The sequence below is a fragment of the Podarcis vaucheri genome, assembly GCF_965113315.1.
Source record: "Podarcis vaucheri genome assembly, chromosome: 15".
NCBI classification, from domain to species: domain Eukaryota; kingdom Metazoa; phylum Chordata; class Lepidosauria; order Squamata; family Lacertidae; genus Podarcis; species Podarcis vaucheri.
The window spans coordinates 25,601,153-25,730,132 of record NC_138753.1 but is presented as its reverse complement, the minus strand read 5'-3'; the positions used below and the strand labels follow the sequence as shown (position 1 = coordinate 25,730,132).

Below are 128,980 nucleotides of genomic sequence, written 5' to 3'. Positions count from 1 at the left end.
ATCATATAAGTATATGACATGGTGGGGTTAGGGGTGGTGGATGGTGATGGGAAAAGGAATTATCTGTGGGACTGAATGTAGGTATGTTTGAATATATTTAAGGATTGTATGAAATGTATGTTTGTATGCTTGTATATTCGCAATATGTGTGTATTAATGCTGAATTATTTTAACAATAAAAACTTTTCAAAAAAAAAAAGAAAGTATATGACATTTGACATGAGTGAGAATCCTGGACCCAGGAACAAAGAATTATGAAGCGTTAAAATCGAGATGTGGGAAATATGGAAACAACAGGACAAGCAGGACTAAGATGTGGAGATCCAGACTGTGGGGAGCCCTAAGAAATTAATAAATATAATTTGGACTATAATTTGATCTTTTTTATTTTAGTTTTTTTATTTTAATTGAAGTATTATGATTGGATATTTAATTGGATGTTTTTTATTGGAAAATCAATAAAAACGATTTTTTTTAAAAAGTGCTGAAATGGGGTGCAAAGCCCATCTGTTCCACCAAGCAGGTGGCTCTGGTGAGCTCCCAGGCAGGGCATGAATGCAATAGCCCTCCTTTACTGTTACTCATAAGAGCACAAGGAGAAGCCTTCTGGTGGCCCATCGATTCCCGTGTCCTGCTCTCAGACCCTCCAAGTATCCCTATTTTCCAGGGACAGCCCTGGATTTACAGAAGCCGTCCTGGTTTCTCATTCGATCCCAGAATGTCCTGCTTTTCCTTAGGACGTCTCTTTTTTTCATCGGAGAAATGTTGGAGAGTATGGAGTTATGTGACCCCCCGAGCTAAGGAGATAAGTAACTATACAACCTTTAGAAGACCATATGAAGGTAGCCCTGTATAGGTACTTTTAAATGTTTAATGTTTTATATACGTTGGAAGCTGCCCAGAGTGGCTGGAGTAACTCAGTCAGATGGGTAGGAGGAGAAGAAGAAGAAGAAGAAGAAGAAGAAGAAGAAGAAGAAGGAAGAAGACATCCCTATTTTCATTGGAGGGCATGTGTTCTCGTCATGGCTGACCAGATGCCTGTGGCAAGCCAGTAAGCTGGACCTGAGGGCAACACCTGCAATTTCCAGCAACTTGTGTTCAGAGGCTTCCTGCCAGCTTCAGTTGGCAGGGGACATGTTTTTCTCCCTCAAGTGGAGTTAATTCCGAGACTTGAATATATGGCAGCAGAAACAGGATTTAGGAGCCAAGGAATCTCTAGAACAAGTTGGAGCAAAATGCGCTCTGTCCATGTTTAGCAAAGCCCTTTAAAAAGGCCGGGCAAACCCGCTGAGCTTCTAACGGCATCTCTCATGCCTTTACAATTTGGCACAGAAATTATTGACCAGTTGTGTCAAACCAAGCATGAATGCTAGGATCTAAAACCAAGCAGGAAATATCTTTTAAATTTATTTCAACGGAAAGGAAAGCAGATTATTGCAACGTCTGTACAGCTTAGAGATGCAGTTGTTATGAAGCTGAGGAGTAATGATGGACACCAACTTGGATGGCTATAAAAATGGGTTGGACAACATGGAGAATAAAGCTACCAGTCAGAATGGACTATGCTTTACTTCCACTGTAGATTGAAAGAAGATTCCACCTAAACATTAGGAAGAACTTCCTGACAGTAAGAGCTGTTCGACAGTGGAATTTGCTGCCAAGGAGTGTGGTGGAGTCTCCTTCTTTGGAGGTCTTTAAGCAGAGGCTTGACAATCATATGTCAGGAGTGCTCTGATGGTGTTTCCTGCTTGGCAGGGGGTTGGACTCGATGGCCCTTGTGGTCTCTTCCAACTCTATGATTCTGTGATTCTATGATTCTATGATCATGTCTCTGAATACTGGTTGCTGGAAGTGGCAGGTGATGTAAGCGCTGTTTCACTCAGTTTCTGCTTGTTGACTTCCCAGATGAGGCATCTGACTGGCCATTGTAAGAAAAGGATGCTGAACCAGATAAGTCTTTGGACTGATCCAGCAACCTATCATTCAGCATGACATGCAAGCTAGCAATGTGCCGTTTGCTAGTGTTGCTCCATCCTTGGAGGCCACTTTTGGGGGTGGCAGCTGGTGATTCCCATGGAGGCAGGAAGATAATCACACAAAACATGGCTGGCTTGGATGTCTGGAGCACAAATCATGCTTGGCAGTGGTGGCTGGTACCCCATAGAGATTGGTGGGGAGGAATTCAGGTAACTGAAACAAGAGGTGAACAGTCCAGGCCAATGGCAGGTAGAGTGAAAGATTTCTGGTCTTGCCCCCTCGCCATCCTCCCTACTGAGTTCTACAAGGGTCAAGACTAAGGAAGGTGAAGGTGAAAACTAGTACTTTCTGCTGTGGGTTAAACCACAGAGCCTAGGACTTGCCGATCAGAAGGTCGGTGGTTCAAAACCCCGCGATGGGGTGAGCTCCCATTGTTCGGTCCCAGCTCCTGCCAACCTAGCAGTTCGAAAGCGTGTCAAAGTGCAAGTAGATAAATAGGTACCGGTCTGGCGGGAAGGTAAACGACGTTTCCGTGCGCTGCTCTGGTTCACCAGAAGCGGCTTAGTCATGCTGGCCACATGACCCGGAAGCTATACGCAGGCTCCCTTGGCCAATAAAGCGAGATGATCGCCGCAACCCCAGAGTCGGCCACGACTGGACCTAATGGTCAGGGGTTCCTTTACCTTTACCCACCCCACCCTGGACTGGTTGTACATAAGAAGGAAGAGAGTTGGATCAGGGCAAGTGGAGGTTGGTGGGGCAGTGCCCCACTTGTCCAAATAATGGACCAGCCCCCACTCGTGCTTGGTAATCTAAACTACATCTAATGTATCTGCACCAACCTTGTGTGTGTTGCTTTCGGTGGAACAATGCTGGCCCACCCCGCAACCAGGAATAGTTAATCCCCTTTATTTCCTTACCACTTTATCTTTGCTGCAAAGAACTACAAAAAGCATTCCAACAAATGCAACAAAACAATTAAAATGAGCTTCTAGGGTGTGTGTGTGTGTGTCTTTGGATGGTGTGTGCTCTTAAATTAGCCGGTGCCTATTTGAGAATAATCAGGAAAGAAATCCATCCATAATGTTAGCGACAACAAGCCCATCAACAATGCATGTGTTAAAGGCTGTGCAGGAAATACTGAGAGCCATGGGGCTGAGAGACAATGGCTCATAATCCAGGGTTCGATTTCACAGCTTGGTTCCCACCAGTGGAGATTACCATTTTATTCTCAAAATGGGCAGCGATTCTTGCTTTGGGTATCCTAGCTAGATAATTAGGTTTAAAAGGCAAGTCACGCACCCCTCACCTGTTTTGAAACTAGATTGTGCTCCCCGCCCCCACAGGAGAAAACTGAGGTAGGTATCTGGGACAGGAGAAAGTGTGTTTGCTAATCATTTCCCTCATGTCTTGCAGATCTAAAAGGTAAAGGTAAAGGTACCCCTGCCCGATCGGGCCAGTCTTGACAGACTCTGGGGTTTGTGCGCCCATCTCACATCTATTGGCCGGGGGCCAGCGCTGTCCGCAGACACTTCCGGGTCACGTGGCCAGCGTGACAACGCTGCTCTGGCGAGCCAGAGCCGCACACGGAACGCCGTTTACCTTCCCGCTGGTAAGCGGTACCTATTTATCTACTTGCCCCCGGGGGTGCTTTCGAACTGCTAGGTTGGCAGGCGCTGGGACCGAGCAGCGGGAGCGCACCCCGCCGCGGGGATTCGAACCGCCGACCTTTCGATCATAGAATCATAGAATCATAGAATCATAGAGTTGGAAGAGACCACAAGGGCCATCGAGTCCAACCCCCTGCCAAGCAGGAAACACCATCAGAGCACTCCTGACATATGGTTGTCAAGCCTCTGCTTAAAGACCTCTAAAGTAGGAGACTCCACCACACTCCTTGGCAGCAAATTCCACTGTCGAACAGCTCTTACTGTCAGGAAGTTCTTCCTAATGTTTAGGTGGAATCTTCTTTCTTGTAGTTTGGATCCATTGCTCCGTGTCCGCTTCTCTGGAGCAGCAGAAAACAACCTTTCTCCCTCCTCTATGTGACATCCTTTTATATATTTGAACATGGCTATCATATCACCCCTTAACCTCCTCTTCTGCAGGCTAAACATGCCCAGCTCCCTTAGCCGTTCCTCATAAGGCATCGTTTCCAGGCCTTTGACCATTTTGGTTGCCCTCCTCTGGACACGTTCCAGTTTGTCAGTGTCCCTCTTGAATTGTGGTGCCCAGAACTGGACACAGTACTCCAGGTGTGGTCTGACCGGCAAGCCCTTGCAGATCTAGCTGTTGCTAAAAGCTGGGGTTCAGGGACTGCTTTAAAAGCTGGCAGCAGTTTAAAATTTAAGTTTAAAAGTTTAAAATTCATTAGGTGAAACTTTTTCCATTGCTGCATTGCTGTGCTGTGCGCTCTCTCTCTCTCTCTCTCTCTGTGTGTGTGTGTGTTACCTGCTAACACCAACTAAAAAAAGCAGAGGTCAATGAGCTGGCAATCTTAGCCTGCAGAATAATGTTTCCCCAAGATTCAAAAGCAGAAGCTGCAAGCGAAACGCAGTCATTATGAGCAAAGTTAGTTCCCAGAGGTACTGCAGAGGGGAGTGAGGGGTTGAGAGACTCCTTGCCCATTTAGCTTGAGACTGAGTCATGAGCACATGACAAATTGCCAACATTTCCTTTGTCTTCTAATAGAGAAAGGCTACCAGCCCCGCCCTGAAAAGCCATCTGCATAAGATTTCGTGGAGGGATGCCAAATTCTTTCTTTACTTAAGGCTGTGGTACAGTCCCAAATAATTGTGACATCTGCTATTTATCTAAAAAAAGGGGGGAGTATTGTTAAAGCCTAATTAATTGGCAAGGTTGAGAAATGTGTCCAGCTGCCTTTCGTTCTTTTTACAGCCGATTAAACCCATTCCCAAGCGCACCAAGTATGCAAAGCTTGGCTGAGACGCCGCGTATTTCACGCTCGCTTCTGCTACATCGTTGAAGCATCTTCTTGATTTATTTTGAGTATCTTTAGCCCACCCTTTCGTTGCAAGGGATACCCGCGTGGCGTACAGCAACTCAGCTTCAGAGCAATGCCCACCAGCACTATAATACAAAAAATGAAAGCAAATAAACACATAAGTAAGACAACCTGTTTGAAGGGACACGGGTGGTGCTGTGTGTTAAACCATAGAGCCTAAGACTTGCCAATCAGAAGGTCGGTGGTTCAAATCCCCACGACGGGGTGAGCTCCCGTTGCTCGGTCCCTGCTCCTGCCCACTTAGCAGTTTGAAAGCACATCAAAGTGCAAGTACCTTCCGGCGGGAAGGTAAATGGCGTTTCCGTGCGCTGCTCTGGTTCACCAGAAGCAGCTTAGTCATGCTGGCCACATGACCTGGAAGCTGTACGCCGGCTCCCTCAGCCAATAAAGCAAGATGAGCGCCGCAACCCCAGAGTCGTCCGCAACTGGACCTAACAGTCAGGGGTCCCTTTACCTTGACTTTAAGACAACCTGTTTAAGCTGCAGAAACAGAAATGGCTTCCCGCTATCTAGTGCTAGCAGCAGTCACAAACATATCAGAGCAAAGGTGGGGAGCTCAGGCCCAGGGGCCAAATCTAGCTTGCTGAACTTCTCTGTCTGAAACTTACCCCTTCCTTCACAGCCTCCTCAAATAATGGCTGGAATGTGTCCTCAAACACTGAGAATGCATATCTGCCGAGCACCCCGTTTTCAGTAGGATGGCACCACTTTCTCTGAGAATGTTCCAGGCTCTGCCTTTGTCCCGGGTTTCATGCATGATGGGCGACAGTGAGGGGAGGGCATGCAGCGGTGTGCCAGAGTGTGGGACTGAAAGAAGCTCGGGTTTTTCCCCAGTCTGTGAATCAGCAGAGCTGCGCCAGAGCATCAGACTGAGAAGGGAGCATCTTGCGGCTCAACAATCTGGTGTGACCCTCCTGATTTGCACCAGAGTGCAAGATTAATAATAATAATAATTTATTTGTACCCCAGACACTCTGGGTGGCTTCCAACATATACAAATGGTTTCGCAAAACCAAAGAACGAGCATTTTTTGGTCTCATGCTCTTGCGCATGTGTGGAAGCTTGGGACCAAAAATGGAGCATGGGAAAAATTTTGGACAGCCTGAGAATGGGGGAGGAGGAAGGGATGTGTGAGAGTGTATGTAGAAACTAGCCCACTGCACAAAGGTAAAATTTACATTTGTTGCTCCACCCATTTTTGTCTCTGGCCCTGCCCACCAACAGCATGTGGCCCCTGGAAGATTGTGCAGAACAGACGGTGGCCCTCATCTTGTGCTAGAGGCATGCGATTCCTTTCTCTGGTGAAAACACCTTTACAAAAGAACACACAGAAGCTGGCTGATTCCACTGTAGATTTCCCTAAGGAGGTGGTTGGTTGATAGGGGGAGGTGGAATCAGAGAAGGAGGATTGGGTAAGAAAATTCCAAAACGTGAAACTGCAGCAAGATGGAAAAGTAATACCCACTCCTTTTGTAGGGCTGGGAGCTCCTGTGCCTTTAGCAGCTACAAGTTAGGCAGAAGTTCCACAAGTGGTATGACTTCCTCCAGTGAGAAAAGTTGCTGTGCATATTTCCTATCTGTCATGCCAGCTGCCAAAAGGCACAAGAGCTGTTCCAGGCAAAGAAGATGGCAATTGCGAGGGTAAATCACAGGCCTTGGTTTCTTCAGCATCCCAAAGGAGACTTGCCTGAAATGGGTTTTTTTTTAGGATAGACTGTACTGGAAAAGGGCTGTTTCTGTTCATATATAAATTTGCTTCCTTTGATTTTTCACAATGACTTAAAGACTAATAGCCGACTGTGTGAAAAACCACATTGGGTGGATGGGTGAGACGGCGATGGTCAGATCTGTCACTTTCGGTTTAAGCAACCTGAATGCAAGTACTTTGATTCCCTGGGTCGAATCTGAACATTGTTCCTCTTCTTCTTGCACTGTGTACTGATTCATTGCTTGTCAACACTTGCAGACTTGCCGTTTCACCTAGATCTTTCATTCTCTCTCTCTCTTTCTCTCTGTAGTCATACCATTGGCTAGATGCATTGATAAGAAGCTGATCTATGACTTCAGGAGAGCAGATTCCAAGTTGGAACCAGTTTCTCCTGGTAACTTCTGGAACTGGCTTCTTGCCACCTTGCTTTGTCTTAAACTATGAGTTCACACGAGAAAATCCCACCTCAGCTGCGATAAATGGGAAACTTCATTATCCTAAATGATTCAGAGCACCTGCTGAAGTCTTCGCTCTGATATCAAGGTGGGGTTTTATTTGTTACTTATGGCAGAGCATTTTGCACTCCCCAATTTCATTAGAAATCCTGCTCTTAATTTTTTATAATCCTTTAGCATTCACAGCATCTCTGTCTCCTCCACTGTCAAACGTGTCAATCCTCCATGTAGCTCACGGAGCTGGGGTGGTGGAGGGGGTGGGATAAAGAAACTGACCAAATTTAAAAGATGCAAAGCCCAAAGTTGTGGATCACCCTCAAATTGCATTAATAATAATAATAATAATAATAATAATAATAATAATAATAATAATGTACTATTTATACCCCACCCATCTGGCTGGGTTTCCCCAGCCATTCTGGGCGGCTCCCAATAGAATATTAAAAATTGAATAAAACATCAAACATTAAAAACTTCCCTAAACAGGGCTGCTTTCAGATGTCTTCTAAAAGTCAGACAGTTGTTTATTTCCTTGACAGCTGATGGGAGGGCATTCCACAGGGCAGGCGCCACCACCCAGAAGGCCCTCTGCCTGGATGTTCTCTCTTACTTACAAATAAAGAAGAACAGTTCACATGTTGCAACTGTAAAACACACATTTTATTTCATGCGTTTTATCTGAGCTGAGCCGACACTGTGACAGAAACCAGAGCACACAGAAATGCCTTTACCTTCCCACCGCAGCAGTACCTATTTATCTACTTGCACTGGTGTGCTTTTGAACTGCTAGGTTGGCAGGAGCTGGGACAGAGCAATGGAGCTCACCCCGTTACAGGGATTCAAACCGCCGACCTTCTGATCGGCAAACCCAAGAGGCTCAGTGGTTTAGACCACAGCGCCACCCACGTCCCTATTTTTCTCCCATAGCCTAAATTCACACCCAAACCTTCCCCATCATAGTCTGGGTTTTCTTTTATCTGTATTCCCCACAGTTGCCCCTGGAGAATTTTGGATGCTCTGCCTTTTTCACAAGGATGCTGCTGCTGCCACCACCAACGCTAGACTATTTAACTTTACCAGAGCGGAGTTTGCATAGGGAAATGAGAGCCGGTGGCATGCACAGGTGTTCCTTGGAGTCTGCTCCTTTTTTACCCAGGCCTAAGTGGCTCATTGCAGCTCAGCTCAAAGCAAAAAGTTGGCAGTGTAGGGGGGAGGTACCCCTCCCGACCGCTGTACCATCAAATATTTACTCAGCCAAAGAAATGCAGGACTACAGAGTCAACATACCATTTGTCCTTCCTTATCGCCCCAGCCAGAAGGGGCACTCAAAATCTGGTTGCAGCTCCACACCTGTGCAAAGTGGGCATAGGAACCATAACACACACACACACACAGAGAGAGAGAGAGAGAGAGAGAGAGAGAGAGAGAGAAGGTTGTGGGTTTCTCTGTGCATTTATTTATAAACTCATATCTATAGTGCCTTTCACCAAAGCGGTTTACAATTCAATAAACAACAATGATATGATAACTCAGGAAACGCATCAATAATATATATATGGGTTGGAAGCAAGCAAGCTATTTCTCAATCCCACTAAATCATACAGGGGTCCAAGACATATGAAGTACTAGCCCAGGGCAGATGTTCATACACAGCCACTCTTTTGCAGACATCTGCACTTATCATGGGGACGTGGGTGGCGCTGTGGGTTAAACCACAGAGCCTAGAATTTGCCAATCAGAAGGTTGGCAGTTTGAATCCCCAAGACGGGGTGAGCTCCCGTTGCTCGGTCCCTGCTCCTGCCAACCTAGCAGTTCGAAAGCACGTCAAAGTGCAAGTAGATAAATAGGTACTGCTCTGGCGGGAAGGTAAACGGCGTTTCCGTGCACTGCTCTGGTTTGCCAGAAGTGGCTTAGTCATGCTGGCCACATGACCCGGAAGCTGTACGCTGGCTCCCTCGGCCAATAAAGTGAGATGAGCACCACAACCCCAGAGTCGTCTTCGACTGGACCTAATGGTCAGGGGTCCCTTTACCTTACACTCAACATGTGGATATTGGAAGAATAAAGCTGGTCTGACCTACAACAAGCCATTGTCCACATGTTTGCCAATGCACGGAGGACTTTTTTTTTAAGAGAGCTGAAGGGATTTTCATAACCCAGGGATGGCTCCTTGCCATCTGAGTAGGGGGAAAACCAGGAATGGAGCAAGAAAGGGCAACTGTATGGAAATGGGGTTGCCAACTAACCAGGAGAAAAAACACACCTGTGTTCTGTGCCTACTGTAGCAGACTGGGATGCAGGAATCAGCTCTGTGCGACATTCAGTGAAAGCACAATAATGCTACTGTCTGCACACCAAGCATGTGCTAAAAGCACACCTGCAACATGTACTCTCTGGGAGGGAACTTTGTGATCAGAGAAAGCTAAAATTTTGTAGTTAGAAATTGAACAAGAAGAGGAAAGATCAGCTTAGCCACAGATAGGGAGGGGGGGGAATATGATTCAATTCACTTTTAAAGGTCTCCAAATTTTGCAGTGCAGTTCTTCACTTGCAGAAGCCTAAAAAGGCACAAGCACTTTGGAGAGGTAAGCACACACTAAAATGCCCATGGCAATTTCTAAAGGAAGTGGCTGCATTGCACTGACATCTGAGAAAGAAAGAAAGAAAGAAAGAAAGAAAGAAAGAAAGAGTGTGTGTTTGTGTGTTGATTGGAACGATGCCTCTGATCGCATTGCATGTGGCTTTTGTTTTTATTTGTAAACTGAGAACGAGCGAGAGCCTCTTATTAAGCTGCACAATTGCGGCCCACTTCTGTCCCCGTGAAATGAGCCGTTCCCTCCATGGGAAGAACAAACAAGGCAGCCGCCGGAGGCTGTGTGGAGTTATCGCACCCAGCCTGGGGCGATTGTATCAGCTGCCTGGAACAAAAGGCATTTTATCCCCGGGGGGGAAAGAGTCCATCTTGGCAGGCATGCCACACGCGTGAACCGTCTGGCGCACCGATCCTTTACAGGAAGATGGAATGCTGGCTGAATCGTTTCCTTGACTGTTCTTTATTTATCGTTCATGTGGTTCATCATCGCTGAGCCCAGGCATTAAGAGCGGGTGCCAGGGGTTCCTGAACTGGGTTCCAGTGAAGCCCTGGCTGACCACTTGCAAATGGGGTTCCTCAACCCCATTGCTCTGTTTCCAAAACACAAGGTGGCACGCAGGGTACAGATTTGCCTGGCCAGACAGAATGCTGCAGGTGAAATCTCCCACTAGAACATAAACAAGAGCCCTGCAGGATCAGACCAAAGGTCTCTCTCTTCTAAGGTTGCCAGACCACCAGGGCTGACTTGAAGTCTCCAGGTTTGCCTGCTGCCCCCCAGATGGCAGAGAAAGGTCTTGACTCTCCAGGTGGTTGAAAGTGCCTTCCCTACCCAGGCTCCCTAAGCAGGTGAGAAGGAACCAGCTGGACCTGGGAACATCCATTTAGCTTAAGGTGTCTGTCTTGATTTCCAACCAGTAACACATTTGCTCATTTGTTAGTCTTCCTGTTATGTATTTGAACGACATGCTCTCAGTGACTGTTGTTAATGTGCGATGTGTCATGCGTAATAACATTATTGTGGCCCGCCCCCTGTGACATCACTCAGGCCCGCCCCTGTGACATCACCAGGAGCTGCCACTAGGTCTCAGGTCTGGGTCCTGCAATCTCAGGGTGTGGGAGGCTTCTCTGACCTGGCAAGCCTCTTCAAGAATCCCACTTTATACAGTGACTAGCTAGATAATGGTACCTCGGGTTAAGAAGTTAATTTGTTCTGGAGGTCCGTTCTTAACCTGAAACTGTTCTTAACCTGAGGTACCACTTTAGCTAATGGGGCCTCCTGCTGTCACCGCACGATTTCTGTTCTCATCCTGAAGCAAAGTTCTTAACCCAAGGTACTATTCCTGAGTTAGCGGAATCTGTAACCTGAAGCGTCTGTAACCTGAAGTACCACTGTACCTTGGAGAATCTGAAAAGCAGAGAAGGAAAGCAACAGCCCTCCCTTACTGGTTTGTCCTCCTGAGAAACTGATGCTCAGAGATTTGGGAGGGTTTCATTGAGCTATCATTATTAACAGCACCTATTAGCCTCGGCCAGTATGGTCAGTGGTTTGGAAAGATGGGTGTTGCAGTCCACCAACATCTGGAAGGCCACAAGTTCCCCACCCCCTACACTAGAGTCTTGGTAACTGAGGCAAGGTCTACACTCTACAGAATGGGTCAACAGTTGACATATCATCTTATGCTGTTAAAAAACACCACCACAGCCACCTGAGTTTCCCCACGCAGCGCAGAGTCCAGAAGAACTCTCAGTGCCCTTTATCCTGAATGGTTTCAAAACTTCAGTCTACATTCACAAAACAGTGCCCTAAAATACATACCTGGACTTGTTTCTATTAATGTCTGCAGGAGAATTTGTGGATATTTAAGTTATAATTAGAAAAATCTTAATAATTATTCATAAAGGAAACAGTTTATAAGAAGTAAATAAGGAGGCCAGATACAGGATAAAGGAAGTCTTTTATTTGGTTTTTTGTATGGTTGTATGTTATGCTCAGTGTATGTTATGTTCACGTTTAATGAGGGTGGATTTGTGTATTGGGGGTGGGGGTTTATGTTATGATGTAAATAAAATTCCAATAAAAATTAAATAATAATAAAAAAACTTCAGTCTACAGTGGTTGGTAAGGCCACATCTCAGTGGTTCAGCATCTGCTTTCTCTTGAGAAGATCACAGGTTCATTCCCCAATGGCACTGGCAGGGCAGGGAGAGGTCTCTGCCTGAAATCTGGGAGAGCCACTGTCCATCACAGTAGACAATACTAAGTGAGACGGACCAATGGTCTGACAGCTTCCCTATGTTCCTGTGCCTTGAGAGAAGCAGTCTAGTTCAGTGGAGATCATCTGCTTTAGATCCCAGCTCCAATCCTTGGCATCTCCCAAGTAAAGCTGGGGGTGTACCTTTCCTGAAAGCCTGGACAGCCACTGCTGGTTAGTGTAGATGATGCTGACCTGGATGGACCAATGGTCCAATCCTGGATCTTAAGGGCTGTAGCTCAGTGGTACAGCATCTGCTTTGGATGCAGATGGTCCCAGGTTCAGTCCCTGGTGTCTCCCAGTTAGAGCTGAGAGTGACCTTTGCCTGAAACCTTGAAGAACTGCTGCCAGTTAAGTGTAAACAACACTGACCTGGATGGACCGAAGGCAGCTTCCTATGTTTTCCACACGCAGTATCTCCATCTTGTTCTGCATCGTGCTTTACTTTGCTCAGTTTCACCCACCTCCATACCACCAGCTGGCTCCAGTTCAAGAGCCCCCAGCAGCAGCCCCCCTCCCCTTGTCATTTCAGCATGGAGGGTATGATTTGCATGTGAGTCCACCCAATTCTAAAGAAAAATGAAGGCGCATTGAATTCAGGGAGATTCTGCGGTCAAGTTTGAAGTTCAGTCTTCCCTCCATCAAAGTTGTCTCTTGCATTTGATCAATAAGCTGCCCCAACTATCAACACTGGGTGAATAATTGCCCTTTTAATCATGGGCTTAAAAAACACAACAGGGTCACCCAGTGTCTGCAATGAAGGTCTTTTGTATCCAGGGCAGGACTCTGGCTCTTGCGGTTTACAGGGAGATGCACAGCACCTGCAGTTTGTTTGTACTGCTATAAAAGAAAAGGAAGAAAGTGCAAACCACGGGACAGGAGAGCCTTTTTTGGGTGGGGTGGCAAGGCACCATCCCTAAACACAACCTAGAGAGGAGCAGGAAATGGGCGTCCGAGAGATACTAGATCACAGCTATGAAAACACTCTCAATTAAGGCCTCTTTTCCTCACATCTACCATATTTTCAATGCAGTAGATGGAAAGGCAGGTATCAGAGGCTTGCTAGGGGCAGCTGGCTGGGCAGGGGAGCATGGGGGCAGGTTCCTTTTTGCCCTGTGTCTGCAGCCTAACACAGCCAACTGCGTTTGGCCATGAAATATATGATGGAGGGGGAAGAATGCAGCCAAAGGCATGATTTGTGATTAGATAGAAATTGTATATCTGATTTTTCACACAATAGCTTCAAGCAGGAATTGCAGAATCATAGAACTGTAGAGCTGAAAGGGACCCCAAGGGTCATCCAAACCAACCCCCTGCAATGCAGGAATCACAGCTAGATGATACATGGCAAACGCCCATCCAACCTCAGCTTAAAAACCTCCAAGGAAGGAGAGTCCACCAGCTCCCAAGGGAGAAAGTTCCACTGTCAAACAGCTCTTACAATCAGAAAGTTCCTCCTCCTGTTTAGTTGGGATCTCCTTTCTTGCAACTTGGATCCATTGGTTTGGGTCCTAGTTTCCACAGCAGGAGAAAACAAGCTTGCTGCACCCTCCATAGGGACAGCCCTTTAGATATTTGAAGATGGCTGTCATATCTCCTCTCAGTCTCTTCTTTGCCAGCTATGGAGCTGAGCAGGGAGGACTCAGGGTTTTTGCAAAACCACGCTTAAACGTTTTCATCCATTCTTGAAACAGCTGGTGCTGACTCCCCCCAGGTGTGTGCATGCAGGGTAGGTGTGAATTTAAGAACATAAACACACACACACAGTGAGAGTTACTAGATCACTCCAATAGTCCGCCCAGTCCAGTATCCTGTTCTCACAGTGGTCAGCCAAATGGAATGTGAGCCTCTACTAGGGATGGAGAGAAATTCAATTCAGTTTCCATTTAAGGGTGCACCTATCCAATTTTCACTTTCTAAAACAATACATGAATGGAAACACAGCTACCCTTAGGAATTCGCATGTATCTGAATTTTGCAATGCGATTCCCCACCCAAGCAAACTGTACAATAATGCACACACTTGGGTAAAATGAACATAAAAATGCATGCACTAGTGAAAATAACTATTGATTATTTAAGTTATCCTTGTATTTTACAACGGGGGGTGGGGGTGGGGAGAGGAGCTTGTGAGATATTCTGGTTCACAGCTACAAAACGAAAATTTACCACCCTTGGGTGCTATGCTACGCCCTTCGGTGCTTTAGAGGACGGGGCGCCGTTTGCTGCCTAGCCTCACGCAGGCCCAGCAAGCTGTCTTGAACTGGCCCCAGTCAAAGCGGTGTTTTGGAACTCAAATATTTAACTGGTTGTGTTTTAAATGAGACACAAAAAGTTTTTTACAGTGCAGGAGGGAGGTTGGAATTTGCAAATGGAGTTATGAACCCACAGCCGCCTTTTGAGGGCTTGGAGAATCACATTCCAATCATAAGTCAACAGAGAGCTATGGCGAGGAGCACTCATTGCTGGGCGCCTTTCATGCCTTGGGAGCAGCTGGCAGATAAAGCAACCGGGACACAGTACCTTTGGTGCCCCCATAAAACATGTCCCATCCTGTCTAGGAGCTAGCAAAATGTTCGGCTTGCTTAATGCAGCCCTTAGCTGAATATGAGGCGGCAGCAAAGGGCTCCATACCCTTGGAAGGGATCCTGTCTCAGTACAGTGGTACCTCAGGTTACATATGCTTCAGGTTACATATGCTTCAGGTTACAGACTCCACTAACCCAGAAATAGTGCTTCAGGTTAAGAACTTTGCTTCAGGATGAGAACAGAAATTGTGCTCCGGCGGCGCGGCGGCAGCAGGAGACCCCATTAGCTAAAGCGGTGCTTCAGGTTAAGAACAGTTTCAGGTTAAGAACGGACCTCCGGAATGAATTAAGTACTTAACCCGAGGTACCACTGTACTTTTTTTTTTATTACAACAAAAATATTGTTGCTATTGTTACTGATATTATCATACTTTTCCTCCAAAGAGCTTGATGGTTCGCCTTCCCCATTTCCGGTCACATCCACCACAACCCACACACTCAATAGTCATGGCATCCCTGCCTGCAAGAATTCTGGGAACTGTAGCTAGTTAAGAGAGCTGACCCCACAGAGGCACAGTTCCCAGCACTCTTAACAAACTACAGTTCCCAGGATTCTCCGTGGCTCTTAAAGGTAAAGGGACCCCTGACCATTAGGTCCAGTCGTGGCCGACTCTGGGGTTGCAGTGCTCATCTCACTTTATTGGCCGAGGGAGCCGGTGTACAGCTTCCAGGTCATGTGGCCAGCAAGACTAAGCCGCTTCTGGCAAACCAGAGCAACGCACGGAAAAAACGTTTACCTTCCCGCTGGAGTGGTACCTATTTATCTACTTGCACTTTGACATGCTTTCGAACTGCTAGGTTGGCAGGAGCAGGGACCGAGCAACGGGAGCTCACCCCGTCGCAGGGATTTGAACCGCCAGCCTTCTGATCCTAGGCAAGTCCTAGGCTCTGTGGTTTAACCCACAGCGCCACCCGCGGCATAAAAATGCTTTAAATATACATGTGGATGTGGCAATCACAAGAACACTGTGAGGTGGAGATGGATGACCAGATGTGCCAACTTCAGTTTCTCTCACTTTCTCATATTTTACCAGTGCTAAGTTTAGTTTGTTCTATTTCTGTGTAAAATTGACAAACAAACAAACAAGTTTTAAGTCCACGTGAACATTCGTAATATGAGCGTATCAAACAATTTTGTTGAGTGCGTGTCCATTTTTCAAGCAATTTCCTCCTAATAGAATGCATTTTGGGGTGCTGTTTTCATGAATATATATGTTTTTGCATGCTTACTTTTCAATAATGTGTGCATTTATTATATTTTTTCTACACATTCCTTGGCTGAACAGCTGCATTCCAAAATTAGCATTTCAAAGGAGACGAGCCGTGTGCCTCAATGAGCACTGGTTCAGAAAGTGTGGATTTGGTAGGCTGGTCGTAAAAGGCACGCCAAATACATCATCTTTCCACCCCATCACCAGAGGTAGGTTAGGCTGAGAACTGGCAGAAAGCTGCCCCCTGAGCTTCAAGACTGCATGGGAATTTAAACCTGGCTCTACCTCACAGTCTGCCACTATTTTCTAGCTCCTGAGATGGCCCTGGGCAGAGCCCCATGCACTGCCAAACTCCAAAGCCTTAATCACTGGCTCTTTAAGAAAATTGAAGGCAGCCATTCACAGGACACCAACTCCTTTTTGTTGTTGCTTAGTCGTTTAGCTGGCCAAAGTATTGGAGCCTCAGCTTCAGGATCTGTCCTTCCAGTGAGCACTCAGGGCTGATTTCCTTCAGAATGGAGAGGTTTGATCTTCTTGCAGTCCATGGGACTCTCAAGAGTCTCCTCCAGCACCAGAATTCAAAAGCATCAATTCTTTGGCACCCCTGAATTGCGCCCCTGAATTCTGCACATGTGCAGAAACCCAAATTACTCACAGCCGTGGTTAGAAATGATGCTACTTCACCAGCTCTCTACTCGATTGGCTAAGAGCAGTGCTCAGGAGAAGGAAATCTTGCATCTTTTCCCCCACAGCCTGCATGAGTTTTCCTCCACTTGCTAATTTCACATTTCTGAACAGGCATATCTGACCTTCCTGGGAACCCGGGTGCGGCGAAAACCTCCACACTTTGGATTGTGGAGCATGAATTATTGTGACACTGTTTAACGTGTAATCCAAACCGTGCTGGGCAGTGCCCAGTATGGAAATCCTGCCTTTGGGTAAACATCAGAGCTGCTTAAAAAACGTTCTTCCTTTGAAAATCACCTGGTCTGCCCTAATGCTGGGGAAGAAACACGCACACCTCATAGGAACATAGGAAGCTGCCTGACACTGAGCCAGACCAATGGTCCATCTGGTGCAGTAATGTCTACTCTGACTGGCAGCAGCTGTCCAAGCTTTCAGGCAGGGTTTCCTCCCAGCCCTACCTGGAGATGTCATGAATTGAAGCTGGGACCTTGTGCCTGCAAAGCAGATGGTCCTTCTCCTAAATGTAAAGTAAGATGCTAGTCCTCATGACCCCGAATAAAGAACCGGTTTAAATAGAGGAAGCTGCATTATACTGCATCAGATCAATGGTCCATCTAGTACTGTCTGCACTGACTGGCAGTAGCTCTCCAGGGTTTCAGGCTGGGGTCTACCTGAAGATACCAGGGACTGAACCTGCACAAAAAGAAAATGCTCTATCCTTTTGCTACGTCCCTTCCTATACTTCCTCATGCAATGTGGGCATGGTGGCACTTCTGAGGCAAACAGGCTATTTGCCGATCTTGGGGGAACTGCTGCCCTCTGGGGAAAGGAACAGCCACGGCCACCTCATCTTCTGCTTGGTAGGTGTGTCAACAGGTTGTTCTGTGGGTTGTTGGAAGCTGGCCACTCTGCTCACAGCCATGTTCACATCCCTTTTGGTAGGACCCTGAGTTCATAGCGTGGGTTGCCAGAGCCCGGGACAAGCAAGTTGCCAATGCCACCAGAGTTCTCCCTCCACTGGAGCCGAGCAAGTCCACACTGCACCATCTGCCCACCCTCACGGGGGGAGCTCAGCCGCCTGATGAGGCCCTTAATGGGCGAATCCTCCTGATGCCTGCAGAGAGGAGCACTGGGCTGGGTTGCACTGGGGTCACCCCTTGACCACCTCCCTCCATCTGTGCCTGTTCGCCATGGGCCTGGGCTGTTTTGCCACCTTCACTGGAGTGGGGATCCCTGCAGAAGCCAGCACCTGTGGTTGCACCCCCTCAGAATTTTGCCCCTGCGGCCACGGGCCCCCCTTACCATGCTACGCCACTGCCTGAATTGCCAACATTCAAATCTGGAGAAAGTTTAAGGCAAATGTTGCCAAACTGGTGCCCTCCAAGGGGTGTGGGCTACACACAGCTATGCCGAACGGGACATCCAGTCAGCGAAGGTTTCTCCGAGGGCTCAGGTTCTACAAAACATTCAATGACAGCCTTTGTTGCAAATCTTCCTCCTAAACAGGCAGGGCAGCTCTAAATCTTTAACGGGCACAGCACTCTGTCCCTGGGATAGCACCTTTTCTTTTTTTAAAAGTTTACCCTCAACAGATTCATACTTTGGGGTCATTCCAAGACTTTGGGTATTTCAGAGAGGGCATGAAGAATCACTGTTTCCCCTGAAGGTTTTTTGGCAGACACGGTACCAAGACTTAATGAAAAGCACTTTAGTGCCTTGGAGGGGCGGGGTGAGTTGGAAGAGTTGTGGTCTGAGGTCTTCCACAAGAGAGGGCTGGATGCTTTTGTGAATTCTCTGTCCGCGCCGTTACCAGCATGTGTACCCACATCAAACTATAATATGTAAAAAAAGAAGAAGAAGCTTTCTCACAGGTTTCCTGCGAGGCTGAGAAGGCTGGCAAATTCATTTTACAAGGTTGTTTCAGGTTTTTTTTAATGGACAGAATCCTAATGAATGCAACATCATCGTTCCCACGCACATCCAATTTCACCCATATCATTCAAAATTCCGTGGGGTGATTTCTTGTTCTGCACTCAGCCAGGTGAATTCTATAACGGATGCATCATATAAATTGCATTTGATTCATTGATAAATAGATTGATTAACCCTGCATCAATTTACATGTCCATGAAAACAATAGACTATTTGTTTTTAGATACGTTCCCATGTCATAGCAGAGGCATTTCCTCCTCTGTATGAAAGAAAAGAGGTGTGTTTCTTCTGTGGTAGTATCATAAGCAAACACCCCAATATTTAGGAGATTCTTAGGAAACAGACTTACTCTGAGTCAAAGCACTGATCTATCTAGCTCTGAATCATCTAAACTGACCGGCAGAGGTTTTCTAGGGTTTCAGAAAAGGCTCTCTACCAGCCATGCCTGGAGAAAAAAGGAATGAATCTGACCATCTGCTTGCATGGCTTGTCCTCTGCTGTTAGGCCATTGTCCTGCATCTAAAAATAAAGAACTCCAATCTTCATGGTTCTGAATGAAAGGCTGAGTTATTCAGGTATAAACAAAACCAAACCCTGCCTTATATTGAGTCTTCTTAAAAAATGCACTCCTTTTTTTGTTGTTGCTCTTTTTTGTTCATTTGCAATTTAACCTTGAATGATTCCAGAGGTCTTTTGGGTCGTACTGAAAGATGTACCCTTTCTACTAAAATATCTTTCTCTCTTCCCCCACAGCCCCTGCCCCCAAGTTTTCACTACTGAAATCAGAACTTGCGCTCCACATTGCCAGTAAAGACAGAGATAGAAACAGCAGCAGCAGCAGCAGCAGCAACAGCAGCAGCAGCAGCAACAACAACAACAACAACAACAACAACAAAATCAGACAGAAAGAAACCGGAAAGAACGACCTGGAAGCAATATATAAGGCAGCCGGCTTAACGGGGGGGGGGGGGAGGGGGAGAGACTGGCCTGGACACGGCTGCTGTGACTTCTTAAACATGACAACTTGATCTGCAGAAATCTTTTGAACATCGCCACCCGCTAAAGTCTGCATAACAGGCTAGAAGAGGAGCTGTATCTGAAGCTGGCAACTACAGATGGTGTCTGAGTAACCCAAAAGTCTTGGGTTTGGTATTAATCCTGGGAGGCAATGTTGCAGGATCGGCTCAGTCACATATTGACCCTAGAAGGCATGGTCAAGATTTCTCAATGGCGCCCTGCAGGGGAACAGCAACTTCATGAAGGGAGTTGGGTCAGCTCATCCATGAGGCAGGGTGAAATAGCCACCTTGGACAGAGGAAGACCCCAAGGTGGTTCCCCCCCCCCGGGTGCCCCACCACCTCTTCCGCTAGCCAAAAGGCACTGGGATCCGCTGATGGATCAGGCCAATGGACCATCTAGCCAACCAGATGGTCAGTCAAAATCAGTCATCAGCTACTAGCCACAATGGCTATCTTTCTCAATGGCTTCTGAATACCAGAAACGAAGAATTGCAAGCAAAGAGATGGTTATCGTGCTCAGGAATCCTGCTGCCAGACTTCCCTGAGGCATCTGGTTGGCTACTGTGAAAACAGGATGCTGGAGTAGTTGGACCTTGGGCCTGATCCAGAGGCCAGGGGTTTCTTGAGTTCGGTGCCACCAAGAGCAACACCCTGTGCAGTTGGGCCAGCCAGCCAGCCTCACATTCCTGACTGTGAATTCAAGGGAAGAGATGGCCAGCAGGTGGCAGATTCATCCCAAGAAACAGTGCAGCCTTTGTTTTTTTTGCCAAATAATTTAGCATTTAAATTATTTATTTATTATGTTTCTATACTGCCCCTCACCTGAGGATCGCAGGGGGATTTACAATATAAAAAACACAAAAATGCGTAGCATGGTAACAAACGAAAATGATATCCCTTCGCCCCGCCCCAAACAGTTTAAAAGTCCATAGGTTGTTTATTAGCCCAAGGCTAATAAGAAGAGGGACGTTTTCCCCTGGAACCTAAAGATATGTTACAAAGGTGCCAGGTCCCTGGGGAGATCAGTCCACAATTGGGGAGCCACCACAAAAAGGCCTGTTCTCGTGTTGCCACTCTCGTGTTGCCACCCTCCAAGCCTCTCGCAGAGGGGCCACAGGAAGAAGGGTCTCAGATGATGGTTGCAGAATCTGGGTTGGTTCATATAGGGAGAGGCGGTCCTTGAGTTCTTGCAGTCCTGAGCTCTCTTGGGGTAGAAGGCAAAAGCTAAGAAGAGAGGTTCAGTGTGATCTTGAGGCCACTGGAATCCTGCTACCAGAAGGATTCTGGCCCTCAGCACTGCATGGATACGTTTGTAAATCAAGAAAAATACCAAAGAAATAGAAACAAAGATGGCAAAAATCTTCCCCACCCCCCAAAAAACCAAAGCAGCTTAGGCGAGGCCAGGATGCTCAGAACCCAGACAATTCATTCTGTGTGTGCCCAAGCAGAGGAGGACTTTTCTTTCTTTAACAGCTCCTTCTCGATGCTGCATGAAACGCCACTTCTGAAACTGCCGAAGGCTTTATGAACCTTGTCTTATTATGGTATGCAGATCTGCTGCAATTCAAAGAGCAAATAATTGCAATCTCTACTAGGTATTTATTTGCCCTGTGGGAACACCTTGGCGTTCTGACCCTCACAATGGGTTTGCTCCTTTTTTCTTAAAAAAAGCATGATTATTACTGCTGACGAATTGGTGTGAGCCCTGGATGCTGCTTCCTCTTGCCAAAGATGCCAGAGCATTATGCAAAGTTTCTCACGCAATGCATTCTTCCGCACTCCCTCCATTTGAAGAGGTGAATCATCCATCACTTTCTGGGGAGAGGACAGGAGGAAGTTTGCATGGAAACCAGGTAAGTAGGCCGGATGAAGGAAAGCAGCTTGCTAGACATATAGGGCCCCTCTAGCCTGGTGTTTTCTCACAGGCAGATTCTGCAACATGCTCTTAACAACAGTAAGAGTGCATTAGTGATGGATTTCATAGAATCATAGAATCATAGAGTTGGAAGAGACCACAAGGGCCATCGAGTCCAACCCCCTGCCAAGCAGGAAACACCATCAGAGCACTCCTGACATATGGTTGTCAAGCCTCTGCTTAAAGACCTCCAAAGTAGGAGACTCCACCACACTCCTTGGCAGCAAATTCCACTGTCGAACAGCTCTTACCGTCAGGAACTTCTTCCTAATGTTTAGAAGAAGAAGAAGAAGAAGAGTTTGGATTTGATATCCCGCCTTTCACTCCCCTTCAGGAGTCTCAAAGCGGCTAACATTCTCCTTTCCCTTCCTCCCCCACAACAAACACTCTGTGAGGTGAGTGGGGCTGAGAGACTTCACAGAAGTGTGACTGGCCCAAGGTCACCCAGCAGCTGCATGTGGAGGAGCGGAGACGCGAACCCGGTTACCCAGATTACGTGACTACCGCTCTTAACCACTACACCACACTGGCTCTTCTCTTAGGTGGAATCTTCTTTCTTGTAGTTTGGATCCATTGCTCCCTGTCCGCCTCTCTGGAGCAGCAGAAAACAACCTTTCTCCCTCCTCTATGTGACATCCTTTTATATATTTGATTTATTCTGCTTCAGGTTGTTTTGATTCCCTGACGTTACTGCTTTATTGCTGTCCAGAGAGGTTATGGCACAAATGAAAAGCAGGACAAAAAAAACCAAAACCCAGAAGAGTTGCGGTATAAAAAATTATGGGATTTCAACGGGTTACAGGATATGCACTTATTGGAACTGAACAACACCCAAACTTTCACAAGCACAATCAGGTGCTAATGCTCCGATAGTATCACAAGCACAAATGACCATGAATGTGCAATTTAGAAGGATGTGTGGGAAAGTCTCATGCACACACTAGGAAGACTACTCAGAAATTTCAGGTGGTACAAAATCAGCAGTGGGGTCGACCCTACCATTAGGCAGAGTGAGGTAGCAGATGCTGGAGTGATGGCAAGGTGCTGGAGGTCAGAGCTGTATATGCCATAGAGCCTATCCTGAATTTCCTTAGCTAGCCTAATACCATCAGGGGCAATGGAGGACAGTGTCCAATTGCCAATATTAACATCAGACTCAACTTCCAGTCTCATCCGTGGAATGGAGCTTCCATGTTTTATTTTGCTGCAAACAGCAAATGTCTTAGGTTGGCCATGTGCAGCAGCTAAATTTATTATTGATTGATTGAATGATTGATTGATTGATTGATTGCCTTAGCCACCCTGGGCAGCTTCCAACAAATATAAAAGCATAATAAAACATCAGACATTAAAAACTTCCCTACACGGCCTTCAGTAATGCGTCTTGCTTCTGTATATTCGCCTCTGTGCATTTAAAGACTATCTATTTCCAGAAAGGAGATGTATATAACTTTCTTTCTTTCTTTCTTTCTTTCTTTCTTTCTTTCTTTCTTTCTTTCTTTCTTTCTTTCTTTCTAAAAATAAAAATTGTTCCCTGCCATGGAAACAAAGTAAATGCCTTGCTCCTGTAGAAACATGTGGGGGGAAAGGATGTGTTTTGAAACAAACTGAGATACGTTGACGTAAAATTCTTGACTTTCCTCGCTCTGCTAACAGACAGTCATTGAATGGTTAAGGTGGCAAATCCCTAATGTGCCATAGCATTAACCATGATTGGGGGCGGGGGGGGGAGCATATTACTCTAGAAAACTAAAAGAAAGAAAGGAAGAACAGCTTTTTCTCTCCCCTACATAAACCTGGAGATGGTGTGAGAAAATGGTAGTTTCAAAGCAACATAAGGAACAAGATTTCTTAAGACTTGTAAAGACTTTGGGCGGTAAAAATGATTACTCATTTGTTGCTGTTGTTATAAAGGGGTACCAGTCATCCAGTTAAAGAAATCTTCTTTGATTGATCATATGTGTTGGTTGTTAGAGGAGCTGGACATGGAGAGAGGGGTTAATTTCTTTCATGGGCACAAATCACCCCATGTATGAGACAAGTCAACAGGTATAAGGTCAGCCAAGCAAGTTGCTATGGCAACGGCCTATATAAATGATTAAGGCATGTCGGCTTATTAGTCAGTCCGTGAGTCTGTCTGTGAGTCGGAGTCTGTGTTATGTCTTGAATTGCTAGAAGCAACAGATATACTTTCTGCTTGCATATATCCGTATCTGTATCTGCAAAGCCTACAAGCTGTATGTGTATATCAACATCTGGAATGGTATTAGTGAAGCCTGATCTTCTGCAGCAGTAAACTTTTTTGGACCTTATTTTGGTGCCTCTGTGTGGTGACTGGAACTTCCACTTACATGGGTATCACACTTCAGGTTCCCAACATCGAGATGATTAAGGGGCCAGTTAATTGCATCTGCATAAATTTGGTTATAGAGACAGAATAAGAGCATAGGAAACTGCCTTGCACCAAATCAGATCAGTGGTCCATCAAGCTCATAGACTGGAGCTTTGACACAGTCCACATCTACTCATAAGTAAGCCAGACGTAGTTTGAAGGGACTTGCTCCCAGGTAGGGGACTATGGGATTACAGCCTTAATTAACTAAGCACTACAGTATTCCTCCTCCTCCTCCTCTTCCTAAGGCACCATTGCTGTACAAAGAGTAACATCATGAAAAAAACGAGAGTAATGTTTTTCCATATTTGGACATGTGCTTCTTGTAGAAATAGACACCTGTCCACAGCATTGCTCCTTTTTAAAGAAAGACATTGCTTATTATCTCAGCTCTTAACCGACGTCTTTGCTAACTTGTAATAAGAATACAATCAACCTCCAAAGGTGTTACAATGAACGGTAAATGACAGCTGGGATGTTTGAATACTGTATCTGACTTTTTCCACATGCAATGAAGCGCTGGAGGCTGCTGTCGAAAGCACACACTTACCGGGACTGTAAGCACCATCGAAAGCAGGGAGACTTGCATTGGATTGTGCAGCTTTTAATTTTTCATTTTCAGCTTTTCCATCTATCCTGATGAAGAGTTCTGTGTAACACAGAGGTTTGCATATTATTTTTTAAACAAGCTGGCCCGATAAGTGGCTTCCTTTTCATGAGGGAGAGAAATCCCATTCCAACAGGAGACATTAATTCTCAGCTGTCTGCACCTCTCCTTCCACTGAGGGAGTGGCCAGAAATTGAATTTTCACCAAAGCTACAAATTGACTTTGGCTGTTTCATTCCTAAGTCAGAGGGAGGGAAGATTCCAAAATTTAGTGCTGGTGTGGAAATAAAACAGAAGTCTTCTTCTCTCCCCCCCCAAAAAAAAACACATTCTGTGCGCCTCACACAAAGACTTTCTCTTACGCAGACACATCTCAGAGCGTTACCAGTTTTAAGTTCAACATAATGTTTTCAACCCTCCGCAGAGTAAAGGGAATATTTAACTGATAAACAGCATATATTGAGCAGAAGGGATGAGGGGCACCTGATGAGGTGGGACAACGTTGCAGAGCCACCCTAGGGAGGGGGCAACCAAAGTCAGGGCCCTGTAAGGACTCTGATGGAGCCAATCTCGATCTTCTGTGGAGCCTGTTTCCCCATCCCTCCGAAAACAACATAGAAGTGATCACTTCCCTTTCTGAGGGCGAAAGAGAAGTCAAGCTGGAAAACTATGAAAGGTCCTCCAGCCTGGGAGTGAAGAAGCCCCTTCCCAAAGGGAGGTTGTCACCTGATGCAGAGGGCTGCTGCTCAGCAGCCATTTCTGATACAGTGGTACCTCGGGTTACAAACTTAATTTGTTCTGGAGGTCCGTTCTTAACCCCAAACTGTTCTTAACCTGAGGCGCGCTTTTGCTAATTGGGCCTCCTGCTGCCGCCACCGCCGGGGAATTTCCGTTCTCATCCTGGGGCAAAGTTCGTAACCCGAGGTACTACTTCCGGGTTAGCGGAGTTTGTAACCTGAGGTGTTTGTAACCCGAGGTACCACCATATTTCGAATCACTATGCATTTGCAATGAATTACATGAATCGTCTGCTGAATTTGTGGGTTGTTTTTTGTTTGTTTTTTTTTGTTTGCCTTATACAGGTCGCTGTAACTCTCTGACAGTTTGACTTAACCCCTAAAGGTGTACTTTTCCAGTGCCTCCCGAGACAGACGGATGTTTTCGATATGATGATAGTGAATGCTATGTTTGCTAATTCTTGATGCTGCTTTGAGCTCAACATTGTTGTTGGAAAGGTGGGTTACAATGGTCGAAATCAAATTAAAACAAATCAAAATGTGGTACCTGCGCAGCCCTGACCTTGTTGCTGCTTTATGTCAACACCACATTATCCAAATACGTGGCAGCAATGATAGTGTCAGGAGAGTGGTTTTGTGGCACTATTTCACCACATTGTCTGCACCTGGATGAGACCACAACTCAACGGCAAGGCACAAGGGGGGGGGGTCTCAGGCTCAAATTCTAGCATCAGCACTAAATGAACCAGGCAGCAAGTGATGGGAAAGATCCTGAGAAGACTGTTGTCATTCAGAGTCAACAGTACTAGGTTCGAAGGACAAATAGGCTGGCCTTGTATGAAGGATGAATTAATATTTCTGGCCTGGACAATGTTTGTTTTTAATCCATACAGTGGTACCTCGCAAGACGAATGCCTCGCAAGGCGAAAAATGCGCAAGACGAAAGAGTTTTCCGTTTTTTGAGTCGTTCCGCAAGACAAATTTCCCTATGGGCTTGCTTCACAAGACGAAATGTCTTGGGAGTTCTTGCGAGTTTGTTTCCTTTTTCTTAAAGCCGCTAAGCCGCTAAGCCGTTAATAGCCGCTAAGCCGCTAAGCCGCTAATAGCCGTGCTTCGCAAGACGAAAAAACCGCAAGACGAAGAGACTCGCGGAATGGATTAATTTCATCTTGCGAGGCACCAGTGTAATTCTGTTTCATTTCCACATTTATTTCACATTTTAAAATTCTTCTAATAAGAGAATATCAGTGTGCAGGTAAGTGCACATTTTCTCTCTAAATATGTATCTGGAGGTGTGTTTTCTCTCTGCACACAAAACTGGGAAGTAAAAATCCAGAAAAGTTTGAAGGCAGAGTAGCAGATCATCATCATCATCATCTTGCAGTCGCCAAAGGGGATGCCTGAAAAGCTAATGGGTGGGGTTAGACTTGCTCTGCCCCCCTGTAAATGGAGCACCAGGGGACAGCTTGCTCTAGGCCTGCTACAGAGCCCTGCCTGGGAGCGGTATAAAGCCCCATTCAATGTTGTGTGTGCTCCCAGCACCTGTGTGAAACATGAAACAGTATTTGAGGTTCAGGAGACGACACAGTGTGCTGCACACAAACGCCTTACCAGCATGAGTAAGCCAGGGCACGTTGCCATTTCAAGCTGCTTCCGGCCAGCGGCTGTTTTGTGTGATGTCAAGTGGACAACGAACCATTGGCTCTGAACGCACAATGTGAGCAGCAGCCTAGCCAATTCCAAAGTGTACCAGCCTGTCTCATCTCTCGCACCATATTCTCTGCCAAACATCGGATAAACCCCTGATGCATTTGAGGGGAGCCAGTGTTCCTTTCAAGGGAGGGAAGAGCAAATTTTTAGTTCCTGTTCCATCAAACATTTTTCCCCTTTTCTTTTTTAAATGAGCGTTGCAGAGAGGTTACAGGCCTGTGTTTGTGAGGTGGGGAGACGTTCTGTTTAGCATTCTACCTCAGGGCTTATCTTATCGCTGCGTTTACAGCATAGAAATGGATGACTGACCATCAGCTGCCAGAAAAGAAGAAGCATGGATTGCTTTGTGCTGCTGCAGATAACATGCCCTTTGCAAACTTCCTCCTTTCCAAAGTGCACTAGAAGAGTCCAAACAGCCATCATTTCAACACTATTGATGATATATACAGTATCTCATCCAGGATTCAAAGGCCTTCCTAAAGCAGGAATGGGGGGAAAATTGTCCATTTGGCATTTTAATACAAACCTAACCAGCAGTTTAATTCCAGAACCAAAATGGAGCTATTGGCCAGGGGTGCCAACTTGAATAAAATATTGTGCATATGATTTGGTGCATGATATTATTTGTCTCGAGTCTTCTTTTTGGCCTGATGGGAATTCACCCTTCTTGGGGTGTGGGGTTGTGGTGCCAGTTCTCCAAGGCATATATAATCTATTTTCATTCCACTTGAAATCATTTCCTATAAAATATACTGATGTTATTAAAAGCTGCTATGACAATTCCATATATAAATTCCATATATACTAAAGCAATTTCATATTTTAACAAAAGATTTCAAATCCAATAAAGATGCAGACAGGGAATAAAGGTGGTACACAAACAGGTGTGTATTTCTGAAAATAATGTACAGATTCTATATGGGAATTTAGCTTGTGAAAATGCACATATTCAGGGGGGAAGTATGTCAAAGTGCACGTGAATTTTAATGTGCAAGAGAAGAAAGTTGGCAAATTGGGGCAAACTGAGTTTAAGATTGGCAAAGGAGAAATGGAAGCAGACAAATTTATCCACCCCAAACCCTAAAGGGTGCCTGGGATGAGCTTTTGAGTTTTCTCTTTGAACAGGACCTCCCACGCACCATAACACACAGAGATTTTGCATTTCCTCTGACTTTCTAAAGTGGCTTTTTGTGGGGGCACAAAGGAAAAAACCCATACACCATCTCTAAGAAAATGTCCCAGTTTGGGAGAGTAGCCTCACATGCACAAAAATTCCTTTTCATCCATTTCTGATCTGTTTGGGATATGAAATTTGGTGCTTGGTATTAGATAGATATTTTGAATTCTGGTAGCCCAGGGTGAGAACTTCAGTACATAACACAGAGGGACACTGGCTTTGAACCTGGGGTTCTATTTTGTGTCCTTTGATAGGACTCCATGAATTTGTTTAATGCTTTTTAAAATCTCCCTAAGCCAGTGGCCATCTTGTGGCAGCAGATTCCATAAATTAACTGTTGGTGGTCCGTTGGGCATTTCCACAAATGCCCAAAATAAGAAAGCAATTCCAAGTGTGTGTTGGTTCACAGCCAGAATGTGGCTGGTTAAAAGTTCGTTTTTTTAAAAAAAGCATTCGCAGTAATGGCAAACCAAATGGAGTAGCAGCCTCCAGTTCCAGTTGGGATGGAGGAGAAATTCAGATAGCCTAATTCATACTTTTCAAAACAACACATGGACCAAAACACCACTATCCTTTGAAATTCACACTTCTCCGAATTTTGCAGTGAAGTTCTCCAGCTAAACAAGGCATATAGAAATACATGTATTTGTATAAGATAGGGTTGCCATACATCTGGAATTTCCAGGACATAGCCAGGATTCAGTCGTTGGAAACGGTGTCCAGGCAGAAATCTCTGAAATGTCTGGGGAAATTCAGACGAATGGCAACCCATGTCAGAAGTGTAGATTTTGGCGAATTTCCTTAAAAATAGCTCACAAGCTTCATATATATATATATATATATATATATATATATATATAAGATTTTTCCATAAAAAGCTAAACAACTTTTGTGTCTGGATTTTCACTTTTAGAAATATGGCATCCCTAATATAAAACGTGCCTATAAAGGCTTATATTAGTGAAAAATAACAAAAGTACAGTAACATTTATTAAAGGAGAATTGCATAGAAACATGAGGCAAAATTTAAGTACGCTTAAATGGCACTTAAAGTTCATGAGAACTTTAAAAATAAATAAACATAATAAATGAACAGAAATGAGGAGAACTGTGCTTAAGATTTGGGAAAGTAAGAAACAGAGAGAACCAAAGCTGAAAGCTTCATCTGTCCCTGTTGATGGATGTACATACTGTACTTTTACCTGCTTTTTCTGATTTGTCAGCCACTTTGAATTTATGCTATATAGAAAAGAAGGTGTGAAAGAAATAAAGGTGGTTGGGTACCCTGTAGTTACTCTGTGTTAACAGGCATTCTGCACATGCTCAAATGCAATAGCCCAACGGCAGCTGCCAGTGGCCTGATCGATGCCATTCCCCTTAACTCTTTGCTGATTATTTGACATTTTTTGAAGGCAGATGCAAAAGATAAGATTCACTTTCTAAAATGGAAATTGTTTGGTTGGCAACCACCGTTGTCATTAAAAAAAAAAAAAGCATTGCTGCAATTGTGAATCATTCAGTGACATTTGATTCATGGTGACTAATCTGACAAAAGCATTGGAAATATTCTCTCTGCATTATACATGCTGGAAATTTGCTTGCTCCACAGAAAGTAAATCGACTCGCCAAAAAAGGTGAGTAAAAAAGGGACGTGACAGAGGTAATTGATATTATGCATTGTCTAGAGAAAGCGGACAGTCTTTATCCCTCTCTCAAAGAAGCTGAATATTGGAAGAAGGTTCAAGACAGACCAAAGCAGGTGTTATCTCACATAGTGCATAGTTAACCCATGACATTTGCTCCCACTGCCTGCAGTTATAGCCACCAACTTGGATGGCTTTAAAAGAAGGTTGCATAAACTCCTGGTGAAGAAGGCTACTCCTGGCTACTAGCCTGCTGTCTATACTCTACTTCCTCTGTCAGAGGCAACATGTCTCTGAATAGAATTTGGTGGGATTCACAGTTGGGGAGTGTTGCTGTTGAACTCAGGTCTTGCTTTTGTTGTTATTGTTTACATTGAAGAAAATTAGGGTGCACATTAGATTCGATGGCACGTTAGATTTGCATAAATACGGCAGGTCTTGCAAGCCTGAAGCCTGTCAACCCCTGCAGTAAAGGACGGCCCTGTTATTCTCTAAAAACCAAGGTATGTGGAATCCCAGGAAATGTCATAACATCGTGTTATCTGCCTGCAGCCGAGCAAGCTTTCCATTAGGAGCATACAGAGGGTTCCCATTTCTCATATGAGGAACTGAGGCTAAGAATAAATACAGTGGTACCTTGGGTTAAGTACTTAATTCGTTCCAGAGGTCCGTTCTTAACCTGAAACTGTTCTTAACCTGAAGCACCACTTTAGCTAATGGGGCCTCCCACTGCTGCTGCCGCGCCGCCGGAGCTCAATTTCTGTTCTCATCCTGAAGCAAAGTTCTTAACCCAAGGAACTATTTCTGGGTTAGTGGAGTCTGTAACCTGAAGCGTCTGTAACCTGAGGTACCACGGTAACTTACCTAAGGCTTCCAAGGATAGTGGTGAAGTTAAAGCACCGTTTTACAGAGATGGAGGATGAAAGAATGTTATGAACGCAATGATCTAAGAAGAGCCCTGTTGGATCAGACCAAAGTCCCCTCTAGTTCAGCATGTTGTTCTCAGAGTAGTCAATTATGAAGCCCTAATGGTGCTGGAGGAGACTGTTGAGAGTACCATGGACTGCAAGAAGATCAAACCTATCCATTCTTAAGGAAATCAACCCTGAGTGCTCACTGGAAGGACAGATCCTGAAGCTGAGACTCCAATACTTTGGCCACCTCATGAGAAGACTCCCTGGAAAAGACCCTGATGTTGGGAAAGATGGAGGGCACAAGGAGAAGGGGACAACAGAGGACGAGATGGTTGGATAGTGTTCTTGAAGCTACCAGCATAAGTTTGACCAAACTGTGGGAGGCAGTGGAAGACAGGAGTGCCTGGCGTGCTCTGGTCCATGGGGTCATGAAGAGTCGGACACGACTAAACGACTAAACAACAACAACATTAGGCAGATAGATAGACAGACAGATAGATGATAGATAGATAGATGATAGATAGATAGATTTTATCTTTATTTTTGGTCTTTTATTATTGTTTTATCTCTGATTTTTATCCCAATTTATGTAATTGTTTATTTTATGTAAACTTCATTTTTTTTTAACTAAGCAGTATACAAATCTTAATAAATTTAAATCATCAATGGACACACAAGAGTTAAAAGCACACATAGTGTAGGGTCAGTGTGTTAGTGTAGCAGATACAGTGTCTGAAAAGGACCTGAGAGTCCAGGATTCAAATTCCTACTCGGCCATGAAGCTTGTTGGGTGACCTTGAGCCAGTCACTGTCCTCTCAGGCTAACTTACCTCACAGGGTTGTGAGAAAAAGCTCCTTGGAGAAAAGGGTATTATTAAATAAAGGCACGTTTCTGCATACATGTGCAGAAGCCGGAATATTAGCCTCTATATGAAATTTAACATTCAAATTGGTCCTAACCCGGTAACGAAGCGATCTTTATAAAAACAATACTATTTTGTTAGTCTTCCCATTCATCTTCAAATGCACTCAGACTTGTTAATGAAATACCACGAGGAGTTTGGCATTATTTACATTTGTCAGTTGTAAGACTCTCTCGAGCTGTGGTGAAAGCCATCACTACAGTCAAGGGCACCAATGAACGGACCAAGACTGCAATCCCTATGCACACTTTCCTGCGAGTAACACCCACCGAACATGGGGGGGGGGCTGGTTTCTAAGGAAGCAGGCGTAGGTTTGTGCTGCATGACTAGTCATTTATTTCATTACATTTGCATATCCTCTCTTGTATGGAACTCAGGGCCGGTTGCCCACCAATATCCCATCTAGGGACTGACCAGTTAAAAATTTGCTTCACTACAGAAAATGGTGCCGGTGCCAGACCTGAGTCGGGGGGGGGGGAGGGACTTTGATAATATGGCACCTTGAGTGAGGACAAAATTGGGGGGGCCCTCCAATATTTCTTATTTTTACAGTAATTCATTTTTGTACAGTTGCTTTTTTATGAATCTTCTCAATAAGTACTGTATAAATATAGATATTATTGTTATTGTTGTTGTTGTTGCTGTTGTTATTTTGTGCCCTCTCGGATTGGTGCCCTGTGTGGAGGAACCGCCTCCTCCACCCTAAATCCAGTGTTTAATAATAATAATAATAATTAATAATTAACATTATTATTAATAAGAATAATAAATAATTTTATACAGCCACTCTGGGCAGCTCCCAATCAAATATTAAAAATACAATACAGAATTAAACATAAAAAACTTCCCTAAACAGGGCTGTCTTCAGATGTCTTCTAAAAGTAGGATAGTTGCTTATTTCCTTGACATCTGATGGGAGGGCATTCCACAGGGCAGATGCCACCACCGAGAAGGCCCTCTGCCTGGTTCCCTGTAACCTCACTTCTCACAGTGAGGGAACCGCCAGAAGGCCCTTGGAGCTGGACCTCAGTGTTCGGGCTGAACGATGGGGGTGGAGACGCTCCTTCAGGTATACAGGACCGAGGCCGTTTAGGGCTTTCAAGGTCAGCACCAACACTTTGAATTGTTCCCTGAGTGGACTCACAGCTTGGAGCTGCAACAACCTGAACCATTGCTTGGCATTGCTTCACCCCCTTGTGTTGCATCTACTGAAGAATGTTTCTACTGCCGCCAGTCACCCACCTCCCCTCCCTGGGCATGTCTTCTCACTGGTGGCACTTTGGAATGGACCACATCAATGGCTGTCAATCACCATTTTGCAACAACAAACATGGAATGCCTAGTGTCAACACTCCCAGGGCCTCTTTCAAATGCTGCTCCTACTCTAAGGAGACTCATAGTCATTCTTGGTCATGACTAATTTAAGCTCATTAATTTAGGTGGCAGTTACAGATAGGTAGCCGTGTTGGTCTGCCATAGTCAAAATAAAAAAATTCCTTCCAGTAGCACCTTAAAGACCAACTAAGTTAGTTCTTGGTATGAGCTTTCGTGTGCATGCACACTTATGAAAATAAATAGTCAAAATAAAAAAATTCCTTCCAGTAGCACCTTAAAGACCAACTAAGTTAGTTCTTAGTATGAGCTTTCGTGTGCATGCACAGGTATCTGAAGAAGTGTGCATGCACACGAAAGCTCATACCAAGAACTAACTTAGTTGGTCTTTAAGGAGCTACTGGAAGGAATTTTTTTATTTTAATTTAGGTGGGTTTACTCTGAGCAGTACTTACAACCCCAAGGCTTATATTTCACTAATATGCACATTTTATGCACTCTTTTTACCCCTATATATTAATTTCTGTACACATTATGTAGCTGGAGAACTGCGCTGCAGAATTCAGAGAAGCACAGATTTTGAAAGACGGCTGTGTTTTGGTTCGGAAAGCGAGAATTTGGCAGGTTCACTTTTAAATGCGAACTGAATTGAATTTCTCCTCTAGACCACCTCCAGAAAGAAGGGGCTCTTAGGCTCATCTCCTGCCCATGGGCTTTGCATTTCGGGCATCTGGTCAGCCACTGTCAAAAACAGGCTGCTGGTCTAGATAGGCCTTTGGTCTGCTCCAGCAGCCAGGCTGCCCTGATGTTCTAAAAACAAGACTTCACTGAAACGGCTGGGGCTGTTTCATCTGTCAGTCTTTATCCACTTTAAAGTGGCATTTTTGATTTTAAAATGACTAACCGTGCTCTGACCCTTATAGGAAATGTTATATTTTCACATGCATGAACCCGAAAGGAATCGGTCGTCTTTGTCCGATGAGGCATGACATTCTTACAGGTGTTTCCTCCCAATTTCTGACATAGGGACCCCAGGGACTTCAGATTCTTGTAAAGAAACTGGAGGGGGGGTGCACACATGAGACCAGCCACCTTTCTTTTTACATTATTGAGAATTGTTACTGAGACAAGTCCTTCATTTGGTGTAAATAAATGAGGAGAACCGCCAACTGGTTTTAGCAGAGAATTTAAAGTATCCTGGAAGCTACCTTAAAACAGACCCAGTCTCCAGCATCAGATTTTGTCCACTGCCTGGCAGGGTCTCAGGCAAGGTCCTGTCGCCTGGTCCTTTTTGACTGGAATCACCAAGGACTGAACCCAGGAGCTGATGCACTCAAAGGAGCAGCCACTTCTGAGCTGCAGTTCTTCACCCAAATCCCCTAGCTCACATCAGAATATGAGCGGACGGGCTCCTCATGACTCACCCGGCTAATTTCCACTTTGTGAACAGGCACTCACAAGGTTATCTAAGTGATGGGTTCAGTCCTAGGGCCACATTCCCTTCTGGGCAAGCTTCCAAGGGCCACATCTGACTGGTGGGTGGAGCCAGAGGCAAAAGTGGGTGGAGCGACCTATGTAAATTTTAGTCTTGAACTACAGACTAGTTTCGACACTATCCTCCATTCAGACAAGCAAAATGCTTTACCAGAGTTCAAGGATACTTTCCAGTCAGGCAAAAAGCACTCAGACCACACAGCAGGGCCTGTGGGATATGTTGCCTAGGGAAAGTGGGTGTGGCCAGGGGAGCATTCTGAGGGCCAGGCAGAGAGGTCCAGAGGGCCACATTTAGTTCCTGGGTCTGAAGTTCCCCTAATAAAAGGGTCGACTGGCCTTAAGAATCCTACAACAGTGCCTTCCTCCCATAAATAACAGCTCACTTTATTAGGCTTAAAATATGCGATGTTCTTTGTGTGGGGTGATTGTTGTTTTTAACGCTCAGATAAGAAATTTGTGCCGTTTGTGCCCAACATCTTTCACATTACAGTAACTTTGGAGGAACTGTATGTTGTGGTGAAGAACAGCACTGTGCAAAAGGGAGGGAATTTTTTTTTTAAGTGCTTGTGGTTAGAGGATGTGACATCGTCACGCCGTTCAGCGGGAACCTGGTATTTAAAAAAAAAGCTGAAAGGAACATCTTGACGGCCTGTTATCACATCAAGGTGCAAAGAGCAGCTAATAAGCCCAAGAGGGGTGGAAAGGACCCCCTCCTGCCCCAGAATATGCACTGGCAAAAATGTGAGTTCTGGACTCTTCTTTTTTTTAAATAATAATAATAACTAGAATGCAAAGATAGGCTCTGGGAGTAAGCCCTACTGAATTCAATAGGACGCATTGCTGAGTAGACATTGTTAGGATTGCACTGTTGAACAGTACTGTAGGAAACCTATAGAGGAAGAACTGCTAATTTTAATTATCCTTTTGGATTTTCCAAAGTGCTTCTCAGTTTTTATTGTATTGGAACTGCTCTGAGGTAGGTCTTTATTCTTATTCACATTTTGCAGCTGGGGGGGGGGGCGACTGAAGCTGAGAGTTTGTGACTTAAGCAGAGATGGCCCTGGAGCTCTTCCAGATTAAATCATTCACAGCATAAAAAGAAGAAGGTGTCAGGCTGAAGTCTTTTCCTCTTGCCCTCTGGCATATTTGAAACAAGCAGTGCTTACTGGGTGATAAATGGTGAGCACTTTGCATATGCTCAGATGAACACTGCTCTCTAGAACTACCTTGCAATGTTTTGTCATTGAATCCTGGCCAGCAACCAACAGAATAGAATTAACGCTTCTTACTCTTTTAACTCTCACCTTGGTACAGTTCAGCTTTGCTTCAAGTGTGCCTGCTAAGAATCCACAGATCTGAGGCTGACAGATCTGTGGCAATGCCTTCAGAGAAGACGTTTGGCTTTTGTGTACTGGAAAAGGCAAATTATCTGAACCATCACTTGTTTTCTGGCACACATACAAATTCACAGTGCGATTTAAAGCACAATCCTGCATAGGCTTACTTAGAAGCCAGTCCTGCTAAGTTGTTGTTGTTGTTGTTTAGTCGTTTAGTCATGTCCGACTCTTCGTGACCCCATGGACCAGAGCACGCCAGGCACTCCTGTCTTCCACTGCCTCCCGCAGTTTGGTCAAACTCATCTTAGTAGCTTCGAGAACACTGTCCAACCATCTCGTCTGCTGTTGTCCCCTTCTCCTTGTGCCCTCCATCTTTCCCAACATCAGGGTCTTTTCCAGGGAGTCTTCTCATGAGGTGGCCAAAGTATTGGAGTCTCAGCTTCAGGATCTGTCCTTCCAGTGAGCACTCAGGGTTGATTTCCTTAAGAATGGATAGGTTTGATCTTCTTGCAGTCCATGGTACTCTCAACAGTCTCCTCCAGCACCATTAGGGCTTCATAATTGACTACTCTGAGAACAACATGCTGAACTAGAGGGGACTTTGGTCTGATCCAACAGGGCTCTTCTTAGATCATTGCGTTCATAACATTCTTTCATCCTCCATCTCTGTAAAACGGTGCTTTAACTTCACCACTATCCTTGGAAGCCTTAGGTAAGTTACCGTGGTACCTCAGGTTACAGACGCTTCAGGTTACAGACTCCACTAACCCAGAAATAGTTCCTTGGGTTAAGAACTTTGCTTCAGGATGAGAACAGAAATTGAGCTCCGGCGGCGCGGCAGCAGCAGTGGGAGGCCCCATTAGCTAAAGTGGTGCTTCAGGTTAAGAACAGTTTCAGGTTAAGAACGGACCTCTGGAACGAATTAAGTACTTAACCCAAGGTACCACTGTATTTATTCTTAGCCTCAGTTCCTCATATGAGAAATGGGAACCCTCTGTATGCTCCTAATGGAAAGCTTGCTCGGCTGCAGGCAGATAACACGATGTTATGACATTTCCTGGGATTCCACATACCTTGGTTTTTAGAGAATAACAGGGCCGTCCTTTACTGCAGGGGTTGACAGGCTTCAGGCTTGCAAGACCTGCCGTATTTATGCAAATCTAACGTGCCATCGAATCTAATGTGCACCCTAATTTTCTTCAATGTAAACAATAACAACAAAAGCAAGACCTGAGTTCAACAGCAACACTCCCCAACTGTGAATCCCACCAAATTCTATTCAGAGACATGTTGCCTCTGACAGAGGAAGTAGAGTATAGACAGCAGGCTAGTAGCCAGGAGTAGCCTTCTTCACCAGGAGTTTATGCAACCTTCTTTTAAAGCCATCCAAGTTGGTGGCTATAACTGCAGGCAGTGGGAGCAAATGTCATGGGTTAACTATGCACTATGTGAGATAACACCTGCTTTGGTCTGTCTTGAACCTTCTTCCAATATTCAGCTTCTTTGAGAGAGGGATAAAGACTGTCCGCTTTCTCTAGACAATGCATAATATCAATTACCTCTGTCACGTCCCTTTTTTACTCACCTTTTTTGGCGAGTCGATTTACTTTCTGTGGAGCAAGCAAATTTCCAGCATGTATAATGCAGAGAGAATATTTCCAATGCTTTTGTCAGATTAGTCACCATGAATCAAATGTCACTGAATGATTCACAATTGCAGCAATGCTTTTTTTTTTTTTAATGACAACGGTGGTTGCCAACCAAACAATTTCCATTTTAGAAAGTGAATCTTATCTTTTGCATCTGCCTTCAAAAAATGTCAAATAATCAGCAAAGAGTTAAGGGGAATGGCATCGATCAGGCCACTGGCAGCTGCCGTTGGGCTATTGCATTTGAGCATGTGCAGAATGCCTGTTAACACAGAGTAACTACAGGGTACCCAACCACCTTTATTTCTTTCACACCTTCTTTTCTATATAGCATAAATTCAAAGTGGCTGACAAATCAGAAAAAGCAGGTAAAAGTACAGTATGTACATCCATCAACAGGGACAGATGAAGCTTTCAGCTTTGGTTCTCTCTGTTTCTTACTTTCCCAAATCTTAAGCACAGTTCTCCTCATTTCTGTTCATTTATTATGTTTATTTATTTTTAAAGTTCTCATGAACTTTAAGTGCCATTTAAGCGTACTTAAATTTTGCCTCATGTTTCTATGCAATTCTCCTTTAATAAATGTTACTGTACTTTTGTTATTTTTCACTAATATAAGCCTTTATAGGCACGTTTTATATTAGGGATGCCATATTTCTAAAAGTGAAAATCCAGACACAAAAGTTGTTTAGCTTTTTATGGAAAAATCTTATATATATATATATATATATATATATATATATATATATATATATATGAAGCTTGTGAGCTATTTTTAAGGAAATTCGCCAAAATCTACACTTCTGACATGGGTTGCCATTCGTCTGAATTTCCCCAGACATTTCAGAGATTTCTGCCTGGACACCGTTTCCAACGACTGAATCCTGGCTATGTCCTGGAAATTCCAGATGTATGGCAACCCTATCTTATACAAATACATGTATTTCTATATGCCTTGTTTAGCTGGAGAACTTCACTGCAAAATTCGGAGAAGTGTGAATTTCAAAGGATAGTGGTGTTTTGGTCCATGTGTTGTTTTGAAAAGTATGAATTAGGCTATCTGAATTTCTCCTCCATCCCAACTGGAACTGGAGGCTGCTACTCCATTTGGTTTGCCATTACTGCGAATGCTTTTTTTAAAAAAACGAACTTTTAACCAGCCACATTCTGGCTGTGAACCAACACACACTTGGAATTGCTTTCTTATTTTGGGCATTTGTGGAAATGCCCAACGGACCACCAACAGTTAATTTATGGAATCTGCTGCCACAAGATGGCCACTGGCTTAGGGAGATTTTAAAAAGCATTAAACAAATTCATGGAGTCCTATCAAAGGACACAAAATAGAACCCCAGGTTCAAAGCCAGTGTCCCTCTGTGTTATGTACTGAAGTTCTCACCCTGGGCTAGCAGGGGGATACTGTAGATAGTTTTCACTCAGGTCCACATATGCAAATAAGGGATTGAAAGTGGCATTCAGTGATTGGATAGTTACAGAAAGTGGTTACTGTTGCTTTGTAGTGGAGCTCTATATAAGCTGGGTGGCTGAACCCTTCAGTTCAGTTCTGTTCTGGGTCTGTGAATAAACAAGAGCTGTTTGAAGAATCACTGTGTCGTCTGATATGTTCACCCACAACTTAACACTCTGAGTACCAGGTGCTGGGGACAAACAGTAGGAGGGGGGGTTCTGTCCTTCACACCCTGGTTTGGGGCTTTCCCAGAAGCATCTTGTTGGTGACTGCTGAGGAAAGGATGCAGGATCACGGATCCATTTAGCGCAGTTCTTAAACTGCCACTGTGCAAATGAGTCCTCTCGGAAATTCAGGACACCAAATACTTGCACATCCCGAGCACAGCCAGTTGAAATGAAAAGGTGGGTGTCAAATGTTTATCCTTCACTGATTCTGCAGCAGGTGAGGGTTAAGAACCCAGCTCTAAGAGTTCTTGAGAAGTAAGACTGAAAGATGAAACCGTCGTGTGTGATGTGTTCCATCATGTGCGCCTCCGTTCAGGCGAAGCCACCTTGGGAAAAGTTGGTGGGGGGGAACGAACTTCACCGAGGCTTCGTAAGGCAGCTGCTTGACTGCCAACAATATCAGCAGGGTTCTTAATAGATTTCCCCACCTTGAAAGGTAAAATGCAGCTAAGGATGGGCAAATCTGTCAATTTCGGCTTCTCCCAGTTTATATGCAATATTGCCTACCATGCACAGTTTTGCAAATCAGTTTTCCCTAATATAAGGAATCTTTGCATGCTCTTTTCACTAATATATGCAGACTTTATTCTAGCACGTGCATTTTTGAACACGTAGCTTGGCTGGAGAACCGCACTGCAAAATTCAGAGACGTTTGAATTTTGAAAGGCAGCTGTGTTTCGATTTACATACCGCTTCAGAAAGCGTAGATTTGATGTGTTTGTCTTTAAATTGTGAACTGAATCAAATTTCTGCCCCATATCTAACTGTAGCACAGGGGGTGGCTATGCTCTGCCTTCATGGTCAGATCCAGTAATGCTTTTGAATACCAGCTGCTAGAAGGAGTGTCTCCACCCCCATCGCTCTGCCCGGACACTGAGGTCCAGCTCTGAGGGCCTTCTGGCGGGTCCCTTACTGCGAGAAGCCAAGTTACAGGGAACCAGGCAGAGGGCCTTCTCAGTAGTGATGCCCGCCCTGTGGAACGCCCTCCCATCAGATGTCAAAGAAATAAACAACTATCTGACATTTAGAAGACATCTGAAGGCATCCCTGTTTAGGGAGGTTTTTAATGTTTAATTCTGTATTGTATATTTAATAGATGGGTGGGGTATTGTTATTATTATTATTATTATTAAACAATAGATTTAGGGTGGCGGAGGTGGTTCCTCCACACAGGGCACCAATCCAAGAGGGCGCAAAATAATAATAATAATAATAATAATAATAACAACAACAACAACAACAACAACAACTATATTTATACAGTACCTATTGATAAGCTTCATAAAAAAGCAACTGTACAAAAATGAATTACTGTAAAAATAAGAAATATTGGAAGGGCCCCCAAATTTTGTCCTCGCTCAAGGTGCCATATTACCAAAGTCCCCCGCCCCCGACTGAGGTCTGGCACCGGCCCCATTATCTGTAGTGAAGCAAATCTTTAACTGGTCAGTCTCTGTTTAGGGAAGCTTTTAATATTTGATGAATTGTTGCATTTTAATATTTTGCTGGAAGCTGCCCAGAGGTGGGGGGGGGAACCCAGCCAGATGGGTGGGGTATAAATAATAAATTGTGGTTGTTGTTATAGAGAGAGTTCTCTTGTGCTCAGGTCCTGCTTGCGATTTCCCCACAGGTTGGCCATTGTGAGAATAGGATGCTGTGAGAATAGATGGGCCATTGGCCTGACCCGGTAGGCTCTTCATACACTCTTATGATTGGTAGCAGAGAGAGCCCATCATGAAGCGTGACATTTTCTCACTTCATGTGTATTTGCCATCATGGCAGAGTGACCAAACCATGTGATGCCTGGAGCGGAGTTTGGCATCCTCTGGATCCCAACTTCCTTCTCCTTATTTTTAAAACTGTAGCTTAAACCAGGATAAAATCATATCATGGACCAGAGACCTCTTGGTCCTGGGAGTATGTCATGTGATCCTGAAGAGCCAATCCCAGGTCACAGCCCACTATCAGTGACTCGCATTCCCTCAGAGTGGCGTACAGTGGTACCTCGGCTTACATATGCTTCAGGTTACATACGCTTCAGGTTACAGACTCTGCTAACCCAGAAATAGTACCTCAGGTTAAGAACTTTGCTTCAGGATGAGAACAGAAATCATGCGCTTGTGGCATGTGGCAGTGGGAGGCCCATTAGCTAAAGTGGTGCTTCAGGTTAAGAACAGTTTCAGGTTAAGAACGGACCTCTGGAATGAATTAAGTACTTAACCCGAGGTACCACTGTATATTTGTTGGAGCTATACTTCTTGGCTGCTGCCCAACCCCTTGTTGCCTCTCAAACCTGCCTCTTCATCAATTCCCTGGCCAGGAAGCTCAAGTCCATGAACTGTGATGCTGTCTTAACATGTCTAGGATATACATATAAGCAAAGACCCTGCTTTAAGAGACACCTTGCCCATTAAGGCCAATCTTGTCACAAAACTGGAAGTTGCAATCTATTGAGGCAGCTCACCTGTTCATCTAGCTCAGTGTTGCTTACACTGAGTGGCAGCAGGTCTCTAAGCTTTCGGACAGGGAATCTGTCCCAGCCCTACCTGGAGATGTTAGGGACTGAAGCGGAGACTTCTGCCATTGAGGTATTAGCCTTCTATAAAGGCAAGTATCTTTGCATACTCGGCCAGACAATGGCTCTATAGGATCTACAGCAGAAGGCTTTCCCATTATCTGTTACCTGGTCCTTATGACTGGAGATGCCAAGGACTGAATCTGGGACCTTCTGGCAGACAAATCCAATTCAGTTAATATTTAATTTGCACTTTCTGAAACAGTGCAAGAACCAAAATGCAGCCGCCTTTCAGCATTTTGCACACCTCCATTTGCACACCAGATTTTGCAGTGCAGTTCTCTAGCCAAGCGATGTGTACAGAAACACACAAACTAAGGAACTGCATGCCTAAAAAGGTGCATAAATGAAAATAGCACCCATAAGCGCAGTATGTTAGAGGAAGCTGTTTTGCAAAAAATATGTGTATCAGGCATAATTGCACAGAAAAGAAAGTGTCTATTATGAATAAATTGCACAGAAATGAATCACAACTGATGTGGAAATGTGAAGACTGGAAGAAACAAAAATTGACAAGATTTTCTCATCCCTACCACTGACAGCTATCATTCCGTCTGTGCAAGCACCATCATGGCTGGAGTCCTCAGTATCCAGGAGTCTGCAGCCTTTCCAGTTGTTGCAACCTAACCGTTCCAGCACTGAGAGCTAAGCACTGGACATAGGCCACTACTGCTTTGTCTTGGTGGGGTTTTTCTCTTCTGCCACATGCGCCAATAAGGCCCGTGCAAAACGCTTTTCCACATACTCTGTCAGCCATATACTCTGAATTCTCCAGTGCTATAACCAGCTCTACTTTTGCTCAAGGGCTTTTGATCACTGAGTAAACACTCCCAGCCTGGTGTTTGCTTAATATCTTTGCGCAGGGTTAAATGTTTATTGAAACATCCTGACCCAGATGTGACCAGAGATGGGGAGGGCGCGGGGGGGTTGGATCCATTCCTTGCCAGCTTTAAGTGACAGCTTTGCTCCAGAAAATCAAATGCCACCCTGGGAAAAAGCTAGACCCGTGTCAATTTCAGAAGGGAGCCTGCAAGAGTCTCTCCAACAAACAGGCCTCAACATGTACCAAGGGTGGGTGGGTGAGCGTTGCTGGATAATTGACACTGTTGGGGGATCGTGGTGACACACACAGCGTCAAATTGAGGCCACGAGCTCACTGACAGGGCGATGGGAGCAATTGACAATCAGGAAAACAAGGGTTGTCTTCTGCGTGTTGACCTAGCACTGAGTTGACAACCGCAGTAGGAAGCACAAGGCATTCCCACAGGCCAGCTACCTCTTACACAACTGTGCAGCAGCCAAGGAGGAAAAAGGTACTCTTGAGGTCACAGAGAGATCCCTCTTCAGGACCCCTTCCAAGGTAGTGTCGTTTTTTGGCGCTCCTCTTGAGATTCTGAGGGCTGCAGGGACAAACATGGCAGCATAGCTCTTTGAGGGCGGCGGGGGGGGGGCACGGCTGTGTGGCTTCCATGTTATTGTTCATGCAAACTGTCAAATTCACGATGATGGCAAAGTAGAACCTCCATGTTCAGGGACAGCCTACGCCACTTACTACTGGTTGCTGGGGGGGGGGAGGCAAGCAATGGAAGAGGGCTGTTGACTTCGAGTCCCAGGATGCACCTGGCTCTTCTTGTGTCCCCACTTTCCCACCAACTGAGGAGAATCACAGCATGGAGTCATAGGAAACATACACAGTGGTACCTCGGGTTACATACACTTCAGATTACAGACGCTTCAGGTTACTCTTCTAACCCAGAAATAGTGCTTCAGGTTAAGAACTTTGCTTCAGGATGAGAACAGAAATCGTGCTCCGGCGGCACAGCGGCAGCAGGAGGCCCCATTAGATAAAGTGGTGCTTCAGCTTAAGAACAGTTTCAGGTTAAGAACGGACCTCCGGAACAAATTTAGTTCTTAACCTGAGGTACCACTGTGCCGTATTTTTCCATGTATAAGACTGGGTTTTCCCCCTTAAAAATAATGTCAAAAATTAGAGGGTGTCTTATATACTGATGCATCCCCATTTTCTTAAATCTGAGTCCTCCAAAATAAGGGGCCTCTTATACATGGGGGCCTCTTATAGACGGAAAAATTGGAAAATTGGAAAGTTGAGAGAAGATGAACTTAACAGGGAATTGGAAAGAGCCCCTGCCTGAGAGCCTGGAAAGCTCCTACCAGTCAGAGTACTAGGCTTGATGGGTAAATAACCTGTCATGCAGACTGGCAATTAGTTATTTTTTCCCCTTGCTAATATGAAATATATTACCGTTTCCCTCCCACACTCAAAACCATCTAAAATAGCATTTCAAACAGAGGCTGTTCTGCCTCCAGATGTTCTTCTGCACCTCCTCAACCCAGACACCTGCTCTGAGATTACCTACCCAAAATAGTCCCAGCTGTGATCTTCTCTGATCAGCGCTGGCTTCCAGTTAGTCTCTCCAAGAAGAAGGAAGATAGAGCAGTTCAACAGTTTCTTCCTCACACTGCCAGCTTTATAGGTTTCCTCCTTGCATTCATATCTACCAGATATTCCCCTTTTTTGCCCCATACTCATTGCTTCCTCTTGCACTTGCTTCTAGCATGTATGGTTCAGCTGGACGCCTTGATTCCTAGACCCGGTTTCTTCTGGCTCCCAATTTCTTTCCACCCTGTGGTTCTCCTGATCCCAGCCTGCTTGCCTCTTTTACTTTCTGTTCCTGGTGTTCCCAAGTCCCTGTGGTGCAGTGGTTAAGAGCAGTGGACTCGTAATCTGGTGAACCGGATTTGATTCCCTGCTCCTCCACATGCAGCTGCTGGGTGACCTTGGGCTAGTCACACTTCTCTGAAGTCTCTCAGCCCCACTCACCTCACAGAGTGTTTGTTGTGGGGGAGGAAGGGAAAGGAGAATGTTAGCCACTTTGAGACTCCTTTGGGCAGTGATAAAGCGGGATATCAAATCCAAACTCCTTCTCCTCCTCCTCTTCTTCTTCTTCTTCTTCTTCTTCTTCTTCTTCTTCTTCTTCATCCTCCTTCCCAAGATCAACATGAAGCCCAGACTCAATCAGGCTCATTCTCCCCACCCTAAGTGCATATAAATAGGGCCAGTCCTACCATGAGCCAGACTGAGAAAGCTTCCTCGAGCAGCTGGTTCTGGGAAATGGGGATGCTGGAGGAGGACAGAGCCATATGGTCCAATAATAAATTATTATTATTATTATTGGTAGTTTTTAATGTCTGATGCTGTATTGTTTTTAAAATTTGGTTGGAAGCTGCCCAGAGTGGCTGGGGAAACCCAGCCAGATGGGCAGGGTATAAATAAATTATTATTATTATTATTATTATTATTATTATTATTATTATTATTACATGGCCTGCACACCCCTCAACGAGCCTGCTGCTCCCAGCAGGAAAACATTGGGCTCATCCACACTTAGTTTTTGCCCCATGCTTCCTAGGCAAAAGTCTGCACTTCGAAGCAATTTTCTTCCTCCTGGCCAGTGTGGTGTAGTGGTTAAGAGCGGTGGACTCGTAATCTGGGGAACTGGGTTCGCTTCCCCGCTCCTCCACATGCAGCTGCTGGGTGACCTTGGGCTAGTCACACTTCTCTGAAGTCTCTCAGCCCCACTCACCTCACAGAGTGTTTGTTGTGGGGGAGGAAGGGAAAGGAGAATGTTAGCCGCTTTGAGACTCCTTCGGGTAGTGATAAAGAGGGATATCAACTCCAAACTCTTCTTCTTCTGGCATTTCCCCCATGAAAACCCATTCTGAATCGGAACAAATAGCAAACAGCAATTTGAGTTTGGTCTGATTCAGTGGCAAAGAGTGAGTTTTTATGGGGAAAGTACCAGGGCAAAAAAAAAAAAAAGAGGACAAGGAGTTTTAAAGTGCTAGCCTATGGCTAAAAATGCAGCAACAAAGGAAGTCTGGAGGAGACACATTGTCTCACTGCCCCTGCTGATGTTAAGATTCAGCTGCTGGTCCAATTTGCTTCTGAATGCACCATGGGAGGAAGACACCATTTTTGTCCTTGACTTCTTGCAGCCAGATGTATTGGGACCCACACACCCCCTGCATGTAAATGAGCCTAACCGCAAAAGGATGCTTCACCTGAAACTCAGGTTTGATGACAGGTGCTCCTTTTATTACTTTTGAAACACCATTTTCGACAGCAAACTGCCGCTTATTCCAGAGTAAATGTGCTCAGCAGGTGCAAACTCTGTTTTATTCCTGTAGATGTGATGGTGCTCTGATTTAAATGAGTTTAAAAAGGGAATAACGTAGAAGCAAGCTGGAATGGCGGCGAGAGAAGGCAGAATAAGTGTGAACTGTGTGTCACAACTGAAATATGCATGATTGTCTAAAGTCCAGGGTCTCAGTTTTGCTTCTGTGTTTGTCAAATGCTAAGGGGCTTCCGTTTACCACACCACAGGGTAGTCTGCGCTCCGGCCTCAAATCACACATGCAAACGATTTCGCCTTCTGATACTTCCTCTTTGACTGTACAGAGGGCATAGCACAATCACTGCCTACGCTAAGATTTCATCTAAATTACAAATGCACAGTGGTTTTATACCACTTTAAGCAGTTTGGCTTCCCGCAGGGCATCCTGGGAGCTGTAGTTTGGCAAGGTGTTTTCCACAGACCTACAATTCCCAGGGTCCTGCTTTCCATAGGCATTCCATAGGCATTTTGTTGTCCATTGTGAGAACAGGACGCTTAACTACCGTATTTTTTGCTCTATAAGACTCACTTTTTTCCTCCTAAAAAGTAAGGGGAAATGTGTGTGTGTCTTATGGAGCGAATGTAGGCTGTGCAGCTATCCCAGAAGCCAGAACAGCAAGAGGGATTGCTGCTTTCGCTGCGCAGTGATTCCCTCTGGTTGTTCTGGCTTCTGAGATTCAGAATTTTTTTTTCTTGTTTTCCTCCTCCAAAAACTAGGTGCGTCTTGTGGTCTGGTGCGTCTTATAGAGCGAAAAATACGGTAAATGAGCCGTTGGCCTGATCCATCAGGGCTCTTACGTTCCTATGGTTCTCTGGGAAGAGGAGGTGGTGGTCTGTAATGTGAGCATGCCTGTGAGTGCTATTCAAGAAAGCCCCTGCTGTCCTGGTGTATGCACAGTGTACAGTGGTACCTCGGTTTACATACGCTTCAGGTTACATACACTTCAGGTTACAGACTCCGCTAACCCACAAATAGTACCTCGGGTTAAGAACTTTACTTCAGGATGAGAACAGAAATCATGCTCCGGCAGCGCGGCATCATTAGGAGGCCCCATTAGCTAAAGTGGTGCTTCAGGTTAAGAACAGTTTCAGGTTAAGAACGGACCTCCAGAACGAATTAAGTACTTAACCTGAGGTACCACTGTACATTATTGTAGTGCACAAGGAATCAGGCCTGCATGAGTACAAAGTTTAGAATGGTTTCTCTTCTTTAAAAAAATTATGTGCACAGTGTGTGCCAAAGTGTGAGAAAATATTTTGTGTAATTCATTTTTTGAGATACAAGCCAAGATCCCCAACTGCCTTGAGAAGGAAACACTTTCTGAATCATAACAATTATGCTCCTTGGGGTTTGTGTTATCAAGCGAATGTTTGCTTTCCATACTTCTGCAAACAGAAAAGGATTTCCATTGTATCTCCTCAAGAGCTTATTATTTTACTCTGTGTGTGTGTGTTTGTGATTATACCAGAAATGCAAGCGGGGTGGGAGGTGGGGAAGGAGAACAGTTGTGTGTTCTGGTTTGCGCCTCTGAATTGATAGATTTCTCACCTGCCAGAGTGTCGGAGGGGGTGGGGAAAGGCCTAGCGGAAAGTGTGCACTTTGGGGGTTGAAAGGCAACCAGTCAGCCATGCAAACCTTTGCAGGGTGACAAACTCTTTTCAGTGGAAAGTTGGCTCAGTGGACAGTCCTAGTGACTCATCTCAAAAAAGTCCTTTCCAACTAACTTGGAGAGGTAGTGTGAGTGAAGCTTGGCAGGCTCTCAAAAGAGGGCTCAGCTCCTTTGTGATCTGAATATCCGTGACGGGCTGTTGCCAATAAACCCTTTCAAAATCCCTCAGCAAACTCTCGAGGGCCCTTGGACATTTCTCCTTGGTTAACGTTTCCGAGCACGATTCAAAGTGTTGGTGTTGACCTTTAAAGCTCTAAACAGCCTCGGTCCTGTATACCTGAAGGAGCGTCTCCACCCCCATTGTTCAGCCCGGACACTGAAATTCAGCTGAAATCCTTTCTGGTGGTTCCCTCCCTGTGAGAAGTGAGGCTACAGGGAACCAGACAGAGGGCCTTCTCGGTAGTGGCGCCCGCCCTGTGGAACGCCCTCCCATCAGATGTCAAAGAGATAAATAATTACCTGACATTCAGAAGACATCTTAAGGCAGCCCTGTTCAGGGAAGTTTTTAATATGTAACGCTGTACTGTTTTTAACACTGATTGGGAGCCGCCCAGAGTGGCTGGGGAAACTCAGCCAGATGGGCGGGGTATAAATAATAAATTTATTATTATTATTATTATTATTATTATTATTATTATTATTATTATTTCACTGTGGCTTTTGAAGAAACCTTGGGTGCCTCTGAAATAGCCACTTCCTTCAACGCTGTGCCCATGAGATGTTGCTAGACTACAATTCCCACCATCCTCTAAGCACTGGCGGTTCCAGCTGGGGGCATCTGGTGGGAGTTGGAGCCCAACAACATCCTAGAGGGCACCAGGTTGGGGAAGGCTGGTCTGAAGATGGTACAGGAGGCAGCTGCCTTACTTTATTTATTCAATATTTACAGAGAGAGCCTTGGGAATGCAGCCACTTGGAATAATGGCGTTGTCCCGAGTAATCTCCACACACACCCTTCTCTTCCACTTCTCCTTTCATCAACAGCACCACCCCGCTATGGTTGCCGCTTAGGGTCTCTGAGTCCTTTGGTCTCCAACTTTTAAGGTTCTCCAGGTTCTGGGAGCTGGTGGGTCTGGAATGCTTTCTAGAGATAACATGTCAGCCTCACCCCTCAACCTCAGAGCATGGGAAGCCAACCAAAGACTTATAATTTGGCATTAAATTTGGATTGTTTTATTATTTTATAATTTGGAATGTTTTTAATGTGGTTTTTATTGGATTGGTAAAATGGAAAATTTAATAAATATTATTACCAAAATAAAATAAAATAAAATAAAATAAAATAGTGATAACATGTCAGCCAGCTGCTCCGGCTCTGCCGCCGCCTCCTCTCCCATTATTTCCAAGCTTTCCTCCTCATCTTCCTCTGAGCTGTGATCTCCCTCAAATTGACCCCTCTTGTAATTCTGAACTGTCTTCTTCTCCTCTGTCCAGTCCCTGACAGAACCACATGTCTGCTGCCTTGTGTCCCATGAGAGAAGAAAAGCACAATACAAATGTAAGGAAATAAATAAAGGTGAACAACAGGGTAGGAGCCATAGCTCAGTGTCAGGGCATAGAATTTGCATGCAGGGGACCCCAAATTCAGTCCTTGGTGTTTATCGTTAAAGGGATCAGGTGGATCACGCTGTGCCTCAGAGACTGCCAACTGGGAAGTCCAAAACTGGGTTGGATAGACCAATGTTCTGACCTGGTGGGAGGCCGTTTCCTAGGTTTAAGTAAAGTTTTTATTATTTTTAAGTAGAATGGTGGGAATTAGACTCTAGTTCCCATTTGCAGAGAATGCGGAAGACAGCCCTGGGTTTTTTGACTCTTTAATTAGTACTCTTTTTTCATCTTATGAAAACTATGCAAGACACTCTCTTCTAAAGTTTAAATAACATATAGTTTTTACTTACTGTACTTTCAGTGGCAGATAAAATATATACAATGCAGGTGGATGTTTCTTAAGATGCTAATATGTCTTACATAGATTGCCAGGCATAGGCAAACTCCAGCCCTCCAGATGTTTGGGACTACAATTCCCATCATCCCTGGCCACTGGTCCTGTTAGCTAGGGATGATGGGAATTGTAGTCCTAAGCATCTGGAGGGCTGGAGTTTGCCTATGCCTGGATTAAACTGTTGCAGACTAACTCTGAGGTAGACGGAAGCAGCAGAGCACAACTGTTAAGACTGTTCTATTAACTGCCATAACTGTACCAACTGAAAATAACTGCCACAGAGTCTTTGACGCCATAGAGTTCTGCAGCCCTTGCAATCAATTCTTTGCATATGCATTCTGGATGCTAACATCCCACAGGTATCATATTTCTGAATACATTCTGACAACTAACACCACCTCATTCTGTCGCAAGGATAGACCAGGCCAGAGTCAGAGGTCATATTTGCAATCAGTTTTCAGCATCAGACCCAGGGAGAGAGACATGAAATAACAGGTTAAAATCGGGCAGGCGTGTTTATGAAGACTTCTGACAATTGTGGACATTAAAATTATGGGGCACGTTGTCTTTCCTCGATAATCATTAATTGGCCTTGAAGCTTGTCGGCAGGTGAGACCGTGAATGCGCTGAAGGTGAAGAATGAAATCTGGCTTGTGTTTAAATCACTTCTCTTTAAAAACAAACTAATAATAATAATAATACATGCTCCCTTCCTCAGTTCTGGAAGGCATGTGCCAACATTTCTTATCTCATGGTAAGAATCGGCCCCTGACAAGATGCAGAGCAGGGAGGAGAAAGACCTCACACCAATTTGAAGCTCCCAAAGCAAGATTCCTCCTGACTGTCTATCATTCCTATGACTGCCGTGGTGCTTGGTGCAACACACAGAACAGCGATAAGCATGTTTCTGTGGTGGAGGAAGCCAAGAGAGCTGGAAGGAGTTGCATCTCAGTTGCTTCAGGAGCCAAGGTTTTGCAGAGAGAGAGAGAGAGAGAGAGAGAGAGAGAGAGAGAGAGAGAGAATGTCCTCTGGCTGTGCCATCAATCTGCTTGGCATTAATTTCCCTTGTCTGTTCTTAAAGTTCTCATAATCTCAGATCCTCTAGGGCATGCTGATTTTCCTTGTAAGATTTAAATGCATTTCCCCTCTGCAATTGCACTTGCAAGTAAGACATCAGGGGTCCCTTGAGTCTGTGCCAGGTGGAATACACTCCAAGTATGCCATTTGGGAAGAGCTGACTACACAACAGTTTGGTTAAATTGTGTTTATTATAAATGGGGGAAAGGATCTGTTTCCCCAGAATATAACCCCCTCCCCTACAAAGCAGTATTCTTTTCTGGAGAGATGAATCAACACTGCTGTCTCTTTTTCCTTGTCCCTGCTGATAATACGGAGTTGCCCAAGTGTTCTTCCGAGCAAGGATGGCCAAATCTGACAGTTTTTGCTTCTCCCCATTTCTCCTCCCCCCCCCAAAAAAGTTCAGCTCATGTTTAAACATCAGCTTGCACTTTCTTCTAAGTCCTCATGAACATTCATCAACATTTCTCCTAATATTAATGCTTGCATGCAGTTTTGCTTAATATCCAAATTTTTGGCAAAGCATTTTCTTCCTAACAGAATGCATTTTGTATGTTAGTTTCACCAATATATGCAATTGCATGCATACTGTACCCTAGCAAATGCACTTTTGTGCTTGGCTGAAAAACTGCACTGAAAAATTAAGAGAAGAGGGGATTTTGAAGGATGGCTGTGTCTTGGTCTCATATTGTTTCAGAAAGTACAAATTAGATAGATTCATTTTAAATGTGGTCTGAATCATATTTCTCTCTCCCCACCACCATCCCTACATCCCATGCTACTCCCCGATGTTCCAAAGACAGTTCAGAGATAAATGCACAATTTGCAGGTGATTCTGTCAATGTCAACTGTGAACTTACATACAGGTAATTCTCTGGAGACACAAATTCTTTAACAGAAGAGGCTATTGCCTCATACAGTGGCTCCAGAAAGATAAATGAAGAATGGCTGTGGCGGGAGACTGTGTGAGGATGAGCAAGTGATGTTAAGTGAAGATAAATGCTTCTGGCCCATTTCTGCAAGGTGAAAGGTACAGACGCCATCTGTGATCAACAGGACTCTGTAAGAGAATACCTTTTAGAATTTCTGCTTCACATATCTGCAGGCTGGGGAAAGGTGGCTGGCCAGAGAGAGGCACGGATTACTATTTCACAAGATTGTGGCAACATGTTTTACATATGCAGAGACAGAAGCGAAATTGAGAGGCAGAGAGAGAAAATAGGCAGAGGAAATTATTTGTGATAAAGGTGTTGGACAATTTGTGACATCCAGTTGTGAGAATGCTTGGATTGCAGAGTGATGAGAGCACAAGCATTGATTTCAAAAATTATTTGGTGGGCTAAAGCATCAGACAGAGAGCTTGCTGGTGAAGCTTACTCATTGCCATAACAGCCATGCTGTTTTAATAGAAACCTTTTTATTATATGTGAAACGCCAGGACATGGGTCACCCATGTTTTGGGACCTATGGGCTCATGTGTGAAACTGTTGTGAGCAGGGGTGGAAGGATTTGTCAACCTTGGTTCTCTCATTTTTCCAATTTTAAATCCAGCTTTTTCACATTTCTACAACAGTTTGTGGTTGGTTTGTTTTAAGCAAAATCCTCATGAAAATTATCCAGTGTGTTAGTGCTAATTTCTCCTAATATACACATTTTTGTATTCATTTTTGCCTAATACACGATTTCTTGAAAGTATATTTTCCTTAATACTTAGTTTTCCCCTAAGATAATGCATGTTTGTATGTTATTTCTTATAATATATACATCATATGCACTGTTTAATATAATCATTTGTGTACAAATCACTTGGCTGAAGAAATGCATCGCAAAATTCAGAGGAGTGCAAATTTCAAAAGGTGGGTGTTTCCATTTGTACAGTGTGAGAATTGGATTTGCCTTTAAATGCAAACTGAATTGAACTTCTCCTGCATCCCTACCCTCAACAGCACTTGTTACAATTCTATTTCTTCCCTGTTTCCCTAAACTGGCCTTATGAAACATACTGAAGCAAAAGAGCATTAAACAACATAGCAAAACAAGTTGAATAGATATATTATCTATCACGTTACGCTCCCAGATTTCCTTAGTACATTCTCAGATACTTCCCTGAGTAAGAACATTCTCACCTCTTACTTACAGTTCCCCACAAATGTCTTAATTATGGTTCCATGTGGCCCTCTCCCATAAACTCCAAATTCCTTAGTCTGCCAACATTTCCTGCAAGAGTATTTCCCTTTTCCACAATGCCCCTGAATTACTGACATTCCAACATGCCTATATCCTTCTTTGTGGTGTCATAGCTTGGTTTCATCTTTGGGAAATTTTCTGTGCCCATGAAGTTGGTACTAAGTTAAAAAAAATAAGCTTGTGAGGTTACTGAGGATTCCCCCTCTCTGCTTCCCAACCTGTGCATCTTACAATAGCTTCTGAAACTGATCTCACATATCTTCCTGTGGTGCATGTTCAGTCTTTCTCCAGCCAGTTCAAACACCACCATCCATACACCTGGGCAGCATTTTCCACCACCTTTGAGAATTTCCTGGTTCTTTATTCTTTTTCGTTATCTGCGCTGAACTCTGCCACATTCTTTGCAACATCATCATCTGAGGAACCTTTTTGGTTCTGGGTTTCCTCCTCTCTTTCCCTTCACACCACCAGCAGCTTTAGTATGTTTCGGTGTCCTGTCTTGCTCATTTCCCCAGAAACATTTGTCATTACAAAGACTGGCGAGTTTTCAAATGTTGCCTTAACAACTTTTTAAATATCTTTCTCCCAATAACCTTCCAACTTATTTCTTTTTTCCTTTTTCAGCAAAAAGGAACCGCCTGTTTTTATTTCTGTCTTTTTAAAAATCCTGAGTTGCAATTCTGCTTTTGTTGATCGCTCTTTATCTGTGTCTGCCCTTTCTTGCTTACATAAGCTTTGCCATTTTCTGTGACGACATTCTAGTCAATAATTGGGCATGTGGTTGTTCACTGATTTTCATCTTTCCCTAAGGAGACAATATAGGCTGGCACTCTCTCCCCGAGTCCCCACAAACTACAGTTTTGGAGAACAATACATCCATTGTTAGTAGCTCCATCTATGAAGTTCTTGAGGAAGAGCTTAGCTTAGAGCATGTGTAGGCAACCTAAGGCCTAGGGGCCAGATACGGCCCAATCGCCTTCTCAATCCAGCCCACAGACAGTCCGGGAATCAGCGTGTTTTTACATGAGTAGAATGTTTCCTTTTATTTAAAATGCATCTCTGGGTTATTTGTGGGGCCTGCCTGGTGTTTTTACACGAGTAGAATGTATGCTTTTATTTAAAATGCATCTCTGGGTTATCTGTGGGGCATAGGAATTTGTTTTTTCCTATTCTTCTCAAAATATAGTCCGGCCCCCCACAAGGTCTGAGGGACAGTGGACTGGCCCCCTGCTGAAAAAGTTTGCTGACCCCTGGCTCAGATGAATTTAGTTTTGAAAAGCACAAAGATCAACATAGTTTTGAAAAGATCAACCAGACATTCTAAGGGAGTGGTCTTCAGCGGCCATCTGTGAGAAACTCTCTACTTGTTCTGATGGAGCATGAAAAGGGGTGCAACCCAGGAGATCATCTGCTGTGTTTGGAGAAATTGTTGTAATTGTTTCCCAACAGTAGCTACCACATATATTTTCATTTTACATGCAGTCTTGTTTTGTCAATTAATAAATTTCTTTTATACCAATTTCACCAGGGTTTTTTTTATGTGACTTTGTCTGTTGTTGTTTTTCCATATTTTGGGGGGCGATGGTTGGTATGCAACTAATGCATCCCATTAGTGCAAGAATTCCCACTTGTGCAGTGGGTCTTCCTGCACTCTCCTCCCTGCCACGTGTCCTGCACTGTCCCCAGATCTGCTCTGGAGAATTGGAGGAACCCCTGCAGCAGATTTATGGGGGTGGGGGAGGAGAGTGGGGAAGTCCCATTGCACAAGTGGAAATCCTTTTGCTGATGAGATGTGTTACTCAGCATTAATATGAATACAACCCCTTCCTCTCTGTCTCAATTTTTTTCTGATGATGGGACCCAGTTCCTAAAGTTGTCATCACAGACTTAGCAAACGGCCCCTAATTTTGATAGTTGAGGTGTTTTGTAGAGATGGGGATTGTGTTTTTCATGGTTTCGTGGGTGTACCGCCTCTCCAAGGATCTCTGTTATGGGAGCCTGTCAATGACAGAGGCATAGGACACAATTTGCCCTGGCCAGACTATAGCCTTCCCCATATAAATGAATTCTAGTCACGAATGGTGACCGCAGGAACTAAGAACCTGGCCTCTCCCACCTGCCAGCTTAGCTTCTGTTTTGTGGCGTGCAAGAGTGTGATTCATTCATTCTCTGGCAGTGCTTGTCTGTTTATCTATCAGAAGATCACACTATTTGTGCAGTCAGGCATCAATGTTTACGGCATTTTGCAGAAGAACATAAGATAAAGCAACAGTTTCTTGCCCTATAGAACTTACAATGTGATTTTTGACAAAGGTGTGAAGAGGAGGGAGAGAGATGAGAGGCTGTGGGAAAGTAGAGGGTCAGTGGCGAGGCACAGGAAAACTGAGGATCAATGGGGGACACAGGGAAGCTGATGGTCAATAGAAGATATGGGGTGGGTTGAGTGACAGGGAATATTTGTGAGCAAGTAGAGTCATATATACTTTTCCTATGTTTTTGTTGGGGATGTGGAGTAAGTGCTGGTCCAAAAACTTTCTCTGGTGGGTTGTCTAGATGCACACTTTGTTTACTCCTGAAATATTTACTCCATTCATGGGGGGGCACTGGCTATTTCCTTGTGTTGCTAGTCTTGGCATGGGTTACAATGAACACATTGCTGGACAGAAACAGCTTAAAACAATATATCTTTATCAAAACTCCATCTGTCTGGAATTGGCCAGCAACACAAGAGTCTGATGTGGTGAAATGCATGGGGTTAATATGGACTTGGGCACAAGCCCATGGGCAGCTCCATCAAGGACTGTATGACAGACCACAGCAGCACCTTGTAAAACTGTACCCAAACCTCAGGGGAATGAATCTTCAAACAAGTATAAAATAATGTTCATTGGATATAATTTTTGTCCAAGGATTAGTGAGCCAACCACATTGCCTTAACAGGCTTTTCACTGGATGGCTTTGAAACTGGCAGATGGTTTTATTTCCTCCAGCCAGGTATTTGTCATCAGTTGCAAAATGCTTAAAATATGTGTGGGTCAGTAGAAATATTTACAGAACAATCTCTGGCAAAGACAAGGCGGTTTCCTGGTGCTTGCGTTTAGAACAGATGAGGGTGAAAGGTAACGGTGTGTAGCAGATTGGTAGATTAGTGTTTTGCAAAACTTTTGCTGGTGGTCCAGATTCAAAGTTATGACTTGAAACGCCGCTTTCAACTCAAATGGGCTTTGAATTGAGGCTGTAAAGCAGGAATTGGAAGACCATAGGCCTTGGGGTTGAATGTGCTCTCCAAAGACTTCTGCCTGGCCCTGAGGACGCTCCCCAGTCTATAGCGTACTTTCCAGGCCACATCTCTCCTGAAGCTACACCTCTCCCAGGCCCTGTTCCTTACACTTTGAATGCTTTGCCTGGGTGGAAACTGTCCTCCGGCTGTGATCATGCTTTGCCTGGATGAAAGATGGACAGGTGGGTGGGTGGGGCTGCTCGATGTAGAACCATCTGATCTTGTGCAGGTGGCAGATAGTCTATTGTGCAAAAGTAAGGGTGGCACTGTGGGTTAAACCACAGAGCCTAGAATTTGCCGATCAGAAGGTCGGCGGTTCGAATCCCCACGACAGGGTGAGCTCCCGTTGCCTGGTCCCTGCTCCTGCCAACCTAGCAGTTCAAAAGCACATCAAAGTGCAAGTAGATAAATAGGTACTGTTCCGGTGGGAAGGTAAACAGCGTTTCCGTGCGCTTCTCTGGTTCGCCAGAAGTGGCTTAGTCATGCTGGCCACATGACCTGGAAGTTGTACACCGGCTCCCTCGGCCAATAAAGTGAGATAAGCACCGCAACCCCAGAGTCGGTCATGACTGGACCTAATGGTCAGGGGTCCCTTTACCTTTACCTTTTTAAGAGTCAGATCTGTGGCTCTGGCTGTGCCTAATGTTGCCTCTGGCCACACCCACAGCTGGCATTCAGCCCCTCGGGAAGGTTTCCTATGAGGGAATGGTGTCTTTGGGCTGAAAATAGCTCTCCAGCCCTGCTGTAAAGCCGGGAGTATCCAGCAAGGAAGCCATTATGGGAGTGCAATGCATCCTTGGACCATTCTCATGTTTCAGACCACACACAATTACTTCTCAAAAAGCTGTGTCTGGTCAGCTTACTAGTTCTCCATTGATATCTGAAGGGCTGTACTGTAGACAGATATTTTGTGGCAAACGGTGCATAAAGGTACTATAATAAGTTAAAATTAAACAGCCTATTAAATTGGCCTCTCTCGCCATACAACTGGCAAGTGGAAAGGTGTTAACCCAATACCTTAAACTCATATGTTGCCTTCTATCAGCCACCAGCAACCTGGTACTATCCAGATATTATGCAGCATAGCCATCAACCCCAGCTCTTTCCTGTTGCCTGGTACCTGAGCAGTGGCGTAGCGTGGGGGGTGCCAGGGGTGCCGGCCGCACCGGGCGCAACATCTAGGGGGGCGCGAGTCCAGAGGGAAGGGACAAGTTCCTTCCTCCGCCGGGCTCCCCGCCGCCTACGCCAGCCTTGCGCCCTAGCGCGCGCGCCCCCCCGCCGCCGCTGCGGCTGCGCTCCACTCACTGCTCTCAGGAGGAGCAGCCGCTGCAGCAGCGCCGACACCGCCACCGCCACCTGGCCGGGCACGGGCAGCCTCCGCACCCCGATGCCGCCGCCATCCCCTCGGCCCAGCCACAGGCGGCGGCTGCTTCTGCTGACTGGGAGGGAGGAGAGCTCCGAGGGGCCTCGCCGCGCCCTGCGCTCCCCAAAACCCTCGGAGAGGAAGCCGGCGGGCGGGCGAGGGTCTCCCGGCAGAAGGGAGCACCGCTGGCTCCGGCTCTCAGCGCAAGTCTCAGCCGCGGGGGGGGGGCGAGGATGGAGCACGGCTGGAAGCCCCCGGACCCGGCCGGGAGGAGGAGAGGCGCTCGCCAAGCCCGGATCTGGAGCTCCACCTACAGCCCAAGGAGAGGAGGGGGCGGGGAGGCGCCCGAGGGGAGGGGGCTTCGGCTGCCTCGGCCCGCGGGGGCTCCTCAAATAATAAATTTAATAAATTCCTGCTGAGCCTTTGGGGGGGTCCTTGGCTCCTTCGCTCGCCCCCAGCCCCAGTGGCGTAGCGTGGGGGGTGCAGGGGGCCGGGCGCAACATCTGGGGGGGGGCGCGTTCGCACTCGAGTGCTAAAATCCACGGGTTAGGGGCGCAAATTACTTGCCTTGCCCCGGGTGCTGACAACCCACGCTACGCCACTGTACCTGAGGCCCTTTAAACTGGACATGCCATGAATTGAACCCAAGCCCTTCTGTGTGCAATGTTGGTGTTTGACCACTGGGTGACATACCCTCCCCTCAGGATTGAAGGTGCTGGGTGGAACTCTCTGAAGGGGGCAATTCATAAACAAGGCGCCACCTCTGGCAGTGGAGGCCTTTGTTAACAATTAGCTACCATTAGAGATCTTCCTTATACCTGCTAAAGGCAAAGATCCTTTTATTTGTTTTAATATAATTTTTATTAAATTTTCTGTTTTACAATTTAAAGTACATCTTAAGATATCATGGACTTCCCTTCTGCTCTTTCCATGATTCATTCTGCATATCATAAATCCCTGCATATTTTACAAAAGCTATACTGTTCAGTATTCCATCATTACATCCATCAAAACTTACTTACACTGTTGGATTTATCTTAATGCTGCCAACGTTTTCAGCTGTACACAGTAATTTCCCATATATTCAACAAACCTTTTCCAATCTTCTTTAAATGTTATGTTCTTCTTATTCTCTTATTCTATATGTTAAGTCTGCAAGCTGCGCATATTCTGTTAAAAGGCAATAAGCAGCATTTTTATGTGGAATGGCGCATATCTGTGTTTCCCCATTTTCGCTCACTACCCTCTGGGTCTGTGGCTCAGTGGTAGAGCACTTGCTTTCCATGCAGAAGGTTCCTGGTTCCATCCCCTGCATCTCCAGAAAGACCTGGGCGAGACCCCTGCTTGAAACCCTGGAGAGCAGCTGCCAGTCAGTATGGACAGTATTGAATTGATGGGCCAGAATCTGTATAAATCAGCTTGCTTCCTGCATCCAACCATTCAAGTTGTTTATGTTTTGATATGGCTTTAATGAGAGAGGGTGAAGCTGGACTCCTCTGAAAAGGAACGGGACTGTTACCTCTTTGGTTAGTTAGAACTTGCTTGGGAAGGAAGCACTGGTTATCAGCTCAGGTATGCCTACCGATTGCAGTCAAAGCCCTGTGCCGCGGAAATTACTGCCGTCAATGGATTTATCAATATTTCCTTACGCCCGTAAGCTTTGATACGGTGTCAAGTCATTGCCGCCAAATACTTTGCATGTGATAAAGCTTACCTGTTTCAGATACAGAAGTGAGTTGTGTTTCCTTGTGACTCACACTATCGCAAGGCTTCAGAGTGGCTTCTTGGCTGACTGCCGGGTTGATTATTCAGAGGAGGTTTTATAGCAAGCCATGGGCTCAGACCTCACGATTTGCAATTGTTTTAGTTCACTGGAAAAGAGAGAGGAAGGAATGGTCAGGGTATGTCTACACTGCACATTTAATCCAGCTTCAAACTGGGTGTAGGGGGAGCGTGTGGAAGGGAGCAAGCAGAAAATCTATTGCATAAGTGGAAGGTGTTCCACTCATCCAATATTTGAAGCACTGAGAGAGAAAAATAATTATCATCTTCCCCTCCCAGGTTCTGCACCCGAGCAGCCCCCGCCCCCAACCCGCCCCTATCAAGGCGTCCGTGTCAAAGAGCCCGTAAAGGAACTCCTAAAGCGAAAGCGTGGCAGTGTTCAGAATGCAAACGTGGCCACTGCTGGGGCAGCGACGACGGTAAGAAGAGCTGTGGGCAAAACCACAATTTGTGGGCAAGATCCTCTTCCTCTCTGAATCTCCTTGTTGATTCATATGGGTTTCCATCATGATGTCACCTACGCCAAGCTTGGTGTCTTATGCTCGGAGCTGGCAGGCTAAGCAGACCTGAAATCGAGCTTTGTACAAAGCTCACGTGGCAAAAATCTGATTTTAAAAACTGAGCCAGGAGAAGCAGCACTTGCAAACAGCTGAAATGAAAGGTGGCCAGTTGTGGGGCAGCATGGCTTGTGGAATTCCCACCCCACTCCTTCTGCCCTTTCGTTCTCCAAACAAAAGCCTTTATTTGGTTTGGTCATAAGATTTCTTACCCACCCTTCACCATCAGGACCTGGGACGTGTTCTCACAATATAATACAGTTACAAGAGCAAGTATAACCATTATTATTATTATTATTATTATTATTATTATTATTATTAATCAAAACTGATGAGGTGTGTCCCGCAAAACACAACACCTTAATTGTCAAAGGCCAGGGTAAAGAGGTGCATTTTCAACTGTTGTGGTAAGCTGTACAACAAAGATGGTAGACAAACTTCTGCCAGAAAGGAGTTCCACAACTGAGGTGCTGCCACAGAGAAAGCCTTCTCCCAGGTTGTCATTCCCTGCTCTTCTGAGGGTAGCAGAATGACCAAGGCCACATTCACGCCCTGCGCTTAAAGCATCGTGGTACCACTTTGAACAGCCATGGCTTCCCCCAAAGAATTCTGGGAGATGCATCTTGTTAAGAGCGATTACAATTCTCAGAGTGGTTTAATAATCAACTCCTCTTCACAAGGAGCTCTGGGGAATGGGTGGGGGGAGAGGTGGCTTCCTAACAACTCTCAGCACCCTTAACAAACTACAGCTACCAGAATTCTTTGGGAGAAGTGACATCATAGTGCTTTAAATGTAAGGTGTATGGGTGGCCTAAGAGAGCACCCTAGTGCCCTGTCCATATGCTGGAGCTGAAAGCTCATTAGCTGGCCTTGAAGTTTGATCGCAGTGTAAATATCACTGAAATGAGTTTCCTAGTTGGCCTCTGAGTAATATTTTCTCTGGTATTTCGTTTTCTTAAATAGCTGATGTCAAACTATTATTTTCCTTTAGGTATTTTTCCCCCATCAGCCTGTCCCTTCCTATTCACCCACTGGTAAGTGTCTTAGTATTCTGTTCTATTCTAGTTTTTGCTTTTGTTTCTCCTTCTTTGCTCACCTTCTCACAGCTTAACTCTCAAGTACAGCTGGGGGAGAAATTCTATTCGGTTCGTATTTAGAAGTGAACCTTCCTAACTGGCCTTTTTCCAAAGCTAGCTGTGAGCCAAAACACAACCATCGTTTGAAATTTGCACCTTTCCGCTTTGTGCTATGCAGATCTCCCAGTCAAGTAATGTGTTTCTAAAAATGAATATTTTAGCGAAAACAGTGTACAAAATATATGCAGGGGAAACTCAACCGGTTTGAAAAAAAATAATGTGTCTATCAGGCAAAATTGCATAGGAAAATCTGTATGTTAAACCTTTGCACTAAAATGCTGATGAATTCTGAGGACCTTTTAAAAAAAACAACCCTAAGTGGAAATGACTTAAGATTGGAAAAAATGAGAAGCTGAAACTAACAGATTTGCCTCTCCCTACCTTCAAGACTCTCCTCTCTTCACAGGCCAAGTCTGCACAGATTCGGATTTTGTCACTTCTGCACTGCCAGTGATGGATGATGGGTCCCTGTATTCCGGGTGGTTAACACAACCTTCTCCAGCCTCTCTGCAGCCTTTGACCCAGTGGACCACCTACCCAGATTATGTCTCCCATGAAGCTGTCAGCTGTCCTTATTCAGCAGACATGTATGTCCAGCCTGTGTGCCCAAGTTACACACTCGTCGGAACGTCTTCTGTGCTCACTTATGCATCTCAGCCACTGATCACAAACTTTGCGGTGAGTCTGGCTGGGTCACTGGTATGGACCAGTTCTACTAATTTCTTAAATTTTTCTTGAACATGATTTATATACCTCCTAACAACACTGGGACGTGGGTGGTGCTCTGGGTTAAACCACAGAGCCTAGGGCTTGCTGATCAGAAGGTCGGCGGTTTGAATCCCCGTGATGGGGTGAGCTCCTGTTGCTCGGTCCCAGCTCCTGCCAACCTAGCAGTTCGAAAGCACGTCAAAGTGCAAGTAGATAAATAGGTACCGCTCTGGTGGGAAGGTAAACGGCGTTTCTGTGCGCGACTGGACCTAATGCTCAGGGATCCCTTTACCTTTACCTTTAACAACCACAACAGCCTCTAGGTGGTTTAACTTAAAACAATATCAGCCATTCATAAGATGACACAGATAAAATCAGCAAACTTTTAAAGACAATAAAATGATCAAAATACTGATGAAAAGCAACAGTTTTAAATACAAATACACATAGTAAAATTACATTTTTGGTTAGGCTAAGCAATGAAGCTTTTAGCAGTTGTAGCAAAGGGTGCAACAAAGGCACCTGCTTCATATCAAGGGGCAGGGAGTTCTAAAGAGAAGATGCTGCTACTTTGAAGGGGCAATTCTATTTTTACAAGTGCAGAGCAAACAGTGTGTGGCAGTTGCAAGAATGCCAGTTTCATAGATCAAAGTGGTCAAGTGGGATAAGGTGGTCCTTCAAGCAAGCTGGTGTCAGGCTGCTGAGGGCTGGGTGAAATATTTCCCTCAAGATTGCACATTAAGTATTGTTGAAATCAAGTATCATTGGGTGACAAATGCACATTGTGTGCAATATCCAGTAAGCATTCATCAGATATTTAAATATACAGTGAATGTTTGACATCACAATTCTCAGAAGACCATCACAAAGGGATTATTTTCCTGATGCAAATCCTCTTCGACTCTAATTTAAGCACAGGCTGTTATAGAATTAAGTTTCCTCATGTGAGAAGTAAAAAATTAAGATCATTGTGTGCACCTCAGGGGGGAAAAACAAGAGAGAAAGTGAGAGTATAGTCATCAGCTTAGTATTGGCTTTGACTAGCAAGGAATCTCATTGCTCCGACTGGCAGCGTCTGAATTGCTGTAACTGAAGAGTGCCATAAATTGCATTGTTCTGTCTTGCTACCCAAAATATCAAATATCGGATCTGAATATTCGCAGGGAGCACCTGGAGCCTTTTCTTCCTGGTCTGTTTCCACACAATATTTTTACAACATTGTTTGTAGCTATATTTCAAATGCTATGAATAATTATTTGATTTGATGGCTTTCAGGGTGTTTTACGTTTTTTTTTAAAAAAAAACAACACTTTGCACAAGACCAACTGTATATCAAAAGCAGCAGTGAGGCCTATTTCCCAACCAAAGACCTGATCACCCATTGATTTCAGACATGATCAAGAGGGACAGTCTGCAGATACTGGGCTGTCTTCCACACTGAAGCCCACGGGGCTGGAATTTCTTGCAAATGTAGTTGTTGCTGTCAGAGATCGGCACTGCCTCATGCTATGTGCCATCAAAAGTGGGAGGAACTTAGATCACATGTTCTGTTCTTCTGTTGTAGTTGTTTTACTCAGCTACGGGTATGCACACCTCCACAAATGATTGATCCAAGTTAATGCCACAATGCCTCCATTAATTTCTATATGGGGAAGGAAGAGGCAGCTAGAAACAGAAACAGCTGAGGGGAGGGAGGAATCACATTGCCCCACAGCAATGACCCTGTTATTGCAAGGGTGCCTAGTAGCAGGTGGGCTTCTCACCCCACCAGCCGTGTTAAGGAATCCAGCCTACAGTGGTGCCTCGCGAGACAAAATTAATCCGTTCCGCGAGTCTCTTTGTCTAGCGGTTTTTTCGTCTTGCGAAGCAACCCTATTAGCGGATTAGCGGATTAGCGCTATTAGCGGTTTAGCGGCTATTAAAGGCTTAGCGGCTATTAAAGGCTTAGCGGATTAGCGGCTAAAAGGCTATTAGCGGCTTAGCGGCTTAGAAAAAGGGGGGTAAGCGGGGGAAAATCGGAACACTCGCAAGACGTTTTCGTCTTGCAAAGCAAGCCCATAGGGAAAATCGTCTTGCGAAGCAGCTCAAAAACAGAAAACCCTTTCGTCTAGCGGGTTTTCCGTCTTGCGAGGCATTCGTCTTGCGGGGCACCACTGTATTTCCCACCATGCAAGTTAACAAATACTGTGGTACCTCGGGTTACATAAGCTTCAGGTTACAGACTCCGCTAACCCTAAAATAGTGCTTCAGGTTAAGAACTTTGCTTCAGGATGAGAACAGAAATCGTGCTCTGGCAGCGCAGCGGCAGCAGGAGGCCCCATTAGCTAAAGTGGTGCTTCAGGTTAAGAACAGTTTCAGGTTAAGAACGGACCTCTGGAACGAATTAAGTACTTAACCTGAGGTACCACTGTACATAACTCTCCCATTCGTATGCATGGGGAAGAGGAAGGTTTTCTGTTCTGGGTTGAGAATGAACACACAAACTGAGGTGGTTTCTGGTACAGTTTGGAAATCCTCGGATTTCTCTACCGTCTCTCTTGGCAGGTCCAGAAGTTGAGAACCTAAGAAAGTAATGCAAGGAGAGTTAATTGGGAGTAGGCTGTAGGCTCAAAGGAAGCTGTTTCATACCAAGGTCAGACTCTTTGTCCTTCCAGCCCAGAGTCAACCACACTGGCTGGCAGTGACGCTCCAGCAGAGATCTTTCCTGTCAACACTTACTTGACCTTTTCTAAAACTGGAGCTGCCGGGGATTGAATGTGAAACCTTCTGCATGCAAAGCAAGTGCTCTGCCATTGTTGTTGTTTCCCTCTCCTCCCAGGTATTTCATGGCATCAGTTAGCAGAATTTATTTATTCATTAGCCCTGGGCAGCTGCCATGGTTTTTTGCCAACTCCCATTTTCTCCTCCGGCAATGCCCCCCATGAAGCTGGTGAGGTTGAGAGTGAGTGATTGGCCCAGCAGCAGTTGGTGGCGTGTGGGGCAAAGTCACAGGACCCTTCCTGACGCGAGCGGCATTACTGTTTATATGGACGAGGCTCAGGCAGGCTGCTGCTTCTTTAGCAGAGTGGCAGTGAGGTTGGAGCCATGTGGACACATTGGCATGACAGAATTATTTATATGACCCTTGCAGACTAAAAAAAAGAATCCAGTGATATCAGATTCTGCTCTTATTCGCTTGTGCAATTTCTGCTCCTGGTGAGCAAGCAAATTGTGGCAATTTCCATTTCTGATGGTATCCTTCCAGATTCCTAGCCAAAGGTTGCCTAGGGAGCTTAATGGCTGATTGGAGATTTGAACCTGGGTCTTCCCAATCCTAGGCCAACACTGTACTGCAGGGGTGCAAAACCCAAGGGCCTCCAGATGTTAGAGCTCCCATCAACCTTGACTACTGGCCCTCCTGGATGGGCCTAAGGGAGTTGGAGCTCAACAACACCCAAGTTCCCTATCTGTGGCCAGTTACTCAACCACACTGTTGTTGTTGTTGTTTAGTCGTTTAGTCATGTCCGACTCTTCGTGACCCCATGGACCAGAGCACGCCAGGCACTCCTGTCTTCCACTGTCTCCCACAGTTTGGTCAAACTCATGCTGGTAGCTTTGAGAACACTGTCCAACCATCTCATCCTCTGTCGTCCCCTTCTCCTTGTGCCCTCCATCTTTCCCAACATCAGGGTCTTTTCCAGGGAGTCTTCTCTTCTCATGAGGTGGCCAAAGTATTGGAGCCTCAGCTTCACGATCTGTCCTTCCAGTGAGCACTCAGGACTGATTTCCTTAAGAATAGATACGTTTGATCTTCTTGCAGTCCATGGGACTCTCAAGAGTCTCCTCCAACACTATAATTCAAAAGCATCAATTCTTTGGCGATCAGCCTTCTTTGTGGTCCAGCTCTTACTTCCATACTGTATCCTTCATTATTTGTAATGGTTCATTGCTAGTTTTGCAGTTTTTTGTCTGGAGGATTTAAATCTTGACCATTGTTTCTGACTTATTTATTTTTAATAAATGAATGGAGGCATCATGGCTGGAGCTGGTAAGATCTGGAGACCCACAACATCTGCCCCCCCCCCAAGTTTAGCCTCTCCTGCTCCAGAGAAACACAAGTGATGGGTCAATCTGTTATTTTTTCCTTTTAATCAAACAGGCAAGACCCACTTCCACACCAGCTGTTGTGCCTCACTTGGATGTCATGGACCAGCAAGCTCCTCTGAGCTACTTCCCATGGACTCAGCCAATCTCAACATTACCAGCGCCGTCCCTGCAGTACCAACCAGCTTCAACCACCCTCCCTGCACCCCAGTTTCTACCTCTTCCCGTTTCAATCCCCGAGGAGCTGGAGGACTCAAGGAAGGAAATGGGCCCCCTGACCATCGAGAAGCTTCTTCTGCAGGATGAAAACAACGGCACATACGATCTGAGCAACAGCCTCCCAGTTGAAGGCCTTTAAAGCCAGAGTTTCGGCATACAGGGATAGTGTGAAACGTCTCAAGTCTTTGTGGCTCAAGGACAACCCAGCTCTCTCTCTGTGTGTCTTTCCTTTGGGTGTGAAAACCTGGTTTGTCTTCGGTGTGCTGAGCCCCTTTCCATATTGCGTATGCAGAGAAATGGCGGTTTATCGGGGCAGTTCTTCAGCACCCGTGTTTTGGCAAAAGAAATACAGCAGCCCAGCCCCACAAGTAGGAATACCACACTGTAAATAGGCTCTTTCCTTCTAGATGGTGGAATAAAGCGCAGAAACAGGGGAACAGTGGTAAGGCAGGCCACAACAACCCTATTTCAGCTTAAGTACAACCCGGGGAACCCCACAGCACCTTAATTCGTATGGCTAAGCCCACCCAGTCCCATGAGTGGCTCAGGAGGCTGCCTGGAACTCATGAATTGAATAGGTGCTGCTAATGGGCTCCTCTAGAAAAATCTTTCAAGGGGGCAAGAAGCAGACGGGGACACAACTCCCTTGCAAGGAATGTGCCATAGGCTGAATACAATTGGGGTTCTGTGCCCATTCCCACTCACACCCCCTCCCTCCAGGCAAGCAGGTGACAGCTGTCACACTCTAAGAAGAAGTGCTCAAGGAAGGTGTGGAGTGTTGCTAGCCTAAGGAGAAGTTGTGGTCTGGGCGGAGTCTCAAGGCCTGGAAGTTTAGCCTCTCCTGCTCCTGGAAGGCCGTACAGTGGTACCCTGCAAGACGAATGCCTCGCAAGACGGAAAACCCGCAAGACGAAAGGGTTTTCTGTTTTGGAGGCGCTTCGCAAGACGAATTTCCCTATGGGCTTGCTTCGCAAGACGAAAGCCCATAGGGAAATCTCCGGGGACCTGTTTTAAATGCTGGTGGTGGGGAGCAAAGCCTTTCCCCCCCTCCGGCCTTCAGAAGAGGTCCAGGAAGGCCGGCGGGGGCCGAAAGGCTTTGCTCCCCACCGCCAGCATTTTAAAAGCAGTCCGGCATAGCAGGGAAGCGCTTCCCGCTATCCCGGACGGCTTTTGAAGGCCGGCGGGGGGCGAAAGTCTTCCCCCCCCCTGCCTGCCTTCCCGGGAGAGAAGCTGTCGCCGACGGCTTTTGAAGGCAGGCGGGGGGGAAGACTTTCGCCCCCCGCCGGCCTTCAGAAGAGGTCCTGGACCTCTTCTGAAGGCTGGTGGGGGGCGAAAGTCTTTCCCCCCCCTGCCTGCCTTCCCGGGAGAGCGGAGAAAGGCAGCGCCTTTCTCCGCTGTCGCCGACGGCTTTTGAAGGCAGGCGGGGGGGAAAGACTTTCTCCCCCCGCCCGCCTTCAGAAGAGGTCCTGGACCTCTTCTGAAGGCTGGCGGGGGGCAAAAGTCTTTGTCCCCCCTGCCTGCCTTCCCAGGGGCTTTTAAATCGCCCCGGACAGCGGAGAAGTCCTCCGCTGTCCCGGGGCGATTTTAAAATGCCGCCCGCCAGTATTTTAAGATCGCCCCGGACAGCGGAGAAGTCCTCCGCTGTCCCAGGGTTTTTTAAAATGCTGGGGGTGGGAAGAAAAGCCCTTGTCCCCCCCCCCAGCCTTCAGAAGAGGTCGGGGACAGACTGTCCCCGGACCTGGTCTGAAGGCGGTTTCCCTAGGAACGCATTAATTGATTTTCAATGCATTCCTATGGGAAACCGTGCATCGCAAGACGAAAAACTCGCAAGACGAAGAGACTTGCGGAACGAATTAATTTCGTCTTGTGAGGCACCACTGTATTTGACTCCCAGGATGGAAGTCCCTCACCTGTAGATCAAGGGCTTATCCACACTTTCATCTGCGCTGCAATTTCTATAGGTCCATGATTTGTAGGCATGGTTGGTTTTTTGTTTTGGTCACACCTTTGTGTTCCCCGAGCAAACCCACTGTTTATCACTGGATCAGAACAAACAGAAGTTCATGGAAAACCTGACATTTGTTCCAATTCAGCAGTAAAGCATTGGTATTCCAGGGGGGAGCAGCAAGATAATAAACCCCCAAAACTGTTCGGACCTGTGCCTAGAAATCATGGCACAAACAGAGCCCCAAGTGCTCACACCAGCCATTCACAACCTGACACCCTCCACTATAACTCCCTTCAGCTGTGACCATTGGGCTGTGTTGACTCAGGATGATGGAAGTTGTAGTCCAAAACATGTAGAGGGTGCCACGTTGGGAAAGGCTCGTTACATTCCTTTTTCTCAATCCGTTAAAGACGCACATTCTTCTGAGATTCGCTCAGCCCTTACGAAACATATTTAGAAATATCCTGTCATATTAAGTGTCTTTTGTCAATTATCTCTTGAAACACTGGATTATCACAAGCTATTCAGGGTAGAGCCAATAAAAAATTACAAACCCAAATTAGGCGTGTCTATTAACTTCAATGGGGGCGCGGGTGGCGCTGTGGGTTAAACCTCAGCGCCTAGGACTTGCCAATCGCATGGTCGGCGGTTCGAATCCCCGCGGCGGGGTGCGTTCCCGTTGCTCGGTCCCAACGCCTGCCAACCTAGCAGTTCGAAAGCACCCCCGGGTGCAAGTAGATAAATAGGGACCGCTTACTAGCCGGAAGGTAAACGGCGTTTCCATGTGCGGCTCTGGCTCGCCAGATGCAGCTTCATCACGCTGGCCACGTGACCCGGAAGTGTCTGCGGACAGCGCTGGCTCCCGGCCTCTAGAGTGAAATGGGTGCACAACCCTAGAGTCTGTCAAGACTGGCCCGTACGGGCAGGGGTACCTTTACCTTATTAACTTCAATAGGCCTACTCTGAGTAGGAATAGCACTGGATACACTTTAAAAAATAATAATGCAATGTTTGAATGAAGAGTGTTCCTTCTGTGTTTTATTGCACCAAGATACTCAGAGTGCCCCCCCCCCAAGAATGTCACTATTTTCCAGGAGAGATTTAAGCACATGGGTTTGTGTAATTAAAAGTGTTGTCCTAGCACCCCAAATCCACATTTAAAAAAAAGACTTTTTGCAGCTTGGAAAGTGACAGGCAAATGTGGGATGGGTGGCTGACTCACAGCAAACAGCCCGCAAGCAAATAAGGATGAATGCAGGATGAAAGTTTACTGCCGTATAACCACCCTGTAAACAAATCAGAAAGTATGCTCAGTAAAGTATGCACAGAGTTGTCCGGAGGAGCTCTCCCAGTTCTTTGTATATAATAGTCAGGATAAACCAATGAAGATAACGGAAAGGCAAGCTGGGTCTCTGCTGTTTTTGAAATCTGGCTTGTTGTTATATTTTAAAGAAGGGATTCGTGCCGGCTGCTGTTATTTCTTTAGGCAAAAATCATAATAAAACTTAGCATTGATGTAGCACATTCCCAGTGTTCCAATGGCTCTGCTTGCATATGCATTTTCCTAAGAATGATTTCCCATGCAAGGAATATCCCTCCTGTGAAAGATGCTGCAGAGAGCACCTTTTAAAGCCAAACCCTGTTAAAGAAAGGACACTTTTCCAATGTACACTCAACATTATCTTGGCAAACGGCATTGCTTCATTTCCGAAAGGACTGTCGACATTCTGAGCACTCAGCGCTGTAAAGTTTTTATCGTGTGTACAGTATAACAATCTGGGGACAAATATTGTCTGCGGGATCCGAGGGCCAAGCAGAGCAGTTAAACAAAAAAAAGCAATTTAAGACTCTCTCCCTCCCCCCCGACACACACACCTCTGCACCTTTCCCCTTCTTTTGGCTTGGATTTCGACTGCTGGAGAAACAACTGGCTCTTTGTCTGGGAATGGGGAAAACGTTGCTTTAACTGAATGCTGTGTGTAGCAATTCTTCATCTAAAAGATCAACAAAGCCTGGGAGACTAAATGGAAGCAGTCAGGTCTAGTTCTGTAGGGCAGAACCTAAATTATCCAGCGTGCTCACACAGTCGTAACCCTATGGCCTTTGCTCCTTCAAGCCTGACACCCTCACCTGCCCAAATCTTTTTCTTCCCTCTAAAACCTACTCTCTTTTGGCACCCCTTACACAGTGAAGGCCACTTTATTGGGAGGAACAGAGCACTGCCTTACCAACATTATTCAGCAAAACCCAGCCCCCACACACTTGCCTTCTTACTTAACAATTAGTCCAGGGAGTGGTAGTACCTGTCACCATCCTCCTAGAGTTGCCCTTGTGGCACTCAGTAGGGAGGAGGATGGAGACAAAACTATAATCAGTTGCCTCTGCCTGCCGTTAGCTCTGGCGCCACCTACTGTTGGCCTCCCTGCCTTCTACCCTACCAGTGGAAGAATCATGCCATTTTCAGCGATTGCGTTTGCCAGTTTTCTTCTCTGTGTGTGTTTTTTCTCCTTCCTTCCTTTGCCCCAAGCTTTATCCACAAGCAATATGAAAGGCAATCCTCCAGCTACCTTGGTCCTAAGTTGTAATGCAGTAGTGGAGGGCCTGTGGCCTTCCAGATATGGCTGGACTACAACACCCATGATCCCATGACAATTAGCTTTGCTGACTGGGGCTGATGGGAAAAGGAGTCCAATGGCATCTGTTTCTATTGCCAGGTTTCCCACCACTGTAAAGCAAAATTCATATCTGCTGAACTCTGAACATGGACTTCAAACAGAGGGGAAATATTGTTTCTTGCCGAAGCTAATAGAGCTGTTCACAGGTAAACCAGTGTTCCAACTCTGGGTATGTGCCTTTGTGCACACTCGCACCAGGAGAACTGTGTTGCAAAAGCTTTGATGTCTGTATTAACAGGATGTGAAAGAGCAGCAAAGCGATGTTGAGCTTTGCCCTACAGGATGGGAGCCTCTTTTTCACCCCATACTTAGAATGCAATGCAGAGCTTTCAGGTTCCTGAAGAGTGCAAGGGGCGTTGGGTTGCCTACAGGATGGTAGAATTCCCTTTCATCACTGTCAAAATTAAATATCCCACACCTGGCAAACGTTCCAATTTTGCCCTGCCAGTGGTAAATGCAGATCTTTCACATTTGGGTTTGTTTCCATTTTGGAGCATGAACTCTTAATGTAGGATTTAACTTGGTATAAGTGTTTTAGACTTGTTGCCATGTCTTGGCAAGTTTGATCTGGGTAGGCATCAAAGATGAAATGTCACCAATTAATATATGGAGCAAAACAATGCAATACAGACATGCCATGCAAACAGGAGAAACTCAGTTCCAGCCCTTCTCAGGTGGGCATCATTGCTATTCTAAGAGAATGAAGGAGGTGTTCATTGTGAGTTCCGGCACCTCTTTTTCTAGAAAAATAGCACTGCATGGGAGTGTAGGCTTCCTGAAGGCATTTGGCTGGCCACTGTCAAAAGCAGGATGCTAGACAGACTTTCATTCTGCTGTGACTGGACTATGGAGGAGAAGTCTATCAACAATGGTCAACAGCATCTGTTTTGCATGCAGAAGGTGCCACGCTCAATCCCAGACAGGGCTGGGAGAAAACTCTGCCTGAAATTCTGTCTGCCTTTGGTCCCTCAGCTTAAAGAATATTGAGCTAGATGGGCCAATGGTCTGGCTCAGTATAAGGCATCTTTCTATGTTCCTATGTATTAAGGGAAAGGCTGTAGCTCAGTGGCAGAGTACCTGCTTTGCATGCAGACAGTCGAAAGTTCAATCCCCGGCAACTCCAGAGTCCTGGGAATGTCCCTTGCTGAAAATCCTGGAATTCCAGCCAATGTAGACAGTATTGAGCTACCTGGCCCAAGGATAAGGCAGCTTCCTATATCGCTAGTTATTGCTCTGTGTAAAACCAGAAATCAGGGCTCATTCCAAGATCTGTGGGTTTAGCCGCATCCTTACCCTTACTGCAGATTCTCTCTTCCACTCAAGAAAAGCCAGGTGTGTGTATTCTGTCCCCCAGTAAATGCCACTGCTAATCAAAGTGTTTGAGCCGTGGACCCGGAGCATACAAATATTTACTGAATTGCTCCGGAACCTGAGAGCTATAAAGACAAGCAGTTTAAGTAGGAAAAGAGTAAGATAGGGAGGTGAGCGGTTGAAAGCAACGTGTGGCCTCAAGTCACATTTTACAAGAGGTACAAGAAAATCACCAGGCTGGAGGCAAGATTCTTGTCTCTCCCCCCAATTTTCTTTTTTGAAAAATGGTTTTGCAGATGGTTACCTACCAGCCCTTGCAGCTGTTGATAGGGATAACACCTGGTTCCTGACCATGGAGACAGCAGGTCTGCGAAGCAGCAGTGAACTTGTTTGCTTGGGGCTTGGTTGTTGAACTAACACTATACTGAAGCAGTGATGGACGGGCTGGCTTAGATTTTAAAAATAAATAAATAGGACAAATTCATGAAGGACAAGGCTATGAATGGACATACAAATAAAATGGTGATGGTGATGACATGAGCTGCAATACTGAACCAATAACTTCAGTGTACAGAGATTCTGAGTGACAGGTGTTGAGGGCAAACCACGGTGGAAGGTGTTGTTTCCTGCTGATTGCTTCTGATGCTGGACCAGATGGGCTGGTGGCGCTGTGGTCTAAACCACTGAGCTTTTGGGGCTTGCCAATCAGAAGGTTGGCGGTTTGAATCCCCACAATGGGATGAGCTCTCGCTGCTGTGTCCCAGCTCCTGCCAACCTAGCAGTTCGAAAGCACAATAGCGCAAGTAGATAAATAGGTACCGCTGCATCAGGAAGGTAAATGGCATTTCCGTGCGCTCTGGTTTTCATCACAGTGTTCCATTGCATCAGAAGTAGTTTAGTTCTGTTGGCCACATGACCCGGAGAGCTGTCTGTGGACAAATACCGGCTTCCTTGGCCTGAAAGCAAGATGAGTGCCGCAACCCCATAGTCGCCTTTTGACTGGACTTAACTGTCCAGGGGTCCTTTTTTTGGGTCTGACCCAGGAAGATGCATTTTGTAAAGCAAGGGAAGGTGGCCTATGGCCCTAAAGACATGAGCAGCCCTTGAACACATATCCCTCCCCTACTGAAATAAGCTTTGAAAGAAGCCTTCTATTGCTGCCAGGAGAAGGGCCATTCTCATGCCTAATTGTTGGTTGGGGCAAGGAAGAGTTATTATGCCAGGTTGAAGTGTACATGCACATCTGTGACTGCAGTCTGTGCACTGTGACAGTGTGCATAAGATGCTCACAAATGAGCCCATGGGCCCCAAACTGTTGAGTGACTCTACTATTAAAATTTCACAGGTAAATGTAACATTTCTATTAAAATTACGTCCATGTTTTGAAAGTGAGCAAGCTTAAACAGCAAACTATTTCCTTTGGGTTCAAAAGCTGAGTCCACCAAAGGATTTTTGAAATCAATGCATGTACTTGCATTACCCTACAATCCAAGTTATACGTTGTGACCTCTGGATGCCACAAAACTTTCAACATCTTTATCACAAATAATCTGCTCTCTCCCAAATTATCATGCTCGGAATTTTTAAAATTCAGTGCACACGGTCAACATTTCAAGCTTTGGCCCTCTCTCTTTCTTTTGCCTCCCTGTGTAAAACATGTTGCCACAATCTTTGGAAAATAGTAATCTGAACATCTCTCTGGCCATCCGTCTTTCCCAAAACCGCAGGTATGTGAGCCAGAAATTCTAAAAGGCATTTTCTTCCGAAGTCAGGTTGATTGTGGACAGCGTCTGTGCTTTGCGCTTTGCAAAAATGGGCCAAAAACAGTTATCTTCACTTCACATCACTCGTCCAAGATAGCTCAGTCTCGAAGCTCATCTGCCACCTCCACCCTGTAATTTTTCCTTTATCTTTCCGGAGCCACTGTATGGGGCAATAGTCTTCCATTTTAAAAAAACATTTCTGCCACTGTCTCCTGATAATTCCATAAGTTCACTGTTGACATTGATAGAGTCGCCTGCAAATTATTAGTTTATCTCTGAAGTGTCTCTGGACCATCCTTCCTGCCCCCACCAACCTCCCTCAAGGAAAATACAATCTTTCTTTTCCAGTAGAAGAATTTGAATAATTTCTGAACCAGCATCTGGCTCTCCTTATTTGGTCCAGCTTTTGTGGGGCAGGGAGTTGGGCGGGAAGTTTAGAGTTCACACATTTAATTCCTGTTTCCTTAACACATAGGGAGGGCGCTGAGTTTGAATTAGGAATGGAGGATAAATCCAGTTAGGATTTTAATCCAGGACCCTCCCCATCCAGTTCACACTTTCTGAAAACAATACACCAATCTCTGCACAGCTGTCCCTCAAAATTTGCACCTCGCCGAGTTGGGTGGTGCAATTGGTGAAAATATAAAATGCCTTCTCTCGGAGGAACTTGCTTGCAAAAAAATAAATAAATGTGAATCTTGGGAGAAATTTCCAGTAAAATGCTGATGGATTTTCATGAGGACTTTAAATAAACAACAACACAGAAAAAGAATTCCCATGTACAACAGCTCTTCTGAAAACCATATTGCTAGCGGTGGAATCAGAGAAATTATGGCAAGTTGTTATGGCGAGGCAACTGCTTTATGCGGCCAACTGATTGCAGGTACGTAAAGACAAAACACCCATAAAGATTAATCTCATTTCCGTCTGTTAAGGCTTGGCCTTGGAACAACAGGCGAGGAATGGGGCTTCTTCTATCTGGGTCTATAAATCATGGCTTCTTGCGCTACAAAAGGAACTTTTGGCAGGCGCACTGTTTGCAGGCAGAGGCAGAGCTAGCTGCTCTTGCACCCTGAGCGGCACACATGCTGTGCACCTGGGGGCGGGGCTAGCCACCCGCAGGGGCAGGGCAACCATCCCAGGGGGGCCACCCGGCGATGTCACCCCCTTCAGGGATGACACCTGGGGTGGGCCGCACCCACCCCCCACCCCTTCCTCCACCAGTGTTTGCGGGGAGCACAGAAGGCAACACAAATCCTGCTTTTTTTCGGGCCATACATGAGAAAGCAACCTCCTTCCAGGTCGCAGGTCCACAGGAAGCTGCCTTACATTGAGTCAGAGCTTTGGTCCACTCAGTATTGTCTGCACAGACTGGCAGCAGCTCTCCAGGGGTTTGGGCAGTGAGTCTCTCCCAACCCCACCTGAAGGTGCAACTGGGTATTGAACCCGAGACCTTCTGCATACAAGGTGGATGTTTCACCACAGAGCTACGAGCCTTCCCCAAGGTCAGACTGTTCATCCCTCTTGCCAAGTACTGTCTCCTCCAGCGGTGTTAGTGTTAGTGGTCTACAACTCCCATCCGCTCCAGACAGCATGGCAAGTTGGCAGGGATGGTGGGAGCTGTCATCTCACCATATCCAGAGAGCGCCACACTGACTACCTCTGGTCTGTTCAGACAGTGTGAGGTTCCTGAAGAGCCTCAGGCAGAGAGGATCTTGCCCATCGCCTGCTGCCCAGAATACTTTTCGATGGAGATGACGGGTGTTGTGAATATAAAGCAAGATTACTCACTTTGGAGACCCAGGACAAAAGAGGCTCTTTGCTGAGGAACAGGCTAAGGCACAACTGCAGAGGAAAATGAAAGTAACCACAATTTTAAAAAGCTAAAGCATGGCACCTAAGCTCCAACCCATAGTAACCGGAAACAATGTTTAACTCTGTAATTACCAATTCCCTACAACTCCCAGAGACTGATGTCAAGAGGGATTGACTGCTAAACCACTCTGAGAATTGCAGCTCCGTGAGAGGAATATGGGCCTCCTAGCAACTCTCAGCACCCTTAACAAGCTTCAGCTCCCAGAATTCTTTGGGGGAAGAAGCCATGGCGTAGTGTGGGGGTGCAGGGGGGGCCGGGCGCAACATCTGGGGGTTAGGGTTAGGGGGCGCAAATCCACGGGTTAGGGGGCACAAATTACTTGCCTTGCCCCGGGTACTGACAACCCACGCTACGCCACTGGTTTTTAGTAGCTCTGAATGCATAGCGCAGGCACAGAATTAAGTTTTTTTGCATTGTGCAAAGACAGACTTCCTTTCGGAAGCTTATTTGTCAGAAGCAAACTAAGCAGGGAAGTTTTAAAATAATGGCACCTATAGCAGTAGTTGTAGGGTTAGCCTCCCCCTGCCTGCAGCCACAATCTGAACAAAAATCACACTAAGGAAAAAGCTCTTTTTTGACCCAAAACATGTTCTGTTAAATGGAATAACAGGAACATATCCTCAAAGGCATTGCATTTTTTTCCTATTAGGCCATGGGGGGAAATGGAACATTTTACAAACGTCCAGCAGGGGTCACTATGGGCTTCTAGAGGTGGAGATACAAGATTCCTTCAAATCCAGATGTTAATATGCAAATACATAACACATGTGGCAGGCCGCATTCTGGACCTTATTTTCTCAACTGGGCAGGAAAAGTGTGCGATATTGACATCGGTCACTTGTCATGGTCAGATCACTTCCTGCTGAGATTTAGGCTTTCAGCACCTTATAGAGGTGAAGAACCAAGTCGGATGATCCAACTTGATAGATCCAATGGGCTTTCAGATGACTCTGGGGTATTTTCTGGCTGATTTGACTGGCATATCTGTCAAAGCCTTGACCCACCTCTGGAACATCCAAATGGCTCAGGCCGTTGATATGAGCGCCCCTGAGCGGCCTCTCCCACTTTGGGGAGCCCACTTCTTCTCAACCCTGGTATACTCCAGAGCTTAGGGCAAGGAAACAAGCTGGGAGACAGCTGGAACGCAAGTGGAGGAAAAGTCCAGTTGAATGCAATCAAACCCTGGAGAGGGCTTATCATCTAGTCCAGTGTTTTTCAACCTTTTTTGGGCAAAGGCACACTTGTTTCATGAAAAAAATCACGAGGCACACCACCACTGTGTGTGGAGAGGGAGATGTCAGAGCCCCGCTGCTCTCTATGGGGAATCGGATGAGAGCGGACCGCCTGTCTGCTCTCATCCGATCCCATCCTATCTGATCCCCACCCAGGATGGATGGAAAATAGGGTGGACACAGTCCGGCGCCTGCCTAGTGGGCGAAAATTTGCCTTTTTTTTTTTTTAGTCTTTCGAATTTTTCAATTTTTCCCACGGCACACCAGGCAACATCTCGCGGCACACTAGTGTGCCGCGGAACAGTGGTTGAAAAACACTGATCTAGTCTACCATGTGGCAGCGAAGGCAGTAATGAAGGCACACAGTGGTACCTCAGTTTAAGAACAGCCCTGTTTACGAACTATTCGGTTTATGAACTCCGCAAAACCAGAAGTAGTGTCCCGGTTTGCGAACCTTACCTCGGTCTAAGAACAGAAGTCGAATGGTGGAAGGGCACCGGCAGCGGGAGGCCTCATTAGGGAAAGCGTTCCTCAGTTTCGGTTTAAGAACGGACTTCCGGAACGGATTAAGTTCGTAAACTGAGGTACCACTGTACTTTGCTGCCTCCATTGCATCCTTATTGTGCCAGAGCTTTTCTGGGTAGTATGGGGCCTCTTACAGGCTGCCCCAAAGAACCAACAGTAGCTCGCTGTGCTTTGTTGTGAAGCATTTTGAGGACAAAATCACTTGCGTCCCCTGGGATCTTGACTCCGCTATTACAGCAGATGACTCTCAAGGGGTGTTCAGAGCACTGTCTAGTCCTGTTGTGTTGGAGGAGTTTTAGTTAGTAAGGCTTAAGGATGTGGACAAGCTGCTTGGATTGGTCAGGGCCACCACTTGTGTTCTGGACCCTTGGCCCTCTTGGCTGATAAAAATTAGTAGGGAGGAAACAGCTGGCTGGGCCAGGGAGGCGATACATGCCTCCTTTTGAGAGCAGGTGGCCCCTGCCTGCTTGAAGGAGGCAGCTGTAAACCACACCATTCTTAATAAACCCTCCCTGAATTCAGAAAATCTAAGTAACTACCAACCCGTTGCTAATCTCCCTTCCTTGGTCAATGTTCTGGAGAGGGTGAGTGCAGACTAGATCCAAGCACTCTTGGAGGAAATGAATTTTCAGAACCATTCCAATCAGGGTTTAGGTGTGGTTTTGGAACAGAAATTGCTTTGGTCACCTCTGTTGGGAGAGAGACAGGGGAAATGTATCCCTGTTAATTCTCCTCGACTTCTCAGTGGCTTTCAATACCATTGGTCATGGTAGCCTTCTGGCTACCGAGTTAGGGGTAGGTGGCACCACATTGCAGTGGTTCTGGTCCTACTTGGACAGTCGTTTCCAGAGGATGATGCTTGGGGAGTGCTCTTCAGCCCTGTGGAACCTTTAATGTGGAGTTCCTCGGGCTTCAATTTTATCCTCTGTGCCGTTTAACATCGACATGAAACTGCTTACTGGCGTTATCCAGAGTTTTGCAGTATGGCGTCAGCAATATGCTGATGACACAAAGCTCTACTTCTCCTTTACAACTGCAGGTGCAGAAGTGGAAGCGCTGGACCAGCCTTGCCTTGGTAATGGGCTGGATGAGAACTAACAAACTAAAACTCAATCCAGATAAAGGCACTGTTAGTGAATGGTTCCCTAGACCTGAGGGCTGGGAGGTTGCCTGCTCTTGATGGGATTACACTTCCTCTGGTACGTAGCTTGGTGGTACTTTTGGATCCCTTGCAACCACTTTGAGGCTCAGGAGGCCTCAGCGATGAGGAGTGCCTTCCATCAGCTTTTATCTTAAACCATTGCGAACACAGTAAATAAAGAGTTCCAGGAGGAGGAGTACCAGGAGGAATGGATGAAATTCAAAGACTATTTAACTAAATATGCTAAGATAACCTAAACAGAAATACTTGCAAGTACCAGATTGGCTTAGGATTTAAATATGTGATCTTATAGAATAATACATTTAAAGTTAATATGAAAAGAAAGAAAGATGTTATGCGACTAAGTAAATTTTATGAGAAATTAGTTTAGGAAATCCGTTACAATGATATACATTGAAACTCAGCCAGGGGGATTTGAGGAAGTCACCTAACAATGTTAATAATAGTGGCATAATTACAGTTAGGATTTATGTGTGTTTGTTTATAAATTTGGAAAATCAATAAAAAAAATTGAAGGGGAAAAAAGTAAATAAAGATTCCGGTAATCAGGTGTTTCATCGTTACAGAGATTAGTCATCAAGCTGTCAAAAGCAATTATATCAGGAGGAGCATAGAAAGAGGATGGTGTCCTTCAGTTTGTTAAACCCCCTTCAGAAACATGAGTAGGGCTCACAAATTTAAATACATTTCCTCCCTATGGAAACATACAGATGGGGACAGGTAAGTTTCCAGAGATTTTTTGTATTAGTGAGACTAAGGGTATTAACTATGTATGTGTGAATGGACTAGTTATTGTCTCGCCTTTATGCTTGTAGATATACCCCTGCTTTAAGTTGTATACATACTGTCTTACCTTGTATATTATTTACTACAAAGGTATGTCTTAATTATGCATTCTCAGTGTATTTTTAATTTTCCTTATTCTACTTATTAATTCTGTGCAGTTCTGATACAATTGATTCTGACAGCTTGATGACTAAGCTCTTTAGTGACGAAACGTCTGATTACCGGAACACCGTCTGAGCACTGAACCACTGGTATATCACAAGTGGACTCTTTATTACTGTGTTTGCAATTGTTCAAGATAAAATCTATTTTAGAAAGAGAAGAAATAAGCACTGAACCACTGGTATAATACAAGTGAACTCTTTATTTACTGATAAAGATAAAATCTATTTGGGAAAGAAACTACTTTTGCCATTTTTATGGATGTTTATTGTTTGTTTACAGACAGTTGGAGATATTAGCTTGCTTCGACAGCAGTAGTCATTGTATCGCCACCCTGTTGTTTTATTGTTCCATCAGTTTTGGCTGGTGGCCCAGCTGTGCCCCTATCTGGACAGGGATAGCCTAACTTCTGTCATCTATGCTCTGGTAACCTTTAGATTTGATTACTGTAATGAATTCTATGTGGGTCTGCCTCTTACAGTCCTTGTAGACATAGGCTTCAAAATGTGTGGTTCAGATCTCAGAAGACTGAGCCACACTTCCGACGTCCAAAGTGCTTCATGTTGATGAGCAAAGACAGAATAATTACTGTACTTGGGACTTCAAATTCTGGCTTATTGGTGAATTTTTGTTTCTGCAGGCTTTGCATGCTGCTAGCCATAAGTGAGGAAAGATGGGGTGGTTTGACTAACTGACCCCAATGGTAGATTACACCCATATACTGACAAAGTCTATAGGACTACCCTGGAATATCCAATAAACCTCCCCACTCAGCCTTTAATGGAAATGGAAAGTATCTCTCCCACGACAAAAATCAAAATTTTATCAGGACAAAAATCTAGAACCTGGAAACTACAGGGAAGCAGATTTCAGCTAAGTGTTAGGAGGGATTTCCTAATGGCAAGACTTGTTCAACAGTGGAAATGCTGGGCTCTCTCCTTCACTGGAGGCATTTAAGCAGTTGTCAGGGGTGCTGTAATTGCATATTCTGCGCTGAAGAGTGGGTCAGACTAGATAGCCACCGAGGTCCCAGCCCACTCTACAATTATTTCATTCTGTGTGAACGCAATGCATTGAAATACGCCTCCAGCTATCAGTTTGTGCTGCGAGAATGAAAGGGGGGAAACACACCCATCTGCGGCAAATTGGCTGACGTTTGTTTAATGGAATCAAAGATACAAGAATGACAGGATGGCGAGAGAAATGCTGTGATGTGGTTTAAAACGTTGTGCGCACCCTTAAATGAACCCCACAGAAAACACCACCAGAAGAAAGGAAAGGTTGGGTTATGTTCGTGGAGGCAATATACTGGCTTATCTGATCCGAGCACAAACATATATACATGCTGTATTTATGAAAGAGATGAAGGAAACAGAATATATATTCTATGGATAGGCGTATGCAAGCTTTTGCATTTCACAGAACCCTTCATCTGGAGGGGACTAAAGTTTTAAATATATTGAGCACGCCGGGTTGCGAGGGTAAAACATGCCACTAATCCAGGGTGTTAAACAACGGGCTGTGCACATGCCGCAATTCCAATCGGGTACAGAAGAACTGCAAAATGTGTTGCTGGATGCACAGTTTAGCTCAAGCCTTTTTTAAAAAAAGAAGTTTCTAGTACTTTTGATTACAGAGATGTGCTTGCAAGTATACAGGCAGTGCTTGATGAAATAAGACATGGTGCTGAGTAAGATACCCAGTGGGCCAGGAGTACAACGGCAGCGCCCTGTCTAGCCCCTTTGATCCTCCCCACAACCAGCAGAGGCAAAGCAAATTAGGCAAAATAAGTGACATTCACATCAATTAAGTCGCTTGCAGCATTCAGCTTTTCTCTGTGCAGAAGAATGTGGATTCTCCGGTGTGTGTGTTTTAGCGCAGAGAACAAACAGTCTAATAATGTCACCCCCTTTCCATTACACCCGATGAAGAACTCTGTGAAGCTGGGATGCTTGCACCCTCCTCCAACCAGAATGGCAACCAGAGTCTATGCTGATCTCCTGCGTTTAGGACAGCGGCCGCCAACCGGACACTCCCCCATTAGCTGTAGCATGTATCCCAGCTCCGATCTCTCCGGAAGAAGTCATCTGCTACGGAGACGGAAGGGGCATAGTCCCTGCAGTCCGTGTTTGCGTAGGGGAAATATTCCGGTACTCTGAAAGCGTCCAAGTGCTGGGAGCCGCAAGACGTACAGCAGCAGGCAGAAGGGGCGTGGTTGTACTGTAACTGGGACTGCTGGTGATAGGGGCTTCCTTCCGACGATGGATACATGCAGCTCTTGGCATCCAGAGGGGAAGGGGAGCTGTAAGAGAGTGGGGTGAAAGGAGGAGGCTGCGGTGGAGAGTAGCTGTAATCAAATGAGCTGGAGGGGTCAGAGGAATCCGGGGATCCAGGACCCTACAGAGAAGGGAGAGGAGAGAGAAAAGGAGGCATCTAAGGGAAAAAGTCAATAATAATTAAGGCTTCAGGCTTCATTTATTGATTCCCTTTAGAGTGGTACCTCGGGTTACATACGCTTCAGGTTACAGATGCTTCAGGTTACAGACTCCGCTAACTCAGAAACAGTACCTCGGGTTAAGAACTTTGCTTCAGGATGAGAACAATAATCGTGTTCTGGCGGCACGACAGCAGCAGGAGGCCCCATTAGCTAAAGTGGTGCTTCAGGTTGAGAACAGTTTCAGGTTAAGAACGGACCTCCGGAATGAAGTACTTAACCTGAAGTACCACTATATATTTCACCTCTTCTCCAAGGGGCCCAAGGTGGCAAACACTGTTCTCCCCCTCTCCGTTTTATCTTCACAACAACCTTGTGAGGTTGGTTAGGCTGAGAGACAGCAACTGGCGTAGGTGAGGTTCACGGCTGAGTGGGGATTTGAACCCATGTCTCCCAAGCCCTAGTCACACAATCCAACTGAGGGGTCAACAAACGTTTTCAGCAAGGGGCTGGTCCACTGTCCCTCAGACCTTGTGGGGGGCGGATTATTATTTTTTTTTGGGGGGGGAGAATGAACGAATTCCTATACCCCACAAATAACCCAAAGATGCATTTTAAATAAAAGGACACATTCTACTCATGTAAAAACACGCTGATTCCCGGACAGTCCACGGGCCGGATTTAGAAGGCGATTGGGCCGGATCCAGCCCCTGGGCCTTAGTTTGCCTACCCATGATCTAGCCACACTATCACACTGGCTTTCTTTAATTGCTTTAACAGAGGCCCCACAGCAGGGCTCCATAAGAGCAGCTGTGCTTCTCCCAAAGCTATTTACAGCTTTCGGCAATTTCTATCCTGCAGTCGTGCTCTTACTTTCCTGCTGTATAAATCCCCCAAGCATACGGGTGCTTTGTAGAATCCTGATCCCCAACCCATAAAAACTGAAGTGCAATTACCAGGCTTTGGTTGAGGTAGGGAGGGCCTAGTTGGAAGCTGTCGGGCGAGCAAGGCATGTTGCCCTGGGTAGTCCCCATAGTAGCATCCAAAGTTAGCTCAGTTTGAAGGCAGGAATCAACCAGCTGCTCCAAGTAACTGGGGATCTCCTCGCAGGCAGTGCAGTTTTGGAACTGCCAGGGTTGTACGCAGCCAGACGAAGAAGAGGCAAGTTCTGTGTCTACGTAAGGGGCTAAGAGAGGAAGGAGAGGAGAGAACAAGACAGTAGGACGCAAGGACAAACAGCTGTCATTTTAGTTATGTTACATCATTTAGATGATTTACTGTATTTTTTTGCTCTATAAGACTCACTTTTTCCCTCCTAAAAAGTAAGGGGAAATGTGTGTGTGTGTGTTATGGAGCGAATGCAGGCTGTGCAGCTATCACAGAGAAGCCAGAACAGCAAGAGGGATTGCTGCTTTCACTGCACAGCGATCCCTCTTGCTGTTCTGGCTTCTGAGATTCAGAATTTTTTTTTCTTGTTTTTCTCCTCCAAAAGCTAGGTACGTCTTGTGGTCTGGTGCGTCTTATAGAGCGAAAAATACGGTATACGCTCCCTTTTGCACAAGCCAAAGGGCAGCCGAAAGCAAGCAAATAAGAAAAGGGAAAAAATCCATAAAAATAACACAATTCTTGAAGAACACATGACAAGTGTAAGGTTCGACACAAGGCAGGAACAATCAGCTGCACAAATAGGAGATGGGGGACACCAGGCTTGTCAATAGTACACGTGAAAAGGATATAGGGGTCTTAGCAGACCACAAGCTTTATATGAGTCAACAATGCAATGCAGCAGTAGCAGAATAAAAAGCAAAAAGCTGATGCTATTCTAGGCTGCATCAACAGAAGGATAGTGCCCAGATCAAAGGAAGTAATAGTACCGCTCTATTCTGCCTTGGTCAGAGCACACCTGGAGTACTGTGCCCAATTCTGGGCACCACAATTTAAGGATTATTGGCAAGCTGGAAGGTGTGCAGAGGAGGGCAGCCAAGATCTTCAAGGGTCTGGAAACCACGTCCTATGAGGAACAGTTGAAGGACCTGGGTATATTTAGCAAGGTAAAGTAAGGTTACCAGACGTCCCCGTTTCCCAGGGACAGTCCCCAGATTTACAAATCAGTCCCCTGACAAAATCCTATCATTCCTACTGAAGTTGAAAAGTTGATTCATTGGGGGGGGGGGGGAGATCTGGTAGCCTTAGGGTAAAGAGGAGACTGAGAGGAGATATGACCACCATCTTCAAGGGCTGTCACGTGGAGGATGGAGAAAACTTGTTTTCTCCTGCTCCGAACCAATGGATTCAAGTTACAAGAAAGGACTAAACATCAGGAAGGACTTTCTGACAGTAAGAGTTCTTGCACACCAGGAAGGAGCTGATGTAAGATGTGAAAAGATTAACCCCCCCCCCCTTGCTGGATTAACAGGAAGAGAGAGAGAGAGAGAGAGAGAGAGAGAGAGAGAAGAAAGGGATGGGAGAGAAAGCAAGCCACTAAACTTGGTCCTTTAGTTCCTTTTGGGAACAGGATTGCTCTATAGGCCAGCACCAAACTGAGATGAAGAGGCTGCCAGGTGGGGCGAGGACATCCTTGCTGGCTTCCCCCTCGTTGTGTCCTCCTCTGCATTTAGCAAAGTTCTGATTGGCTAGGTTCCTAATTAAATACCAAGTTTAGGAAGTCTGGGAAAGAAGTGGGATGTGTTTTGGGAGAAGAGGGGAAAGTGGGGGGGGGGAGAGGAAAAAAGGCACTCTCTCTCTCTCTCTTTTTGTACCAACCTGCACAGGGAGGGGAGAAAGACTCCGTGAACTGGACATTGTTGCCACTGCCTTCTCCGGAAACCTGAGAACACAAGGAATAAAGCAAAGCACAGCTGGGTGGTTCTCCATTTATAAAGCAGAAGGAATTCCTTGCCTCCTTCCCTCCCCCCTTCCTTCATCCCCTTAACACGGTGGAGGTAAGTCCAGGCTTTCTCTCCAAGAGGAACATGCAGGGGGTTAGCAATGCAGGTTGATTCTGCTTTTATCTGTGTAAATTGAAGTTGTGGGCATGTTATAATAATAATTTATAATAATTTATTATTTATACCCTGCCCATCTGGCTGGGTTTCCCCAGCCACTCTGGGCGGCTTCCAACAAAACACTAAAATACAATAACCTAGTTAGATGTTAGTTAGTTGGTTACCTAACTCATAAGATGCATGCTCCCATATAAGAAACATGCAATTCCTGAAATCTGTTAAGAACGCACTATTTTGCCATGGGACAGGCTCTCAGCGTTTTTGGTTGGTTTTTTTTAAAAAATAACCTGCTATCAACATGCCTGTGTTTAGGGTGAAGCGCCACCGAGAGCAGGAAATATTTTTTAAAAGTTACTGGAAGGTCACCCCTATTTGCAAAGCATTCCCCCGCTGGAATTTACAACCTTGCTTTGTTTGATCACAGTTAAATCCATAAAGGCAGGCTCTGTAACAGCAGCTGTTCCAACTGAACTCCAGAAGTCTAGAGCCTAGACACAAGAGTTCACCTAAAAAGGAATTCGAAGGCAGCTCAAAACAAGTGGGATGGGTCTTCCACAAACAGGGGTTCTCCATAAGATGAACGAAATTTTTCCCCAAGGGGGGGGTGTTTCACAGTCCCTCCACTCCTTGCCAGGTTTCGACTCAAGTGAAATCCGAAGGCAGTTTCAAACACCCAAAACGATGTTGAGGAAAGCCATCTGAGTCACAAAGAAAACTAGTGAAATTTCTCAGATGAGATCTTGCATGTTACAACAACCCTCTACCCACTGGTTTTAAATATTGGGGAGAGGTCCCTCTGGGATTGCTATTAATCTGTGTATTTACACTAAAAATTATTTAACTATTTATAACATTCCATTTTTGACACACAATGCTTAGGACACTCCCAAGGCAGCTAAGAAACTTTTTTTTTTTTTAAAAAAAAAAGCAGAAACAGGAATATGAAATGGCATTAAAGTCTCAGGAACAAACATGAGACAGCATCATGAGCCACTGTCAGTAGAAACTGAGGAAAGCTTAAATTCTTTCCTGCATGAGGAAGGATATGATATGAAATGACAGGTGAGCAAATCTATCAATTTTTATTTCTCTGTTTCTCATTTTTCCACTCTTAAACACACATTTCCACATCAGCAAGCAGATTCTTTTTTAAAAGAAGTCTGTGAAAATTTGTCTGCATTTTACTGCTAATTTCATCTAATACACACATTTTTGCAAACAATTTCCCCTAACATAAAGCATTTTTGTATGCTCTTTTAACGTAATATATGCATTTTTATGCACACTTTATCGCACACACATTACTCGATAGAAGAAATGCACTGCCAAATTTGAGGAAGTGCAAATTCCCAATGGTGATTTTGTGTTTCAGTTTGCATATTGTTCGTGCCCCAATACATAAAATCTCTTTTGCCGTCTCTTCTCTCCCCTTCCCTTGCAGGCTGCCCGCAGGATCATCTAACAGCTGCCTTGCTTGTGTTCTAAAACCTCCTGCTTACAGTAGATAAGAAAGCGACTGTTGTTTTCTTACAGTACAGCTAGAAAACTAAACTACATTCACACATTTTTATGTCATCAGAAGACGTATCTTCACTAGGGTCATTTCAGTGCTGAAGGGATTGATTCTCTCTCTCACACACACATACTTCCCAGATTGCCCAGTTTCTTAGACAAAGGGCAAATGTCTTTTCCAAGGAACAGCAACAGGTGGGTACTAGAGTTAATCTGTGAAGGTGGAAAACAGCCCTCCAGTGATGTGAACCCGGAAGCAGTATTTGGCTGGCTCTTTCTTTATGCAAATCACTAAAGCAACATAAGCCAGGGGAGCTCTTTGCACATAGTGCAATGTGCTGTGTGTGACTGCTTGATCACTCCTCCTCTCAAAGAGCAGTTAACACTTTCCCACCTTCCTGCAATGGCAGAGGCAGGGAATCTGGGCTCAGCCGGTGCAGCCATTGATCAGGGATGATGGGCCACGTAGTCCAATATCATCTGGAGGTCCTCAGGTTCCCCATTCCTGAGCTATAGGATGCTCTGTTACACCATAATCAGCATTTGAGCCCGATTAGCTACACCTTATGGGACGTGGGTTGCGCTGTGGGTTAAACCACAGAGCCTAGGACTTGCCGATCAGGTTGGCGGTTCAAATCCACGCGATGGGGTGAGCTCCCGTTGCTTGGTCCTTCCTCCTGCCAACCTAGCAGTTCGAAAGCACGCTAAAGTGCAAGTAGATAAATAGGTACCGCTCCGGCGGGTAGACGGTGTTTCCGTGTAGTGCTCTGGTTGTTTTGTCATGCTGGCCACATGACCCAGAAGCTGTACACCGGCTCCCTTGGCCAGTAAAGTGAGATGAGCGCCGCAACCCCAGAGTCGTCCACAACTGGACCTAAGTTTCAGGAGTCCCTTTACCTTTTTTAGCTACACCTTAACTCTTGTTGGAAGCCGCCCAGATGGGCGGAGTATAAATAATAAATTGTTATTATTATTATTATTATTATTATTATTATTATTATTATGAGATCACAGGCTGCACCCAAGTAAATTCCTCTCATCAGATTAACAGATCTAAACGACCCATGTCCATTAATTTCAATGGGTCTACTCCAAAGATGACAAATGTTGGAAACTCAAAAGTCTACGCACTCTTGCTTTGTAAATTTAACAAATGGTAACACAGGAAACTACATTATATAAGGTCAAACTATTTGCCTATCTAGCCCACTATTGCCCACTCTGACTGGCAGCGCCTCTCCAGAGTTTCGGACACAAACCCTTTCACATCATCTGCTGCCTGATTCTTTCGGATGGTGATGCCAGGGATGCCAGGTGATGCCTGGGTCCTTCTGAATGCGAAGGTGTTGCAGCACTGAGCTATAGCCTCCCCACCCTACTCGCACCATTAGAAAATGGGAGTTGTAGCTTTTTTTAAAAAAGAGAGAGACCATGTAAGACTAGCCATGGTTTAAATTGCAACACAGGGATGGGTGTAACCTGGAATCTTGCGTTGGCCTAACATCCAGAGTGGAGGCATCAGAGAGTGACAGAAACACCCAGGTCTCTGTGTCATAACCCTCCCTGATGCTTTGGAGCAGCAACTCAGCAGAAATTCAAGCACAGTCCCGAAAAATTCCACCTCCACAGTTTATGCATTGCAAAAGCTGGCTTGTGGTGCCACATCCAGACTGGTGTGTCTGGAGCAGTCCTTCAGCAATGAATTCACCCCCCTCCTGCCTCTTTCTTCTGGACCAAAAACTTCCACTTTCTGCAACCCACCCACAGAAAGGAAAGGTCCTCTGGTTGAGATGTTAGAGCCCAAGTGTTGCATGCAGAAGTCTCCCTGTATCTCCAGATACAGCTGCAAACCTGGAGGACCACTGCCATTTATTGTAGGCAGGGCTAAGTCAGACGGACTAATGGTCTCTGCATAATACAGCTTCCCATGTTCTGATGCTAAAATTAGCAGATTAGGTTTTCATTCTTATCGTTTGTTAAATTCCCATGCCGCCCGTCCTCTGAAGATCACGGGGCAGTCCACAACATAAAAATACAAAAGGCGAACTCAAAAGGCGTAAGAACACAAAAACAAACCAATAACCCTCCCCCCACAAAGACATTTTAAAGGCCATAGAATGCTAATGTCAATTGAAGAGGAACCTTTTTGCCTGGTGCCTAAAGGTGTCTAATGAAGGCACCAGGTGAGCCTCCCTGGGGAGAGCATTCCACAGACAGGGAGCCACCACAGAGAAGGCCCCGTTCTCGTGTTGCCACCCTCCAGACCTCTCGTGGAGGAAGCACACAAAGAAGGTCCCCAGATGATGATTGCACTTTGATACTTGATTGGTCAGAAAATACTGGTCAAAAATGTCATGCATTAATTTATGAGAACAAAGAGGGCACCTTATAGCTGGTTTACAGATAAATGTTCAATGCTTGAGGGGTGATTGGTAGTACAGTGGTACCTCAGGTTAAGTACTTAATTCGTTCCGGAGGTCTGTTCTTAACCTGAAACTGTTCTTAACCTGAAGCACCACTTTAGCTAATTGGGCCTCCTGCTGCTGCCGTGCTGCCGGAGCATGATTTCTGTTCTCATCCTGAAGCAAAGTTCTTAACCTGAGGTACTATTTCTGGGTTAGCGGAGTCTGTAACCTGAAGCGTCTATAACCTGAAGCGTATGTAACCTGAGGTACCACTGTATGTATGAATGAACTACTGCAGGAAGACTTTCATACGGCTTTGCATCAGCTCCAGTACAATGTTTCTTCTATAGTCAGACCCAGTCTAAACGAGCAATAAACTGTTACTGGGCTGCACCACTTCAGATTGCAAGTGGAGGGTGACAACGGTGAATGCTCTTGCGTATATTTTAATCCTTGCAATAGAAAGCTAATATGCTAAGGAGAAGGGTTCTAAGCCCCACATTTCTCACTGACAAGCTAGTTTTCTACATGCAGGGTTTGGTAGGAAAGGATTCAAATGCACCGCCCCTTCAATCTGAAGTGGTGCTATGTGGGAACAGCTGTTTCACGATCCCAGGTTCTAGTTCACACACGTTCAAGTGTTGCACAACCAAGTGGCATGGTGCAGGCCACGTCACTAATTGAAAGGAAGAAAATAACAAGTGGTTTATTATGATGATGCAATTGGCCACAACTGTGGAAGAGGAGGAGGTGCTTACGGCTTCATCGGCCACAGCCTGCTTGGCTCTTCTCTGCTGCAGAAGCTCCTTCACTGTAATCTTGACTCGGACACCTTGATAGACCTTTGGTTTTCCTAAAAGAATCAATTTAACAATAGGATTTTATATTCTGAAAAGTAAAAAGTGAGTTTAAGGTTTACCAGCTCAGAGTCATAAATTGCTTAAGCAAGTGATTCTACACTTTAGGAATTAGGAGACTTGGGTTCTAATCCTGACCACGCTACCTTGAAATATTTCCTCCTTTACAGGGTTTACTTACCTCTGGGTAGCAGGGAGCTGAAAGTCATGCTGAATTACAAAAACAGGAAGTCAAAATAAACTTGTAAGGGGAAAAGCCTTAAAATGTGGTTTGAGCCTTTGCATGTTTCAGTTGGATTTTTTACATCAGCTTGAGCACAACATAGCATTTATTCTTATTCTTATTACACTTTACATAGCACCCTTTATCAAAAGATCACAGGGTGGTGTACAACATTGTGTATGTTTACATTTTAATGTTTGCATAATTGGTTTTTATACCTGCAATTTTAAGTTACAGTAGTGTTATTGGCTTTTATCATCAAACTACCTAGGCACCTACTTTGCCATTAAGCAATATATAAATAATAGCAATTTATTATTAAGAATAATAACACTCTGAAGTAAATCCCACTTAGTTTGCAACGCCACTTTGGCACTTATTGTCTTGGCTGCAATTCCAACCCTACTTACCTGGGAGTAAGCTCCACTGACTTCATTGGGGCTTGCTTCTGAGTATATATAGTTAGCACTGCACTGTTAAATGTTCACCATCATTCCCTTATACTAAAAACTGTATTTGTGTGAACATTTATCAGACTTTCATGGATAACATATAAATACTTTAGAAAGAGAGGGTCAATGGCAGACTGTTGGATGAGTGGAATGATCGAAAGCATTTTTTTTTTTTAAAGGAAAACTTGATGTCAGTATATATCTCTCTGAATATATTATAGATAGATTCTTTATTGTCATTACACAAGTGCAACATTGCACAAAGTGCAACGAAATTGGATGCCATCCCTTAAAACAACAAAAGCAAGACAACAACAACAACCAAACAATTGATGGCGTCTTCTGTGGATCTATTTGCTCTGTATGCAAACTGGTAGTTGTCAAAAGTTGATGGAAGACAGGAGATAATGTGACGGCGCACCAGTTTCTCAAAACACTTCATGATGATTGGAGTCAGTGCAACTGGTCTATAGTCATTCAAACTACTGATTGTGGATTTTTTAGGCAGAGGTGGATGGCCTTGTAACCATTCCTTAATTTGTAAACACTTCCTGATAGAATGCATGTTGTCAAACATTTGTCAAATAAAGCTTCCCCCACCATGAGTTTAGAGTTCGATAAACCGATTAAATCCAGATTACACTCAAGGCAGTCTCATTCCATTCTGGTCAGTAAGTCTGAGGAATCTGCCCCCACCGCAGGGAGGGCGCTCAGTATCTTTTTGTCATGCCTGATGGCCCTGTCGTGACCCAGTAGGAGTTCCCGTTCATGTAACAGCAACTCAGTTTTGGGAACCCTCCCATTTGATTCTCACGGGGAGGGCGGTGGCAGAGAGGAGAACACATTTCAGCACGACTGGGGAGACGCAAGTAGAATTTTAAGGCTGGAAGATTATCCTAGAAGCTTACTGCATAACTAATGGGGTGTCTCCAACGAAGTTCTGCTCCGAGTGGGCCTCCCGAAATCAATAACCCTAAATGAGTTGCGCCATGTCTGTTAATGTCAATGGGTTGACTTACAGTCTGAATAGGGACCAGCGTTGGCTACAACATTGGTGTAGCCAAGAGGGGGCAGGGGGGCAGCTACCCTCCCCAATCAAGTAAAACAATAGAAATACATAACTGACCAATCACGTTGGCTCTGCCCCTCCCCCCACAACAAAAGTCCTGGCCCCCCCAACAAAAATCCTGGCTACAGCCATGGGCTACACCCCGATATTTTGCACCCTATTTTTTCTTATAGTAACAAAGAGCCTTGGTTATACTGTGATCCAAGGCTTCATGGGCACGTCTATTTAATTCTGCATTCATAACACTTTGTGCTCAATATGGGGCAGCTATGCGCAATCCTGCTTTCAGGGCGCACTGCTTCATTTCAGATCGGTGCATGTCCCATTGCTACTTGTGGTTCTTCCCCCAAGCAGAATGACGTGCGGACAGCCCAGTATAAATCCACCACTAATACGCTATCTGTTTCTATTGCTACTTTAAACTAATATTTATATCATTTTATGTGAACTGCTCAAGAGATTTTTTTAAAAATAAAATTAAGCGGTGTGTTTGTCTTGATAAATAAATACCCAAAGTCATTAAACAACAAAATACAGCTGGTCATTAAACAGTAGGAAGTGAGCGCTGCACTTATACAGATACAACTAGCACTCTTCCCAACAGTAAAAGGTAAAGGTAAAGGTACCCCTGCCCGAGCGGGCCAGTCTTGACAGACTCTGGGGTTTGTGCGCCCATCTCACATCTATAGGCCGGGGGCCAGCGCTGTCCCAACAGTAGACAGTCGTTATTAATGGTGCAATCCTGTGCGGGCTTACCTTGGAGTCAGCCCCATTGAGCAAAGTGAGACCTACTTCCTAGCAGACATGCACAGGTAAAGGTAAAGGGACCCCTGACCATTAGGTCCAGTCGTGGCCAACTCTGGGGTTGTGACGCTCATCTCGCTTTATTGGCCGAGGGAGCCAGCGTACAGTTTCCAGGTCATGTGGCCAGCATGACTAAGCCGCTTCTGGCGAACCAGAGCAGCGCACAGAAATGCCGTTTACCTTCCCGCCGAAGAAGTACCTATTTATCTACTTGCACTTTGACGTGCTTATGAACTGCTAGGTTGGCAGGAGCAGGGATCGAGCAACGGGAGCTCACCCCGTCGTGGGGATTCGAACCGCCAACCTTCTGATCAGCAAGTCCTAGGCTCTGTGGTTTAACCCACAGCACCACCCGCGTCCCTAGCAGACATGCATAGAATGACAGAATCCTGGAGTCCTGGAAGGGACAAAAAGGGTTATCTACTGCAACCCCCTGCAATGCAAGAATCTTTTGCCCAATGTGGGACTCAAACCCACAACCTTGAAATTAAGAGTAGCGTGCTCTATTGACTGAGCTACCCCAGTTGCATGTGCTTATGCTGCCTGGCTGTGAATTCCTTGCAACCGGGGTGTCCCTAATTCAAACCTCACCTTTGCCATAGTTCCACCTGCTTACTCTAGCTCACGCTTAGAGGCTGTGTAAGCACATCGAAAGCACACACCAAGAACCCTGGGAGCCCCTCAGAGAGATACCCTTAACAATCTACAGTTCCCAGGATTCTTGGGCAGTGGGAGACATGCTTTAAATGTACGATGTGTACACAGCGTTAGTCTCAGTCTTTCTCACTCCCATCCACGGGGTGGGAAGAATGATACCAGTCTACATTACAGGGCTCTTGTGAAGCTTGCCTAGGAGAGCAAATGTGAAGGTCTTCCACAACGCTCAAAAAGTGCTATGCAAGTGCTATGTATTAAACAGCCAAACAAGCGATACCTGTCCTGAGAAAACAGAAGCATCAAGTTTCAGCCAACAACGTTCAGTGCTGCAGCTACATAATGTTAGATTCTGGATTTAATGGTCTTAACTGGGCAGGACAGTTTGCAGGGAACGGAGGGGTCCTTAGGTAGTAATGCGTTACAGATTGATTTCCAGGGATGGTCAGTGAGCCCCGATACAGGTTTTTTTGGTGGTGGGGGGCACCTGCTCATTCTGCTTAGGGGACCACAGGCATCTGTCCAGTATCCTGCCCTGACGAACAGCACTGACAATTCCTAGAATGAGTTTGCCAGATGAGAAGCTGCAACAATTTTATTTCCCTGCAGAGGTTTGGGAAACAGAGCAGGGGGAGAAACCTGGGTAATTCTTGTGCTTCTGGCACCATCTGAGACCATGCCATTCCACTGCAAAATGCCTAAATGTATATAATCAGTGGCAGTATTTTTTTATTTTTATTTTCAGGAATGTATCTTGTGCCAGGGGAAAAGGAAAACGAGAGGCCTTTCTTTTACTGGAACTCACTACTATTTTCAGTGCTAGCTGGCCTTATTGGGTGGAAGTACCACCACCACCACCCCCCAAAAAAAACCCCAGACTGAGTTGCTTCAAGATTCTGTGCAGCCTTGCTTACACTGAGTGCAGTCATGATGCGGGAGTACGAATGTTGCCATCAGGCTAGGATTTTAGGAAATTTACACACACACACACACACACAGCAAGGTTGCGTTACCACATTTTGGTGGAGTAGTACCGTATTCACTCGAATCTAATGCTCGCCTTTTTTGGCCAAATTACATTGCGAAAATTAAGGTGCATATTAGATTCGACAGCACATTTACATTCGCCAGCAAATACCTTTTTTGGCTTCAAAGGTTCTGAAAATTTAGGTGTGCATTACATGCGATGGTGCAGTAAGACTCGAGTAAATTTATACCTTTTATCTAAAGAGGTGGGCCCCTGTGTAAGTCCAAAGTACAGTATAAAATTACCCAGCTGCACCACAGAGCAGTAGTAATCTGGTTATGGTGACATTTATATCCCACCTTTCCTACGATGAGCTCAGAAAGTACACACTTCTCCCCTTCTCCATTTTAGCTTCACAACAACAACAACCCTGCGAGTTTGAAAACTCAGTGGGCTTCATGGTGGAGAGGGGATTTCAATCCTGGTGTCCTAGCCCCCACTCTTACACCGGTGGTACCCACCCCACCACTGGGCGTGACGCCCCTTTCTGAAAAACCAAAAACTTATATGGCTTCTAGAAGATTGGCCGGCTCAAAGTGTTGCAAACATGCAGAATGGAATTCCGGAATCAAGGGTCACTGTCTAAAGGAAGGGTGAAGAACTTGTGCCCATCCAAATTCTCTGGGGCCTCCAATGTACATCACCCCTTACCATTGGCCCTGCTGCTGAGACCAGCAATACCCAGAAGCCAGTGTGGTATACAGTAGTTGTTGGTGTGTTGGACTTGGACCCAGGAGACCTGGGTTCAAATCCTCGTTCAGCCATGAAGTTCACCTTGGGCTACTCACTGCTTCTTAGCTTAGGGTTGCTGTGGGGGTTAAAGGAGGAGGCGGAGAATCGTGCCTGCCACCTGGCGTTACCAGGAAAGTGGGTTGGATATAAATGCAATCAGTAAATAAGTTCATCCCTTGTTTTTTTAAAAAGCTACCCAGATGGGTATGCAAGGCAAGCACTCAGAGGTGCTTTTGAGCAGCTGCAACTTAGAGCATTGCATGGGGCTAGGGGAGACTCTCTGCCTGCAACCTTGGAAAGCTGCTGCCTGCCAGTGTCTAGACAACAGCACACAAGATGGGCCAATTGGTCTGACTGAATATAAGGCAGCTTCCTTTCTTCCTATTGTGGGCTGGATTCAATGCTAGAGCTGACCCACTGGAATCAATGAACCTAAGTATGTCAGGTCCAATAACGGCAAGGGGTCTACTCTTAAGACCAGCACTGGGTACAACCCTGTGTAATTCTTTGCACACCAACTCTGTAAATTGTAGTGGGCCTCTAAACTCAGCGGTAAGTATGGATGAAATGGGTTCTTCTGCCCAACTTTATGATGTTTTCCTGCTACTCCATATCTGCCACCCACCAACCACCTACACTAGAGCCGATTCCCACGAGGGAGAGGAACAACTGGTGTCTGGCCAGCTCCCTGAACTGTCCCTTTTGCACAAGGCGCGCCTATGTCACAAATGCGTTTATCCCCAATCCGATTTAAATGTCAGGGCTTGCGGGGCCGCCTAGGAAGGGTAGTTTTGCAGGAAAAGCCTATTCACTCTCCGCAGCTCAGAATCCTGCCATTTCATGTCTCTGGGTGGTGCAAACATCTCGCCCAAGAACCCTTGCTTTCGTGAGTAAATCCCGCGTTTGCTTTGGGAGGGTGTGTGTGAGGGAGCTTTGCATAGGCATCTGAGGACTAGGAAGTGGGGGGGGGGGGAGAGAAGAAAGCGGTGAAATTTGGAGAGGGGGGCTCTGATCCCTCCCCGCTCCTCAAAAATAAGAAAAAGAAGAGCAGGGGGGGACAGATGGGGAGCGGGCTGCTGCAAGCCGTTTGCAAGCCGATTCCACGGCACGCCGAGTTCGACGGGGCTTACTCCGGAGTAAGCGCGCCACGGATCGGAGCCCTGCGCTAGGCTGGCTGCGCCGGAGGGAGCCTGGTCCGGGCTTCCCTCGTAAGCGCCGTGAGTAACTGCGGGCCGCCGCGCTCCGTTCCGCGCCTGCCTCCTGTCCGCGCCGCCGGCCAACAGGCCCGCGCTCCGAGGCCTGCACGACCCGCACGTGGGAACGGGAAAGCGGGTGGGGGCAGGCCGGATCCGCTCCAAGGAATCTCCCTGCGGGTGGCTCCCGAGGTCGGGTTAGGAGGGACCGCAGCCCTCTTGCTCGGGAGTAAAGGTGCCGCGCCATCTCCAGCCAGGCTCCTTGCCAAAGCGGCGGGCGATTCCTCGCCTGCCAAGCTGCCCTTACTTACCTGGAAAGAAGGAAGCGCCGTGGAGCACGGCGGGGGGTGGGGCTTACTTCCGAGTAAAACGTGGCCCGGATCCGGCTTCGGGACTCCGAAGTCAACGTGCACAGCAATTGCAAACTCTATACACGGTTTTTGATAGCTTGCATTTATTCCACCCCCCGCCAAAAAAATAACAATTGCAACCTTGTGCACGTTGGCTCCGGAGAAAGAGCCGTCGCAATCCAGGGGACTCGCGTGCAGCGCGATCCTATGTCTGTTTACTCGGAAGTATCCGGCTTCTCTTCCCAACCGACAATCTCCCTGCCCCTACTTTACACCCCACCCGCAAGAGACCCACCTGAGGTACCCATTTCCTTCCACCTCGCATATCTGCCTGCCTCCCCAAGCCGTGCACGGAAAGCGTATATTGCGCGTGGGAAGAATGGAAAGCGATCGCGCGTGGGGAGCGCAGCGGGGTTTTTTTTCTCCGCGTGGATTTTCTTGCGCGGCAGCGCCGCCGCTGGACTCAAAAGGAATAGCACGGGGGACCTGTGGGCACAAGCGACCCTTATTGAGCGCCGCACTCCATTAAAAAAAAGTCGCATCTCCCCCCCCCCAACCACCGCACCCCACCCTACTGTATTAGGGGTGCACTCATTTAGCCTCTCCTCTTCCTCCCGGGAAGTGGGGAGAGCCAGGTGGCTGGCTAAGCCCCGCTGTCGTGGTGGGTGGGCTCTGATCGTCCCCTGAATATTAAAATCCACAACTAATCACCTGGCAAGTTACGTGGCTGAAGTCTTAAATTGCACCCCGGGGATGGAGGGGGAGAAATGTTTGTAATTTGGAGATCCGTAGCCCCTGGTTGCCTGGGCAGAGAGGCTGGCTTTGGAGGTGAAAATTCCACATAAGCAATATGTGTTTTAAATATATACTTATACTTATACATATACATATATATATTTAAATGCTGCCTTTCACAGTGAAGTTTGGAGCAGCTGCACTCCAGAACATTCCCAGCTGAGACGCTTCTTTTTCCTGTAGCCCTGTTGCTCTGATGTGTTGTGTGCGCCTGTGCATATATATTTATATATTTATTATGTATATGAGTTTGCATCTGGTTAGATTTAACTTGCATGCACTTAAAGAAACATTGATTTCACTGCATTTTGGAGCCACTGGTGCCCTCCTGTTCTTAACTCTCCCCACCCTTTCCTCTTCCACCCTGTTTTATTTGAAAGCAAACTGTCCCAACAAACTACACGGGTGAGAATTAATCCACCCTCCCCACCAAAACCCCACAAAGAGAGAGAATGAAATCAAACTTACCTGACATTTTCCAGGGCAAGAAGAAGAAGAAGAAAAAGTCTTTATTCTGGGTTGTGTTTTTTTCTCTCTTTACACCCAGGGATCTTCTGTGGACAAAAAAAAGGGATCCTCAGCTGGGCTTCCTAATTCAAGAGGAAAACAGAGAAGAAAACAAGGTTTTTTCAGTTAAAAAATCATTCCAAACCCTTTGTGGAGATCTCGAGTGGGAGACAAACAATATTAATGTTTTATACCTACAGATATAAGTTTGAATTTTTCTCCCCGCAAGCCAAGTATTTAAAACCTCAAGAATCCAATGATTTGACAATCAATGATTGCGCGATAGTTTCAATTTGAATATTCAAAGGCTCCACAAAATGGCCTACCTTTGAGTGAAAAAGAGCATCTCCCCACATAGCAGAGGGTCTGAGGGAATAAAATCCATCACTGCTGCCTCCCTGGGACCCCTGCTTGGGGGACATCGCCCACCTTTTACCATTCTTGCCACAAACAACCCAGATATCCCTGGGGATGGGTGGTATTTTCACGGGAGAGGAGGGCAAGCTCTCCTGCGGACCTCTAATGTCCCCTGCCAGCTGTCGGGGGGGCTCCTGCAACAGGTGGGGGGCCGTGGGGTTCGGGGTGTGCTTTGGGGGGCCACATGTGAGATTTCTGGGAGCGAATATGGCCCTCGGGGGGCGTGGCAGGGCCAGGAAAGGCTGTCGAGGCCTGCAAGGAATGCTTGCTGATGGCAACAGAGCTACAGTCACTTCCACTGGCATTTCCTATTTGTGTTCCCCATTGCATGTGGCTCCCCCACCCCACCAAAGTTTTGTTTCACGTAGACAGATGTGTCCCTCCCTCGCAATACAGCTGTTCTGGTTTGCATTCTGGGAAAGAAATGCATTGGGATCGCTGGTCACCCCCACGCCCGGCCCCAGTTCTCTTGCAGCGGCACTGGGTGTTGTGAGATAATGTTGCCCTTGGATGAAATTTCCCAAAAATTTCACATTGCATTTTCATAATCCTGCCCCCCCCCCCTTTCACGGGGTAGCAGAAGGCCTCAGGCAGGGACAGCTGGGTCAACCAGCGTGTAGGCGAAGCTGTTAATCATCTACCCTGGTTATAATTTGGCCATTGTTCCAGTTCATTTTTTTTATTACAAAAGTTCAACAAATATAACTTGATTTGAGTTAGGGAGTGGTATGGGTTTAGAAATACTTCTTTTCTACTGGCTTTTCATCACTCCATAGCCTCTGGCACATGTAACCTGTAATCCTTTTTTTTAAAAAAAAATACATATATATGCACATATGTACGTATATTGCATATATACATATATATGCAAATCTCCTTAAAAGTACGCTAGAGGGGATGAAAAGACTTCTGAGAGATGCAGGAAAAATCCCTGGATATCTGTTCAAGAGGAGGTGACTTGTGCTTCCCTCCCCAAAAAAGCATATCGATAGTGATAAAAACACTTTGCTCGCAAGAGGCAGAAATTGCATATTTATTTCACAAGATTTATATACTGCTTGATCACAGTAAAACCTGAAAGTGGTTTACAAAGAGAACAAGACAATTAAATTACCAGGTTGTTGTTTTTTAAAGTTAAAAGCGACAATTAAGAACGTTCAGAACATTTGCTTGGGGTGGAGGACTTGACTGAGAAGCTGCCTCGCCTTCTGAAGCGAGCATTTATTAAACAGACACTTTTGGATTACTGCTCAATCATGAACACATCGCTGACCCGTAGCAACAGCTAGTGTGTTGATTTTTAATGGAAAGGATGCCAGATCTCAAGACAACTGCCCAGAAGCCTTGCTTCTCGATTCCAGATGTGCCGAGAGTAGGCTGTGATTGCTCTGGGGAAGAGAGGCATTCTGCACGTGCTCAGGGACACCCTTGTTGCTGTTACTTGGATTCTTCCAGGGCTGCATTCTGCCATCTAAGGCAGAACATAGACCCATATTAAGGCCTGATAGCAATACTGTTAACCTTCTGTGCCAAAACTTGGGTACTCTGAACTCTTGGATTTTTAAACAAAGGAATAACATTTGAAAGGAAGAAAAAACAGAAAACAAAAGGAGCTTGAGTTCTGTCAAAGGAAGCGAGTGTTTTGTTTGGATCACGACAGATCTGTCTAATGTTAAAAGAAGCGGAGACTTCTTTCTTCCCCTCCTCTCATAAATCACCTGTTTAAATTGGATAGCTGCGAGTTGAGTTGATTGGTCTATATATGGGATATGCTGTTCTTTCTCTTGTTGATTTAATATTCATAGTCATTTTTTTCAAACCGCTTCTTTTTACATTGGGGAAATTAAAAATTCTGGTCAAGGTACCATGACGCTGCCTTGATGTATGTATTTCAAATTCATATTTTCAAAAAGTTCAACGCTTGACAGGTAGAGGGAGATGGGAAAATATAGCTGAATTTTTGTTTAAGTAAAAGGTGTGGCAGATTACTTGGGACAGTTTTCTGAGTTTGAATGCTAATTAATTTATGGGCTTCAGAGATGAGAAACGAAACCAACCCACTGGGATGGGTTGAAAAACAGATATGTTTTGATCTCCAGTTTTAGAAACATAATCGAATATCTCGCGAGATGATGCAAAGGCCTTAAGAGCTGTAGCTCGAACATTTATTTGGCCATTGATGCTACAATTTAGAATCTACATGGTAGCCTCTAACGCAGGAATCAAATGAAGACAGAAAGCGGTAGCTGTGAATGGACTGGACACAACCATTAAAAAAAACCCAGCCACATAAAGCGCCATTTTCTGAGTTGGCCATATTCTAAGGTTGCTTCTAGATGACCTGGTTATTGAGCACTCAACACGATTCGTTTGCACAGAGCTTGGGGGGAGGTTAGATAATGGCCACATCCATGCCATCCATTTATACTGTCATGGCTTCCCCCCAAAGAATTCTGGGAGCTGTCATTTCTTAAGGGTGCTGAGAGATGCTAGGAGGCCCCTATTCCTCTCACACAGCTACAATCTCCAGAGCTTCTGAAGAGAGATTGGGTTGCTAAACCACTGAGAACTGTAGCTTTGTGAGGGGGAAAGGGGTCTCTTAACAACTCTCAGCAAATTTTGAAGGATGTCTATGTTTCAGTTCACTTTCCTTTTTTTGTCTTGGAAGGTGCAAATTATGTGGGTTTGCCTTTAAAGGCAAACTGAATTGAATTTCTCTTCCACCCCTCACCTCAACATGTCATTTTTTAAAAAGTTGTGCGTTTTTAAAAATATAGACCACTTTTACGTGATAAAAATATCTCAGTGTAAAATGAGCACTTACCAGAGAGTAAGGGCTTCTGAAGTTCTGTCAAGCATTGGAGTAAACATGAGTAAGGTTGTATTTCAGAGAAATAAACTCTAATTTTTAACCCCAATATGCATTTGGGGAGTTACATTTTTTAAATTATTTTTAATATTATGTGAATCTTGCCTCTTTTCCTTCTCTCCCCCTTATCCTCTTTAATTAAAAAAACAAACAAAAGGGAAAAGCTGTGGTCACTGCTAATCCCAGGGTGGGGGTGGGGTGTGGACAGCCCAGTTCTGGCTTGTGCCCAGACTGAGACCAGCTTTGCTGTGGCTGAAATGAAAAATGACATTCTGCAAGTATCTTGAACCATTTGCAATAAAATAAGCGAGGACACTCTGTGTTAACTTGAGTTGAAGCTGGCCACGTTAATTCATCATCATTGCAGCCCCATGCTATCCGGATAAACAGCTTCCTATTAGTCTGTTCATGGGGCAAGTGCATTTGGAGGTTGTTGTGGCGACGCTGTATTATCAGAGTTTTATCCATTTACAAAGCACAGTTTTATTGAGGGATGGGGAACCTGCGGCCATCCAGATGTTGTTGGGTGCCAGCTTTCATCAGCCTCAGCCAGCATGGCCAATGGTCAGGGATGATGAGAGCTAAGAGTCCGACAACATCTGGTGGGGCCAAAGGTTCCCATCCTCCCTATTTTACAACAGTCCTTGGAGGTAGGCTAGGGTGGTAGATTTATCTGTGGTAAATCCATTTTGAGGGTAGGAATCACATCAAGGAGGTACCTGACAACAGGACCAAGGTCACCCATGAAGTTTCATGGCTGAGTGTAAATTCAAACCCAGCTCCCTGGTCCTGGCCTGATGCTCCAACTGCTGTCTGGTGTCAGTTAAGGATCTAGGTGGTCCAGTCCTGACACTCAGATCCTGCACTGTTAGTCTACAATCCTATGCATCTTTTTTTTTGGGGGGGGGGATACTAAGTTCCACTGAATGCCTCAGGGCATACTTCCAATCCTGCAAGTGCAAAAACCACCCCTCAAATTCTCCACTGGCTCAGTATTTGCTTGGGGGAATCTGGTTATGAATTGCAAAATGCAGCGCTGTTTGTTTAGCATTAAAAGATCAGGGAAGCAGTACATAAACAACAAGATGCAAAATTTGAAAATGGTACTGTGATTGAGCTGAAGAACATATGCATCAATACCAAAACAATTAAACAACAGGGTAAATGTCTGTCAGAAGATGGGATAGCAGCTGAAAGACCATCTCAACTCATTAGTCTTACTTAATCCCATCCGGTTGAACCAGCATCCTTGAGAAGATTGATAACACCACACTCCTGACGAAATGCATCCTTTACTGGCTGATGAAAGTTCTTTGGGGCTGTTTTGTCACTGGAAGATTGTAGGTGTCGTTTCCAAGCCAGGGGAGTCCTCATCAGAGGAGGCCCAGAACGCCCTGGCCTTACAGCGCTCCGTGGCTCAGGCTCCATCTTGGGGAAGGAGCCAGAATTCTGCAATGAGGATGAGTCTCAGACAGATGGTAACCAAGCTCTATCTAGAGAAGTGCCTGTCTGGAGCAAAATTCTTGGGGGAAATCCCCTCCTCTCAAGGAGACCTCTGGAGAGAAGGGAATTGATACGAGGCAGCTGCCGGTGGGGTGCAGTTCCAGCAGCTCCTGCTCAAAAAAACCCCCGGTGCCAGGCTGGAAAAATGTCTGTGTGTGAGACTCTAGCACAGGGCCTCCCAATTCCCATTCCACGGAGCTAGTCCAGGAAGACGCCATTGTCAATACCCGCCCTGCCCCAGATATTGAGTCCATCAGAAGTTGCACAATTTAAAATGAACATTTAAAGCGCTCTTTGGCCAGGAAGGCTCCTGGGGCAGCTTACAAGATAGGTGGTAAGATCATCGCTGCCATCAGGGTTGCAATGTAAACGACGTGGCACGCATTGGAAAAGGGTAGAGGGAGGGAAGAGGAAAAGCTTTTTTAAAGTTGGAAGGGTGGAAATCCAACTGGAACTTCTTTTTTTCTGCAGCAGAGACCTTTGGTAAAAGAGGGGAAGCACCCCTTCCATGGTCATGCTGTCTCACCCTGTACTCAGAGGGGACCCCCCAACTGTGCAGAGCAGTTTGGGGGGGGTGCTGGGCACTGTCAGGGGGAAAGGGATCCCCTTCTGCTAGCAGATAGCTCCACCAGATCAAAGTTCTGACAAGGACCCCCTGAAATGGAAACCGTTCGGGTACCCTGGTGGAATGGTTGTTGCTAGGCAACCATTGAGGGAGGGGCCAGTGGTGGCTAGCATGTCAGCAGTGGCGACAGAAGGGCTTCCTTCTCTCCATCATGGACCATGTTGGAGCCCACGTGGTTTGGGAATCTGTTAAAATCAGGAGGCAGATTATAGGAATTATGAAGTCATTTGAGACTTGGGAGAAGCTTCTCAGCTGCCACATCTCAGTTTTCAGTTAACCATTAAAAAAAGACAGAGGGCCATAATGTTTGCTGACTGGGAACAGTTATGGACCGCAGGTATGAAGTTCACGGCATGCAATGCCTTAAGAGAGAATATTATGAAAATGGTATACAGGTGGTACATGACCCCAGTCAAGCTTGCAAAAATCTATCATTTGCCTGATAATAAATGTTGGAAATGTAAAGAAACTGAAGGTACATTCTTTCACCTTTGGTGGACGTGCCCAAGGATTAAGGCTTTCTGGGAGATGATCTATAATGAAATGAAAAGGGTATTTAAATATACCTTTCTGAAGAAACCAGAGGCCTTTCTCCTGGGCATGGTCGGTCAAATGGTGCCAAAGAAGGACAGAACTTTCTTTATGTATGCCACAACAGCAGCAAGAATACTCATTGCAAAGTATTGGAAGACACAAGATCTACCCACTCTGGAAGAATGGCAGGTGAAGGTGATGGGCTACATGGAATTGGCGGAAATGACTGGCAGAACCCGAGACCAGGGTGAAGAGTCGGTGGAAGAAGATTGGAAGAAATTTAAAGACTATTTACAGAAATATTGTAAAATTATTGAATGTTAGAATGATGTCAGAATGAAATTAAGTGGTTCTAGCAGTAATGTTATAAAGGTGTATGAAAAAATGGATGGTTAATAGGTGAGAATTTAAAGTTATAATATATTAAGTTAAAGGACTAAGACAAAAACAAAGAGGGAAAGGAATTGCTGAATTAACCAGTACAAAAAAAGGAGGTGAGAGGAGGTCAGGGAAGTAAGGAAATGAAATGTAAGATATGGAAGGATAAATTTGTTTTTAAGTGTTTTTTCTAATTTTTTTATACTTTGTATTTTGTATGTTTTTTCTTTTTTTCTTTTATATTTTTCCTTGTTTATGTAATTTTTTGTTTCTGAAATCTTAATAAATATCTTTTTTTTAAAAAAAAAAAAGGACGGAGGGCTTCTCCAGATAACCTGTATATTCATTCTGATTCGTTTGCACAAAGTTTATACAGAGGCTAGATTATGTCTGATCTTTACTGGACATTCATTTGTATTTGCTTGTGTGGACGATACGTGTCTTGCTGTTAGTCAGTCCCTTATTCCACACTCTGAATGCATTTCTTCTTCATGTTCCTAACTGTGAAACAAAGGTTTTCTATTTGGAGAAATTCGCACTAAAATGCCAGTGAATTTTCTGTTAAGTTAAACTAATTGGAAATAGCTTGCAAGCAACAGATTGGCTTAGGAATTTATATAAGTTAAGTGATGTTTAACATGTACAATTTTGAATTGAAAAGATATAAGGATGTTAATGGACTAAGTTAAGTTTATAAGAATTATGATTTGGAAAGCCGTTATAAGGATATGCATAGAAATTCAACCAAGGGGAAGCGAGGAAGTCGCTTAACAATGTTAATAAGTGTAATTTTAATAAGGTTATGTTTTTGTTTGTTCATTTGTGTGTTTTGTTTGTGTATAATTTTGCGAAACTTAATTTAAAAAATTGGGGGGGAAATGCCAGTAAATTTTCACAATTACTTTTTATTATTTTAAAAAATGGCAAACTGATGTGGAAATATGGAGAGATGAAGTCTTGAATAATGAGAGTCTGAAATCAACAGACTTCCCCACCATTACATCTTCCTTGGTTGGGATTAAATCCAAATCATCCCTGCCTGGAATGCCGAAGAGCAAAGAAAGATGCACAGGGTGTTGTTCCTTAGCTTCCACCAAGGAATTGTGGGAAATTTAAATGGTGTTTAGCCCAGCCTTCCACTATTTAGGACACTTGGAGCAGAGCCCTTCTACTACCAGGTAAGTCTGTCAGGCCTCACGACCAGAGCGGGGCTCCTAAGAGCCAGCCCTGTTTCGTCTGAGTATCCCTCTCATGAAGCATGACAGAAATGTGCACTCTGTATATGTTCAAGGTACTTCTTTATCCGCCTCCAAATGGGGGAGTTTCAAAGCAAGTACAAGAGGTTACCCACCAAAAACACCAACAACAGATACTGCATCATAGCATCCAAAATGTGTTGTTTTTTCAGGATCACAAACGAAGCACTGGTGAGCAGACTTCCAGGATTCAGTTCCTTAAAAGGTTGCTGTTCTGGGGGTGGTGAGAGATGCACTCTGTACATGCTCTAAGGTGCTCTCTCTGTACCAGGTCTGAGGGCATATTTCAGGAAAGGCAGAATATAAGCACAGCTAATTAAGAAGAATTAAAAGTGGGGAGGGAAGTCTGGTTTCTACAACTGGAAGCAGAATGCCGAACTATCTTTGATTCGATCCAAAAGGGCTCCTCCTCTTGTTTTCTTAACAGCGGGCTGAACCCAGCCTCTAGCTATGCTGCAGAGTTCGCCCTTGAACTGCATGTTGCAAGCAAGGTCTGAAAATGAGAGGCCCTTTTCGTTTACCGGGCTATAATCTGCATCTCACAAGTCTGGGCCATAGCTGTCGCGTGGCACCTGCCTTCTTCAACATCCTGCTTTGTCTTGGGGGCAAAGTCCAGGATTGCTTGAATATATACCACATGTGTATAATAGTGTAATTTTCCTCTCTGGGTCTCGCATGGTTCAAGCCTCCTAAGCGATGTGGCAACAGCCCAACGTAACCCTGAGGAGGTTGGGTCAGCTGTGCACATAGCCTGCAGCGATTGGGTTTCCATCCTAACAAGTCGAAACAGGGTTTTGAGAAAGAAAAGAAAAGCGACCAGGAATTCCAAAGTGGAATGTTGAGCAACCGACAGGTGCTGACACCCAAAGCTCCAAACTTCGGCACCCAACAAATCCAAGGAATCAGGCTTTCTGCTATTTGCTCAGATATCTTAAGGCAGATAGCTCCAGAGGTCCTCCAGAGGTCTTGGGCTACATGTCCCCTTAATTAATTTACCGTATTTATATCCCCCCTTTTCCTCCAAGGAGCTCAACGTGGCATGCACGATTCTCTGCCTCCTCACAGCAACCCTGGGAGATGGTGAGTGATGCAAGGTCACCCATTGAGCTTCAAGGTCAGGTAGAGATCATCAGGCCTAGCCTGGTGCTCATCTGCAGAGCAGCATGGCTGGTGAAAGTTGTCTTTGAGGAAGGTGAAAACGCCTGGTCTTACACGAGGAAAACAAACGGGGGTTCCTCCCTTTGCAACAACAAAGATCCTAAATTCCTTAAAACTGTAGGCACCGTATGTGCAAGACAACGGCAACGCAATATTCTCCTGGTTTTTAAAATTGGTCACGCATTTTTAAAAACTGAAAGCAATGCAATAAGAGAACCCATTTTCCATAATAAATCCAGCCTTCTTCTTCCTCAAACCATACAACCCTTCTCTCATAAACCTGTGGGACCCCCTTCAGATGTCTTCTTCACTTAGCCAGCACGAATAAGGCCTAATAATTCTGGGCTGGGCCACCTGGATCAGGCCAGTGGCCTACCTTGTCCAGCATCGTGCTCCCAGCGGCCACCCAGGTGCCCATTTTTGGAAGCCCACAAGTAGAACTTGAATGCAACAGCACCCTCCCCTCCTACAGTTTTCAGGAACTGGTTTCCAGAAGCATTTATTGCCTCCATCCATGGAGGCAGAGTATAGCTGTCATGGCTTAAATAGCCACAGATAACCTTATCCGCCATGCCTTTGCCTAATCGTACTTTAAAGCCATCCAAAGTCAGTGGCCATAACTTCCTCCTGTGGAAGTGAGTTCCATAGATGTCTTTTCTTTCGTCTGGCCTGAATCTCCCAACATTCAGCTTCACTGGATTATCTCATTAGGTTCTAGTGCTATGAAAGGGGTGAAATAACTTTTCTCTGTTTTGTACACCTCTTATCATGTCCCCTCTAACTCACTTTTCCTCTAAAAAGCCCCAAATGCTGCAACCATTCCTCATAGGGAGCCTCTCCATCCTCTTGATCAGGCATAGGCAACCTTCGACCCTCCAGGTGTTTTGGACTACAATTCCCATCATCCCTCACCACTGGTCCTGTTAGCTAGGGATCATGGGAGTTGTAGGCCAAAACATCTGGAGGGCCAAAGGTTGCCTATGCCTGCTTTTGATCATTTCGATTGCCCTTTTCTGAACCTTTTGCAACTTTGAAATATTATTTTAGAGGTGAAGCAACCAGAACTGTACACAGGAATTCCAACTACACTTGAGACTGTAGGTGTGTGTGTGTGTGTGATCCACCACAAGTCCCCTGTGTGAAGCAAGTAGCGCAAAATACTTTGCTCAAACCTTCTCTCTGGTGAACTACCTAACTACATGGCAGAATTGCCACTGTTGGTAAGCAGGAAGAGCATTCCAAGCTGTGTAATCTAAAACAGTCCAGTCCACAATTCTACCACCTCAGTTTGTATCATGGGTAGATCAGCTTGATGGAGATAGCAGAGCGAGCGATCCGAAGTATTTTCAACCTCCAGGGAATGCAGCAGGAATCTTGCGAGCCAGGAACCATTGACCAACCAGCCCAGAAGTCAGGCTGGCTCTAAACTCAATGGTTTCTCTGCCTGCCTTATGACAATCTCTCTCTCTTAGTTGATATTTTGGTGAAAGGAAACATTCCCCCTGCTTTTGAGCCTCTCTTGTGACAGTGTGTGGATGTTTGACAGCTGAAAAGAGTTATTTTCTCATATATAGATAGATGATAGATAGATAGATGTTGTTTAGTCGTTTAGTTGTGTCCGACTCTTCGTGACCCCATGGACCAGAGCACGCCAGGCACTCCTGTCTTCCACTGCCTCCCGCAGTTTGGTCAAACTCATGCTGGTAGCTTCGAGAACACTGTCCAACCATCTCGTCCTCTGTCGTCCCCTTCTCCTTGTGCCCTCCATCTTTCCCAGCATCAGGGTCTTTTCCAGGGAGTCTTCTCATGAGGTGGCCAAAGTATTGGAGCCTCAGCTTCAGGATCTGTCCTTCCAGTGAGCACTCAGGGGGATATATATGTGTGTGTGTTAGTGTGTATAGGATTTTACAGCTGGGCTATGAAAAATAGATCAAAAATGCCTATTGTGTGAGTTTAAATTTCTGAATTAAAACTTTCTACCCTCAGAGAAATATTCTCACATTGGCTTTATCCACTGAGGAGCAGTCTCTTGCATTTGCCACAGAACCACTGTCAGCAGAGGATTCTGGGATATATCCCAGAAGGCATCATTCATGTGGGGTCCTTATATATTGAGAGCCCCACCATCATTGGCAAGTTTCCAAGGAAAGCCAGGGGTGTGTATATGCGCAAACACCACCACCTGGTGATCATATTTGGGAATGCCATGCATTTGTTTGGTCAGTGCGACAGAATATGAATGTGATAGAAAAACAAGCTTGGAAGCTCATGCAGAATGTGGTTGCCTGTTGACAGGTTTCAGATGAACAGATAATATAACATCAATTCTCTGTTCCAGCTATACTGGCTGCCTCTTCCGAGCCCCATTCAAAGTGCTTGTTTTGAGATTTAAAGCTACTCATTGTGTGGGACACCAATATTTTCTAGAATGCCTCTCCTGATATGAACCCATGCAGGCCCTTAGATCATCATCCCATGCCCTTCTCCAGGTCCCACATCCGAGGGAGAATCAGAGGCTGTTGATAAGGCCTTTTCAGTGTTGGCTCCTCATTTGTGGAATGCTCCCCCTAGTGAGGTCTGCCTGGTTTTAACTACATTTTATCAGCGCCTGGTAAATACTTGCATTTTTTCTCCAGGCTTTTGATAGACTTAGGATGATACCGCTTGTTAGTCTGTGCTGCCAAAACTTGTTGTGATGATTATGGGGTTTGTTTCCCCCCCACACACTTTTTTGTTTTCTGGTACAGTGGTACCTCAGGTTACATACGCTTCAGGTTACATACGCTTCAGGTTACAGACTCCGCTAACCCAGAAATAGTGCTTCAGGTTAAGAACTTTGCTTCAGGATGAGAACAGAAATTGTGCTCCGGCGGCGCGGCAGCAGCGGGAGGCCCCATTAGCTAAAGTGGTGCTTCAGGTTAAGAACAGTTTCAGGTTAAGTATGGACCTCCAGAACGAATTAAGTACTTAACCCGAGGTACCACTGTATTATCAATATATTTGTGTTTTCAACAGTATTGTAAGTCATTTGGAGAACTTCTGGTAGCAAGCGATTAACAAATCTAAGAATGAAAGCAATAATTTAATTAATTAATAATTCTTGGGTAAAAAAGGGAAGAAATTTGGTTTGGCTCTGAATTAATGTGACCCTCCTTAATTAGCATTTTCTGAAACCTTTTGCAAACTGAAACCCAGCTTTTCCTCTCTGAATTTTGTAAAACAGTTATCCAACCCAGTAATGTGTACAAAAGTGCCTCTATTAGGGGGGAATGTACATTAAAATGCCTATATATTAGTGAAAATAACATTTAAAAGCTTTACATTGTGGGAAATTGTTTGCAAAAATGTGCATGTCAGGAAAAACGGCGTATTAGGAGAAAATTGCACTAAAATGTTGGTGGGTTTTAATGAGGACTTAAAAAAACAAAACTACTCACAAACTGATGAAGGAACATGAAGGTCTGAACTTAAAACTGGGAAAATGAGAAACCAAAATTGAAAAATTCATTCATTCAAAGGGTTCAAGTTGCGGGGATTCATATTATGAGTGTGGCCTGAAACCCAGGGAACTGGACCAGAAGGCAACCTATTGGTTTTCTCCGAATTCTATGACCAAAAAGGAGGAAATGGTTTTTGGCATGCAAATGATTTTTTATAGCAGAACAGAGCAGAGCAAAGCAGCTGTCGTTACACTAGTGCTGCAATGCATGGTTGGTGCTCTTTTCATGCTTTGAATGATGGCAAAATGCAGGCAGAGGTTTCGTGGTGTGTGCACAGCACCCCCTGGCGGCTAGGAAATATTTTCAGAAGAAGTCCACAGTTTCTCCTGCAGCATCGCTCCTTGAGTATTTGCCCTGATTTGTTTGCAGGAAGGGAAGGCTGGACCACACCAGCTATTTATTCTGCTTTGTTTTCAGATAGCATCAAGGAAGTGCCACCCCACACTTTGCCCTGCTTTCCCCCACCACTTTCCTGACTGCGAAAAGTCTGTTTCTGGGCAGACGTGGGTATGTTTGCAGAAGACCTCTCAATGAACTATTATCGTGCAACCTGAATCTGCCAGCATATGATTGAATCTTGCATTTCCCCTTTCTTTTCCTTCATGCAGAGTCAAAAACCATCCAGAGATGATATCCTGCATGATCTCAGTCATGCCTGCTCCATATCAGAATCATACCAAACAGATCCCAAACGGGTGTGGTGGGCAGAATAGATTGGAGAAGGCAGATGTGGAGAATAATTCCAGTTTCTTGGATTTTTATTTTTGCTTCTGCACAACCCTAGCTAACAGGCCTATGATGAACAGAGACTCTTGCACCATCAAGGGGAGACTGGCATGTATGGGTGAGCTCTCCTGAATATCATGGTTTGCTAGCTTTCATAGAATTGTGCTGCAACAACTAATTTCACTTTCCAGGGAACTCTGGGAATTGGAGCTCTCTGAGGGGAACAGAGGTCTCCCAATTGCTTTCGGCGCCCTTAACAAACTACTGTACACTTCCCAAGATTCTTTAGGGGAAGCTTGTTTAAAATGGTTATGATACTGCTGTAAATGTGTGTTGCAGATGGGACCTTACAATCTGGATGATATTGGCTGGTTGTTGATAAGTGTGGAGTTTTTCTGTGTGTGCAGCTTTAGTCTAGGGATGAGCAGAAGGTAGGTCTCTGGGAAACCTGCAGTAGATTGGCAAGGCCTTCTGATGGCCAGCTGCCTTAAGAGCAGCAACATTTTAAAAATGTCCCCAGGTTGCTGAAAAGAATGCTTGGGGGGAAACAAGGAGTGGATTTTTGTGCAGGCTTGGCTCTAGTACTGATTGCGCATTCTTGGCTTCAGCATGTGCCCAAGGGCACCATGTTCCTCAATTATTCAAGAATAGTTACAAGTAGGTAGCCGTGTTGGTCTGCCATAGTCGAAACTAATTTAAAAAAAAAATTCATTCCAGTAGCACCTTAGAGACCAACTAAGTTTGTTATTGGTATGAGCTTTCGGTATCTGAAGAAGTGTGCATGCACACGAAAGCTCATACCAATAACAAACTTAGTTGGTCTCTAAGGTGCTACTGGAAGGAATTTTTTTTATTCAAGAATACTCACTCAGTTGAGCCACAATTCTGCACTGGGCCCCAGTTGGCATATTGGCAGCAAAAACCAAAACAGATCTCATAAGCCTAAAGTCCACCCACCTCTTAGATTGATTACATTTATATCCCACCATTCCTCCAAGGTACTCAATGTGACATGCATGGTTCTCTTCCATTTTATCCTCACAACGACCCTGTGAGGTAGGGTGGGCTGAGAGATTGTGACGAGCCAAAGGTCACCCCACAAGCTTCATGGCTGAGTGGGGATTTGAACCTCTCAGTTCATAGGCCAACACTCCAACCACTACACCACAAAGGCTCTCTCAAGATGGTCACAACCCTTTAAGCAGTTCTTTAAATAAAACCAGAGGGGCTTATGTTTGCCCCTCTGTCACGAGTCTCTTTGGTTTAGTAAGTCCTTCGACATTCGTACGACCCCCAAAGGGGGCTCCCATCTTCCTTTGGCCAGAGGGAGCTGTTGTCAGGGAGAGGGGCTGTGTCTGAAGACTCCTCTGAAGAGGTCTGGAGCATCTTGGGAGTGAGGTCACTGGCCACACTGGACATAAAAGATGAGAATGGGTAGGGAGACGCAGCAGAGTAGCCGGCTGCGTAGTGGACGTCATCCAGAGCATGGAAAGAGTAGGACTGAGTCCCAGAGATGGGTGAATTCCAGCTGGGATTTCTGTACTGGGAGGAAACTCCCGGCTCATGAGAGGAGAGGCAGCCAGCAGTGATGGAAGGTGCTTGAAGGGGGTCGGGAGGACACACATCCGACTGGCCAAGGCTGTCGGGCATGGCTTGTTCCCAGGAGTCTCTCTGCAAGAAAGAAAACGGCCCACAGCTTAGAGTTTTCAAAGCGGATCGAGAAGCAAACCTCCCTACAGAGTTACAGGTAGCAGCTTGGGCAGGGAGACATGATAAGGCCTTCCCTAGATAATCTCCGTTTATTTCTTTGTGTGTGCATACATGAGAGAGTTAACTGTTGCAGGGACACATCAGGGTCCTGCATAACAGGAATCTGGTTGGCCCCTGTGAGAACAGAATGGTGACTAGATAGACTACTGCAATGCGCTCTACGTGGGGCTGCCTTTGAAGGTGACCCGGAAACTACAACTAATCCAGAATGCGGCAGCTAGACTGGTGACTGGGAGTAGCTGCCGAGACCATATAACACCGGTCCTGAAGGACCTACATTGGCCCCCAGTACGTTTCCGAGCACAAATTCAATGTGTTGATGCTGACCTTTAAAGCCCTACACGGCCTCAGTCCAGTATAACTGAAGGAGCGTCTCCATCCCCATTGTTCAGCCTGGACACTGAGGTCTATCTCTGAGGGCCTTCTGGCAGTTCCTTCACTGTGAGAAGTAAGGTTACAGGGAACCAGGCAGAGGGCCTTCTCAGTATTGGTGTCCTACCATCAGATGTCAAGGAAATAAACAACCACCTGACTTTTCGAACACATCTGAAGGCAGCCCTGTTTAGGGAAGTTTTTAATGTTTGATGTTTTGTTGTGATTTTAATATTCTGTTGGGAGCCACCCAGAGTGGCTGGGGAGGCTCAGCCAGATGGGCAGGGTATAAATTTGATTGATTGGTTGATTGGCTTTTGGCCTGATCCACCAGGGTTCTTCTTAAGCTCTTGGATAGAAGAATCTGCTAGGTAGGTCAATGTCTACTAGCCATGATGGTTCTTTTCTACCTGCACTGTCCGAGGCAGTATGCCTCTGGAGACCGATCACTGGGAATCTCAAGTGGGGAGCAAACTGTTGCAATCAAGTCCTGCTTGCGGGTTCCCCAGAGGAAGAAGAAGAAGAAGAGTTTGGATTTGATATCCCGCTTTATCACTACCCGAAGGAGTCTCAAAGCGGCTAACATTCTCCTTTCCCTTCCTCCCCCACAACAAACACTCTGTGAGGTGACTGAGCCTGAGAGACTTCAGAGAAGTGTGACTGGCCCAAGGTCACCCAGCAGCTGCATGTGGAGGAGTGGAGACACGAACCCGGTTCCCCAGATTACGAGTCCACCGCTCTCAACCACTACACCACACAGGCTCCAGGTTGGCCACTGTGAGAACAGGAGACTGGACTAGATGGGCCTTTGGGCTTGATCCAGCTGAATGGGCCTAGTGTGTTCTATCTTATGTACTTACACTTAAAAAATGTGCCGAGTCACTTGGGAAGGATGGCATGACTGACGTCAATGGTGACGAGGCGCTAAAGAGGGACGAGGCTCCAGAGGTGACGGATGCAGTTCGGTGGTCAGCATATTGGTCAATGAAATGGGTGTCTAGAAGCGAAGGATATCCCTGAACTGCCGGTGATTCATACGCAAATGGCTTTGCTATGAGGGAGGAAGTGTAGATGTCACTTGAGATCTGCTTATTGTTTTGTAAATCCGCATCTGCCATTAGGGATCTTCGGATGCCATAGTAACCAGACATAGCAGAAGAACCTATTGGCAGTGGAGAAATCAGTTACCATAGCACCAGAAGCCAACAGGGAGTGAGTTGACGTGGGGATAGACACAGCATATCAATACACACACTAACGTTTGAGCTGTCATGCCATTAAAGTAATCACAGCTGATTAATTGTATTAAGGTTGAGATGAACAATGATTGCATTTGCATAGAGGTAAAAACAGTCGTTGTGAATGAAGAAATGCTCAGGCTGCTTCCACGTTGCACATTTATTATGAATTAGCCACACTTTGTTCACTCGTTTTTCACAGGGTGTCTGCTCAAAACATCCCCCATCTAAAGCTTTCAGCTTTAATGGTTTCCCACCCTGCCCATAGTTCAGAATTTCCAGGTTGCTTTAGACCCCCTAAACTCAGTTGAATAGCCATACAATTATCCACTGGTCCATGGCCTATTGCACAGCTGTTGTGGCCAATTCTTGCCTATATTGCTCTGAGCAGCATTCAGCTATGTTTTACTCAGAATTGCCATTAATGAGCATGAGTAAGTTCAGTCCATTAATTTAAATAGATCTACTCTGAGTAAAGGGGACGCGGGTGGTGCTGGGGTCTAAACCACTGAGCCTAGGGCTTGCCGATCGGAAGGTTGGTGGTTCAAATCCCCGTGACGGGTGAGCTCCCGTTGCTCCGTCCCTGCTCCTGCCAACCTAGCAGTTCGAAAGCACGTCAAAGTGCAAGTAGATATATAGGTACCGCTGCGGCAGGAAGGTAAACAGCATTTCCGTGCGCTGCTCTGGTTCGCCAAAAGTGGCTTAGTCATGCTGGCCACATGACCCGGAGGCTGTCTGTGGACAAACGCCGGCTCCCTCGGCCTATAGAGCGAGATGAGCACGCAACCCCAGAGTCGTCCATGACTGGACCTAATGGTCAGGGGTACCTTTACCTTTATCTTTTTACTCTGAGTAAAACTTAGTTGAATACCCTATAATCAGTTCCTAAATTGCGCAAGCCACAGATTTCTCTACGGTCCATCTTGCTTCTTTAGAAATCAACTCTATCCCTTTAACCCTTCTCTTTCCCTTCCTTAGCATTGCCTTGAAAATTATTTCTCTCCCACTAATCGTGACCAGGAGATTTTTTTGGGAGATATTTAACTATCTCTCAGTCACTCATTCACTCAGTCACTCATTCACTCAGTCTCTCTCTCTCTCTCTCTCTCTCTCTCTCTCTCTCTCTCTCTCACACACACACACACACACACGTGTCTATGGCATCTCATGCTCACTGAGTTGTTTCAAGAAAGACAAACCAGCACAACCCATCTATGTCCCCATGGGCTTTTGGGAGGAAGGAATATACTCACCTGCCAGTGGGACAAATGACGACTGTGTTGTGGCAAGACTTCCCTGAAAGGAAAAAGAGCGAGGTGTTGAAATCTTAATCATTTCCCTCTCACGTTTACCAGGTTTGACTGGGTAATACCTTGGGAATCCCAGTGAAATTCTGGGGCCAGTGAAGCAAGCTTGAAGTGCTAGCATAAGCTTAGTGACAAGGCAACGATGCAGGACAAACTATGCCAACCTGGTACCCCAAGTAGTTGGAGCTGGTGGGAGTTGCAGTCCAAAAACATCTGGAAGGCACTACTAAGTTTGCAAAGGCTGATGTGTGAGAGAGCTCCCTTCTCTCAATACAAACTGGGCCACTTCATTCTCACCCAAACCTCCATCCTCCACTAAAAACAAGACTACTGCAGTGAGTAGGAAGTGCTCCCATTGGCCTTGAACCGCCTTCCAGTTTGCATAGTGCAAATAGGAAGTTCCTGACATGGCAAGCAACCAAATTTAGAGGTTTGGATTTGAATTAAAATTTGCCAGTGTCAAGACTTCCTTCGGGTTAACAACGCTCAGCTTCCCACCTGGCCATGTGCTCTTCCATGGAAATGAGCTCATTGGATCTTGCCGTAGTTACAAACCACAGGGCAGGGGGGAAGCGATGCAATATTCCATCAGCAACTCGAAACTGACACCTTCCCAGGGATTGTTTTGGAAAAACCGATTCACATCATCGCTCCAGGGGGCTTGTTAGGTTACCTACCAAGCCGCCTTCCACTGACTCAAAACACTGGTCCACCTAGATGAGTATTATTGGCTCTGGCTGGCAGGAGCTCTCCTGCAATACAAGCTCCCTAAGGTAGGGACCTTCAGTACTGGGGCAGGGATGTCTGGAGCCAATGACTCCTCAAAATCACTGGCAGTGTGGAGCCACCTGGTGGGTCCAGTCATTCAACCAGCTACAAATCCACCTAACATTTATCTCATCCAGTCCAGATTTTACCAGCTTCTCTGCAAGAATACCAAGGGGGCCTTTGTCAAAAGCCTCACTAAAATCAAGATGTTTTGATACCAAGATACAGTGGTACCTTGGGTTACAGATGCTTCAGGTTACAGACTCTGCTAACCCAGAAATAGTAGCTCGGGTTAAGAACTTTGCTTCAGGATGAGAACAGAAATCGTGCGGCAGCGGCACGGCGGCAGCAGCGGGAGGCCCCATCAGCTAAAGTGGTGCTTCAGGTTAAGAACAGTTTCAGGTTAAGAATGGACCTCCAGAACGAATTAAGTTCTTAATCTGAGGTACCACTGTACACTACGTTCACAGTATTCCTCTGATCCATCAAGCTTGTAACTCCATTTTTTAAAAATGAAATTCGTCTGGCATGACTTGTTTTTGAGAAACCCATTCTGCATCTTAGTAATCACAGCATCCTTTTCTAAGTGCTCACAGACCGACTGTTGAATTATCTGTTCTAGGACCTTTCCCAGTATCAGTGCCAAGCTCACCAGTTGGTAGTTACCTGGGTCTCCCCCCTCCCTTTTGAAGATGTGGACAACATTTGCCCACCTGCAGTCTGCAGGGACCCCACCTGTTCTCCAATAATTCTTAAAGATCATCTGCAGTTGTGTCAAGGCAGGTGTTCTCCCACACTTTCCAGTGCCTTGTTGTATCACCTTTTTGCAGAACAAGTCCGATCTTTTGGGGAAGTGGGTTTGTTGCACAAAAGCTCCCTATAAAGTAAAACCGCACAACCTCAATTTGCTGGTATGTGATTGAATCCCATTTGAAAATATTGAGAGTCTGGAATCTCCCTGAGTGTTTAAAAGGGAGCATTTGCAAATTCTAGAAATAGTTATTATTCTCGCTGGTTTGCATTTAGTGTTATCTGGGATATTCTAGCACAAATGGCTGCACAATAAGTGTTGCTTATTTTATAAGAATATTTACAAAATGGTAACTTATAAGCAGGGCTTTTTTCCTAGAAAAAGAGGTGGAACACGGTAAAGGCCAACCCAAGTGGTTGAGCTTTTAGAGAGAGGACCTTTTTCAAGAAAAGCTTTTCTTCTCCTGCCACCGCAATGCTACAGAGGTGCCGGAATGCACCAGAGGTGACAGAACTCAATTCTGGTGAGTTCTGGCTGGAAAAAAAGCCCTACCCATAAGAAAAAAATCATGGCAATGTGCAGTTAAAATCTTAAAACATCATAAGAATGTAAAATTATAAAAGAATCAACAGGTAGAGGTCTGCAACAGAATGTTGCTGACTTGAATGCTGCTGTTCAGGATTCCAGCTGGGAAACCATATCCCCTTTCAGGAAACTTCATTTCCATCCCCCATTTTTCTCCTTCATTCCCCAAACAGACAGACAGCATTCCGTGGCCACTGACCATGCCCTCTCCTTTTGGGGCTTGTTTGTTTGCTTGACCAATAGGTTTCCCCTTCTTTTATTTTTAGAACTGCAAATTTCTGGGTTCTCCTGAACATGCTGGTACATGCCTCTTGCTTTTCCCTGTTTTGGCTACAAGTGGAGAAAGATGGGAAATTGAATCAAGTTTGCATTTTGAGGCAAATCCTCCAAATTTGCACTTCCTAAATCAATAGGTGAACGGAAACGCAGCCATCCTTGAGAATTCACAATTCTCCGAATGTTGCAATGCTGTTCTCCAGCCTAGTAATGTCTCTATTGGGGAGGGGGGTGCCAAAAAATACATATGCTGGTGCAGATAACATACAAAAATGTTGTATATTTGGGGACATCGCTTTGCAAAAATGTGTGTATTTGGCAAAATTGCATACAAAGAGGGGGGTGTTTGTGTGCGTATTAGGAGAATTTTTGCACTGAAATGCTGATGAATTTTCACGAGGTCCTTGTAAAAAAGATTCTCAAAGTAACACAGAGATGTGGAAAACTGAACTCAAATTTGGAAAAATAAGAAACTGAATTTGACAGGTTCACCCATCCAGTGGCGTAGCGTGGGGGGTGCCAGGGGTGCCGGCCGCACCGGGCGCAACATTTGGGGGGGCGCTCGCTGCCTCCGGAGTTGCCGAAGACCCTAGGTCGCAGGCTGTAGCGGAGCCGCATGTCTCGCGGAACCGACGAGCTGTGCGCGTGTCCGGGCTGAAGGCGCCCGGCAGGCAGCGGCTCTCAGCGCTCGCCGCGGAGGACGCGCCAGGCAGCCCCTCCTCACAGCCCCGCCTCCGCCGGTGCTGCTGCAGCTGCTGGGCCGTTGCATTTTCCTCGCCTCTCTGCCCCCCTCCTCCTCCGGGCAAGCGGCGTCGTTTGGGCGGCAGCGGGGGGCGCAAATTACTTGCTTTGCCCCGGGTTAGGGGGCGCAAATTACTTGCGTTGCCCCGGGTGCTGACAACTCACGCTACGCCGCTGCACCCATCCCTTACTATACGGCAGTTGGCACTCACCCACTGAGTTTACAGTTGGAAGGAGACGATAGGATATTGTCGTTGCTGCTGCTTTATATAGCAGCACATGGTACTTTACAAACTATGAAGGGGCAACAGGTGCCTGGCCTGAAGGGTTCACAGTGTTTTATACTATCAAGTCCCATTTCCAAAAGAAGATGCACAGAGTCAGAGATGTGCAGAACTGGCCAGATATGGAGAAGAAGAAGAATATGTGACCTGAAATGTGAGTGGCGTTTTGTAAGGGACTGCTGTTCCTAAATGAACCCCCTCACCATTGACATATCATGGGCAAGGCCACAAGGGGCAGTTGCCCTTGGCACAAAATTATTAGGGGCACAAAATTCCAGAAGAATGAAGTAATGAAAAATAAAAAAAAATTGTGTGCCCTCCCTATCACACAGAAAATCTCACAATGTTTGTGTGGAAGAAGGAAAGGAGATTGAGTTTGGATTTGATGTCCCACTTTATCACTACCCTAAGGAGTCCCAAAGCGGCTAACAATCTCCTTTCCCTTCCTCCCCCACAACAAACACTGTGAGGTGAGTGAGGCTGAGAGACTTCAGAGAAGTGTGACTAGCCCAAGGTCACCCAGCAGCTGCAGCGGGGATGCGAACCTGGTTCACAAGATTACGAATCTACTGCTCTTAACCGCTACACCACACTGGCTCTCTGTGGGTGGACAGAGGAGAGGATCTGGGAAAAGGCTGGTTGCTATGGTGCTTTAGAAAGATACCCGCTCCTGACCAATCTCCCATCCCGCTCTCTGCACTCATGGGGTCCTGCGGCTGCCACTCAGGTAGGTTGCCGAGCCATTGCCCGTCCGTTGCAGCCTATTGGCAGGTGGAGCCAAGGATACTTGCCTTGCCCCGGGTGCTGGCAACACACACTATGCCACTGCCCCTGGCTAACTCCTGTTGATCCACGGCACACATGAAGCCCAAGTCTACCCTCCTGGGAAATAAAAAATGCAAACAGCGCATATATCATCACCATGCAAATTGTGCCTCTGGTGATTGTCAGGTAAGAGCCAGCCCTTCAAAATCCCAACAGTGTAGATGGTTCATTTAGACAAGAGGCCATCTGCTGAACTCCACCCTCTTTCTCCACAGACAGGTCTAGAATCATCTGCCCATGAAAAGTTTTGTTTTTGTTTTGCTTTGGCAAATCAGAGTTTTGGGTGCACTGGATATCAGTTCCAAGGAAAGGCAAGCTGCTTCCTCATCAGCTAGCCGAATCACCCCCACTCACCTGCTGTTTGCTTTCAGGGTTATAGTATCTGTTTTGCGACAACTGTGACAACACAGTTGCGAGACTGACCAGAGTGCCGCCTGGGCTCTGTGCAAACAAGGAAGTTTGTTCCCACACTGTAGCTTTTGGATTGGGTTGAATGGGCCCATTGATAGCTGCTGGAGTGTATTGACTCTGAGAGGCAGATCTGGCTGTGAACCAAGAGGTCTTTGGTTCGCTGTTTGCTGATGCCCTACAGCCACCCACTCAGCATCCTTAGGCGAGCTGTTATTCTCTCAGCCTCAGCTAGGGATGCAAGAAGGCATTGTTTTCTGTCTTGCCCTGTATCCATCATATGCAGCACTGTTTCCCTTCAGCCACAGTTCACCTGCCACCAAGAACCACCCTATTCACCTCACTGTCCCCTGTAGCGAATATACATAACTGAGATGATTAACTGCATAAAGTATGTTTCCATTAACATTATTCCACCCCGTTCATTCCTGTGCGAAGGAAGCATAATGCAAATGGGGTATATAATCAATTACGTATTTTATCAAACTGAAATCAACAGCAACAGTAATACTCATAACATTATGGATTTATTTCTGCTCCAGACACGTGCCAAATAAGCAAACTTTGGCAATTTCCTCTAATAATAATAATAATAAGAATAAGAATAACAATTTATTATTTATATGCTGCCCATCTGACTGGGTTGCCCCAGCCACTTTGAGCAGCTTCCAGCAAATTAAAAAAATCAAACACAGTAAAACATCATACGTTAAAAACTTCCCTATACAGGGCTGCCTTATAAAAGTCAGAGAGTTGTTTATTTCCTTGACATCTGATGAGAGGGTGTTCCACAAGGCAGGCACTACTACCGAGAAGGCCCTCTGCCTGGTTTCCCTGTAACCTCACTTCTCACAGTGAGGGAACTGCCAGAAGGCCCTCGGAGCTGGACCCCAGTGGCCAGGCTAAACAATGTATACGGGTCTACTCCCATTTCCTTCCAAATTCTCTGACATTCAGCTCCACATCTGCAAAATGTGGAGACCTACCTTGCAGGATAGTTCTAACTTCTAAGCTTGATTTTGTCATTCAGATTTTGGATCTGTATCTCTATCTTTAAATCCTCTTCACATTTTCGAAGGTGAATTTTTACCCAAGACTTGAAAGACATGTGGCTTTGCTGGCAACTCATCGTTGTTTTGTCAGCCCTCAAATATGAAACCCCCTAAGAGGTGGTCATATACTAAATACTGTCGCATTCCGTATGCCATTGCATGATGCCAGATGACTAAATGCTATTTGTGCCATCAGTATCAAGTATGAAACATCAACATCAAGTATGAGACATCCATCAATGTAAGGTATGAAACACCACCGCATGTCAGTTGTCAAATGCTGCCATACTTCAACTGTCAAAGGCTGAAATCAAATACCATTGAACATCAAATACAGATTTCAGATATCCGGGAAATCTCTGAGCATTTGGAAAACATCTGGGGAACACTTGTGATCCGGAGTCTGCAAAGGGCAATTCTAAAGAGCCAAAGAGGTTTCAGCTTTGTTCTGTGGCTTTGCTGGTTTGCAGGCAGACCAGCACTGATCATTACCCAGCTTTTGGCATTAGTGCACTTTTTGAGATCTTTCTGTGTGTACCTCTTTCATACTTCCAAAGATATCAGGGACCAGCAAGACTAGCTGGACAGGACTAGCTGGAGTCTAGACTCAAAAGAGGGATGCAAAGGTTTGTGGGGACCTGTACTAGCCAGTAGGGAAGAATCAGAGGCAGGGAACGCTTCAGAGCTGGAGAGTGGAGCACGGGATGGGTCGGAGGAAGAGGCAGGTCAGGCAAATGAAAGGCCAGGCGCTTCCCCACCCTCTTCTGCACCCCTGTCTCCCAGAACCAGCAGGGGAATGAAAAGGGATGAGCAGAGGAAGTTTCCACGCAGGCACAGTCTCTGCTTGCGTATGTGCAGCCCATCGGGAGAAGATACATAAACTGGTTAAGGGGGAGTAATCTCCTGTTGATGCAACCGCTCCATGGAGCATGGACCTGGTGTGCGTAGGTCTGCAGAGCTGCAGAAGTGTTATATTTGACAATAAATACTTAACTATATGCTGTGTGCGTGCATTCCTTTGTCTGGGAAGAGCCTTGACATGGGTGAGGCCAGAGTCACAGCAATGGATGTGACTTTTACCTCTGTGCAATGGCTGGATACATTCCAGCCACACGCAAGCCAGAGGTTTCTGCAACCATGCAAGGCACACACCTCCATCTCCCCATCCTTCATCAAGCAAATGCAAGGCAAAGGGCACAGGGCCAGTGTGGGGCTTAGAGGCCTGGGGAGAGTCCTGAGGGCCAGATAGAGAGGCCACATTTGGCTCCCAGGCCTACAGTTCAGCATCCTTGCTCCAGATCACACTGCACTCTTCAACATGCACTTACGTTCAGCCGTGAGCTGCTGGTCTGCCTTGAACGCTTTTCAGCCAGCAGGTCCTTCACCGTGTGCTTGACCCGGACTCCTTGGTAAACCCGCTTACCGTAGTCTGCAGGGACTGAACCAAAGAAAGAAGCATGAGTGGGGAGGAGGACACCCAAAAGGGACTTCATTCTGAGCCCAATGCTTAATCAGTGAGGAGGCCCACACATTCTCCACTCAGCCAGGTTATTCACAAGGTAGTCCAGTCTACTATGCAGGGTCGTTGTGAGGATGAAACAAGGCAATGCTATTGATGCCACCCTGATCAATGGGCAGGGACAGGGACAAAGCCTGGGCGGTTTTGGTAACATAGGGGGTGAAGCCTGATGAGTTTTGGTGGACTGAAGGGCAGAGATCAATGCAGCCTCCAACAAACTGATGCCCTACAGATGTTTTGCACTACAGCTTCCAAAAGCTGCAGCCAGCACAGCCTTTTCCCCAAAGAAAGCAGATGTAGGGATTGAGGAGTCTGTCAGTTTTGGTTTCTCTTTTTTGCATTCTTAAATTTGGTTCTTTACATTTCTGCCGCAATTTGCTTTTTTGTTTTTTTAAAGTCCTCCTGAAAGTTTGTCAGCATTTTAGTGTGAATTTTCTCCGATAAACATCCTGTGTGCGATTTTGGCTAATATACACATTTTACAACTATTTCCTCTAATATAATGTACTTCGGTACATTGTTTTCACAAATGCACATATTTTTATGCATACTGTTCCCTTCCTATATGCATTTTTGCACACAATGGTTGGACAACTGCAAATTTCAGAGGATAGCTGTGTTTCAGTTCATGTATTGATCTGAGATTGAATTAGCAGGTTCTCTTTAAAAACAATATTGGATTTCTCCCCCATCCATACTCTGTGCACATACTTAGCCCAGCAATTTGCTTTCAGGACCAGAACTCATCTCATGGTCCTTTCACACACAAATTCATTTCTGGTTTCTCCACAAACTTTCTTTGCTTCAGCAATCTAATTTAGATGGGGTGCCTTTTCTTGTCGCTATTGTTAAAACAGTGGGAGTCAGAAACTAATATGAACATGATAAGAGCTTGCCTTTTTGTTTTGATTATTTTGATTATGTATTTTGTGTTTTGATTATTTTGATTATGTATTTTGTGCTTTGTATACTGTAACAATTGTGTTGTGAACCACCCTGAGACTGACGGTTATAGGGCAGTATACAAATTTAATAAATACTAATAGTAATAATGGTTTTCCCAGTAGTGATGTTTGGAAGTGAGAGCTGGACCATAAAGAAGGCTGATCGCCGAAGAATTGATGCTTTTGAATTATGGTGCTGGAGGAGACTCTTGAGAGTCCCATGGACTGCAAGAAGATCAAACCTATCCATTCTTAAGGAAATCAGCCCTGAGCGCTCACTGGAAGGACAGATCCTGAAGCTGAGGCTCCAATACTTTGGCCACCTCATGAGAAGAGAAGACTCCCTGGAAAAGACCCTGATGTTGGGAAAGATGGAGGGCACAAGGAGAAGGGGACGACAGAGGACGAGATGGTTGGATAGTGCTCTCGAAGCTACCAGCTTGAGTTTGACCAAACTGCGGGAGGCAGCGGAAGACAGGAGTGCCTGGCGTGCTCTGGTCCATGGGGTCACGAATAGAGTCGGACACGACTAAACGACTAAACAACAATAATAGTAATAATAACAAAAGAGCCCACTGAAGCAGGCCAGAGCTCTTTTAGTTCAGTGTCTTGTTCTCACAATGGCCAACCAGATGCCCATGGGAAACCCTTAAGCATCCCTGACCACAAGAGCATACACCCCTCCTGCAGTTTCCAGCCACCTTTGGGGATTGTGTCTAGTAGACACTGAATTCGTCTAACACTCTTTTAAAGCCCTCCAATTAACCGACCTGACCGGAAGAGTCCGCAACCAGAAGGAGGAGGAGTACCAAGAGGAATGGAAGAAATTCAAAGATTACTTAGCTAAATATTTTAAGATAACTTAAATAAAATTACTTGCGAGTACCAGATAGGCCTAGGATTTAAATATGTGATGGTGTAGAATACTATGTTAAAAGTTTAAATGAAAAGAAAGAAAGATGTTAATTGACTAAGTAAATTTTATGTGAAAATAGTTTTGGAAAACTGCTAGAAGGATTTATATGGAAACTCAGCCAGGGGGATTCGAGGAAGTCACCCAACAATGTTAACAAAAGTGGAACTGTTATAGCTAGGATAAATGTTTGTATGTTTGTTTTTGGTGTTTTTTGTTTGTTATAAATTTGGGGAAAAATTAAAATAAATAAAGCCCTCCAGTTTGGTGGCTGTCGGTACCCTCTTGTGGAAGTGAGTTCCACTGTGTGAAGAAGGGTTTTATTTTGTCTGTTCTAAATCCTCTAACATTCGGGTTCACTGGATGTCCGTGATTTCTAGTGCTATGAATAAAACATTCAGCTTGGCTAAGTGGTGCATCCTCTTCCTACAAACAACTGCCCCTTGTGCAGAGAACCGTGTGCCAGCCCTTTGCTACAAAGGATTTTGTTTCGCACTCGCAAAAATGCCCATTGTTCACTTCGTTATGTCTCTTGAGTTGTGCCTTTAAACTGGCTATTTGTTTGTATGTTTTCGACCTTTTTCAGAGGGCCCATCCCTGTGCCAGCCAGCCCAGGATAATGAGACAGGATCTCTTTTCTTCCATTTGCCCCCATTGGAAAGAACCTGCACCTGTGATGGAAGCCTGCATCAGGCTGGGGAGAGCTTTTAGTCAAATGTTACAGGTGGGAGCGTGATGCTCTGCTTAATCCTTTAGAAAACAACAAAGATGAGCATTTCCTGAGCTAAAACAAACATTCATGCCCTGCGGGGGAATTGTTTGATCTTTTCCAGTGCTGGTTTGCTGTTCCAAAATTCGAACCTTTTGTGGGTTTGCATTTGGAGCTTTTGTTTCACCTGGATTGCGACAGCCAGATTAGTTTTGCTAGGAAGGGATGGAGCTTCAACAGAAGCTCCTCCACCTCCCAAGAATGGGGGCCTATCCATACCTTGGCTGAATGTGGATTGTGAACCCCTTGGGCCTCGTTTAATTCCTCTTCATCATCCATGCAGCATTCTCCTCCAACTACTGTTGCCCTGCTCTTTCTCCTCCTTAAATCCAGAGTCTCCCTATGCTTTGAAAATCCAAATAGGAGAGCTATGTCGATTGCACATAAGGAGTCTGCAGCTTTAAGCAGGACAAAGTGTGGGACAGAAGTGCTTAGAGGAGAACATCTCACAGATGAGGGTAAATTAAAGGAGGTATCAGGGGTTCAAAGCTCACATTAGGCGGAGGTCTAGACGAGCCCTGAGATCACCTACAAGAAAAAAGAAGCTGACCATCTTGTTTCTAGCTTTCTCCAATTTCCTGCTTAGGCTGTCAGACCTTTCAAGTGTCTCTCTTTTCCAGGGACAGTCCCGGATTTACAGAAGCTGTCCTGGTTTCTGATTTGATCCTGGAATGTCCCGCTTTTACTTAGGACATCCTTATTTTCACCAGAGAAATGTTGGGAGGGTATGGAGTACTTTGAGCCCTGAGCCAAGGAGATAAGTAACTATACAACCTCCAGAAGATGTCTGAAGGCAGCACTGCATTGAGAAGTTTTTAAATGTTTAATGTTTCATTATGTGTTTATATATTTTGGAAGGGGAATAATAATAATAATAGCAGTCTGTGCACTGCACACAGCCTTAGGCACAAGGTTCATCTACCCTACTACCACCAATACTATTCAGAGATTTAAATGGTTTGTTCTTTAAGCTAAAGCAGCCTTCCTCAACATGGTACTCTTCAGCCATCTTGAACTACAATTCCCATCAGCCCTAGCTAGAATGACCATGCAGCCTGGGGCTGATGGGAGTCATAGTCCAAAATATCTCAAGATCCCAAGTTGGCAAAGGCAGGCTTATGGATTTGAAAAAGGTATGTTTGAATTGCTCTGCTTTTTTCTTTATTATATGTTATATTCAGTGCTATTTTTCTAGAAAAAGAGGTGCCAGTTCTGAGCTCCGGCTGAAGAAAAAGCCCTGGTTATATTTAAAAACTGGGAATAAATGTTACTTTTTCTTTTATAGCACAGGTAGCTTCTGGCACCAATACCTAGGAAAGGCAAGCATATATTTGTAGACATCAAATGCCCTGAATCTCTGCAGACTTGGTCAACGCTGCTGCCACCCTAAGCTAATAACTGGAGTCAAAGGATGCTTCCAGATGAGGGTTTGATTTGTAAATGAGTCACTGAAATGTTTCAGTCAGGTTTTTGGCAACAGAGGTTTGTTTTTTAATTCTTGGATATCTCCCAGAAAGAGTAAATCAGGATTGCATAAGGATTTTATTTATTTTTAATTGACTGGTGTTTGGATGCCAATTACATCATTGCAAAAAACTTGCGTGCACGAGGAGTGCCAATCTCACAATAAATACGCACCCGGAAGCGCCTTGTTGTTGTGTTGAGTGCCCAGTGAGAGCCCAGAGTAATCTAATAAGATTCTTGTAATATGTACAAGGTCAGTACCAGTAGCAGTCAGTGGCGGAGCTGAGTTTACCGAAATTGGCACAGTGCAAACACACAGCAGAGTCAATCCAGTGCCTCTGTAGGTGCATTAGGACCACTGCAAACTCATCCCTTCCCCTCCTGATAAGCCATGGCATTGTTGGTAATAGGAGGCCAGGTAATCGCCACCACCCACTCCTAGTTGGCACAAAAGACCACAGAACTGTTGAATTGGAAGGGACCCCCAAGGATCATCTAGTTCAAAGCAAGAATATTCAGCTGTCCCATATGGGGATCGAACCTGTGACCTTGGTGTTATCAGCACCATGCTCTAACCAATGATGACCATTTATTTGCAGGATTCCCTTACTCCATATATGCCCACTCAACCACTTTGATCCGCTGAACTGGGACTGTTACTGGTGCCAAATAATATTTGTTCCACACTTGTAAGAAATTGATATTTTAGTGTGGCAACAGCTACACTCTGAAACTCCCTGCCTATTGAAATCAGGCACCTTCGCTTTCTTCTTTTTGGCACCTGCTTAAAACATTTTTGTTTAGGCAACCTATCCAGAGACATGTAGAAAATATCACATATGCTTTAATCTATCTTTATATTGGTGTTGATTTTAATTATCTTTTGAAAAAATTTAATACCTGGTTTTGATTGTCTTTTAATTTTTTCTTATAAAAGATTTTTATTGATTTTTTGATTTCCAACAAAATATGAACAAAACATTAAGTTTCCCCCATTTCCATCTCCTCCCCCCGAAACAGAAGATTAATGTGTCAGATTTTGTCATAAACCTGTGTGCGTAGTTAGTGGGTTCCAGTCTGCAAAATGTTCAGTGATTGCTTTTTCTTGATAATGATAATGTTTTATTCTTCTAAATCACTTAGAGGTTGTGTTACAATCAAGCAACATATAAATTTTGCTAAATAAATAAATACTAGGTAGAATTTACATAACACATTTTCAAATGCTTCACACAATACATTGGCTGCATTTCAACAACCATACATTGGATTAATAGGCTGAAATGTGCAGACAGGAACCTTTTGCTTACATACATGACCTCTCCCCTCTTCTCTCTGTGTTGTACCTGAATGAACTGCAGAAATTTACAACTAACCACAGTTTCTCATTTTGTCCAGATAAAGAAACTATGGTTAGGACAAGACGGGATCTCAAACCATGGTTTAAAATCTTGAAGTTGGTAATCACAGTTTCCTAGTTTGGACAAAAGAGGAAACTATGTTTAATTGAAGATGTCCACGTTTGGTTCAGGCTGCAGAGGCAGAAGAAAAGGGCTACATGCATAGGCAAAAGTGGAAATCTCATCTTATTATGCCACTGTACATTTGTCCAAAATGTACCATTATCTTAGTAATCCCTATAACAACCCTGTAGGAAAGATTGACATCATTACCATACTGCTCTTATAGGACTAAGCCTGAGGGCTAGTTTCTTGCCTGAGGCTACCCTATTAAGAATGAAATGATCAGGCTCCTAACTTCTCCATGGACCTGTCCTTCAAAGGCATCACCCCAGTCTGGGGCCCCATTTTCTGTCTTGTGTCTATAGAAATACATACATAAATATGTATGTTTTCCATTGTCAATAATTGATCTTTTGTGTAACAATCATCACACGACTTTCATCAAGAGAGTGTGCCGTCGATGACACCTACCCGTTTCCATGGCGAAAAATGATCACTTCCACCTCTGTATTCGACAGGACTTTACGGTGGGATGATCAACCTTCATGAGCTCCGATCTGCAAATGAAGCCACTGCAAAGGGCTGTTCCTGGTCAAGCTTGATTCTAAGCCAGACGGAAATGGCCTTCTCCACAATTTGGGGCAATGCCTCTGAAATGGCTTGCCTGGGATTTGCGTACATGCAAATCCTTTGATGTCTGTTTAGATGCAATTTGCATGGCCGGCGAGGAACACCATGAAAAGGCTCTTTCACTGGACCAAAAGGATACTTCAGAAGAAAGAAGCAGGGGAGGGCAAAATAAAAATAAAATAAATGGGGTGTTCTTTTACTGATAAAAAATTAAATGCTTTTGCAGTAGAGTGTTTTAACATAAAATTCCTCAAGTGCTTGACTGCTTAAAGATGATGGGACCTGTTCAAAACTGTTTGCTTAGATTATTCTTAGAATTTCTATTCAGCATTTGTAACTCAATTGCTTACAGAGACCCTTTTTGAACTAAATGTTCCACAGAGGATTGGCTAGGCAAGAGACCCCCCTGTAAGGGCTAGTTGAACCATTCTGCTAAGTACACTATAGCATAGAAGCCTGCTTACCTGAGTCCTTACCTTTAACAATTAACAACATCATTCAGTTTTTAGAAGCCTCTTCCAAAGGGAGTTTTTCAAAACTTTTAATTTTTGTTCTAATTTTAGTTAGGTTTCTTCTCTTTCATTTCTAGTATAATTTATTGTTATATATCTTTTTAAATCTTAGTAAATTTTGCATAGGAAGGTGGGGGAAGACTCTTGCTCCTTGCCTTATTCTCTCTCTCTCTCTAAAAAAAGAGCTGAAATGAAATGTACACTTCAAAATTTGACA

At 45.3% G+C, this 128,980-nt stretch overlaps 3 protein-coding genes and 2 long non-coding RNA genes across 8 annotated transcripts; 2 read left to right on the top strand and 3 right to left on the bottom strand.

Annotated features, from left to right (window-relative positions):
* Window positions 1–35,001: 35,001 nt before the first annotated feature.
* POU2AF1 (POU class 2 homeobox associating factor 1) lies at window positions 35,002–66,563 on the top strand. Its single transcript, XM_082201082.1, has 5 exons — window positions 35,002–35,032; window positions 59,324–59,463; window positions 60,593–60,635; window positions 61,144–61,415; window positions 65,584–66,563. The coding sequence occupies exons 1-5, from the start codon at window positions 35,017–35,019 to the stop codon at window positions 65,884–65,886; spliced, it is 774 nt and encodes a 257-aa protein (XP_082057208.1). The 5' UTR covers window positions 35,002–35,016; the 3' UTR covers window positions 65,887–66,563.
* On the top strand, window positions 49,752–54,143 carry LOC309519892. Its single transcript, XR_014214057.1, has 2 exons — window positions 49,752–49,964; window positions 53,806–54,143. It is a non-coding gene; the product is annotated as an uncharacterized lncRNA (long non-coding RNA).
* Window positions 53,775–59,309, bottom strand: LOC309519889. Its single transcript, XR_014214054.1, has 2 exons — window positions 57,870–59,309; window positions 53,775–57,019 (listed from the first exon to the last, which is right to left on the bottom strand). It is a non-coding gene; the product is annotated as an uncharacterized lncRNA (long non-coding RNA).
* A 12,806-nt stretch (window positions 66,564–79,369) lies between the features above and the next one.
* On the bottom strand, window positions 79,370–97,262 carry POU2AF3 (POU class 2 homeobox associating factor 3). Of its 3 annotated transcripts, none has more exons than XM_082201065.1 (5): window positions 97,168–97,262; window positions 89,302–89,396; window positions 84,385–84,448; window positions 82,578–82,807; window positions 79,370–81,584 (listed from the first exon to the last, which is right to left on the bottom strand). In XM_082201065.1, exons 1-5 carry the CDS (start codon window positions 97,172–97,174, stop codon window positions 81,228–81,230), a joined length of 753 nt encoding a protein of 250 aa, XP_082057191.1. In that variant the 5' UTR covers window positions 97,175–97,262; the 3' UTR covers window positions 79,370–81,227. The 3 variants fall into 3 exon arrangements, with proteins under 3 accessions (XP_082057191.1, XP_082057190.1, XP_082057189.1); XM_082201064.1 differs by lacking the exon at window positions 97,168–97,262 and adding an exon at window positions 96,200–96,452; XM_082201063.1 differs by lacking the exon at window positions 97,168–97,262 and adding an exon at window positions 95,492–95,858.
* A 13,710-nt stretch (window positions 97,263–110,972) lies between these two features.
* POU2AF2 (POU class 2 homeobox associating factor 2) lies at window positions 110,973–128,725 on the bottom strand. Of its 2 annotated transcripts, XM_082201067.1 has the most exons (5): window positions 128,093–128,725; window positions 121,878–121,987; window positions 114,806–114,848; window positions 113,175–113,476; window positions 110,973–111,843 (listed from the first exon to the last, which is right to left on the bottom strand). In XM_082201067.1, exons 1-5 carry the CDS (start codon window positions 128,100–128,102, stop codon window positions 111,436–111,438), a joined length of 873 nt encoding a protein of 290 aa, XP_082057193.1. In that variant the 5' UTR covers window positions 128,103–128,725; the 3' UTR covers window positions 110,973–111,435. The 2 variants fall into 2 exon arrangements, with proteins under 2 accessions (XP_082057193.1, XP_082057194.1); XM_082201068.1 differs by lacking the exon at window positions 128,093–128,725 and having other exon boundaries at window positions 113,175–113,365; window positions 121,878–122,491.
* Window positions 128,726–128,980: the final 255 nt, after the last annotated feature.

Excerpts from the sequence above, each read along its gene's own strand:
- POU2AF3 (XM_082201063.1), bottom strand. The coding sequence starts at position 95,801 with ATGGCGCGGCACCTTTACTCCCGAGCAAGAGGGCTGCGGTCCCTCCTA. Across the intron at positions 89,397-95,491 it reads CGTGGCGCGCTTACTCCGGA|GAAAACCAAAGGTCTATCAA; the intron begins GTAAGCCCCGTC and ends TGATTCTTTTAG. Across the intron at positions 81,585-82,577 it reads CCTACCTCAACCAAAGCCTG|GGTCCTGGATCCCCGGATTC; the intron begins GTAATTGCACTT and ends CCTTCTCTGTAG.
- POU2AF1 (XM_082201082.1), top strand. Across the intron at positions 60,636-61,143 it reads CCCTTCCTATTCACCCACTG|GCCAAGTCTGCACAGATTCG; the intron begins GTAAGTGTCTTA and ends CTCTCTTCACAG. Across the intron at positions 61,416-65,583 it reads CACTGATCACAAACTTTGCG|GCAAGACCCACTTCCACACC; the intron begins GTGAGTCTGGCT and ends TTAATCAAACAG.
- POU2AF2 (XM_082201067.1), bottom strand. Across the intron at positions 114,849-121,877 it reads CCAGCAGCTCACGGCTGAAC|GGAAGTCTTGCCACAACACA; the intron begins GTAAGTGCATGT and ends TTTTCCTTTCAG. Across the intron at positions 111,844-113,174 it reads ACTCGGCACATTTTTTAAGT|AGAGACTCCTGGGAACAAGC; the intron begins GTAAGTACATAA and ends TCTTTCTTGCAG.